Here is a 144179-nt window from a genome sequence, read left to right on the forward strand (position 1 = left end):
TGCTGGGACTCACCAGCTACATCTTCGCACCCAAGTAAGTGCCTGACAGTCGGGACCCACCTGGTTGAAGCGTACGTAGCGGTGTCATTCTGGTCGCGAATGTGTACGTACATACTGGTCGATGTAGAGGTGTGCACGTGTCGTAGTAGACGCGCGCACGTGTCGTAGTAGAGGCGCCCACGTAACATATACAAGTACATACATCGGCCAGGATGCAAGAAAGTAAATACGGCCACGTACGTACATACGGGCAGGGTGTTAAACGCCTACTCGTGCATACATACGGCCGGGGCTCGTGTACATGGCTGGGTCGGAACGAAGAAACTATGTCGTCATCGTGTTCATGGGGAGCCAACTGGCTAGGTCGGAGAAGAATGCGTCGTCATCTTCATCAGGAGGGCTTGGATGGAACAACCGATGGAAACGAGGCCTGGTGTACCACACAACGGAGGGCACGGCCTTGTGTTCGATCGGCCATGGTCGAAACGGGATCCTGTTCATCGGGAGGGGTCTGGCGGACCGCGAAACGGAGGGAACGAACTTCTGTTGGACCTCCTGTCGGTGTCAAAACCGGCGGATCTCGGGTAGGGGGTCCCGATCTGTGCGTCTAAGGCTAATGGTAACAGGAGGCAAGGGACATGATGTTTTACCCAGGTTTGGGCCCTCTTGATGGAGGTAAAACCCTACTTCGTGCTTGATTGATATTGATGATATGAGTGTTACAAGAGTTGATCTATCACGAGATCGTAGAGGCTAAACCCTAGAAGCTTGCCTATGATGATTATGATTCTGTCTCTAAGGACTAAACCCTCCGGTTTATATAGACACCGGAGAGGGCTAGGGTTTACATGGAGTTGGTTACAAAGAAGGAAATACAATATCCGGATTGCCAAGCTTGTCTTCCACGCAAAGGAGAGTCCCATCCGGACACGGGACGAAGTCTTGAGTCTTGTATCTTCATGGTCCAACAGTCCGGCCAAAATATTGGCTATCCGGATACCCCCTAATCCAGGACTCCCTCAGTAGCCCCTCAACCAGGCTTCAATGATGATGAGTCCGGCGCGCAGTTTGTCATCGACATTGCAAGGCGGGTTCCATCTCCATATACTCCAAAGTAATTAGCGAACACTTAAATCATGTCCGGATCTGTAAGATGATCTTCACCTACCACCGTAGAAAGAATAATACTTCATAAATCTGATCTGTTGGCAATTTTTGTACGGTGTGCTCCTGCATCGTGGCCCGTCCCAACACGAACCAGTTTTTCTTGGTCTGCCTCGATACGCATTGCGAGGTGGTTTTACTGACACACCTTGCCAAAGCAGAGATCGTGCTCCCCTTATCACGGGATCTTCCATTAATACAGGTGCATGCGTCCCCACGATGTCTGTTGGTATGACTCTGTGTTTTTAGGTAAGTCCCGAGCGGTTACGCTGAGGATGCTTGATATTCACCCCCTTTATAAAGGGGCCGAGGCCTATCCCTCTTTTCCACCACTCTTGCGCCTTTTCGCATCTCGAGTTCTAACACCCGAAACCCAAGCTCAAGCACCTCGGATCCTCAACCATGTCTGGATCCAACCCTAAAGGCCGGTGGTTGGCCTCCTCGGTCACAGAGGAGGACATTGAGAATCTTAGGGAGGTCGGATATCTGACCGCCGACATTAAGCATAGGCTTCCTGCTCCTAGGCAGGTCATCCCTACTCCCGAGCCCAACGAGAGCATCCTATTTGTTTCTCACTTCCTCCGCGGCTTGGGCTTCACCCTTGATCCCTTTGTGACAGGGCTCATGTTCTATTAAGGGTTAGATTTTCATGATCTAGCTCCGGACACTATCCTCCATATCTCGTCGTTCATCATTGTGTGCGAAGCTTTTCTCCACGTCACTCCACACTTCGGCTTATGGCTCAAGACCTTCAATGTGAAGCCGAAGATGATTGAGGGGCGACACGCAGAGTGCGGAGGTGCTGTAATAAGAAGGAATGCCGACGCCCCATGGCCAGAGGGCTCCTTCCTAGAGGTGTCCGATCCATGGCACCGGAGGTGGTTTTACGTCATAGCTCCCAGAGGCACAAAGTGGGTGGCTGCCCCCGACTTCCGTTCAGGCCCTGCTTCTCAACTGGCGTCATGGACCAATATAGGACGGGATTGGGGATCTGCTAGTGATGTACCAACACTGTAGAGCCGTATCCGGGAGCTTCTTGAGAGGAACATTAGCCTTGTCCGCATAATTCAGGTAATGCTAGTATGACGGATGTTGCCGTGCAAACGCCGGGCTCTCCGGATGTGGGAGTTCAATCCGGAAGGTCTGCGGACTATTCTGCACTTCTTCGGCCTGACGCTCGAAGGGATGTGTAAATTATTCTTCGGACCACAAGTAAAGTGTCCGGATAACACCGAGGATGCGGGACTGAGCTGCAATCGCCCAGATACCCAAGTAAGTAACCCAGAAACCGAACAGTTCGTCTATTTTTTTTCATAGTCATTATTCTGAAAATCCTCCGTGGCCAGGAATGGCTCAGCAAGGCAGAGAGAATCAGGTGTCCGGTGCCACTTCCCGAAGGCTCGCCAAGTCCCGCCATAGCCAAGATGCTTGGCCGTGTGCTGAGTAAAGTGCCTCAGGGAAAGACGAAGGGAAGAACAGAGAAGCATAACTTCACACATTGCGCATCCAAGCCGGGGGAATTGCTACCTTCCCAAAGGAGGATAGTCGGGGAGGGGAATCTAAGGCCTCCTCCCCTCGCGGGAAGAAGAGGGCCGCCTCCGAATACTTGGAGATGGAGGTGCCTAGACAAGGGAAGAAAGCTTCACCAGGGGGCCATGCCCCGAAGGGTGCCCTCACCGCGCCATGCCCGCCAACGGGCTAGCCTTCAGCCGAGGTGTAAGTTAATCGTAAATACGAAGGTACTGCTTCATTCTCCGAGAACAATAACCAGGATCCATTCTTTGCAGTGCGGCTAGCAGCTCTTCTCGACAGAGTTCATCTTCGGGGGATCTCCTTCCAGAGATGATGGAGAGTGAGACCCCACCAACCTCTCCGCCTCATGAGGCGGGCGACCCTGAGGTGTCGTCACGGAGGAGTCCAGATTTGCCGAAGCCAGAAGCTAATACTTCGGCCGCCCTAAGCCCGGAGCGTTCGGCTCCCACGGGGGGCGATAAGAACGGTCCAACACAGTTCGGCGTCCTGCCGGACACACTGACGGGCCTTTTGGAGCGATCTGCTCTCTCAGAGGAGCACCATTCATTAATGAGCATCGTGCTCGAGAAGATTTCATCCGCCACAAGCGGGTTGAATGAAGCCTTTACGAGCCTGCTCAGAGGCTTTGAGGTATGTAATGAAAAATACATAATTTTTCACTGTGATGCACGCGCTAGGTGTGCTCCATATGGATAGTAGCCCCTGATACTCTGGTTGTCTTCCCTAAGAGACAAACGGAGGATCATATTGTTTAAGTAATGATCGCGCTGTATTTATGCGTAGGTGTCTAAGGATCCGGCAGCCGACCGGTCCGTTGAAGTGGCTGAACTAAGGAGGCAGATTGGAGCTATTGATGCCGATATCAAACTGGTGAACAAGCGGCTTAACGAGTCACAAGGTATGTGCTCTGCTTTCCTTATTATTTTTTATAGGAAAAACTGAGAGGAGCATAATGCTAATGTTATATGCTTGGACTGCAGACGGTGCTGCTGCCGTGGAAGCACTAAGGGCGGAACTTGCCCTGGGCAAGGAACAGGCACGGGCGAGCAATGCGGTTGCCCTAAAGGCGGCCGAAGAGTTGAGAGCTGAACAGGCTGCTCGTCGCTGGAGCAAAGACAAAATAGCTGAAATGGCTATGGACCTAGAAAACACTGCCAACCGGTATGAGCTTCTTGAAAAAGAAAATCTGGCGAATAAGGCTGACCTGAAGAAGGCCCTTGATGAGGCCAAGGAGACGCGTTCTGACATCAGGGATGCGCGGGAGGAGCTTCGACAGGCCGGAGAACTCGCGGCTAGAAACCCCTATTTGTTGCGGATGAAGTTTTTAGATCCGAAGTACGCTCCTCTGGATCGACGCTGGAGTCCTGCAGACGCCTATGTGGATTTGGCGAAGAGTACGGCTGATGCAGCCAAGTTTTTTGAGGATCAAAAAGATGATGAAGTGGAAAAGCTGTTCTGGTCGCAGTTCAGCGCTTCAACACGCACATTGCCTTTGAGTGAGAGGATGGCTGCTGTGGCCGAGCTCCACAGGTTGTCCGGTCTTGCAATGCAGTCTGTAATAGACCATCTATGGCCGAAGGGGCCTAAGCCGGACAGTTATTTTGGTTTAGTGCAACAATTCCTTGGTGCCATATCGCGGATCGATGCCATGAAGAGGTCGGCGTGCATAGAGGGTGCACGGATGGCTCTTGCCCGTGTTAAAGCATATTGGACAAATATGGAGCCCACCGTCGTTGCGACCCAGAATCCGGCGGGGGCCCAGGATCCGGCCGAGCACATCTTGGAGCAGGTAGCAGAAGGTGATCTCTTAATAGAGGCTCAGTGCTTGAAGAATGTCATGTTCGAGGGAAAAATCGTGCCATTGTAAAAACAATGTTATTTTGATTATGGAGGCTATATTTATACTTTTCGCCCGAAAGTGTTATTGTGCCTCCTGTGCGGCCGATATATAATATACATATATATACATATATAGGATGGGTTTATTATGATAACACCTCCTTAAGACCTTATTCTGCACATCCCCACCTTATTCTGCTAACACTCCATCGTACAGCATGCAACAAAACTGAACCGCATCAAGAACAGAAAAAATAACACCACCCCACCCCCTCCACCTTCTTTCTCTCGCACCCATCCCACTCCCTCCACGTTATCCCCCATGAGCCGAACCCACTGCCCTCCTGGCTCCTTCCCGGTCGCGCCATGGCCTTGCCTCCCTGGATCCACTACCTCCCCGCCCGCCCCGGCCACCACCCGCCGTCGCCCGCCACCCCCTCATCTTCCCCACGCCACCACCCACCGCGACCCGCCCCCGGCCACCACCCAATGCGACCCGACCCCGGCCACCACCTACCGTCGCCTGCCCCGGCCACCGCTTACAGCCGCCTGCCCCGCTCCACCCCGTCCGGCTGGCGTGCCTCCTCTGCTCCACCCATGGTGCCACCCCTCCCCTGACCCACCGCTAGATGGGATCCGGCACGCCCGGCACGGCCAACAAGCTGACGGTCACCGCTCCCCCAGATCTGCAGGGGATGTGCGTGATCCGGCCTCCCCAACCTCCTTCATCCAAGGATCTGGTCCTGCCCCCTCGGCCATTATTCGACTCTGTTTCATGGCCGCAGTGCACACTCGCGTGCGCGCAGTCCACCCCCGATTGCGTGTCCCCTTGCAGGAGCTGTGCGTGAGGACTGGCTATGGGATCACATCGTTCTGCTTTGTTTTCATGGGAGGCCGGCGTGTAGTGCTCATAGTGTTGGCGTGCAGTGCTCGCGGATCTCGTGTGCATGGAGGAGCTCCACTTCACGCCAGCTTGACCTCCTTCGGCACGCCATGCCTCCAGCTAGAGAGAGCAGTTCGCTCGGAATCTTCATGTGGTTCGCTTGGCAGGTAGGTGCGGTGTGAAGATCGATCGCATGAGATTTTTTTGGACTGCTGCCTACCAGCAAGGCCGCCACCCCTGCGCACCTACGTCCTCTGTTGCCATGAGATCAAGGACGAGCAGCAGCTGGCTAGGCTTGGGAGCTAACAATTTTTCTGTGTATTTGCTGTTGATTTTGGTTGCGCAATCCACTGCATGAGTGTAAGAAGCACACCCGTCGGCACCGTGCGGTGCGGACGTGCAGTTCGCCGGTGACGACGCCCTGGAACAGTAGCCGTGTTGCAGCCCACTTCGGCGACTATGCAGTTTGTGGTGTACACGGGTTTAGATGATCCACGGATTGAGTTTTATTTTTCTCAAAAAAAATGTATGACGATGGAGTTGTCATTGTGCAAAATACACAGAAAAACTTTTCATTGTTTTTGTCGAGAGGTTCGTTCCATTGTTCAAGCGGTTCATTTGAATGAAAGAATTAAAATAGTTAGAAAAAAGAAACTGATGCAGTACACTTGCCTCCACTCTGGAGTTCGGACGCCTTAACACAAAAAGGACAAAAATAGAAAATGTAGTGCACTTGACACGTCACTACAGTCCCAAACATGTTAATTGAAAACGTTGTCCCAAAAAAACATGCTACATGAAAACGTCAACAGTAAGGTTCACTTTCGAAAGTGTTGCGGTTCATTTTTTGTATTGATGTGGTTCACTTGCTCGTCTTGGAAAATTTATGTCCAACAAAAAAAACCATGAAGTTCACTTGCCCGTCTGCTACAGTGCGGTTAGCAGTGCAGTTTTCTGTCTGATGAAGTTCACTCATCGATTTTGGTGTCGCAAAAAACCGAGTACCCGCATTTCGGTAATTTCAAAACTGCTTTTAAACCGTGAAGAATTAGTGAGAGTGTTCTACATGAAAAAGTTGCGCCTCACCGATATCTTTTCAAAGGCGTATAATTGGAATCATTTCAACTAGTGGTTTGTGAAAATTTCACAAAAAAAGACGCTGCCTCTCATCGTTAGCCGTACGATTTTCAAAATGAACTAAAAACCATAAGGATTCTCAAAAACATTCCAACATATCAAAGTTGCACCCCATTCGTAGCTTTCCAACGGCATATCACATGCCTGGTTTTGATAAACGGTTCAAAAACTGGAGCAAAAACAGTACGAAAATAGCTAACAATTCAAAAAAACAAAATTCCGCGATTTACTAAATTTAAAACTGCTCTTAAACTGCAACGAATTAGAGAAAATAATAGATAACAAAAAGATGCGCCTCGACGATTTCTTTCCAACGGTGTATCATTTGCTTCATTCCGATGAAAGATTTAGAAAAAAATGCGAAATAACGCTCGCTGCCACTCGTCGTGTGCCGCACCATTTTCAAAACTGCTCTTAAACCGTGAAGAATTTCGGAAAGGTTCAACATGGCGAAGTTGCGCCTAATCCATAGATTCTCAACGGCATATTACATATGTCGTTCCGATAAATGGTTAAAAAACTAGAGCGAAAAAGGTACCGAAAAAACAACACGTGCAGTTTTTTCCGACACGAAGTTCACTAGTCTCTGTATTGCAGCACCCCTGCTACTGAAAGTGCAGTGCACTTGCATTAAGCGTGCAGTGTGGACGTGTTATCAGAATAGTTATTCTGCTAATATTAGCAGAATAGACCGGCTGCATATATATATATATATATATATATATATATATATATATATGTATGTATGTAATTCTGAAAGTTAGCGGTCATTGGCTTCGGCCCCCACGCATATAATGCGGGGGTGTTCGCGAAAATATGCATAATCACACTTGATCCAACGTCTTGGTCCATTAAGGAGGTGATCGCACGTCGAACTAGGCAACCGGACTATATAGCTTTAACACTTTCACTTAGCCATGGGAGTTTGATGGTGGGGCTACTATGTAGCCCCTTGTACCTTTGCGTGCATCCGAATCCAGGCGCGTGTGTACATGACCGGTAAGCGGTCCTTCGTTAATGCGGTGGAACCCTGAAGGTTCCGATGAGTCTTCGAGTGGTTGAACAGTCTCGCGCTATATCTTGAAAGTCAGTTTTCGGCTTTCTCTACTAAGGTGCTCATCCGGAATAACCAGGGCACAATCGCAGTAGTTCTCCTTTGGCTGCCTTAGCTGATAAGAACGCAACATAAGGCGGCGAACCGAGGAGCCGGGCAAACCCAACATTTGACCAAAGACATGATTTGGAGCTGATGCATATAAGGCCAAACTCGCGACGCCGAACACTCCCAAAGGTATTCGGATTTTATAACGTATACTAGGCTGAGTAACGCCCTTTATTATGAACCCTGTATTCCCAGGTACGTGCATTAGTCTGTCATGGCAAAATGCCAATAACGGCAGTATCCTCTGTGGGTGTAGTACCCATGGGATGTGTAAGCAATAAGAGACAATAAAGAAGGTTTACATAGAGGCTTAATCTAAAGAGAAACCTTTGAGCGGGGCCCTGCTGCACGTCTGTGCCTTTGTCCCCATTGTGCCGTGTCCTGGGAGGGTGTCGCACGAATGGTGTTTGTAAAAAGAAAAACTCATGTAGAAGAGTATGACGTAAGCGTGTGAAAAGTCGGCTATCACTAATGGATAGTAAAACTGTAAGACATTGGCCTGTTAATAAGGTCAGGCCGAGAATTGGGCTTTATTAATTATCTATAACCCCTGGTGTCCTCTATGGGATTACATGTGTGGCACCTAGATCAGGTTGATCTGGGCTGCCGGACTTGTCTAACCGTGTCCGTGGTCTTAACGACCAATCATGCTTTCTGGTATTGGAGGCCGCTTAGAGTCCGGCTGCTGGAGCCGTAGCGTATTCCCCTGCGCGTAAGGAACGCTCTGTGTTTTTGTTAACAGTGATGACACCACGTGGACTGGGCATCTTGAGTTTAAGGTAGGCGTAATGCGGTACTCCGTTGAACCGGGTGAAGGCTGTTCAACCAAGCAATGCATGATAGCCGCTTTGGAGGGGGCGATGGTGAAGAGTAGTTCTTCACTTCCGGAGTTGCCTGGGGAACTGAATGTTACCTATATTACGAGGGAGCCCCTGTTGTAGGCTTCAACGCTTGGTATCACCCCTTCAAAGGTGGTGTTACTTTGGCTGAGTCTGGATGGGTCTATCCCCATCCTGCGGACAATGTCCTGGTATATTAGATTAAGACTACTGCCGTCGTCCATGAGGACGTGAGTAAGATGGTATCCGTCGATTATTGGGTCGAGCACCAAGGCAGCTGATCCCTGTGATCGAAAGTAATCGGGCAAGCCGACCAGTGGTTAAGTTTGGGTTCGACGGGCTCTATAACGTATGCGTCTCTGAGCGCGCATTCGTGCCTTCCCGTGGATATGTGAGTCGTGTGGATCGTGTTTACTGTTTTTACCTCTGGTGGGAATTTTTTCGGTCCCCCAATGTCTGGCTGGCGAGGCTCATCCTCGTCTTCACTTGGTGTTTCCCTTCCCTTGTGTTCGGCATTTAATTTGCCGGCCTGCTTGAAGACCCAGCATTCTCTGTGAGTGTGGTTCGCAGGTTTTTCCGGGGTGCCATGAATTTGGCACAGTCTGTCCAGGACTTTGTTCGCAGGTCCAGGACCCAGCATTCTCTTTGCTGCCTTTAAATCTCTTTTTTTGTTGACCGGGTCGAGAGTCCCTGAATCCGGTGTTGACCGTTGTGTTGTCTGGACTTTCTTCCTTGTTTTGACATTTGTTTTTATTGCACTGTGGCTTCCCGTTGCCATCCCTGATTTCGGATGTACTTGGGTCGCTGGTGCCTTTACGGGCCAACTAGCTATCTTCGCCTGCGCAAAAGCGGGTCATAAGGCTTGTTGAGGCTGTCATTGTCCTCGGCTTTTCTTGGCCAAGGTGTCAGGCGAGCCAATCGTCCCGGATGCTGTGTTTGAAGGCCGCTAACGCTTCGACATCCGGACAATCGACAATTTGATTCTTCTTAGTGAGGAATCTATTCCAAAGCTTGCGGGTGGACTCTCCGGGCTGTTGAATTATGTGACTTAAATCGTCCGCGTCCGGTGGCTGGACGTAGGTCCCTTGAAAATTGGCCTGAAAGCATCTTCGAGTTCCTCCCAACTTTCGATTGAATTTTTGGGGAGGCTTTTCAACCAGTGTCGAGCTGGTCCCTTCAACTTGAGGGGAAGGTATTTGATGGCGTGGAGGTCGTCCCCACGAGCCATGTGGATATGCAGGATAAAATCCTCAATCCAGACCCCAGAGTCTGTCGTTCCGTCATATGCCTCTAAGTTCACAGGTTTAAAACCCTATGGAAATTCGTGGTCCAGCACCTCTTCGGTGAAGCACAGGTGGTGAGCAGCCCCTCTGTATCTGGACGTGTTGTGGTATGACGTCGGCTGTTGTTGTGTACGGTACTGATTCCGAACTGGTATCTGATAGGTCTGATCGTTTTGGTGACCATAGTCCTACGCCGGGGTGTGTCCTTTAGATCCGTAGATGGACCTGGCCGCGCCAGCCTTTTTATCTAGGAGCTCACGTAAATCGTGTGTGGCATCGGTAGCTGCTCTATTTCGGTTACGAAGTGGTTTGTCCGGCCTCCTAGCCGTATTGTTCTTCGGCAGAACGGCCTCATCGTCGAATTCTGGCAGGAGCTTGCGTTTTGGATAGCTCTTTGTGTGGCGATCATCGCCATACTTTTCTTCAGTGTCTAGCACTTTATTCCATCTGCGATTGAGCATTCCCTGTGCGGCCTGAAGCCTATGCTTCTGCTTCTTTAGACTTCTCGCAGTGCCATAAGCCTTCTGTGTAGGTTATCTCATTCCAAGCGTGTTTCCGGGGTGATGAATGCATCGTCATCCAGACTGTGCTCTTGTCCCGGGACGGTTTGATGAGTTCGTCCCTCGGGATCATTGTGATCTGGCGTCTGCTCCGAGCTGTGTTCGGCGTGACCTGGCTCATCCTGCTCCATTGTTGGGTCCATATGGTCGTTGTTGCCTTCGGAGTTGACTGGGGTGTCGATCTTTCTAGCGCTGTTATCACTATTTTTACTGTTGCTGGACTTGGAGCGGCGTCTGCACCGTCCTTTTGGCTTTTGTCCGGGGGTTTTATCCTCCGGTTTCTCGCCGTCGTCCTCCTTAGGCATATCCACCATGTATATATTGTATGACGAGGTGGCAGTCCAGCGCCCCGTTGGTTCTGAATCGTCTCTGACACCGACGTCCATACCGTCGGTATCATCGGAGTGGAAGTCAAGCATGTCTGATACATCATCGACAATGGCTATGAAGTGGGTGGTGGGTGGGCAACGGATTTCTTCGTTGCCTTCTTCCCCCTTGAGCCGGACATAGTTCGGCCAAGAGTCTCCTGACAAAGAGAAAGACTTTAATGAGTTCAGCATGTCGCCAAAGGGCGGGTACTAGAAGATATCTGCAGCAGTAAACTCCATTATCAGAGCCCATCCAGAGTCGACGGGCTCGGGGGTGCGCGGACTGGAAAATACAACTGGACACGAGTCCGGGGGTCCGGTGACACAGGCTTCCTTGGGGGTGAAGCCGGTGCTCGGCTCTACCACCGACAGGTGTGCGGCCTCCGGGGCGGGTTCCATCCACCCGTCCTCGGATGACGCGATTTGCCCCGGATTTAGGTCAGGAGGTCCTGCAGGAACGATATCCCGACTATTGTCAGACAGCAGGTCTAAGCCGTGCTCATCGTGACTGCTCGGCGCTCCTGGCGTAGGCCCGAATCTGTCGAAGATCAAGTCTCCGCGGGTATGGGTCGTGTGCTTTGAGTTTCCGAACCTGACCTAATGGCTAGGGGCGTAGCTGTCGATCCGCTCCAGATGGCCAAGCGAATTGGCCTGCAGTGCGAAGCCGCCGAACAAGAAGATCTGTCCGGGGACTAAAGTCTGATCCTGGACCATGTTGTTGTTGATGATTGAAGGAGCCATCAAGCCGTGCAGCGACGACACAGAGGAACTTTCAATGAAAGCACCAATGTCGGTGTCAAAACCGGCGGATCTCGGGTAGGGGGTCCCGATCTGTGCGTCTAAGGCTAATGGTAACAACAGGCAAGGGACACGATGTTTTACCCAGGTTCGGGCCCTCTTGATGGAGGTAAAACCCTACTTCCTTCTTGATTGATATTGATGATATGAGTGTTACAAGAGTTGATCTACCACGAGATCTTAGAGGCTAAAACCTAGAAGCTTGCCTATGATGATTATGATTCTGTCTCTAAGGACTAAACCCTCCGGTTTATATAGACACCGGAGAGGGCTAGGGTTTACATGGAGTCGGTTACAAAGAAGGAAATACAATATACGGATCGCCATGGCTTGTCTTCCACGCAAAGGAGAGTCCCATCCGGACACGGGACGAAGTCTTGAGTCTTGTATCTTCACGGTCCAACAGTCCGACCAAAGTATATAGTCCGGCTGTACGGATACCCCCTAATCAAGGACTCCCTCACCTCCTACGGTCGAAACGGGGTCCTGTTGATCGAAAGGGGTGTGGCGTACCGCAAAACGGAAGAAACGGACTTGTGTTGCAGCGCTACGGTCGAAATGGGGGTCCTGTTGATTGGGAGGGGTGTGGCGTACTACAAAACAGGACTCCACGGGATACAGTTCATCTCCACCGTCGACCTCCTCCCGCCTCCACGGGCTACTTTTCATCCATCATCGACCTCCTCCAGTCTCCACCTACAACTGTTCATCCACGGGCTCATGTTCATCCAGCCTCCACCGCGTGCTCCTCCACCGGCTACTGTTCAACCAGCCCTCTACATGGGGTCCTATTCAACCACCCCTCCTCGGCCTACTGTTCATCCAGCCCTCCACCGACTACTGTTCAACCAGCCCTCCACGGGGTTCTATTCATGCATCCCTCCACGGGGTCCTGTTCATCCACCCCCAACCGGCTCGATCGGGGTCCTGTTCATCCAGCGGCAACGGCCTATACTACGACGGGGTCCTATTCATCCAACCCCCCATCGGGAACTATTCATCCACCCCCCAAGAACACTCACTATTCATCCTGAGGCAGCATCGATCGGCTTCATTTAGCAATAGTAGCGAAGGAATCACTCGATCCGGTTCAATTAACAGCCATCGATCGATCACTCGGGTTCAGTAACGCGTAGCCTGCAGTGCAATCGCTCGGGTTCGGTAGGCGAACGCCTCGCTTGGGTTCAGTTAGATCCCAATGCCTCGCACCCACGCACGTGCGTGTACGAGAGAAACGTGCAAACCTCCATGCATCGCTCGGCCCCGACCACCCACCGTAACTGGGAACAAACCGATATTTTCCTCGCTCTCGCTTCAACCATGGTTTTTTCATCATGGACGGCCCAAAGAATGTCATGCATCTGCATCTCCGGCCCGCCCAGGACGAAAAGCCCATTTTTTGTCATGATTTTTTGTCATAGAAGTAGGATCCCACCACATCTATGATGATACTGGGTTTTGTCACAATTATCGTCATAGAAGTGTCATAAGTATGATAGGAAAAAATTCGTTCGGCCCAAAATGTCACAGATGTGTCTTTTTTTGTAGTGGGGGCCGGTTGTAGTGATACCTAACAAGAGAGGGGCATATGCGTGTTTGAAAGATTGTGTGTATCATAGAAAGAGGGGTGTCCGAGAGGGAGAGAGAGGGTGTGTCCGTGTGCGCGTGTGTGTTAAAGAGAGAGATAGAGGTGTGTGTAACGTCGGGATCGACAAGGTTACGAGGTTGGGGGTATGGGAGAGCGATATTGTGTGTGTGATTAAGGGACACACATAGAGCATTTATTTGCATGGGAGAGAGCTGGATAGACTTCAACAACATTGCTGGATAGGGGTTGGAAGGTTATGTGTGGTTGAAAGAGATAGTAGAGAGAGATTAAATATTGTTTGTTGCAAGGATACCTAACTACGTAGATGGGGTAGCAAGAAGAAAAGAATGGTGGTGTGCCTTTTTTCATGGGATGGGAGAGAGACAAAGAGACACGCATCATGTGGAGAGGCGTGTGTGTTTCGAGAGAGAGAGGGAGGTGTGGACTTGAATAATGAGATGGGATCTCATGTGTATATTATAGGGAAGGAATTATCTTGGTGGTAGTCTTATGATGGCGACCCAATCTTTCAATGGGAGTTGCGGTATGTAACAATTTGGTGAATTTTGACGTTGACGATCTAGCTATATCGTACCCGATCGTACAAATCGACAATCATTACTAAACCAATCTTCGATGGTGGATGATCTTGTCAGATGCACAAAATGAACCTGAATAACGAGATGGAGTTCCTCCAAGCAACTTAAGAACCGACTAGAACTAAGATAATGCAATCTTAATTGCCAATCTAAATTAATTAAGGATAATGGTGGGGTTGCTGGTATAGGATCTGAGCAAGGCGGTAGTCCTATACACCCCGCAACTGCAAATTATAGCGAAGCCAAACAGTGTGTACACAACAATGCGAGTTCTAACCTAGAAAAGAGGTAGTAGCCTTATCTATATCTATAGACTAATTTTTTTATTTACATACTTACATCTATATCTATTCCGCTCCCTCCGTTTGTAATTTACTCCGCACATATAAAGCTTGACCAAATTTGGTGAAAACAATATGAAAATTTACACTCACAAACTTACATGATATGGAAATAAAAGCAATGACGAATCAAATGATATATATTTGGTGGTGTATATGTTAATACTTTTTCCTACAAATTGTTGAAAGTATACAAAGTTTGACTGCATTACAGATTCGCTATGCTAGGGACGCTTGGCAAGTAAACGGACTGCGTATTCGGATTCATCTCGTCTTTGTGAGCAACTTTCATGTACAAAGTATTTTCATCGGAGTTACAGATTAATTTAGATTAATTTTCAATGTTTTTAAACATTCTGTAATTATTTTAATTAACTAGTTCAAAAAAAGGCAGTGAAAGGGTTGGGTGCACTCGGTGCAGTGCACCTAGAGGCTGACATGTGGGACCCAGTCAATGCTGACTGGACAGTCAACGTTGACCTGGTCAAAAGTGAACAGTGGTGGTGGGTCCCACACATCAGGGTTTTACTAAATATTAAACTGATTTTATTTAAGTTAAAAATAACTTGGGACCCACAAGTCATATACACTTAAACTAATTAAACACTAATCCTATCCTAACCGTAAGCTAACAGGGCCGGCTCCGATGGCCAGGGAGGCAGAGCTGGCTGGCTGGGCGCACACGGCGTACAGAGACACCCGTGGCCAGGGGCGAGGAGCATCTCGTGGAGGCAGCGGCAGGAGGCGGTGACACTGCATGCGAGAGTCGGAGGTGCGCCAGCGTGGGTGGTAGCGGCCGCCGGTAGGCGAGCATGGGCGGCGCGAGCGCATGGAGCGGGCTAGCGGAGGCGGCGCGGTGAGGGGAGTGGAGGGCCGTGTGTGGGGTTTCGAACGAGCTGCCCGCGGGCTCCGGTGATGGGCGATGGAGGAGGCACTTGAGCGAGGCACGTTGCAGGGGAGTGGGGGCAATGGCGTCTACAGCTGGTGGCGACAGCAGCAAGGGCGAAGGGCAGCGGCGGGACGCTAGCAGCGATGGGCGGCTGCGAGCGGGCGCACTGGTAGGGGGCATCTCTGGCGTGGCCAGGGGCAGAACAGGGAGTAGTCGCACGCAACGACGAGTGGAGAAGGCGCCCTGGTGGTTAGTTGGAGCGGCGGAGAGCACCAATCGGACAAGTGCAGCACGCCACATCTCTCTACAGCATGTGGATGGGCTATCGCGGTCAGAAACGGTGGTAAAGAGGACGGCCATTGGCGGCAGTGGCACATCCTCATCGACATCGGGGCTATAGAACTCAAAGGAGAGTGAGGAGAGGAAGCGGCCGCTAACAATGTTGCATGGGAGGCTCGGGGAGGCCGGCGGTGGTCGGAGTTGAGTAGGATCGTCGATGATCGTAAATGAAGACGACGACAATGGCGAGCGTACATAGCGTCCCCGGTCCAACCCAATAGCGCAACCGAAGGAGGCAATGGTGGTGAAGCTCCTGGACACCTCTGGGTGGTTTGAGGTGGGCACGGGTCGCGATATCCATGACGGGAAGGCAAGGGACGAACATCACGGGGAAGAAAACGGCGCGAGGGGGAAGAGTGAGGGCTAGAGTATGTGTCTAGAGGTTCGCGGGAGGTCAAATGCACCGCGCGGAGGCAGCAGATGGACGTCCATGGCAATCGAAGCCATGGACGCGGCACATGCTTCCACGACGCCTGTGTGAATAGGGAAGAAGGAGATAGGGGGAGTTCGGTTGGCCTGCTGTACTGTGCATGAGGCCTAGGTGCAAAGTAGTTCCTTTTAGCTATTTTCTCTTTTCCTTTTATATTTCCTATTTTGCATTTGCCTTAGCTTTGCATTTAGTCTCTTTACTAAATGAATTTTTCCAGGGCTGAAAATTGGCACTTAAGTCCAGTACATTAGCCTAGGGCCACACATAAAGTTTCAGGTGGTTTGGGAAATGAAGAATATCTGTTGGAATTTAAACAACCAAACTAAATGTCGTTGGTCCACTAAAATATTGCCAGGGCTAGAATCAAAATCCACTTTCTGTTGATTTCTTCATCCCTATTTTGGGGAATTATTTGCAAAATTATGAACACTTTTATTTTAATATCCGAAGAACTATTTTCTGCACTTCTATTAAGAATTGAAATTTGAGTTGAATTAAATATTTAATTGTATTTTAAGTATATGATAAAATGGCATATTAGGGGAAGATCAGTGTAGCTTGATTACTGCGGTGTTACAAATCTCCTCCACTATAAGAAATCTCGTCCTGAGATTTAAGAGGTGGAGGAAGGCGCAATTATGGTTATGAAATTCTAACGGATCTTCTTGTTCTTGGTTTCTATTCCCGAAGTAGTTGATCCTCTTCGTTGACATCTTTATTTCTGCGCTCCAGGTCATCATGGTGAAGTCATTATCCTTACTTCGGGGTCTTCGGGGTAAGGGGTAGCCCAACAATGATAAACTGCTATAAGGGTAATCATCTAGGGTTAACCCATGAATTAACATTTGAGTATCCCTCTAGTTGGAACTTAGGAGTACATCAAGAGAACTAAAAGTACGCATGAGAATCTTCAAGAGGTAGGCAAACATTCGATGCCTGAGACAGAGGATGAGAGGGGTTCAGAGCAATGGAAATAAGTAATGTGTCTGAAACCGGAATAGAATAAGTGAGGGAAGGTGGCTCGTAAAATACATATGAAGCCAGGTGCAAAGTATACTTCAGAATCAAGGTTGTACAGGAGTGTCAGGTTTCGATCCTGTGAAACTGTGGGTTACGGGCCCACCATCTGGGTTAATAGTAGGAAGGGCGCTGGCCTCTTTCACGGTCATGAAATCATGGCATGTCAGTGGAAAGCCTGTCAGTTACGTTGGCAACTACGTTGGTACCAAGGGTGAGGGGCGAAGAGAACCGTTTTCCCGCTCATTGAAACGTGGTAGACCAATAGGCAAAGTTCCCGTCCACCGGCAGTTAGACGAATGTTATCAACAATATTAACAAGGTTATACTTGACAGGATTCTACACCGAGGTGTTTACCTAAGAAGGGAGTTACCTCTACTCAGATAAATTAGATTACGAGAAAAGTTAAACAAAACAATGGAAAGAAAGATTGTGGTTATTAACTCAATCAGAACAATCGAAAGAAAAATGTGTTTAAACACAAATATTAGGAGTATATCCTTCCCAAGGACAAACAGAGGATGATATCCATGAAAGGATAGTAAGTAGATTACCATTTAGGTAAAGGTGAGCGGAAATTCATGACGTTACCCATACAACAGTGTTTGGATAAGTGCTCAAGAAACATTTAGTATTGCGCCTCCAATGTTCTTAATGATGTTCAGAGTAACACAATCATGCTTTTGGATAACATTGACATGGTCATCAGGTAAAGGTTGGACCTTGGGAACACAAAGGATCCATTGGGAATTTTTTGAGCATCTCATGCAATTTTATGACGGAAAAGATGAGGAGGCGGCCGATGGGTTGAGCAGCAATCTATCAACATGATAAAAAAAGGTTGTATTTCCAGAATTTATATGAACATGTTATGTGTTGGGGGAGACAAGAATGTTGTCGATGATAACACAAATCGTCGAGGGGCAAGGATGGTATTTGTTACCATGAATTTGATTGATATCCTAGAACATCTCAAAATGTTGATGATGATCACGACACGTTTGTCAAGAGATTTCATGATGTAATCGATCGGCGATGACATCAAGTCAAAGGAATGATGAAGTGAAAGGTTATTGGAACCAGGGTACAACACAAACTCGAAATCAAGCTTGTTGTTCAAGGCGGAAAATGATATGACGAGGAAGATCGACATAAGTTTAGCTCATTGTCAGAAATTGTGCTCCAGGAAGAAGGACCAGGTAGCACAGTTAAATTTTAGCATGATAATGATATAGCCGATCATGCTAGGAATGACTTGAAGGATTACTAAACTCATAAGCAATGAAAATTACTTAGAGTAACTGAATCAGAGTGCAGAATTGATTCACTTATCGTTGTCCTCGAGTGACTAATACCTCCGAACCTGGGGAAAATCTGAAATCGGTGAGAAGCAATACTATATGAAGACTCATAGTAAGCAACACAATTCTTTGTTATTCTCGAGATACCGAAGGGTCATAATCGAAGAAAGATCAAAATAGAGGTTGCGGAGATGCATTGATCTGCAAAAGATAAGTGCTTTAACTTGACTAAGAAATGGAATCAAAGGAGAATAACATGATCGGGACCATGATTGCAAAGGACCAAATCTCATATACAAAACAAATTTATAAGAAGGGGATGGTTATTTTTATGAGGAGCTTCTATGATAACATCTACATCGTGTCCATGGGCATGAACACAAAGGTTCAAGGTTGACTCCCACTTATCATAACCTCTCATTCATTGCTCGTTTTTTAAATGACATAAATTGTTGAAAGTTTTACCTGGTGCAAAACCAGATAAGTATGACCCGTGAAATCTTTCGGGTTCACAAAGATTAGGGAAGGTGCTGGTTCAACCCATTGGGGCATCTTAGGAACATATATCACAGACTTCAGGAGTAAAAACACAAGCTCTGAAGCAAAGCATGTTTGACAAAGCAGAGGATACAATTTACTAAAGGCATTATGTATCCGAGGAAAGACTCACAAAGTTATTTAATATGAAGGACGATGTTGGATAAAATCCAACAAAGGATCCGGTGGTCCTCAAGGGATCTGACATGAGCATTGGTACTCAACCAGAAGAAGAAGAATGCAAGGAGATCAGATTATAGAAACAACTGACTAATTCAAAGATCAATTGCAAAGGATTTATGATCTCGAAATCAAGGGATCAGAAGCAAACGCTCTAACTATAGATGGATAAGATGAATAGACTTAGGTGTACAATTAACGGCAACTTGATTGGCCGAGAACCAGCTCCTGTTCAAAATTACGTCTCTACTGGAAGGATGGATTCTAGGATTCGACCAAGGATTGCGAGCATCCACAACATATTGAATTAATGGACTCAAAATGATAGTGACAAAGGATGCCAATAAGATTACTAGACTTATGGGATAAATCATAATGCAAGCAAGCAAGAATTTCAAGAGCAATAGGCTACTGAGGACTTCGAAAGATCAAGTAGTATTTTGAAGATTTTTTTGAAACACATGAACAACTAGGGATGCGCGGATACTCCGTAAGTGCGAGGAATTATTCGTAGGGGTATTCATGTGGGAAAGAACTGCAAGGCAATAGGCTCAAAGTATTCTCAGAACAATAGAGAGAATTTTGGGGCATCTCCTAATAAAAAGAGAGACGAGGAATGATTGTATGAATGGAAAGTGTATGTAGTTTTGCATAGGGTTTGATGGTGGAAGGGAATCGCAAAAGCGATGAGCACAAGTTCTGGAGCGAACATCGGAGAGTATCTTCAAAGTCTTCTGGTGAAGGAGGCGATCATATTGAATGAAGTGGCTCTCTGGGAGGAAGTAGTTACGACAACCTAGAAGTAGAGTTAGTAAAATAATTTAACTTGAATGGAAGAGAGATCAGAGTCCCAGAGTATAGGTTGAGGAATAAAAGATCCTAATACCATCCAATGGAGACATGGGCCTGTAAGCCGCACAGCCATGTTAGTAAAAGTTTTTCAACGACTGAACTTCAGCCAAGGAGTTGGAAAGGGGGCTTCCTACAGGTAACCAGCTCCGATACCAACTTGTGACGCCCCCCGATTCAATCGTACACTAATCATACACACAAATGTGTACGATCAAGATCAACGACTCACGGGAAGATATCACAACACAACTTTAGACACAAATTAAAATAATACAAGCTTTATATTAGAAGCCAGGGGCCTCAAGGGGCTTGAATACATCAGGTCGAATACAAACGAGTCAGCGGAAGCAACAATATCTGAGTACAGATATAAGTTAACACGACTGCCTTAAGAAGGCAAGCACAAACAAGATACAGATCGAAAAGGCGCAGACCACCTACCTAGGATCCTCCTAACTACGCCTGGTCGTCGGTGTCCCCCACGTAGTAGTAGGCACCCTCGGGGTAGTAGTAGTCATCATCGACGGTGGTGTCTAGATTCTGGGCTCCACCATCAGGTTGCGACACCCGAGAAGAATGGAAAAGGGGAAAAGGTGGAGCAAAGCAACCGTGAGTACTCATCCAAAGTACCCGCATGCAAAGCCTACACTACTTATGCATCAGTATCAATGAAATGGGTAGTGTCTATGGACTGGACTGCAGAATGCCAGAAGAGAAGGGGAAAGCCTAACCTATCGAATACTAGCATCTTCAAGCATCTTGCAGCATCAGAAGAGATAAGAGTAGCATATTATAATATTAGTACGCATTTTGTAACATCACCCATAGATCCTTTCTCGACTCCCTACGAGAAAGCAATCCTGGAGCCGCATATCCATTACATGCCTCAGCATCCAGTATCCAGTTCTAGTTGTATCGATCGGGATACAAGTCTGAGCGTCCGTTATCATGGACACGGCTATTTGAATAGATAATACTTCCCTCCTGGGGTGCACCAAGTTACCCAACACGCTCAATCAACTCCGGCCAGACACACCATCAGGTCATGACCAGCATCGGCCCATCAACACGCCGTAGTCCTACCTAGGCTCAACAGAGAGGCACACATGCCGGTCTACATGCTAAATGCGAATGGGTCATGGGCCAATCTTCCTTTGCAATCCTGCGTGTTGCAAACGCGGCCGGTGAGCAGACCTAGCCCCCTTATACAAGTGCAGGCTTAACCAGTCCAACACGACGCGCGCCAATCAGTCACTGACGTCAGTCAGCTTTTAGAAGAATCATATGACGAAGAGTGCCTACTCGAATCAAATATCCAAACCGTTAGTTTCTTGGTAGCACGCGGTAACGATTAGTCATCCACTATAAGTGGTCCTGTCACCCTGTCTCACGGACTTGCGGCAAGGGCTAATAATGCCCGACCGCGCCGCGTGGAAAAGTCGCGGGTATCCTCTAGATCAACCGACTACACATCAACTCGCGGGTACCCCTCAAGGCTGACCCGACTTCAACATGGCTCTGTGGTATAGTCGAAGTAACTGTGTGTCCGAAAGAGCATGGGGGAAACCCGAGGAATGACCCTCAATGGATTCCCACTCAATGTAACCGTCAACTTGTACTTGGAGGAATCACCCTCTATGGTCCACACTTGAGGGGTTGCATGACAGAGTCGTTATCGGGAGTGGTTAAGGAGGAATCACCCTCGATGACCACGATCAAATAGCTACACTATAAGGTTAACATCAGAAGTGCTGATGAGGTATCACCCTCAACACTCGATAATAACTTTGCAGAGTCATACAACAAAGGGGTGTGATGTGCGGTGTCGGGGCCTAGACGTTGATCACGTTGATCGAGTCATCGAACATAAAGGGGGGGGGGTCTCTGGTGGATCACTAACCAAACTAAACTAAGCAGTTTAGGATAAGCAGGTAAGGTAAGAAAGCAGGTCACAAAAAGTAGGCTATGCATCAGAATAGGAGCAATCAAGTACAGGGTCCGGCGGCAATGGCAAGAGGCGGTAGCGCTGCAGGAGGGAGTGGGAGGCGCTCTAGTGCTACTGGTAGTGGGCGCCGGCGGGCAAGCGAGGGCGGCGAGAGCACGCGATGCGAGCTGGCAGAGGCGGCGGTCAGGGGAGTGGAGGCCACACGCGGGGTTCAGAGCAAGCTGCAGGCGGACGTCGGCGATGAGATCGGGCGGAGGCGCCCAAGCGAGGGCTGCACGGAGTATGGGCAATGGCGGCTACAGCCGGCGGTGATAGCATCAAGGGCGAAGGGCAGCGGTGGGAGGCCAGCAGTGACGGGCTGCTACGAGCGGGCGCATGGGTAGGGGGCGCTCTGGCGCCGCCAAGGACACAACAGGGAGAAGTCATAGGCGACGAGGAGCGGAGACGGCGCCCTGGTGGTCAGTTGGTGCGGCGGAGAGCACCAATCAAACAAGCGTGGCGCACCAAATCTCTCTATAGCACGGGCACGGGCTATCGTGGTCAGAAACAGTGGTAACAAGGACAGCCAGCGGCGGCAGTGGCACGGCCTGATCGACATCAAGGCTATAGGATGGACAGGAGAGTGAGGAGAGGAAGCAGCCACTCACAGCGTTGTACGGGAGGCTCTGGGATGTCGGCGGTGGTTGGAGTCGAGTAGGATCGTTGGCGACCATTGAGGAAGACGACAACGATGGCGAGCGTATAGAGCCTTCCCTGTCCAACCCAATTGTGCAGCTGAAAGAGGCGATAGTGGTGAAGCCCCTGGACACCTCCGGGTGCTTTGAGGTGGGCATGGGTCACGGCATCGATGACGGCAAGGCGAGGGCCAAGCATCACGGGGAAGAAAACGGCGCGAGGGGGGAAGAGAGAGGGCTAGGGTTCATTTCTAGGGGCTCGAGGGAGGTCAAATGCACTGTGGGGAGGTAGCGGATGGACGATGTGTGGCAATCAACGTGGAGCGTGCGTCCACGCGCCTGTGATGAATTGGGAAGGAGTTAGGGGGAGTTGGGCTGGCATGTTGCACTATGCATCAGGCCCAGGTGCAAAGTAGTTCCTTTTAGATCTTTTCTCTTTTGCTTTTCTATTTTCTGTTTTTCATTTTGCCTTAGCTTTGCATTTAGTCTCTGTACAAAATGAATTTTGCCAGGGTTGAAACTTGGCACATAAATCCAGTGCATTAGCCTAGGGCCACACACAAAGTTTCAGGTGGTTTGGGAAAACTAAGAATATCTGTTGGAATTTAAACGACCAATTTAAATGTCGCTAGTCCACAAAAAAAGTGTCAGGGCCAGAATCAAAACCCAATTTCAGGTGATTTCTTCAACAGAATTTCCCTGGGATTATTTGCAAAATTATGAACACTCTTATTTTAATATCTGAAGAACTATTTTCTGCACTTCTATTAAGAATTTAAATTTGAGTTGAATCAATTATTCAATTGCATTTTAAGTATGAAAATATGATGACATGGCATATTAGGGGAAGATCAGTGTAACTTGATTATTGGGGGGGGGTCCATCAATATTTTTGCTCTTGCAAGTTGTTCATCAAGAAATTCACCTAAAGGCACATCATCATCAAGCAAGGTACTAGCATCATCATGAGTATCATTCGTAGCAGATGTAGCATCACTAATAACTTGCGACATATTCCAAAGGTCTTACATGGATTAAAAACTAATTAAAACACCAAAACACAATTACTACAGAGGTAATAATGTGTATACACATAAAAACAGAAAATAAAATATTAGGTTGTCTCCCAACAAGCACTTTTCTTTAAAGCCTTTTAGCTAGGTGTTGATAATTTTAGTGATGCTCACATGAAAGATAGCAATTGAAACACGAAGAGAGCACCATATAGAATGTTAAAAACAAGTTTAAGTCTAACATAAGTCCTATGCATAGGCATTTTGTAGGGAAAAGATTTATCAAGACAAGCAAAAACTAGCCTATGCAAGGAACAAGAAAGAAACAATAGCAATCTCAACATAACGATATGTAATTTAGTAACATGAAAATTTCTACAAACATATTTTCCTCTCTCATAATAGTAACATGTAGGATCATAATCAAATTAAACAATATAACTATCACATAAAACGTTCTCTTCATGATCCATATGCATGCACTAGTGCAGAGACCGGCTATACAAACGGTTTTTAACCCCTTTCCGCGATGATGTTTGGAACCGTCGCCAAAGTGAGTGTGGGCGATAGGGGGATCCTTCCCACATGACCCAGAGAACGTCGGGGATAGGCCCTCCTGGCACACAGACTAGGGCAAAACAAGCTCGTGGGTGAGGGAGTCCTGGATTAGGGGGTATCGGGATAGCCGGACTATATACATCGTCCGGACTATTGAGGCGTGAAGATACAAGACTCAAGACTCCGGCCCGTGTCTGGATGGGACTCTCCTTTGCGTGGAAGGCAAGCTTGGCGATCCGGATATTGTATTTCCTTCCTTGTAACCGACTCTCTGTAAACCCTAGCCCTCTCCGGTGTCTATATAAACCAGAGAGGTTTGACCTTAGAAGGCCGATCACAATTACAATCATAATCATCATAGGCTAGCTTCTAGGGTTTAACCTCTACGATCTCGTGGTAGATCTACTCTTGTACTACTCATATCTTCAATATTAATCAAGCGGGAAGTAGGGTTTTACCTCCATCAAGAGGGCCCAAACCTGGGTAAACATTGTGTCCCGCGCTTCTTGTTACCATCAGCCTAAGATGCACAGATCGGGACCCCCTACCCGAGATCCGCCGGTTTTGACATCGACATTGGTGCTTTCATTGAGAGTTCCTCTGTGTCGTCGCTGCAAGGCTCGATGGCTCCATCAATCATCGTCAACAATAAGGTCCAAGGCAAGACCTTTCTCCCCGGACAAATCTTCGTGTTCGGCGGCTTCGCACTGCCGGCAAATTCACTTGGCCATTTGGAGCAGAATGACAGCTATGCCCCTGGCCACCAGGTCAGGTTCGGAAACTTGAATTACACGGCCGACGTTCGCGGAGACTTGATCTTCAATGGATTCGGGCCTATACCAGGAGCACCGGACATTCACAACAAGCACGGCTTAGACCCGCTGTCGGACAATGCTTGGGATATCACCCCTGCAGTAGCCCCAGACCTAAATCCGGAGCAGGCTGTGTTGCCTAAGGATGGCGGGATGGACCACAACTCATAGGCCGCTCACTCATCGGTGGTGGAGCCGAACACAGGCCTCACCTCTATGGAAGCCTGTGACTCCGGACCCCCGGACTCGTATCCCGTTGTTGGTTCCAGTCCGCGCACTCTCGAGCCAGCCATGCCAGGTTGGGCTCCGGTGATGGAGTTTACCGCCGCGGACATCTTCCAGCACTCGCCCTTTGGCGACATGCTGAACTCATTAAAGTCTCTCTCTTTGTCAGGATGCTCTTGGCCGAACTATGTCAGGCTTGAGTGGGAACCAGGTGATGAAGGAATTCGCTGCCCACCCACCACCCACTTCATTGCCACGATCGATGATCTAACCGACGTGCTTGACTTCGACTCCGAAGACATCGACGGTATGGACGACGATGCGGGAGAAGTACAGGAACCGCCGCTCATAGGGCGGTGGACAGCCACCTCCTCATACGATATATATATATGGTGGACACTCCGAAGGAAACCAATGGTGATGAGGCAACGGGGGATAACCCCTCAGGGAGAAAAACAAAACATGGGTGTCGTCGGAGCCGCTCCAAGCCCCGCCATAGCAATACCGGCCCAGGAGACGAAAACAATCCGGATGGTGCCGAAGAGGAATACAACCCTGATCAGCCCGCCTTCGAGCAGGACGAGCAGAGCAGGTCAGCCCAGATGAACAACGACCGACGGATATCTGGAGGAGGACAACTACATGCCCCCTCCGAAGACGATATTAGCCTCGGCGACGATGAGTTCGGCATGCCTGAGGATCCCGTGGAGTAGGAGCGCTTCAAGCGTCGGCTTATGGCCACTACGAGGAGCCCGAAGAAGAAGCAGCAGCAACTACAGGCTGATCAAGACCTGCTCACAGATAGATGGACTAAAGTCCTGGAAGCCAAGGAATACGGACTCGAGCGCCAAACGGCTAACCGGCCACCCCGTGGCCGGGACAAAATGGGATATCAGCCCGAATACCAGCCTGCGCCCCCACACCAATACACTACAGCCCGGGCAAAGATGAAAGACCTGCAAGATATACTGGAAAACAAAGTAGGACAGCCAAGATCGATCTACGGATCACGGGGGCGCGCCCCAGCAAGTGATGATGACCATCACGCCGGATACGTTATCAACAAGTCCGGCCCGGTCGAACACAGCAACCCATACCAATTCGAACTGCGCAGCCACATAGCCCGGCACAGAGGCACCGTGCACCCCCTCTGCTTCACTGCCGAAGTGATGGATCATGAATTCCTAGTAGGGTTCAAACCCGTAAACATCGAATCATATGATGGCACAACAGACCCCGCATTATGGATCGAAGATTTCCTTCTCCACATTCACATGGCCCGCGGAGACGATCTACAAGCCATCAAGTATCTTCCCCTTAAGCTCAAAGGACTATCCCAACACTGGCTAAACAGCTTGCCAGAAAATTCCATTGGCAGTTGGGAAAACCTGAAAGACGCATTCCTCGACAAATTCCAGGGCACATACGAGCAACCACCGGCCGCCTATGACTTGAGCCACATTACTCAACGGCCTGGAGAGTCAGCCGGGAAATTCTGGACTCGGTTCCTAACTAAAAAGAACCAAATAGTCGACTGTCCGGACGCCGAAGCCCTGGCAGCTTTTAAGCATAATATCCGTGACAAGTGGCTCGCCCGGCACCTCGGCCAGGAAAAACCCAAGTCCATGGCAGCCCTCACGACACTTATGACCCGCTTTTGCGCGGCCGAGGACAACTGGTTGGCTCACATCAGCACCACGCCACACTCTGGCACTTCGGACGTCCGTGACAATAACGGCAAGCCACGGCGCAACAGACACAAGCGACGGAACAACAGCGACAACACCGAAGACACGACAGTCAACGCCGGATTCAGTGGATCCAAATCCAGTCAGCGGAAGAAGCCGTTCAAAAGAAACAATCAAGGACCGTCCGGTGTGGACCGCATACTGGAACGCTCGTGCCAAATTCATGGCACCCCAGACAAGCCAGCCAACCACACCAATAGAGACTGCTAGGTGTTCAAACAGGCCGGTAAAATAAACACCGAAAACAAGGACAAGGGGTTGCACAGCGACGATGACGAGGAGCCCAGGCGTCTGAACATGGAGGGATAGAAGAAATTTCCCCCCAGGTGAAAACGGCCAACATGATCTACGCCACTCACATCCCCAAGCGGGAACGGAAGCGAGGACTACGGGACGTCTATGCGATGGAGCTAGTCGCCCCCAAATTCAACCCAAGGTCAGCTTGTCCGATCACCTTCGATCATAGGGATCACCCTACTAGTATCCGTCACAGCAGCTCAGCCGCATTGGTCTTAGACCCAATCATCGACAGATTCCACCTCACGCGAGTCCTTATGGACGGCGGCAGCAGCCTGAACCTGCTTTATCAAGACACAGTGCACAAAATGGGCATCGATCCTTCAAGGATCAAGCCCACCAAAACCACCTTTAAAGGTGTAATTCCTGGAGTAGAGGCCCGCTGTATGGGTTCTATAACATTGGAAGTGGTCTTCGGATCTCCAGACAACTTCCAAAGCAAAGAGTTAATCTTCGATATCGTCCCTTTCCGTAGTGGTTACCACACACTACTAGGACGAACCACATTCGCTAGATTCAATGCGGTACGACACTATGCATACCTCAAGCTCAAGATGCTAGGCCCGCGCGGGGTCATAACAGTCAACGGAAACATGGACCGCTCTCCCCATACAAAAGAGCATACTGCAGCCCTCGCGGCAGAAGTGCAATGTGGCCTCCTCCGGCAAACCACCAATCCGGCGACGACAACCTCAAGCACCGTCAAGCGAGTCCGGAACACCCTGCAACAGAATCACCAGGCACGCCAAGAGCGCGACTAGCAGTCCGGCCTCCGCTCAAATCCCATCAAAGCAACATTCGTGCCACGCGTACACAATTACGCACACAAAATACCATGGGCACAGGCGGAGGCGCAGCAGTGACTCAGTCAACAGTGCGGTATCACCACAACATACTTTCATAAAAAAAACTTCCTTTTTTTATCTCTTTCAGTACACTACCTTAGGGCAGCCTCTTCAGAAGAGCCGGATTGTCGGACCTATACAGGGGAGAAAACCAAGGAGGCAACAAGCTTTGCGCACACAAGGAAATACCCAGGTGGAATCTATTTACGATCATTATACCCTTTTTATCTATCTGTACGCGGCCTGCCCCTGGATAGGACATGTCAAATAGTCCTATTTATCTCTGCTTAATGCATTCATTGCAAACATACGCTTAAACGTATTATTCATCAATGGGAGATCATATATAGCGTCAGCTTATTATTCTGATTTGAGCATTTTTTTCTTACAAATGTTTCTTTGAAATTGCATCTGTACACCTTGGAACGGTCCATTTGCGAGGGGCTTCTTATGCGCCCCGTACTACGGCAAGTAAAGTCCGAACACTTTAAACAGTGCGGCACCCCGAATTTATAGCACTATATGCATCAGCGCTGAATCATGTCTTGGGTCCACAGTTGGGTTAGCCCGGCTCCCTTGTTTTGGTACCTTACGTTCCGTTATATCGGCTAAGGTAGCGCAGGGAGAACTACTGTGATTGTGTCCCGGTTCTTCCGGACGAGCACCTCAGTAGAGAAAGCCGAAAACTGACTGGCATGATGCGGCGAGATCTGGTAGCTGTTCGAGAGGTCTTAAAATCCTTAAAGATTTTTTCCACTTTAGGCGATGAATCGGCCTTGTCTGATTTAGGCGTATATAGCGCCCCAATTCGGCCCTCCGAACTCTAGGGGCTTCGCCAAAATTTAAAATTATAGACTTCTATGGCTAAGTGAAAGTTATAAAGCCGCATAGTCCGATTGCCTTGTTCGCTGTGCCGGATACCTCCTTAAGGGACCAAAAATTTGGATAAAGAGTATCCGGGTTTTTCCAGGATCACCCCGGTACTAGTTACGTGGGGGCTGAAGCCGACGACTGGCCTACTTTCAGAATTTCATAAACAGTCGCACAGAAGGTAATATTTTAAATCAAATAGTGCTACATAGCACAAGTAAATTCGTCTTTAAATTACAACAGCGTCAGATGTACATTTAGTCAAAGATCTTGTCCTTGGTACACTCATTGGCCATGAGATGAGCGCCCTTCATAACGCCATCATAGTGCTTCTCGGGATGGCGATGCGCCTTGCCCTCCGGCGGCCCGTCCTTCACCAGCTTCTCCGCATCCAGTTTGCCCCAGTGCACCTTCGCGCGGGCAAAGGCCTGGCGGGCACCCTCAATGCAAACGGATCGCTTGATCACTTCAAGCCGCAGACAGGCATTCACCATCCGCTTGATCACGCCGAAGTAGCTAGTGGGCAGGGGCTCAACAGGCCACATCCGGACTATGAAATCTTTCATAGCCACTTCGGCCGCCCTGTGGAGTTCGACCAACTGCTTCAGTTGGTCACTCAGAGGCATTGGGTGTTCGGCCCCAGCATGCTGGTACCAAAACAGCTTCTCCGTTGAGCTCCCCTCCTAGGCACAGTAGAACTCCACGGCATCTGATACGCTGCGTGGCAAATCTGCGAATGCCCCTGGAAACCTCACCCACTCTAGCACTTTGCTTTTCGCGCTCCTTGCATTCCAAGGCTGCCTTGTCTTCGGCATCAGACAGTGCTTTCTTCAGGGACGCCACTTCGGCGGTGGCCCCTGTTACACAGTCATGACGATTCATCATTAGACTAACCAATTTTATCTATCCTTAAATACATAAGAGCGGAGAATCACTCGCCTTTGTTCTCTTCGAGCTGCCTCTTCGTGAGGTCGAGCTCTCCCTGCGCCTGCCCTAGGTCCCGCTTTAGTTCGGCAACCTCGGCTGTGCAGGCAGCAGTGGCAAGCAACACAGCCTGCTTATTCACATGAATACTTATTATTAGACTCCTGTGGATTATAATTGACCCTCCATTTGGCTTTTCTTTCCGAACACCAAACAGAGTATCAGGGGCTACTACTATCGGGTGGTAATTTCACACATTTGTATTACTTACCTCAAAGCCTGTCAGGAGGCTGGTACACGCTTCGGTCAGTCCGCTCTTGGCGGACAGAACCTTCTGAATCACCGCACCCATAAGAGTATGGTGCTCGTCATCCATGAAAGCGCCGCGAAGCGCTTCCAGCAGACTATCTGACACCTCTGGCGTGACGGAAGTCGTCGGCACGGACGGCTCGCCCTCCCTAGCGAGGGGCCGCCTGCCCGCATCCGGAGCCATTGAAGGCTCCGGCACAGTATCTGGATGGGAGTCCGGCTTGCTGCGGCTCTCATCGGCACGATCCGCGGGGACCTTGAACCCCGCGTGTCCGACATCTGGAATCCCGCCTTGGGGCATCTCCAGAGTCACCTCCCCCGCTCTGGGAGCCTTCGGGACAACACCTCCGTATCATCCGCAGGTTGACGAGTAGTGGCCGTCGGGAGCGAGTTCATCGCTAAATCACTCAGGGACCCATCCGAAGAAGATACCTCGGGATGAACCCTAGCCGGACTGCATATGTGTTCGGCGTTATAAAAAGACTGTGAAGTAAAGTCATGATAGAGTGCAGATACTTACGATCGTGCTAGGAGCTTCCCCCTGGGCAGCCACCCCTCCTTGCTATGGGCGGCCATGGTGGAGTAGACAGGAAGGGATACCTTTCCCTTCTTGGACATCCCAGCCTCCCCCTCCGGGGCGGCTTTCCTCTTTTTGTCCTCCCCAGTGCGGGGAGCTAGAGTTTCTTCTTGCTTCTCCCCGCCTCCGTGGGAGGAATCTGTCTCGTCGTCGTCAGACGACATGGGTATGACGACCTTGCGCCGAGGACCTTTCCCGGCCCCCTGGTGCGCCTTCTCGGGCACATCACCCTCTCCGGGTGGGGTGGTCCCTTCTTCTTCTTCTTCCTCCCCTTCGGGGGAGGAGTGTGCCTCGTCGTCTTCGGACGAGGCTTCCGGCACAACCTTACACCCGAGACCCTTTCGGATCCCCGGGGCCTTCTTTTCGGCCTTCTTCTCCGGCACCTAGTAGGGCGCCAGCACTAGCATCTCCGTCAGGAGAGCATCAGCTAGGTCTTCTGGCAGCGGAGCCAGACAATCAATCTGCTCCGCTATCTCCACATAATCCTGAACAAATATGCACAATTACTTAAGACTCCCCCATGAATATATTGGGAAGAACCGAATCCGGTGGTAGCCTGAAAACTCACCTGACTAGGAGGCCGCGCGGCGTGGAGCCCGCGGTCCTCAGATATGGGAGGAGGTACTTCGGAGGCCTTGAACAATGCCTTCCATGCATCTTTGTGCGTCATGCCATAGAGCCTCTGAAGCGTCTGGTGTTCGGCTGGGACGAACTACCACATATTAAATGCCCGCCTTTGGCATGGGAGAATCCGGTGAACGAGCATGACCTGGATCACCTTGACAAGCTTGATGTTCTTGTCCTTCATGCTCTTGATGCAGGTCTGGAGTCCGATCGGCTCTGTAGATTCGCCCCAGGACAGGCCCTTCTTTTCCTAGGAGGTGAGCCGCATGGGGGTTCCGGATCGGATCTCGGGGGCCGCCGCCTAGTTGGAGTCACGCGGCTCGGTGATGTAGTGTCAGGACCCCGATCCTAAGTCACACCGATCTAGCATGTAACACATCATATCACTTTGCGTCCTCACGCACGGTATTCTCACGGGTGCCACCTTACCTGGCCCGGGACCGTTTGCGCCTTTTGGCTCACGTATATGATAGTGCCGCTAGCATCCATATGACAAAGAACCCGGGCTAACATGGCTAGTCGTGAACCCAAAGTGGCACTTACTTACAGGGACAGGCACACATGACCCAACAACGAAAGGACATCGAAACAGAGGAAAGGATTTTGCAATTGCATCAGATTATTTAGAAACCTGGGATGACTCGGACAGCATAACAGCTGTAAATGATCAAAAGATTGGAGACATGCTACAAAAATGGTGGCATAGCCACTCAGAAGCACAATATCAAGGTTTCGAGATCAACAGTTAACATACAAAAGATAGTAGGAACTGAACACAAGCTTAGAACTATCAATCCTATAGGACTAAAGATTAGTAACACGTGATCGTGATAGAAAGAAGAGAAATCCTAATTCCTTAACCCCATAGGCAAGATAAGATGACTCAGATCAGAAGGGCATAAGGTATAAGGAGTAAAAAGAGCCTTACGTTCCATCCCACAATCAATTCCCTTATATAACTAAAGAATTTCTAGACTCAACTTCGACCAGTTTGGCTTGGTAATCCTACAGGCAGTCAAGCTCTGATACCAAAGCTGTCAGGACCCAGATCGTAAGTCACACCGATCTAGCATGTAACACATCATATCACTTTGCGGCCTCACGCACGGTATTCCCACGGGTGCCACCTTACCTGGCCCGGGACCGTTTGCGCCTTTTGGCTCACGTATATGATAGTGCCGCTAGCATCCATATGACAAAGAACCCGGGCTGACATGGCTAGTCGTGAACCCAAAGTGGCACTAACTTACAGGGACAGGCATACATGACCCAGCAACGAACGTGTCGGTCATCAGCGAGTGAATCCACGCTGTAGCAACTGGGCTAGCAGGACTCCGGTAAACCGGGCTGTAGCAGGCTAACAGGAGTCCGGTAGACACCGCGTGACATTTCCCTAAAGGGACAGACACAGGAACGAAGAAGGACACATGCCGGCCAACCTAAGTGTTCCGGAGCAGTAGCAAGCTACCAAGGCTCAGTGGAAGCACTAGGAGACATTTCCCGGTAAGAGAGGCTACCAAGGATAAACAACTAGGTTGTCAGATCCCACACATACCAAGCATTTCAACAACATACACACAATATGCTCGGTATGTGCAAATACAACATGGCATCACAACATGACTCTACGACTCAAGTATTTATTAAGTAGGCTCTGAGGAGCGAGATATTACAAACATGGGTCTCATGACCCAACACTCAGAGCATACAAGTCAAAGCACAAGCGGAAGCTTAACATGTCTGAGTACAGACATCTACAAATGAAAAAGGCTGAGAAGCCAGACTATCTACCAGATCCTGCCGAGGGCACAAGATTATCGCTGAGGTAACAAGCTAAACGTCGAAGTCCACGTGGAACTACTAGCGAGACTGAAGTCTCGCTGCAAAAACATAAATTAAGTAACGTGAGTACAAATGTACCCAGCAAGACTTACATCAGATCTAACTACATATGCATCATTATCAACAAAGGGGATGGTGGGGTTTAACTGCAGCAAGCCAGCTTTGACTCAGTGGCTAACCTGAACTACGACTGCAAGTAACTCCTTTGAGGTGGCGCACACGAGTCCACATATTCACCATATCAATACGCCACTATGGATCCGCTCCCGTCTCCCTACGAGAACGCCATCCATAGCACTCATGCTTATCTTGCTTATTTTAGAGTATCAACTTTCACTTGTCTATGAACTGTACAGGCGACCCAAAAGTCCTTTACCGATGACACGGCTATTCGAATAGATAACGTTAACCCTGCAGGGGTGTACTTCTTCACACACGCTCTCACCACATACCGCCGTTTACACGACATGTGGAAGCCCAGCGAGGGTGTCGGCCACGACCTGACTAACCACACAAGTCTCTTATCCAGGTTTATTGCCTATTCGGGTTCCATCCGCAAGGAGATCCGGCCGGGGTGTCGCTCACGGGCCCAAACGATGTGTGCAGGGTTCCCAAGTCCACCATCCGGGTGCCACTTGGTACACCGGGCCACTACGCCTAGTCTGTCCCAAGCCCACCTGTATCGGGTGCCACTTGGTAGACTACTAGCACTACCTACAAACACCAGAAACTAGTTGCAACTCCTGCATAGAGATCAAGTTGATTAATAAGTCGAGAGAGTCAATTAAGGATCCCAATGTGTGGTAGTAGCTGTTCATGGATCACAAACACAGAACTCAGTTCTTGAGGACGGCTGCAATGAGACAACCCACCATGTACTCCCACATGGCCTCTCACCGCTACCTTTACCAAATCGTGTTCACACACTTGCTCACACACAGTAGGACATGTTCACACACCTCCAATTCATCCCCGATGAATCAGACCTAACTCAACTCTAAGCAATAGCAAGCATGACAAACAAGCATGAATGAGTAGGCACATCAGGGCTCAAACAACTCCTACTCATGCTAGTGGGTTTCATCTAGTTACTGTGGCAATGACAGGTCATGCAGAGGAATGGGGTTCAACTACCGCAGCATGTAACAGTTGAATCGTTGTTGTCCTAATGCAGTAAAAGAGAGCAGGAGGAGAGAGTGGGATTGTGTCGAAATGAGCAAGGGGGTTTTGCTTGCCTGGCACTTCTGAAGATAATATAGTTCTTCATCGGTGTCATCCAACTCATCGTCGGAACGTCGTCTACTGAGAGGGGAAAAATACTGACAAACAAAGAAGAAACACAATCAATGCGATGCAACAATATGATGCATGAATATGACATGGCAAAATGAGTGTGTTTTGGCTAATGCAACTTAGAACAGATTAAATGAAGTTGGTTTGAACCAAGGGTTCAAATTCAAAACGCCACATGTGGTTATTTAAATGTCATTTAATTGAATTGTCCTAAACAGTAGTCATAAGTTGTTCTAACATGCATGAAAATGGTACAGATGGAAAGATTGGATTTTTCTGATCATTTTTCATATATAAATTATTTCATTTGGAGTTATGGTTGAATTTCTATGATTTTTAGAAGTTTAGGACATTTTCTGGAATTTCCTGTATAAACTTAAATCCAGAAAATGCTTTATTGCGTCAGGGTGACGTCACTGTGATGTCAGCAGTCAACAGGGTTGACCCAGGTCAATCCTGACCGGTGGGGTCCACTGGTCAGTGACACAGTGTTGTTCAGTGTCAATGACAGGTGGGGCCTGGTCAACGGCCACGTCAGCCGGGTCAACACTGACTTGGGGGGTCGGTCAACGTGTGACGTGGCCGGGTCAAGCTGACCTGTGGGGCCCGTGGGGTTAGTTTAATCTAAACAGGAGCTAAACCAGGGTTAGTTAGGCAGCGGGGCCCAGGTGTCAGTGGCGTAGGGGGGTTGGTTAGTGGGGTGTTTAACCGCTAATGATGGCCACATCAGCTACCAGCGTTTAGCCGCTGATGACCAAATCCGTGGTGGAGGGAGTCGGGATTTCGCTGCAGGGCCCTATTTGGCACGCAGGGAGCATCTACGTGAAGCTGGGGGGCTGCCGCGTCGAGTGGTGGTGGTGTTTGGGCTCGGGGTGGTCGGAAAAGACGCCGGCGACGATGTTGGCGGCTGCCGGAGCTCGGGCGAGCTCGGGGTCATCGCTAGGAGGCACGGCAGGCGGTGCAGAGCGGTGCTGCGGGCTCCTGGGGACACGGCGAGTGCGGTGAAGCGCTCGGTTGCGGCTATAGGTAACGGTGGCCACGACGGCGACATGGCTAGCCGGCGGTGAGCTCTCGGGTCCGGCGGAAACAACGGCTAGAGCAGCCAAACGGCATGGGAAGAAGAGGGGAACGGGTCAGCGGCTCACCGCGAGTCCAACGAGCGCGAGGGCGAGGCTGGGGACGCTCTGTGGGTGGCGAATCGAGCAACAGCGGCCGTCGGTGCAGAGGACGAAGATGGCGTCGAGGACGGCGTTGCAGGGCTTTCGGCAGGGCATGTCTCGGTGGGGAGGAAGAGGGGGTCGAGGAGGACCTTCTGAGCGCTTCGGCGAGGCGAGGCAGTGGCTGTGGCCGCGGGAACGGCGAGCGGCGCGATGGCGCGTTCGGGTGGCTGTGCGCGACAGAAACAGAGGAGGGGGGAAGCACGGGAGAGAGTGAGAGCGGTCTAGGGGGGTGAGTGGCGCTCCGGGAGAAGTCCAGGGGGAGGAGCAGGCAGCCAGGCAGGGAGGAGGTGGCCGGCGAGTGGCCACGCGTGCCGGGCACGCGCCCCTGCCTACTGGCGCGAGGAGGAAGGCGACAGGGAGCCAGGCGGTGGTGGGCTAGGCCGAAACAGGAGCTGGGCCGATGCGGCTGCAGGTAGGTGGCCCAGGTAGTTTCCTTTCTCTCTCACCCTTTTATCTCTTTCTGGTTTCTATTTTTCTGTAGTTGTTTGGGCTTTATTAAAAATACCAGAGCACTTCTAAAAATCTTGAAATAAATTGTGGGCACTGTTGAAATGTTTTTCAACAGCCCTCAACCATTATCAGAATTATTTTGGCAAATAAAATATTTATAGCATTTAAATGTCCAAATTCGAATACTTTATGATTTAATTCAAAAATCCAAAGTGGCCTAGAAAAATGTGCACCATTTTTGGGAGAGGTTCTAGACCAATCCAAAAATAGTGAACTTTTTTGAAGAGCATTTTGGGTTCATTGAAGATTATTTTAGGTTGAACCTATTTGATTTGATCTGGTGCTAGGGTTTGAACAATCCCCATTTCAGGTTTAAATGAAATTTAAACATGATGCAGCAACCAAGCTAGTCCAAGTGCATAACAAGGCTAGGGACGTGATAACTCACCCCCACTAAAGAAGAATCTCGTCCCGAGATTCAAGCGTAGGGTAAGATGAAAAGGGGGACGCAACTAACGCAATCTTCACGATCCAAGGTGCACCTCGTAAGAATGTTGATTTGATCACCAACATTGTCTCTATGTCTTGCTCTGAGAACTTTAACCAACATGACAAAGAAAGGGAAGGGAAAACTCTAGAAAGATCTATCTTCTCGGAGATCGAACAACTCAGGATCAACTCCCGGAATGAGACCTAGCAACATCTCTCGAGCTGAGACACGAAACACACATCGAGAGGAGTGGAAAGAAACAGATGACGACGGTTCAACTCCGTGGGCAACAATTCCACGCTTCAGTAAGATGGTTCATGGTTTCAAAGTAGCGAGGAGATAATTGCCATGATTCCATATTGGGGCACCTTAGGGGAGGTGACTCGTAGAAATATCCCCTTAAGTGGCAAAAGAATTACCTTTGATTCAGAGATCATCGAGATTCTTTATACTAGCCTAAGGCAATTCTCGAGCGATCGTTTGGAGGGCGTCGGTAGAATGGCATGCCCGGATTAGAATGGATGATGTGGATTACCTTATTGAAAACAACACAAGGGATGATTTTAGTAACTGAGTAGAAGCTCAACAGTAGAGAGTGAGTCCACTGTTTGAGAAGTTATAGCATAACCGAGGAACTGAGAGCAAGCCCAGTTAGTGCCGATGATAACACCTAGCGCTTGTGCATGCTCTCGAGAACTTGAGCATCTCCATATTCATCAAGGTTTTACCAATATCAGTGTCAAAGATCCTGGCAACACAACATGCTACCATGATGAATACCGGTGGGAGATGCAGATGCGAAGGAAGATAACACCTTCTCAGATTTCACCTTGGTGGGGCCAAGGGGACAAAATCTGGATGATCGACCGAGAGACATTTAGCACTCCGCTTCTAATGTTCTCCTTGATGTACCAGCTTAACCCAATACCAGTCGGTATCTGGAACATCAAGTAAAGGTCTGGCTTTGGGAGAACAAAGGATCCATAAGGAACAACTTCTAATAAGTCACTCGAAATCCTCATGGAGAAGATGGTCGATTTGCTCAATCAAGATACTACAAGGATAGATCTTCCGGCTAGGTGTGTCGGCCAGAACATCAACCTTGTCAGGACCTACATCATAGATCTTGGAAAGGTTCCAACCATCATATCTGCCTGAGATTCAGATCTGGTTGGTAACATGATATTCCAGACTCATCAAGTCTAGAAAGAAAAATGAAAGGTTGCAACACAAACGGACGAGGTGACGTTGCGAGATTCTTGGGGAATGAACTATGATAGCAAGCTCCAAAACATGAGCTGGTTCTGCTACACACATGTGAACACGTTGGCCCAGACAAGCATGACCACATAGTAGTCTTATAATAAAACACTATCGAGTTCTGGTTGGGAATCATCATCGAGGATATCGAAGTCCTTGCATAAGGCATGCTCTTAAGAAGAACTTCTTCTCCTTGAACAAATCAATCAGTGGCTTGGTCTGCTAGGGAATACATATGGACTGGAGGTAATTAATCTACCAAACCATAGAATACTTCGCACGTATGCATGACTGATTTGATATGATTCCAGGGGAAACAAAACAAACCTTTCTCAAATTCATGGCGGCAACTTTCACTTCATGCACGTGAACTTGGAGAAAGTCACTTCTTTCACCAAAACATATACCTCATGAGTGGAACACGAAGGTAATGCTTACAAAGTTTCCAACACTAGCTCAATATTCAACATGAATCATGGAGGAGACGAGATGCTGCTGATGGGCTCAACAGCAACTCATCGGAATCCCCATATCACTGGAATTCCACCATTATGTGAACAATGTGATAGTATTGGTCAGACCCAAAAGATGTAATGGTGTATGCTCGAGGGATCAACCACGAGTAAGACAACATTACGAACATCGTTGGTTTTGATATGACTTGACGATAGCCCATACTCAAGTCAATTTTTTGACAAGACAATAGATCCAACAATTGATCACGAGGACCAATTGGTGAAGATATCATCTTTCCTCAACACACACACAACACAAAGATATCCCTTAACATGAACTAAGTCAGACAGGCTTTTATCTTCCAACTGTCCAAGTTGTTGTTTGGCTTAACCAACTAGCTCAGGGGTATCCCACACAGATACTTGGAGAATGGGTGGTTTGGAGGAAAACCAACATGATCATGAATTCAACATAGCGGTCAGGTGACGACCTGGTGATACTTCCGAGAAGATATTCAGAAAATCATGAACCACCGATATGTTACTAAGATCGAGAGCAATCTTGCTTTCCAGGCAAGATGATATGATCAAATGAGCGAGGGATTGACAAAATCCTAAATCACCGATCGAAGAGTGCACCAACAATAAGGACTAGGTAGCACAATCTATCTTAGAATGATGATTCAAGAACCAACACACTAAGAATAAAATTATTGTCCTTTAACTACCAAGCAATGGGGTTGCTAGAAGTATTGATTTCACACATCACGGTTCACTTGTCGGCATTCCAGTTGCAACAACACGGAAACCAAGAAATGAATAATGAGGGCGAGAAGTATCACTATATCAAGAGTTCATAAGATGATGTGTAATTCCTATGACTTTCTTGACATAAAGAGGGTAATACTTCAGGGTAGAACAGAACAAAAACTGGATTGGTATTTTGGTCTGCGGAGTATGACTACTTTGACCCAATCCTAGATATGGATGAGGTACTGGTGTTCATTTCTCCTAGTCATTCTGGGATAGAATGGCTTGACAGACCACAAGAGTGATAGGCATCGATGAGCACGAGTGCACAACTACTCTTGACTATCAATTGATAGACGAAGGTCAGAAAACAACTAAAGAGGGACAACTCCAAAGAACATATGATTTTCTGAGTTGCGGATGCATAGATTTAGTATGTCAAACAAAGCTCAACATATTTCTTCCGGATAACCCATGCAGAAAGGTTGAACTCACAGAGTCACAATATAAAATGAAGAACTCATCGAGAGCACTCCTGTTATGATCTTTTGATCCAACAAACTTCTGCCATAAGTGGTTCATAGTATTTGGAAGAAGGAAATACCACGGACCTTGAGGACTATCGCAAAGGTTACTAGTATTCTAAAGGGACTAGCAAACACTATCAACATGAAGTAAGTAGATTGAATCTCGGGTTCGGAGACCTAGGAGTAGAATGCCTACTAACTATGTGGCATCACGGGATGCGTTCGGGAATGATGGCCAGAATCATCACACTGGGACACAGAACATGGCTAGATTACTAGGTGATACTCTAGACATCTAGCGTCACAATAATAGCTTCAACATATACGTTGAGGCAATAGAGTACCTCAACTCACTGTTTAGTGTGGTTAACCTGGCCAGAAAGGACATCGAAACAGAGGGAACGATTTTGCAATTGCATCAGATTATTTAGAAACCTGGGATGACTCGGACAGCATAACGGCTGTAAATGCTCAAAAGATTGGAGACATGCTACAAAAATGGTGGCATAGCCACTCAGAAGCACAATATCAAGGTTTCGAGATCAACAGTTAACATACAAAAGATAGTAGGAACTGAACGCAAGCTTAGAACCATCAATCCTATAGGACTACAGATTAGTAACACGTGATCGTGATAGAAAGAAGAGAAATCCTAATTCCTTAACTCCGTAGGAAAGATAAGATGACTCAGATCAGAAGTGCATAAGGTATAAGGAGTAAAAAGAGCCTTACGTTCCATCCCACAATCAATTCCCTTATATAACTAAAGAATTTCTAGACTCAACTTCGACCAGTTTGGTTTGGTAATCCTATAGGCAGTGAAGCTCTGATACCAAAGCTGTCAGGACCCCGATCCTAAGTCACACCGATCTAGCATGTAACACATCATATCACTTTGCGGCCTCACGCACGGTATTCCCACGGGTGCCACCTTACCTGGCCCAGGACCGTTTGCGCCTTTTGGCTCACGTATATGATAGTGCCGCTAGCATCCATATGACAAAGAACCCGGGCTGACATGGCTAGTCGTGAACCCAAAGTGGCAATAACTTACAGGGACAAGCATACATGACCCAACAACGAACGTGTCGGTCATCAGCGAGTGAATCCAGGCTGTAGCAACTGGGCTAGCAGGACTCCGGTAAACCGGGCTGTAGCAGGCTAACAGGACTCCGGTAGACACCGCGTGACATTTCCCCGAAGGGACAGACACAGGAACGAAGAAGGACACATGCCGGCCAGCCTAATTGTTCCGGAGCAATAGCACGCTACCAAGGCTCAGTGGAAGCACTAGGAGACATTTCCCGGTAAGAGAGGCTACCAAGGATAAACAACTAGGTTGTCAGATCCCACACATACCAAGCATTTCAACTACATACACACAATATGCTTGGTATGTGCAAATACAACATGGCATCACAACATGACTCTACGACTCAAGTATTTATTCAGTAGGCTCCGAGGAGCGAGATATTACAAACATGGGTCTCATGACCCAACACTCAGAGCATACAAGTCAAAGCACAAGCGGAAGCTTAACATGTCTGAGTACAGACATCTACAAATGAAAAATGCTGAGAAGCCTGACTATCTACCAGATCCTGCCGAGGGCACAAGATCGTAGCTGAGGTAACAAGCTAAATGCCGAAGTCCACGTGGAACTACTAGCGAGACTGAAGTCTCTCTGCAAAAAAATAAATTAAGCAATGTGAGTACAAATGTACCCAGCAAGACTTACATCAGATCTAATTACATATGCATCATTATCAACAAAGGGGATGGTGGGGTTTAACTGCAGCAAGCCAGCTTTGACTCAGTGGCTAACCTGAACTGTGACTGCAAGTAACTCTTTTGAGGTGGCGCACACGAGTCCACATATTCACCATATCAATACGCCACTATGGATCCACTCCCGTCTCCCTACGAGAACGCCATCCATAGCACTCACGCTTATCTTGCGTATTTTAGAGTATCCACTTTCACTTGTCTATGAACTATACAGGCGACCCAGAAATCCTTTACCGCGTACACGCCTATTCGAATAGATAATGTTAACCCTGTAGGGGTGTACTTCTTCACACACGCTCTCACCACTTACCGCCGTTTACACGACATGTACTCGGCAACCTTCAAGCGGAAGCCCAGCGAGGGTGCCGGCCATGACCTGACTAACCACACAAGTCTCTTATCCAGGTTTATTGCCTATTCGGGTTCCATCCGCAAGGAGATCCGGCCGGGGTGTCGCTCATGGCCCCAAACGATGTGTGCGGGGTTCCCAAGTCCACCATCCGGGTGCCACTTGGTACACCGGGCCACTGCGCCTAGTCTGTCCCAAGCCCACCTGTACCGGGTGCCACTTGGTAGACTACTAGCACTACCTACAAACACCATAAACTAGTTGCAACTCCTGGACAGAGATCAAGTTGATTAATACGTCGAGAGAGTCAATTAAGGATCCCAATGTGTGGTAGTAGCTGTTCGTGGATCACAAACACAGAACTCAGTTCCTGAGGACGGCTGCAATGAGACAACCCACCATGTACTTCTACACGGCCTCTCACCGCTACCTTTACCAAATCGTGTTCACACACAGTAGGACATGTTCACACACCTCCAATTCATCCCCGATGAATCAGACCTGACTCAACTCTAAGCAGTAGCAGGCATGACAAACAAGCATGAATGAGTAGGAACATCAGGGCTCAAACAACTCCTACTCATGCTAGTGGGTTTCATCTAGTTACTGTGGCAATGACAGGTCATGCAGAGGAAAGGGGTTCAACTACCGCAGCATGTAACAGTTGAATCGTTGTTGTCCTAATGCAGTAAAAGAGAGCAGGAGCGAGAGAGTGGGATTGTATCAGAATGAACAAGGGGGTTTTGCTTGCCTGGCACTTCTGAAGATAATATAGTTCTTCATCGGTGTCATCGAACTCATCATTGGAACGTTGTCTACTGAGAGGGGACAAATACCGACAAACAAAGAAGAAACACAATCAATGCAATGAAACAATATGATGCATGAATATGACATGGCAAAATAAGTGTGTTTTGGCTAATGCAACTTCGAACAGATTAAATGAAGTTGGTTTGAACCAAAGGTTCAAATTCAAAACTCCACATGTGGTTATTTAAATGCCATTTAATTGAATTGTCCTAAACATTAGTCATAAGTTGTTCTAACATGCATGAAAATGGTACAGATGGATAGATTGGATTTTTCTGATCATTTTTCATATATAAATTATTTCATTTGGAGTTATGGTTGAATTTCTATGATTTTTAGAAGTTTAGGACATTTTCTGGAATTTCCTGAATAAACTTAAATCCAGAAAATGCTTTATTGCGTCAGGGTGACGTCACTGTGATGACAGCAGTCAACAAGGTTGACCCAGGTCAATCCTGACCAGTGGGGTCCACTGGTCAGTGACACAGTGTTGTTCAGTGTCAATGACAGGTTGGGCCTGTTCAACGGCCACGTCAGCCGGGTCAACACTGACTTGTGGGGTCGGTCAACGTGTAAGGTGGCCAGGTCAAGCTGACCTGTGGGGCCCGTGGGGTTAGTTTAATCTAAACAGGAGCTAAACCAGGGTTAGTTAGGCAGCGGGGCCCAGGTGTAAGTGGCGTAGGGGGTTGGTTAGTGGGGTGTTTAACCGCTAATGACGGCCACGTCAGCTACTGGTGTTTAGCCGCCGGCGACCAAATCCGTGGCGAAGGGAGTCGGGATTTTGCTGCAGGGCCCTATTTGGCACGCGGGGAGCATCTACGTGAAGCTAGGGGGCTGCCGCGTCGAGTGGTGGTGGTGTTTGGGCTCGGGGTGGTCGGAAAAGACGCCAGCGACGATGTTGGCGGCTGCCGGAGCTTGGGCGAGCTCGGGGTCGTCGCTAGGAGGCACGGCAGGAGGTGCGGAGCGATGCTGCGGGCTCCTGGGGACACGGCGAGTACGGTGAAGCGCTCGGTTGCGGCTATAGGTGATGGTGGCCACGACGACGACATGGCTAGGCGGCGGTGAGCTCTCGGGTCCGGCGGAAACAACGGCTAGAGCGGCCAAACGGCATGGGAAGAAGAGGGGAACGGGTCAGCGGCTCACCGCGAGTCCAACGAGCGCGAGGGCGAGGCCGGCGATGCTCTGGGGCGGCGAATCGAGCAACAGCGGCCGTCAGTGCAGAGGATGAAGATGGCGTCGAGGACGGCGTTGCAGGGCTTCCGGCAGGGCATGTCTCGGTGGGGAGGAAGAGGGGGTCGAGGCGGAGCTTCTGAGCGCTTCGGCGAGGCGAGGCGGTGGCTGTGGCCGCGGGAACGGCGAGCGGCGCGATGGCACGTTAGGGTGGCTGTGCGCGAGAGAAACAGAGGAGGGGGGAAGCACGGGAGAGAGTGAGAGCGGTCTAGGGGGGTGAGTGGCGCTCCGGGAGACGTCCAGGGGGAGGAGCAGGCAGCCAGGCAGGGAGGAGGTGGCTGGCGAGTGGCCACGCGTGCCGGGCACGCGCCCCTGCCTACTGGCGCGAGGAGGAAGGCGACAGGGAGCCAGGCGGTGGTGGGCTGGGCCGAAACAGGAGCTGGGCCGGTGCGGCTGCAGGTAGGTGGCCCAGGTAGTTTCCTTTCTCTCTCACCCTTTTATCTCTTTCTGTTTTCTATTTTTCTCTAGTTGTTTGGGCTTTATTAAAAATACCAGAGCACTTCTAAAAATCCTGAAATAAATTGTGGGCACTGTTGAAATGTTTTTCAACAGACCTCAACCATTATCAGAATTATTTTGGCAAATAAAATATTTATAGCATTTAAATGTCCAAATTCGAATACTTTATGATTTAATTCAAAAATCCAAAGTGGCCTAGAAAAATGTGCACCATTTTTGGGAGAGGTTCTAGACCAATCCAAAAATAATGAACTTTTCTGAAGAGCATTTTGGGTTCATTGAAGATTATTTTAGGTTGAACCTATTTGATTTGATCTGGTGCTAGGGTTTGAACAATCCCCATTTCAGGTTTAAATGAAATTTAAACATGATGCAACAACCAAGCTAGTCCAAGTGCATAACAAGGCTAGGGACGTGACATGTAGAACCACCCTGACTGCCACCCCTTCACGGTTTCCGCAAAGGAGCCGTCAAGCCAGGTGACATTATGCATCTTTCCCACCATAGCCCCTCCGCACTCCGCTTGCTGGCCACTCACGATCTTCGGCTTCGCGCAGAAGATTTGCAGCCACAGGCCGAAGTGAGGCCTGATGTGGAGGCAGGCCTCGCATACAACAATGAATGACGAGATGTTGAGGATGAAATATGGGGCTAGATCGTGGAAATCTAGCCCGTAGTAGAACATGAGCCCGCGGACGAAGGGGTGAAGTGGAAACCCCAGTCCACGAACGAAGTGGGCGAGAAACACGACCCTCTCGTCGGGTCCCGGGGTCGGAATGACCTGCCCGTCGTCTGGTAGCCGGTGCGCTATGTCTACGGCCAAGTATCCGGCCGCCCGAAGATTTGAGATATGCTTCTCCTTCACGGTGGAAGCACCCACTTGCCTCCTGCTCCGAACATGTTTAGCTGTGCGGAGAAGACTTGGGCTAGGGCGCTGGAGCTCGAGGGGGCAAGAGTGGGCAAAGGAGGAAGAAGGCGTGGGTAAAAATGGGGAACTCTTATCCCTTTATAGATGCAACGAAAGCGGTGCGCCTCCCCACTTGCCCGTTGAGAATCGCTTACTTCCCAAGCGCCACGATTGATGGCCTAGTGGGATTACCCATACCCGTATTGACGAGAATCCCGTGATAAGGGGACATGATTTTTTCTTTGACAAGACATGTCAAGGAAACCACCTCGCAATGTGCGCTATGGCTAGTTGTGGGAAAACGGTTCGAGTAATGACCCGACCGAAATGACATGTCACGTTGTCTAAAAAAGTTGTCAGCAGATTGCATTTGTGAAATATCATTCTCCCGACGGTGGTATGTGAAGATCACCTCACATATCCGGACACAGTCTAAGTGTTCGATAATTACTTTGGAGTATTCGGAGATGGAACCGCCTTGCAATGCCGAAGACAAGACTGCGCGCTAGACTCATCGTCATTGAAGCCTGGTTCAGGGGCTACTGAGGGAGTCCTGGATTAGGGGGTATCCAGATTGCCAGACTATATACATCGTCCAGACTATTGAAGCGTGAAGATACAAGACTCAAGACTCCGGCCCGTGTCCGGATGGGACTCTCCTTTGCGTGGAAGGCAAGCTTGGCGATCCGGATATTGTACTTCCTTGTAACCAACTCCCTGTAAACCCTAGCCCTCTCCAGTGTCTATATAAACCAGAGAGGTTGGTCCTTAGAAGGCCGATCACAATTACAATCATAATCATCATAGGCTAGCTTCTAGGGTTTAGCCTGTACGATCTCGTGGTAGATCTACTCTTGTACTACTCATATCTTCAATATTAATCAAGCAGGAAGTAGGGTTTTATACCATCGAGGGCCTGAACCTGGGTAAACATTGTGTCCCTCGCTTCCTGTTACCATCAGCCTAAGACGCACAGATCGGGACCCCCTACCCGAGATCCGCCGTTTTGGCACCGACAGTGGGCGATCTGACGGGGCACCGAAACCCAATTGTTTCCTTGAATCCCAGATTTTTTTTCCATTCGTATGTATATCACACACAATTTTGTGTGTGGAAATGTTTGTGCAAGGTGGCCTAACGCAAATAGTTCTCTGCTGGAAGCCATGTGTGAATGTTAGTTGATCGAACACGCCTACTTTCTAGAAACCGTGCAGGTTGTTTGAGTTCATCGCCCACAGTGTTGTCTGAGTAACCGTCTGCAATATAAAACCCCAATAAGTAGGGTAATTAGCCTATCATTGATAATCCTTGTACTCATCAAATTGATATTTCCTATAAAAACACACAAGATATTTTATATCCGTATAACAGCAACCAGGATTTCATTATTGAATTACATTAGATAGCTTCGGCACTCAGTTCTGCCATTACACAACAGCACCAAGTTTCACATGCAACATCAAAAACCTTTGGAAAGTAGTATCATACACAGTAAATAGATAGATGAATCTCATCTGGGAAACTGCAGAAGCGGAAGGCAAATATTGAGCCGTCACTGATGTTGAATGTCCTTGCAACTTTAGGCCAGTGGCTATGGATAATTTCCCACCCAACCTTCATCCTCTTCAGCAAGACTTCAATATTGTACCGTGGGTGTTGAATGAATACCTTCCTCGCCTCTTGACCATGCAGGTGGTTTGAGAGGTAATCATCGGCGAACTACTTTGAGAAGTACTGAAAACAAAACTATTCATAAATCACTGCTATAAATTTTGAAATGGTGCAAGGGGTAAAAACAAGGTAAAAGAGTTTGTACCATCCTATAGTTGACTGATGTCTTCTTCATTGTGCAAACAAAGATCTTGCTATTATTCACCACAAGTGTCTTCATCCTAACAATCTTTCCGAGTTTCTTAACTTGACTGATATTCATGGACATATCATTTCCCCATATGCAAAATGGGTCGAACAGTGGGTCTAAGCCTCTGATAGCAGGACCTACATGTGCAAGACCAAATTGTAAGAAACCTAAATATTAGAATGATTCCTGCAACTGCTCAATAATGTGCTATTAGCCAAAGGACCATGCTTGAACAAACCTTGATGGTAAACCGCAGTGTCTCCCATTGTTTCCCTGCAACACACATAAGGAAGATCTTGATGAGGTTAACTGGGAGTTGTCATACTATCAGTAGAATATGTATTGAGTAAAACCAAATTTGATTTATTTCACATGAGTAACAATACAAAATTGTACCCACAACAAATGAAAACCTAATTGCAGAACTGAACCAAACAGTTAAATGGACGGTAGACCAAATGAACCAAATTAGTTAACTGAGCACGGCATTGGAGAATAGAAACATGTACTAGAATATAAGTCACTTAACAAAACAAAGAATGCTTCAGAACACTACTACGAAATGTAGCAGTTGTTGGACCAAACTGTTAACTGAACATTACATTTCAGAGGACAGAAGTGCTAACTGAACATTACATTTCAGGGGACCAAACTATAAACTAAACATCAGATTGCATATTAACATTACAGATGACAAATCACTACATGGCTTTGGTCGTGGCCTCGAGAAAACAACATGAACTATATTTTAATGTAGACAACCGCATGGCGGTGTCGATGGTGGCCTCGAAGACGAGGTGGTCCTCCAAGATCTGGCGGTCGGCACGCATGTTAGCCACAGTGATCTCGTGCGTGCGTGCGGTCGCAATTTTCTTCTCTGCTGCCAGATGCTACTAAGATCCACGTTGTACGGCATGCAAAATGGATGTGGGCGGCGCTTAATTGGAAGAGGGGGACAGTGATTTCGGTGGAAGGTGTTGCACTGTCGATCGGTTCATGTGGGACTGAAAAGGAGGAGGATGGTTTGGGTGGTGTGTTGATTACGTGACAATATCGACGAGGCCGTGCAACAAGAAGGGTGGCTGGTGAGGAGGCAGTGCTGGAAGAATAAGGGTCGCCAGCGAGGAGGCGACACTACAAGAAGGGTAGAGCCGGCGAGGAGGCAAAGCTCAAGAAGAAGGGTCGCCGGCGACGAGGCAGAGCTGCTAGTAAGCAGCAGTGAAGGTTTGAAACTTGGAAAGCAAGGAGGAATAGTGGAAATGTGTCTTTTGGTGGGAGGGAGGGAGCAGGGAGATAGATTTTTCCGTGGTGGCAAAAAAATTTCGTTCGGTGCCGCGACAAACTGGTGCACAAGTGTGGTTCAAGCGGGGGCGGTGGACTATAGAGGACGAAGCTTCCTTCGTAAGCTAGACAAGACAGTGCGCCAAGGTATTTTATATCGCATCCCACACGATTCTCTCTAGTAAACCATTTGTGGTATTCTTGGTTTTTTCATTATGTTTGAAAGACAAAATGGTGTTACGGAGGGAAAGAATGGTGTTTGAATTGCTAGAACATTTGTGTACAGCGAACATGCAACTACATGTGTGTCGTGTTTAAATTTGGAATTATTCGGGGTTCGTTCGACATTTTTATGGATTAATTGAGTTTCTCGGCATTTAATGTGCATAATTAAAATTTGAACTACTAGCACATGCTCCAGTGCACCAAAGATTGTTGAAAAATCACATGTGTGTGTTTGGGTGAATTTATAGGTCCCATGGAAGAAATGGGCATGAAATCCAAACATCTGGGCGTCGTGGCTCGGTCGGGAATATTGAGAAACTTGGTTTTTAAATTCCTGGAAATTCAAAACTCGCCTACAAATCATAATACTTGGCATGGTGTCATTTCATGGCACCAACATGCTGTGGTAAAAAAATTGGCCGCCTTTGGAAAAGTTTTTGGTATAAGCTTCTTGCAAACTAGAGCTTCTCTCGAGAAGACTCGGGGTTCCCGAGGGGGGACGTGTCACCTTTGTGTTCCAAATGATATACGCTGCCTCCCCCCTTGTTTTTTTTACAGAGGCAACATAGAACTATATGAGTGTCGTGTTAAAATTTGGAATTATTCCGGGTTCGTTTGGACTTTCTTATACATTAATTGATTTTCTGGTCATTTAATGTGCATAATTCAAATTTGACCTACAAGCACATGCTCCAGTGCACCAAAGTTGGTTGAAAAATCACATGTGTGTCATTGGGTGAATTTTTAGGTCCCATGCAAGAAATGGGAATGAAATTCAAATATCTGGGCATCATGGCTTGGCCGGAAAGATTGAGAAACTTGGTTTTTTAATTCATGTAAATCCAAAAAACGCCTGAAAATCATGAAACTTAGCATGGTGTCATGATATGGCAGCAAGATGCTGCGGTAATTTTTTGGCCGAATTGGGACAAGCTTTGGTATAAGCATCTTGCAAATTAGAGCTTCTCTCAAGAAGGCTCATGGTTTCGAGAGGAACGTGTCCCCTCCGTGTGCGAAATGGCATACGTACACTGCCTTCTCCCACCTTAATTTTTTTATACATGCAGATTAGACCAAATGGAAGTATCGTGCTAAATTTGGAATTATTTTGGGTTCGTTTGGCCTTTTTTATACATTAATTGAATTTCTGGTCATTTAATGTGCGTAATTCAAATTTGAACTACAAGCACATGCTCTAGTGCACCAAAGTTGGTTGAAAAATCACATGTGTGTTCTTGGGTGAATTTCTAGGTCGCATGCAAGAAATGGGAATGAAATTCAAACATCTGGGCGTTGGGGCTCAGCCGGAAAGATAGAGAAACTTGGTTTTTTAATTCATGTAAATCCAAAACACACCTGAAAATCAAGAAACTTGGCATGGTCTCATGAAATGGCACCAACATGTTGTGGTAATTTGTTTGGCCGAATTGGGACAAACTTTGGTATAAGCTTCTTGCAAACCGAAGCTTCTCGCAAGAAGGATCGTGGTTCCAAGAGGGAACGTGTCACCTCCGTGTGCGAAACGACATGCGTATACTGCCTTCTTCCAACTTAATTTCTTTACATAGGCAGATTAGACCAAATAGAAGTATCATGCTAAATTATGGAATTATTCCGGGTTCGTTTGGCCTTTTTATACATTAATTGAATTTCTAGGCATTTAATGCGCATAATTCAATTTTGAACTACAAGCACATGTTCCAGCGCACCAAAGTTGGTTGAAAAATCACATGTGTGTCCATGGGTGAATTTCTAGTTCCATGCAAGAACACGAAATGAAATTCAAACATCTGGGCGTCGTGGCTCTGCTGGAAAGATTGAGAAACTTGGTTTTTTAATTCATGTAAATCCAAAGCACACCTGAAAATCATGAAACTTGGCATGGTGTCATGACATGGCACCAATATGCTACGGTAATTTTTTTGGCCGAATTGGGACAAGCTTTGGAATAAGCTTCTGGCAAACCGGTGCTTCTCTCAAGAAGGCTCGTGGTTCCAAGAGGGAACGTGTCACCTCCGTGTGCGAAAACAACATACCACTACTGCAGGATGCTGCTAATGCAACACTACGATCAGAGACCCTTTCACGAAACTGCGTGCGATGCATTAATCGCAGACGGTAGTGTAAAAGAACCGTCAAAAATGGTACTAAACGTTTGCGATGGCGGAGCCATCTAACATGATTCATATTTTAGTTACGTGTGCGATGCAGGGCACATGGTTAGTCCAGTCGTAATGTTTGCGGTGAGGCAAAACAATAGAAATGGGCAGCCATATCAATGAGTGTGCAATATATGACATACAGTTTGCTCCAATGTACTGTTTTCTATTAGGGAGTGCAACAGAAACGGTTAGCCACATCAAGGTGTGTGTGATATACAGCATAAGGTTCACGCAGACGAACTGTTTTTGATTAAGGAACTCAACAGAAATGGTCCAAATTAAGAAGATGTGTGTGATATGCGGCATACAGTTCACATGGATGAGCTGTTTGCGATGAGCCCAAAGAACACAAATGAGACCTGTAAACAAGATGTGTGTGATACGTGGCAAACAGACGACTCGGATGAACTGTTTGCAATGAGAAATTACAACACAGACGGTTAATACACTAAGTTTGTGTGCGATTATGTGTGTATAAAAATCTTTGAAAACTGCAAACTAGTTGCTTGCGGTGGCTAGGAGTATTGCACACGATGCTTCTGTGAGTATTCATGTGCGATGATTAGTAAGTTACACATACGTTTCCTTATGTTAACATGTGTGTGAATTTGCAATATGGACAGTTAATATGTAAATGCCTTCTGGACATCGGGCACATGCTTAAACTCAAAGATTTGTGTACGATACTAATACTTGACATGAAAATTTAAGAACTTGGCAAATAGCATTTGAGTAACATGTATGTACTGATTACACTATTTGACAAAAGGAGGATCTTCGTAACACGGTTTTCACAACCATATGGTCCATATCTAGATCCTTAACATAGTAACAACTATCATAGTTTAAGAGGCTAACGGCCAACAACCATATGGTCCATATCTAGATATTTAACATAGTAACAACTAGCACATTTTAAGAGGCTGAGGGCCAACAACCACAACTATCCGTTGGAAGCAGCTTGATCATGGCGACTCGACATCTCGTCAATGAAAAGGAAGAGCCCTCATGTGCCTTGGTAGAGCATGAGTAGAATAGTATCTCCAATTTTCCAATATGGATGCATTACCATGACAAGCGGGAACTTGTTAATTTGAATGATTCCATTTCTACGGGAAATGCGGTAGCTTGCAATCACTTTGGCGTTATTAGCAGGCACAAGTTTAATTCGACCACGCCGGGAAATCGAACCAGGAACTCCTACATTAGGCAATTTCTATTGAAATGTAGAATAAAAACCAATTGTAACATATTGTTGAAGATATATATAGTTTGTGAGCATCAACATTAAAATAAGACTTTTTACCAGCATTTTGTGCACACAATTGGTCTTGTTCAATGTGTGCACCATAGGTATAATTAATCCCATCCAAAATCCAGAGTTCATACGTTGTGCTATCTTTGTCAGATTACCAACAGAGTTTATGACATGCTTCAAGTCCTTCCAGTGTAATTTGGTACGCTTAATAACATACAGATCGTTCACTACGAATCCAACATATCATGCTTAAACGGTGGAAAGTTATTATTTATTCTGAACATGGCAGCAGAATATATAGTGTGCATAATTTGGTAAATAGAATTTGTTACTGCCTAGGAACGGAGTTAGAAAATGAAATCACAATTGGTTGCTTAAATAGTGATCAATTAGTCAGAACAAATACCCCGATTTTGCTAAGTAATATGACAGCATGGAGAAAGTTGAAAGGACACTAACCTCGATCAGACTTTGATCGGCTGATGACGTTGGGAAAGTAAACATCCATGTTGATTAGACCAGGCTATCGTGCACGCACTAGAATTTTATTGCCAGCTTTCAGTTCATAACACATACACATTTTTCTCCAAATGTTCGCATTAAAATAGGAGTGACCATCTTTATCAAGTTTTACGCTAACCGTCATTGTATGTTCATGCTGCGTTGTCAGTATGACATCCTGGGAGTCATCAACAAATAAATCCCAAGATTTCCTTCTACTCATCTTCTTGCAAAGCAAGGGATGTACTGCTTGAAATGAAAATTAAGAACGTAAATGAGATATATTGAAATAACAGAGCAAGATGCAAATGTGGGAGTAACTAATAGAACAGAGCAATATATAGATGTAAGCAAATTACACAAGTATATAATTAAAAATAGATAATGTAACAATGATTTGATGCAAATATATAGATAATGTAGCAACAGATGGTATATGTTCACAAATTTAGGCCATGGTGACCGTGGTAGGTTGAGATTGAACATACCGAGTGCTCCCTGAAGTCATCCGGAATGGTGAGATAGAACTTCGTTTCCGACTGGCCGCGACCACACTTGCCCGCATAAGTATTGTGACATAACATGTAATAACAGCCCATGATGCCATAAATATTGATATAAAAGCATGATGCAAAATGGACGTATCACAAACTAAAGTAAATATAAATAAATTGCAGCAAGGAATTTTTTCGTTTTTTTGTTTATAGATCTGAAAATATATGATGGAAAATAGACCCAGGGGCCATAGGTTTCACTAGAGGCTTCTCTATTGAAGATAACATACAATGGGTAAACAAATTACTGTTGAGCAATTGACAGAAAAGCGCAAAGTTATGACGATATCTAAGGCAATGGTCATGAATATAGGCATCACATTCGTGACAAGTAGACCGACTACTGCCTGCATCTACTATTATTACTTCACACATTGACCGCTATCCAGCATGCATCTAGAGTATTAAGTTCATAAGAACGGAGTAATGCCTTATGCAATATGACATGATGTAGAGGGATAAACTCAAGCAATATGATATAAACCCCATATTTTTATGTTTGATGGAAACAATACAATACGTGCCTTGCTATGTTGGAAAAATGCCCTAGAGGCGATAATAAATTGGTTATTATCATATTTGCCTGTTCAAGATAATCGTTTATTATCCATGCTAGAATTGTATTGATCAGAAACTCAGATACATGTGTGGATACAAAGACAACAACGTGTCCCTAGTGAGCCTCTACTAGAATAGCTCGTTGATCAAAAGATGGCAATGGTTTCCTAGTCATAGACATGAGTTGTCATTTGATAACGAGATCACGTCATTAGGAGAATGATGTGATGGACGAGACCCAAAATATAAACGTAGCATATGATCGTATCAAGTTTGTTGCTACCGTTTTCTGCATGTCAAGTATATATGTTCCTATGACCATGGGATAATGCAACTCACTGACACTAGAGGAATACCTTGTGTGTAAAAAATGTCGCAACATAACTGGGTGTCCGTTGAGTTGGCATGGATCAAGGCTGGGATTTGTCACTCCATATGACGGAGAGGTATCTCAGTGTCCACTCGGTAATACAACATCACAGTAAGCTTGCAAGCAACGTGACTAATGTGTTAGCCACGGGATCTTCCATTACGTAATGCGTAAAGAGACTTGCCAGTAACGAGATTGGACTAGGTATGGAAATACTGATGATCGAATCTTGGGAAGGTAACATACCGATAGACAAAGGGAACTGCACACAGGATTAGCTGAATCCTTGGCATCGAGGTTCGACCGATAAGATCTTCATAGAATATGTAGGAACCATTATGGGAATCCAGGTGCCGCTATTGGTTATTGACTGTAGAGGTGTCTCGGTCATGTCTGCATAGTTCTCGAACCCGCGGGGTCTACACACTTAACGTTTGGTGACAATATAAGTGTAGTTGAGTCATTATGCTGATTACCCAAAGGTTATTTAGAGTCCTAGATGAGATCGCGGACGTGACGAGGAACTTCGGAATGGTCTGGAGGTGAAGATCGATATATTGGATGAAGGGTGTTGGAGTCCGGAATTGTTCCGGGGGTACCGGGTGATGACCAGCATCACCAAAAGGGGTTTAGGGGGGCCCCGACAAGTGTTGGAGGCCCCATGGGCCAAGGGGACAGGGCAAACCAGCCCACTAAGGGGGCGGAGCACCCACCTCACCCCGTCTCACGTAACCAGGAGGGTTGGGGCGCCCCCTAGGGCTTCCCACCTCCTGGCTTGGGGGGCAAGTCATCCTAGGGGAGATCCCATCTGCCCTAGCCGCCGCCCCCTAGGGGAAACCCTAGGGGCGCACCCCCTCCTCCCTTCCCCTATATATAGAGAGGTGGAGAGAGGGAAGCCACACCCTAGAGCACATCTCGACACCGCAACACTGCCTCTCCACTCCCTCACATCCCTCTTCCTCTCCGTAGTGCTTAGGGAAGCTCTGCTGAGATTTCGCCACCACCACCACCACCACGCCATTGTGCTGCCGGAAGACTGGAGCTACTACTTCACCATCTCTCACAGGATCGAGGAGGTGAAGGCTTCATCAAGCCGTACGTGTGTTGAACGCGAAGGTGCTGTCCGTTCGGCACTTGGATCGGGAGTTCAAGGGACAGATCATGATTGGATCGCAAAGACGTTCGACTACATCAGCCTTGTTTCTTAACGCTTCCGCTTAGCAATCTACAAGGGTATGTAGATCTAATCTCTCCTCTCGTAGTTAGTCATGTCCTAGATTGGATCTTGGTGAGCATAGGAATTTTTTGTTTCCCATGCAAGGTTCCCCAACAGTTGTACCTGAGATAGGTCTATGCGTGGATGACACCACGAGTAGAACACAAAGGAGTTTGTGGGCGTTGATATCCAGATTGCTTCTTTCCTTGGTCTTTTCTTGATTCGGCGGTATTGTGGGATGAAGCGGCCTGGACCAACCTTACATGTCCATGTACATGAGACTAGTTCCATCGACAGACATGTGACTTTGTTGCATAAAGATGGTTGGCGGGTGTCTGTCTCTCCCACCTTAGTTGAATCGGATTCGACAAAGGCAGTCCTTGTAGAAGGTTAAATAGAAACTTGCGTATCACCATTGTGGCTTTGCGTAGGTAAGAATAGTTCTTGCTAGATACTCATAGTAGCCATGTAAAACATGCAACAACAATTAGAGGGCATCTAACTTGTTTTTGCCGAGTATGTTGTGATATGATATGGCCAAGGACATGATGAGATATGTATGATGTATGAGATGATCATGTTTGTAATAGTTTATATCGACTTGCATGTCGATGCATATGGCAACCGGCAGGAGCCATAGGGTTCACCATTGTCTAACAACATGATTTCCACGACAGGGTTGTCATACCATTCTGGTGTTGAACGTGTCCTTGTGGACCTACGAAGTTCAATAGTAACTTGATCCAAAGTTTCATGATCATCATCATTAACTTCCTCTATAGACGGTGCAGATACCATCTTGTAGCGACCAGACCTCAAACAGTCTAGTCTCTTTGCATCAGTGTCATCCCTGGATTGGTAATGCTGACATGCACAGTACTTGAGGATTTATAACAGAGTTTCAATCACACACTTATTACATCGAAATGTCTCAAAAGAGAACTTATTACAATAATATGGCTTAAGGCCATCTAAATAAGATAATAGCGGAAGGCTTGGAAGATAAAGTGAGTCCATCAACTCCAACGACATAGCTGAGTGAACGACAACGACCTATGGCACCTTACATGTTGTCTGAAAAGTCCGCAACATGATACGTTGCAGCCCGAAACGGGTCAGCATACGGAATATGTTGGCAATGTAACACAAAAGAGTAATAACAAGAATAAATGCTATCACTACATGCATCTATGGCTGGTGGAAAGCTCTATGGTTAAAGTTTTGCATAAAGCCATTTTTCCCTACAACAAAGGAATAAATTTTATTTAACTATCATGGTGGTTGTTAAACATTGAGAAGGTTCCTCCAAATCAATCCCAATTAAGCAATATAAATTAACCCAACAAAATTAATTTAGAGTGATGGGATCAACATAATAATCCAAGAACCAGATACTCAAGATGTCCATAACCGGGGACACAGCTAACCATGATTAGTTTGTACACTCTGTAGAGGTTTGTGCACTTTTCCCCACAAGACTCGATCTCCTCCGTTTGATTTCTCGCACTGCATGGTGTTTGAGAAACGGATGACCGAGAAACAGTCTTTAAGAGACATTAACTCTTTACTCTGGATGGACAGTTACGTCTACTTTCCCCTACATCTTCTAGCCCTCCATTGAAAGAGGTCATGCAACCTACTCAACTATTCTAGTGCCCATAATAGCTTGTTGATGCACACGGAAGTTTCTAGCATGAATAATCTTATGATCCCTTTGAGCCTTGGTGAAGAACTGTAGGATGATCACACGGGTACTCCGGGATATCCTAGGATAACACTGGATTCTCCAGGTGCCCGTAACCAATCCACCTAGAGGTGTATTTAAGTAGCCATCTTAATTAACCATTAATTAACAATTCTCACATCTGTCATGGATACACTCACCCAATCCACGTATACGAGCATAGCATAGCAATCATGAGCATAACGTAGAAGTAACTCCCAAAGGTTTGATAATAAGAGGACAATAGGTTCTACCTCATCATCTACTTCCCAAAACCCACAAGTTAAACAGATCCTAACCATGCAAGGTTTGAGGATTGGAACTAATGCATAAAAACTAGGTAATAAAGGGGTATGATCAAAGTGTTACTTGCCTTGCTGATGATCTGCAAAACCTAGAGACTCGTAGTAGCACGCTTCGCACTCCGGGAACTCTATTGCAAACAAACAATAACATACATAAGCACTCAAACAAGAAGCACGTGTAAAAATCAAATAAGAAGATCCAACCGAAAGTCCAACTAAAGACCTTTGACTTGCAAAAGAAACAACTCAAATGGAGCAACGAAACTCCAACTACGAACGAAAGAAGATTCATTTACTAATCTGGACTAAAGTCAATTTTTACAGTACCAAAATCATGTTCAAGTTGGTTAAACGGAAAGAGGGCTTCGAGACGAAGATTTAGGCACTGGTTTCATCTAATTTGGATAAACGAGGAAAATGTTATACTAGATCGAAGATCAGGGCAGAAATCTTGATCGAAAATAATCGCAGATAAACCCTGGAAAATAAAACGAAACGAACAGGCTAATGAATGAACGTTCGCTGTCTGAGCCTAACCGACGAACATCATTCGTAAAAATGAACGAACGGACGAACGTCCGCTAAACAGCTAAACCGAAAAAAACGAACTAATCTAACTAAAAAACAGTGACTAAACTGAAAAAAAACGAAAGGACGACGGCGGCGGCTACCTCCGGCGATGTCGACGGTGGCAGCAGCGTCGGCGGTGCTCCAATGGGCTCTGGCTGTGGCGGCGAGGTGTGGCGGCGGCAGCACAGGGCAATGGTGCACGGGCGGCGACGCGTGGGCGGTGGCGGCGACGCAGTGACGGGCGGCACAGGCGGCGGCGGCTGTGGGTGCGGGGCGGCGGTGGCTGGCGGAGAAGGTGGCGGGGCGGTGCAGGCTTTATAGGGGGTCGGGGGGAGTCTGACTTGGGGGAGGGGGAACCCCGGGCGGCGGCGGCAGCCTGGACTATGGCGGGAGTCCGACTCAGGCACACTCGCGCGAAGCCGGTGGCGCTGTGGGCCGGTTGGGCCGTTGGCCGAGTGCGGTCAGCGAGAACTTTTTTTTTAATAATTCCGCCGACATACCTAATAAAATGAAAAAAATTCTAAAAATTCCAAAAACAATTATCACAGTCTAAATAAAAAATTTAGAACAAAGTGAACATTTTTCTGGCCTAAGAATGCAATTTTGAAAACATGCATATTTTTCCTAATTCAAATAAAATAGCAATAAAAATCCAAATAACATAAATATTTGATTTTAACATTTTTCGTCCAATATTTTTTTATTTTGGAGAAGTCATTTTATCCCCTCTCCTTTATTTTATATTGGAAATATTTTTGAAGAGGAAAAATAATTAAAACCAAAATGATCCTGTTTTCAAATTTCAAAAAATTCAAATATGAAAATAAATGAAATCCCCAACTCCATCCATGGGTCCTTGAGTTGCTTAGAACTTCTAGGATCACACCAAAATGCAATTAAAATATGATATGCATATGATGACCTATGTATAACATTCCAAATTGAAAATTTGGAATGTTATACCACATAAACATCTTCCTGAGCTGCGCTACTTTCCGGTTCAAGAGGGGTTACCTCATCAAGTTCTACTTTCCTCCCACTTACTTCTTTCGAGAGAAACTCTTTCTTTAGAAAAGATCGATTCTTGGCAACAAAGATCTTGCCCTCAGATCTTAGGTAGAAGGTATACCCAATACTTTCCTTAGGCTATCCTATGAAGACACATTTTTCGGATTTAGGTTCGAGCATTTCAGGTTGAAGTTTCTTGGCAGAAGCATCGCATCCCCAAACTTTTAGAAACGATAGCTTAGGGTTCTTCCCAAACCATAATTCATACGGTGTCATCTCAACGGTTTTTGACGGTGCCCTATTTAAAGTGAATGCGGCAGTCTCTAAAGCATAACCCCAAAATGATAGCAGTAGATCGGTAAGAGATATCATATATCACACCAATCCAAAAGAGTGTGATTATGACGTTCGGACACACCATTTCACTGAGGTAGCGTGAGTTGTGAAACAATTCCACATCTCCTCAAGTGTGTGCCAAATTCATGACTCAAATATTCTCCTCCACTATCTGATCGTAAGAACTTTATTCTCCCGTCACGATGATTCTCTACCTCGTTCTGAAACTCCTTGAACTTTTCAAAGGACTCAGGCTTGTGTTTCATTAAGTAGACATACCCATATCTACTTAAGTCGTCAGTGAGGGTGAGAACATAACGATAGCCACCGCGAGCCTCAACACTCGTTGTACTGCATACATCAATATGTATTATTTCCAAGAAGTTGTTTGCTCACTCCATTGTTCCATGAGGCATGGTTTGCCCGCGTCAAATTATTCATAATAAAGAGATTCCAAAAGTCCATCTGCATGGAGTTTCTTCATGCGTTTGACACCAATGTGACCAAGGCAGCAGTGCCACATGTATGTGGGACTATCATTATCAACCTTACATCTTTTGGTATTGACACTATGAATAGGTGTAACATCATGTTCCAGATTTAATATAAATAAACCTTTGACCAGCGGGGCATGACCATAAAACACTCTCATATAAATGGAACAAGCATTATTCTTGGATTTAAATAAGTAGTCGTCTCGCATCAAACGAGATCCTGATACAATGTTCATGCTCAAAGCTGGTACTAAATAACAATTATTGAGGTTTAAAACTAATCCCGAAGGTAGATGTAGAGGTAGCGTGTCGACGGCAATCACACCGACCTTGGAACCATTCCCGACGCACATCGTCACCTCATCCTTCGCCAGTCTCCGCTTATTCCGCATCTCTTGTTTTGAGTTACAAATGTGAGCAACCGCACCGGTATCAATTACCCAGGAGCTACTGCGAGCGCTGGTATGGTACACATCAATAACATGTATATCATATATACCTTTGGTATTGCCGGCCTTCTTATCCGCTATGTACTTGGGGCAGTTTCGCTTCCAATGACCATTTCCCTTGCAATAAAAGCACTTAGTCTCAGGCTTGGGTCCATTCTTTGGCTTCTTCCCGGCAACTGATTTACTGGGTGCGGCAACTCCCTTGCCGTCCTTCTTGAAGTTCTTCTTACCCTTGCATTTCTTGAAACTAGTGGTCTTATTCACCATCAACACTTGTTGTTCCTTTTTGATCTCAACCTCTGCTGATTTCAGCATCGAATATAACTCAGGAATGGACTTCTCCATCCCTTGCATATTGTAGTTCATCAAAAAGCTCTTTTAGTTAGGTGGAAGTCACTGGAGGATTCTGTCCATGACCAAGTCATCTAGAAGATTAACTCCCATCGGAGACAAGCGGTACCCCAGACATTTTGAGTATGTGCTCGCTGACAGAACTGTTTTCCTCCATCTTACAACTGTAGAACTTTTCAGAGATTTCATATCTCTCGTCCCAGGCATGAGCTTGGAAAAGCATTTTCATCTCTTGGAACATATCATATGCTCCGTGTTGCTCAAAATGCTTTTGGAGCCCCGATTCTAAGCTGTAAAGCATGCCGCACTGAACAAGGGAGTAATCATCACTACGCGACTACTAGGCGTTCATAATGTCTTGAGTTGCTGGGAAAATGGGTGCATCACCTAGCGGTGCTTCAAGGACATATGCTTTCTTGGCAGCTATGACAATGATCCTCAAATTATGGACCTAGTCCATATAGTTGCTTCCATCGTCTTTCAGCTCGGTTTTCTCTCGGAACGCGTTGAAGTTGAGGGCAATATTAGCGTGTGCCATTTGATCTATAGGATAGATTGTAAATAGAATTTTAGACTATGTTCATGATAATTAAGTTCATCTAATCAAATTATTTAATGAACTCCCACTCAGATAGACATCCCTCTAGTCATTTAAGTGATATGATCCAAATCAACTAGGCCGTGTCTGATCATCATGTGAGACGGACTAGTCATCAAGGGTGAACATCTCCATGTTGATCCTATCTTCTAGATGACTCATGTTCGACCTTTTGGTCTCTCGTGTTCCGAGGCCATGTCTGTACATGCTAGGCTTGTCAAGTCAACCTAAGTGTTTTGCAATTGTAAATCTGGCTTACACCTGTTGTATGTGAATGTTAGAATCTATCACATCCGATCATCACATGGTGCTTCGAAACAATGAACTTTCGCAATGGTGCGTAGTTAGGGGGAACACAATTCTTGAAAATTTAGTGAGGGATCATCTTATTTATGCTACCATCATTCTGAGCAAATAAGTTGTAAACATGACAAACATCACGTGCAAATCATAAAGTGACATGATATGGCCAATATCATCTTGCGCCTTTGATCTCCATCTTTGAGGCGCGATATGATCACCATCTTCACCGGCATGACACCATGATCTCCATTATCATGATCTTCATCATCGTGTGTGCATGAAAAAGTTCTTTCTCCAACTATTACTTCTACTACAATGGCTAATGGTTAGCAACAAAGTAAAGTAATCACATGGCATTTGTATTGACTCGCAGGTCATATAATAAATTAAGACAACTCCTATGGCTCCTGCCAGTTGTCATAATCATCGACATGCAAGTCGCGATTCCTATTACAAGAACATGATCAATCTCATACATCACATCCTTTTGGCCATATCACATCACATAGCATACCCTGCAAAAACAAGTTAGACGTCCTCTAAATTTTGTTGAAGTTTTACGTGGCTGCTACCGGTTTCTAGCAAGAACGTTTCTTACCTACGCAAAAGCCACAATGGTGATATGCCAATTGCTATTTACCCTTCACAAGGACCCACTTCATCAAGTCCGATCCGACTAAAGTGGGAGAGACAGACACCCTCTAGCCACCTTATGCAACAACTGCATGTCAGTCGGTGGAACCTGTCTCACGTAAGTGTATGTGTAATGTCGGTCCGGGCCGCTTCATCCCACAATGCCGCTGAATCAAGATAGGACTAGTAACGGTAAGCAAATATACCAAATAATCACCCACAACTACTTGTGTTCTACTTGTGCATAGAATCTACGCATAGACCTAGCTCATGATGCCACTGTTGGGGAACGTAGTAATAATTCAAAAATTTCCTACATGTCACCAAGATCAATCTAGGAGATGCTAGCAACAAGAGAGAGGGACTGCATCTTCATATTCTTGAAGATCATAAAGAGGATGCGTTACAAGAACACGGTTGATGGAGTCATACTCGCGGTGATTCAAATCGTGGAAGATCTGATCCAAGCGCCGAACGGACGGCGCCTCCGTGTTCAACACACATAAAGCCCGGGGACCTCTCCTCCTTACTGATCCAGCAAGGGAAGAGGAGAAATTGAGGGAGAATTCTGGCAACACGACAGCGTGTTGGTGGTGGAGCTCGTGGTTCTCCGGCAGGGCTTCTCCAAGGACTATGGAGGAGGAGGAGGTGTAGGAGGGGGAGGGCTGCGCCAGGGGCAAGGGTTCGGCTACCCTCCCACCTCCCTCTATTTATAGGGTAAAGGGGAGAGGGGTTCGGCCCCCTATATGCATCTAGAGGGGGGCGGCGGCCAACGGGAGGTGGGGGGGTTGCCCCCCAAGTTGGTGGGAGGCGCCCCCACACCCTAGGATTTTCAACCCTAGGCGCCTTGGGACCTTGGGGCGCACTAGCCCACTAGGGGGCTGGTTCCCACCAACATTCAGCCCACTTGGTACCCCCGTATAGGTGGCCCCACCTGGTGGACCCTGGACACCTTTCAGTGGTCCCGGTACAATAGGGATAACCCCCGAAACTATTCCAGCGACCGAAACTAGACTTCCCATATATAAATCTTCACCTCCGGACCATTCTAGAACTCCTTATGACGTCCGGGATCTCATCCAAGACTCCGAACAACTTTTGATAACCACATACAATTTCCCATTACAACTCTAGCATCACCGAACCTTACGTTTGTAGACCCTACGGGTTCGGGAACCATGCAGACATGACCGAGACATCTCCCCGGCCAATAACCAATAGCGGGATCTGGATATCCATATTTTCTCCCACATGTTCCACGATGATCTCATCGGATGAACCACGATGTCAGGGATTCAATCAATCTCGTATGCAATTCCCTTTGTCCATCGATATGTTACTTGCCCGAGATTCGATTGTCGGTATCCCCGTACCTCATTCAATCTCGTTACTGGCAAGTCTCTTTACTCATTCCGTAACGCATGATCCCATGGATAACTCCTTAGTCACATTGAGCTCATTATGATGATGCATTACTGAGTGGGCCCAAAGATACCTCTCCGTCATACGGAGTGACCAATCCCAGTCTCGATTCGTGCCAACCCAACACATACTTTCAGAGATACCTATAGTGCACCTTTACAGTCACCCAGTTACGTTGTGACGTTTGATACACCCAAAGCAGTCCTACAATATGAAGGAGTTGCACAATCTCATGGTCTAAGGAAAGATACTTGACATTAGGAAAGCTCTATCAAATGAACTACACAATCTTGTGCTATGCTTAGGATTGGGTCTTATCCATCACATCATTCTGCTAATGATGTGATCTCGTTATCGATGACATCCAATGTCCATGGTCAGGAAACAATAACCATCTATTGATCAACGAGCTAGTCAACTAGAGGCTCACTAGGGACATGTTGTGGTCTATGTATTCACACATTTATTACGATTTCCGGTTATTACAATTACTAGTATACCGCCCGTGCGTTGCCACGGGCTCTTCAAAATTTATAATCAGTATTTTTCATTTATCATCCCCTCATATTGGGTGATTATGGGGTGCTCTAATTAGAAACACAACAATCAATATTAGGAAATTTCACCGAACGAACAACAACGAATAATACGATATCTATCAAACGAATAAAATGAGGTCATATTTTTGGTCCGTCATGCACTTCTGTTGAAAAGTGCCTATCCCTTTTAGAATCAACCCACTGTTTGCTCGCACGCAAAAAAATACATCTCTAAAGTGGGGAACCGATCGGTGCCAAAAAGAACTCAAACTCCTATCCAATCTCGACTTCGTGCTCTTCCACTTCCATTGATAAAGATGGGACGTCAAGGGTTTCATTATGATGACCTCGAGCAGCCGCCGACATCCCTCCCCACATCTACCCCTACCCCTGCTGCCGCTTGCACTGTCCTTGCTCCTCAAGGGAGCTAGGGACACAATGTTCTCTAGGATGGGCATGACCAGATCCACGAGGAGGCCACATTCTTCCATGGGAACCCAACCAAGCACACCACCCTCCGCAACCATCCAATCCCAGCCTAAGAAAGTCAAGACCCGCCATCGATCCACAAATCAGGCTTGCCGCATCCAGGTTCACTGCAAGTCTGCGACGAGTCTGTAGTCGACATCTTGACTTTGGCTATCCCCACGGAAGAATCATCGGATCCTGCTTACTTTTACCATCACTTCGTCTCTTCCCAAGGCAGCGACACCACCCAGCCAATCACCACCACCGCTTGCGGCTTGCCTACATAAAATCATATGACAAATCCCCACGGCGGTGCTGTAAGATCACCTTGGCGACCTCGACAGTGACCGACTGGTCTAAGATATAAGCTAGCCGCTCTTTGTAGAAACCAATAGAAGTAGGCATGTGACTCAGATTTGTTCTTTGGTGTGCATGCGTTTCTTGCTGCCCACCAGCTCTTGTCTACAACTCGCCTATATCTGTACCAGCTCTTGGTCTACAACTCGCCTATCTCCATGCTCGAGAATCTGGAGTGTAGTAGTTAAAAAAAGACCAACTTTATACTCATTTGATAATTCAACGTGCATGGGCATGCACCGGATGGAATTCACGCTCTATGTAAAATATGGAGTGTAATGACCGTGGTTGATGAATGAAAGTCTTATTTCCGCAAAAAAAGAAGTTAAAGGTGAATATATTCCTCATGTGTAGAGTACAAACAGAGCATATAGTGATTGAGGTGAATACATGCCAGTACTAAAATCTTCTAATTTCTTTTGATTGAATCCAAGTTGTCTCTTTTCTTTCGATTCAGCAAAGCTAGTTCGAATAAATAGGATTGTCTATATCTTAACTCCTTTGCCAATTAAGCTTCAAAATTGCAGTCTGATTCAGAAACAATCGAACGATTGTGTCGTTAACTCCAGGAGATTCTCGTTAGATCTTAGGAACGCTGCAAGCCATCATATCATATAAGAATAAGATCGACAATTGATATGGACAGATCTTACTACAATCGTATTACTACTACTCGCACACTGATATGGACAGATCATACAAGATCGAAGGTACGTAAGACAAGGTCCTCTAGATTACGAAAAACTGTTTGCTTCGCCTCATGTGAGACGGACCCCGAGCTATTCTTCAATGGCGCACCGCGCGCACATATTTGGCGGCGAAGTAACTCGTTATCCTAAGGACGTCCCCGTCAAGCCCGTCGACAGCGTCACCCTTTTTGCATCTCCCCGGCTGGACCTCGCTGAGTTTCCACCGTCGACGGCCTGCCGCCGCCGCATTCTGCTGCATGAAGGAGAGCAACGACGGTTTAGACGTGCACGGGTGCAGCAGAGCAGATCGACCAACGAATCGGTTGACAACACGTACCGTTGCAGGCCGCGTGGCCGTGGTGGGGGGCGGCGGCGCTCGAGGTGCCCTGTGCCTCGCATTCGCAGGGTGAGACGGCGCTCGTGGCGCTGGTGCCGATCTCCTCCTCCGGACGAACAGGAGCCAGCCGTCCAAGCTGGGCGAGGGAGCCAACAGCGGCCTGCAGCGCTGCCGGCTCGACTCCTTGCAGTAGGCGATCGCGCTCGCGACGGCCTCCTCCCTCGCCCGGGCGGTGCCGTCCTCTCCGGCGGCGACCCTCCCATCCGTCTTTGTCGCCCGGCCCTTCCGTCTCCCGCGCCCGTCTGACCGCTCGTCCGCAGCACCGGCGCGCTGCAGATTTCTGGCGAACCTGTGCAGGCACCGCCTTAGCGCGTGGCCCTTCCGTGCGGCCGTGTCACCGCCCTCCCTCACCGGTGAGCGCGCGCTGTTCGGTGAGCTGCTTCGGGCGCCGAGCAAGGAGGAGGAGGTGGACGACCTCGACGCCGGGGAGGAGCCCGGGTTGGAGGCCACCTTAGCATCGCCAGGGCCGAATGCCGGCGACGAGGAGCTGCCCTGCTCAATGCTCGAAGCGCTGTCCGTGGTCGCTGCCGTTGCCACGGCCGGCGCCATCGCCGCCCACACGGCAAACGGGAAATATCCACGCCATGACGACCTGGAAGAAATGCATGGTGATCAGGATCACTGGGGTCTGCTTGCAGGCCCTTGTGCACGTAGTACGTCCTTGTATATATATACACGTCACGATTGCGATCGCGGTAGCCTCCGACTCCGGCGGTGGTTGCAGGGGGGAGCACGGCGGCGTCTGCGGGCGCGTGATTTCCGAAATCCGAGATGCCATAGCGAGATTGCCAAAATCCTGTGGCTAATCTATGGAATACTCCGGTGGTTCCTTCCATATACAGAGGGAGTACTAATTACTGCACGGTTTAATTACTCGATCGCTGATTTATCGGATGAGCTAGTAATGCGGACGGATCGCTGATTTATTACCATATTCGATATTTCCTGAGTTATGGCCTTACCAAACCTGGATTGATTTATTACTATACGTGGATTAATTATGATTTATTACTATATGATTTATTACTATACGTGGATAGCCTTACCATACCTAGTGGTAATTTAAATTTATTACCATATTCGATATTTCCCGAGTTATGGCCTTACCATACCTGGATTGGTAGCCTTTGGGGTAATTTAAATTTATTACCATATTCGATATTTCCCGATTTTTGGCCTTACCATACCTGGATTGATAGCCTTTGGGGTAATTTAAATTTATTACCATATTCAAAATTTCCTGAGTTATGACCATACCATACCTGGATTGATTTATTACTATACGTGGATTAATTATGATTTATTACTATATGATTTATTACTATATGTGGATAGCCTTACCATACCTGGTGGTAATTTAAATTTATTACCATATTCGACATTTCCCGAGTTATGGCCTTACCATATCTGGATTGATAGCCTTTGGGGTAATTTAAATTTATTACCATATAATTGCCATATTCAAAATTTCCTGAGTTATGACCTTACCATACCTGGATTGATAATTAATATACGTGGATTAATTATTATTGATTACCATAAATACGTTGGGTATTGCCGGTTAGACGAGAAAAGAGAAAAACCGGTGGGAGGGGCTGGTGGGAGGTGGGACGAAGAAAAACCGGTTGAAAATAAACCGGTTGAAAGTGGGGGGGACTATTCAACCAATTCGTCCATTAGGAGTAGAGATAGCATGAACAATAGACAATTATCATGAACAAGGAAATAGAATAATAACCATTTTTTATTGCCTCTAGGGCATATTTCCAACATACCTCACGCTGTAGCTCCCTGTTTTAATACGTTCCTAGAGAAAGACTAAGTTGAAAGATATTGTAAGCAATTATGCGGACTAGGGCCGTAGTTTGAGGATTGTCCTCCCTGCTGCACAGAAGGCTTATGTCCATGATGCACCGCTTGGTGTGCCAACCCCACTAGCATAATCTGTGCTTGTCGTGAACATCTGGCAGACACGTTTCGATGGCTACTTGATAGTTTAGTGCGCCATGCTTTATGGCTTTGAATTGAGGCTCAAAAGACGTTTTTGAACACCTTGGAACATAAGAGATGTTCCAAGAGCTGAAATTGGTATTGCAGGCTCATGACCATGTCGGGAGATATGAGACCTCTAAAAAGTTCTTTGCCTACAAGATGGAGGAGAATAGCTCAGCCAGTGAGCATGTGGTCAGAATGTCTGGGTGCTACAATCACTTGAATCAAGTTAATCTTCCAGATAAGGTTGTGATTGACAAGGTTCTCAAGACACTGTCACCAAGCTACTTGAACTACATGATGAACTATAACATGCAAGGGATGGAGATGATCCCGGAGCTATTCGCGGTAGGCCGCGGAGGTAGAAGTCAGGAAGGAGCATCAAGTGTTGATGGTTAACAAGACCACTGGTTTCAAGAAGGGCAAGGGCAAGAAGGGAAACTTCATGAATGGCAAGCCAGCTGCCGCTCCAGTGAAGAAAACCAAGGTTGAACACAAACCCAAGACTAAGTGCTTCTATTGTAAGGGGAACAATCATTGGTAGCGGAACTACCCCAAATACTTGGTGGATTAGAAGGCTGGCAACTTCAACAAAAGTATATTTGATATACGTGTTATTGATGTGTACCTTACTAGTACTCCTAGTAGCGCCTGGGTATTAGATACCGGTTCAGTTGCTAATATTGGTAACTTGAAACAAAAGTTGCGTAATAAACAGAGACTAGCTAAGGGTTAGGTGATGATGTGTGTTGGAAGTGTTTCCAAGGTTGATGTGATCACCATCGCACGCTCTCTACCTTCGGGGTTAGTGTTAAACCGAGATAAATGTTATTTGGTGTCTGTGTTGAGCATCAACATGATGAGATCGTGTTTATTGTAATGCAGTTATTCATTTAAGTCAGAGAATAACAGTTATTCTGTTTACATGAATAATACCTTCTATGGTCATGCACCCATTATGAATCGTTTATTGAATCTCGATCGTACTGATACAAATGTTCATAATATTGATGCCAAAAGATGCAAAGTTAATAATGATAGTACCACATACTTGTGGCACTGCTACTTAAGTCCTATTGGTGTAAAGCGCATGAAACTCCATGCCGATGGAATTTTGGAGTCACTTGATTTTGAATCACTTGACACATGTGAACCATGCCTCGTTGACAAGATGACTAGAACCCCGTTTTCCAGAACAATGGAATGGGCAAGTGTCTTGTTGGAAATCATATATGCTAATGTGTGACGCGTGCTGTGGAAATTGTTATTTCCTCACCTTCACCGATTATTTGAGTAGATATGAGTATATTTACTTAATAAAGCATAAGTCTGAAACAAATGAAAAGTTCAAGAAATTTTCGAGTGAAGTTGAGAATCATTGTAACAAGAAGACTAAATTCCTACGATCCGATCGAAGGGGAGAATTTCTGAGTTATGAGTTTGGCAATCACTTAAGATAATGTGGAATTGTTTCACATTTTACGCCACTTGTAACATGCGTTCTATGATGTCTCTTGGCGATCTACCACTATCGTTTTGGGGTTATGCATTAGAGACAACTACATTCACATTAAATAGGGCACCATCTAAATTTGTTGAGGCGACACCGTCTGAATTATGATTTGGCAAGAAACGTAAGTTTTCGTTTCTTAAGGTTTGGGGATGCGACGCTTATGTGAAAAGGCTTCAGCCTGATAAGCTCGAACCCAAATCGGACAAGTGTGTGTTCATAGGATACCCAAAAGAGACGGTTGGGTATACCTTCTATCTCAGATCAGAGAGTCAAGTGTTAGTCTCTATGAATGGGTCATTTCTCGAGAAAGACTTTCTCTCAAAAGAATTGAGTGGGAGGAAAATAGAACTTGATGAGGTTGTTGAACCATTACTTCAACTAGAGAGTAGCGCAGCACAGAAAGATGATTCTGTGGCACGTACATCAGGTGAAGAGGAAGCTAATGATGATGATCGTGAAGCTTCGGATCAAGTTACTGTCGAACCTTGTAGGTCGACAAGGGTACGTACAACTTCTGAGTGGTACGGTAACCCTGTCTTAGAGGTCATGTTGTTGGACAACGTTGAACCTATGAGCTGGGCCCGGATTCCGACAAATGGTTAGAGGCCATGAAATCCGAGATGGGATCCATGTATGAAACCGAAGTATGGACTTTGGAAGTATTACCAAAAGGGCAAAAGGTCATTCAGAATAAATGGATCTTGAAGAAGACAGAGGTTGATGGCAATGTAACCACTTATGAAGCATGACTTGTTGCAAAGAAGTTTCCAACAAGTTCAAGGAATTGACTATGATGAGACTTTCTCACTCATAGTGATGCTGAAGTCTGTTGGGATTATGTTAGCTGTTGCTGCCTTTTTCGATTATGAAATTTGGCAGATGGATGTCAAAACAGAGTTTCCTTAACGGTTTCCCTGAGGTAAGGTTGTATGTGCACCGACACACGTTGGTGCTATCCAAATGGTTTTTGACCCCTTTCTGCGACGGTGTTCGGAGCCGTCACCTAGTGAGTGACTGCGATGGGGGGGTCCTTCCCACACGACCCAGAAACCGTCGGGGATATGTGTAACAACCTGGATTTTCGCCCTTTTCTTTTTCTTTTGATTTATTTGGTTTTTGCTCTGTTTTTTCTTTTTGGAGTGGTTCAGTGGCCTTGCCACCTGGGAAATCATCCTCAATTCCCCTCCCAAGTGGCTCATCATTCTCAAAACCTTGCCAAGATCATGTCACTTCACTCCTTGACCAAACCCTAGAATATTTTTCTAGGGAAAATTCCCTTTTTCATTAAAGGAATAACCCTATTTGCCCTAGGTTGTGAAGCAACCTATATTTTTGTCCATCCAAAGATCCCCAAATAATTCTCATAATTCCTTTGGGTCATATATAGCTCAAATATGATCAAACATTGCCTTGGCCAGTTCAAAAATAATTCCCCAATATTCATTTTTCTATTCTGCCCTGAATGGCACATTGTGAAGGAAGTGTTATTTATATTTTTCCTAGTGGCTCCCAACCTTTTTGGGAATGTTTTAATGTCCAAATAATTGCCCCATGCACAAGTTCAAATTTATTTGCCTAGCCAATCTTCCTCAGTGAATTTTCAAAGTTTCTGTCAGACAGAAGGCTTTGTGAAGGAAGTACTAGCTAGGAGTAACCAAATGAGTTGAACTTTTGCACACTCCTTAATGTGCTCATTTTAACCCCCTCCACCCATTTGCAGCCCTATCCAATCATCTATGTGAGCACAGGAGCAAATCTTTGATTATGGTCGTATTTTCAGGTTGTGAAGCAAGTGCATTTTATATTGCTTCAAAAATCCTGATAAATTACCAGATCATTCTTCTCCCCATAAAACGTCTCTCCACCCATTTAGTCATCATTTCATTGATCCATTTGACCACCATAATTATTCCAAGTTTCTGGTCAGCACAGATGTTTGTGAAGCAAGTGCCATTTTGGTTTGGCCATTTGTCATGTGCTTTTTACAGCATCTCCATATGACCAAATTATCAAGCCTTGCCCAGTCTGAGCTCAAGTTGACATTCCATGTGAGAGCACCATCCTGATCTTCATTTCTGGACCAAATAAGAAGTTGTGAAGCAACTATGATTTATCTTGATCCTTTTCTCCTCAAACTCCCCAGGATCCTAGTCCCTCCATAGCTAAACTCCCCAGACATCAATTCTACCATTTACCCTCCCTGGTTTTACCTCTAGGATGTTGCCAAGTTTGCAACGGCAAACTTGTGGAGCTTGGTTTACTCCACTCCCTTTGTTTTTGCCTGTCTATTTACCGTAGTAATACTACACGCTGGAAGGACTACGCAGCAGACATGATTTAGCCGCGGTAAAAACTCTAGAGCACGCCATGCTAGTGGTGACCACGAGGGCAGGCAGCCAAAACGGTGGTCTAGCGACTGTTCTCATCGGCAGTGCTGCTCCGACCGTCCCTGACCTGGCCATTAATGTCCTATAGCTCCCCCTCGTCATCTCCATTCGCCTGGACCCCTCTCCCCTTTCCGACAGCTTCCTCACCGACGCAAACCGACGCGCGCCCACGAGAGCACAGTGGAGTTTGAATCTGTTCATCGTCGTCGTCTGCTTCCCCGTGCTCCTTTGGCCTCCTCCTCGCTGTGAAGCTTTGCCCTGTGCCTCATCGTCGTCTTCCACACGTCCATGGCGATGCCATCACGGCTCCCTCTCGCCCGGCTATATATAGCCACCCCGAGGCCGTCCGAGCACCCCATTCGTCTCACCTCACTCCCAGGTCCCTCCCCGTCCACTCACCCGAGCCAGAGAAGCTCTCCTGCCCTCCCTTTGCCGCCATGGCCGCCGCCTCGGCCCGGCTAGATTAGCCTGAGCCTGAGCCCCTCCCTCGCTCCTTCCACCTCTAGTAGACCGCCAAGACTCCGGCGACCATCCCCAGCCCCTCCCCCTCGTCGGAGCTCCTCTAGCCACGAGCCCAACTCCTCCCGAAGCCAACTCCGCCGGATTCCACGCCCTAGTCCTCCAATCCTCCTTGGTGTCCATGCCCTTGTGGAATGGATCCGCCTCGTCCTGCTGAGCTCGTCGGTAGGTCGCGCGCCCCGTATGGTGGCCAGGATCGCCGGCGAGCCTCGTCGGGGTGAGCTCCCCCGCTCAGATGATGCATCCAGACGAGAGGAATAAGAAGGAGGCCAGGAGGAGAGAGAAGGTGCGGTGGGCCCCGCCAGCCAGTGGCTGGGCGTTGACCCAGCCCAACCCATGTGGATAAGTGACGGGCCCCACCCGTGGTACCCGCACGAGTCAGCCCTGCCACTGTTCTAACGGATAAGGTGAAGGCGTATTTTCCTGATTACGTTTTCCGTTTTTCTGTTCAGGCCCCTGGTTGAAAAGATTTTCATTACAGATGGGTCCCTGGCAGAAAAACATCCATATCTATTTAACCATAACTCCAAATGAGGTGAACCGCTCACTTCTTCGTTTCGTCGAGCCCGTTCTGCTGGTATCACTTTCACTATGTTTTGGCATACTGAAAATGACCATTTTGCCCCTGCCCTTAATCAGCCCCCTCCGGCGGAGAACGATTTCCGGCGATTCTTTCTGCGAGCTTCTCGCACTTTCACCCGGTGATTTCTTCCACCCCAGGCAAGCCACACCCTCCATTTGAATCACTGTAATGCAGTGACATGGTTTAATCTATTTTAACCTGTTTAAAATATTACTTTAGCCACATGACTCTGTGCATGGCACTTTCTCGGAGTATTGTTTTTGATCTTGTTGCTGCCATGCTATTGTTTGGATAACTAGGAGTTATGTTTGTAGTTGATGAGTATCATGATGCCATTGAAGTATTAGTGGCTGGTATTATGATTATTTCCATGATGATATCTATATGTTTGGAATATGACTTTGGATATCATGCTACCTTTCGATTATTAATTGTTAGTATGATTATTTTCATGATGCTAGTTGATGTTTTATTGCTTGGAGTATTATTTTCGAAGATGATGGTTACATGTGGATCTTAGTTGGATAGATTTATTCTTGTTATTGGAGTAGTAGGATTATTGTTTAGGATTCATCATGATAGTAGTGTTATGCTATCTTCGGAGTATTCTGAGATGATGCTATTATGCTTGGATTATTGGTTGGATATTGCTATAACTTGGATTATACTTTGATGGTTAACACCGGAGTATCAGTTATCATGGTTATAGTTTTGTGGATAAATTTCGTCAGTAAGTTGGTCAGGTGCCGCCGAATCGAACTTTTCCAGTGCAACCACATTTGCCGGTATGGGACGGCCCTAACGCGGTCTATTGTCGTGCCTCTCGCCGGTGCCTCCAACGAGGGAAGGTTACGGGCGCGCGCTACCCTGATCAGGTAGGCGGACATAAGCCTTGTGTGCCCGGTTTTGATTTTGCGCGAGGGTCCCAGAGTGGATTGGGCCACGACGGTGGTTGTTGTGCCTGGAGGTAGACACGAAGCCACCCATGACTAGCCCAGTGGGGAGTGAGTCAAAGTGGTCGAGAGAGTGTCATGGCAGTAGATCGGTTTTGTCGGAACGCCGTTGGTCCACCCGAATGGGAGTGCGAGGCCATGGGTTCTGTGGTGTGGGTACAGTGCACTACCTCTGCATAATGTGTGTGTGTGTTTAATCTATCGATAGCCGTGTCCTCGGTCATGGGCGTGAGTTCGTACTAGGGCACACCATTTGGTCAACACTCACCTGACGAATGACGTATAGTTGATGGATATGTGGATATTTGGAGCAGTACAGATTGGCCAAGTATTGGTCGGGTTGTGATCGCCATAAGGATCATGGGCCATTTGTTGTCGGGTTGTGATCACCGTAAGGATCACGGGCCATTTATAGTTCGGGTTGTGATCGCCGTAAGGATCACGATTACATTTTGGTTCTGACCACGAGGTGATCGAGATGGTAGATTGCTTGGCTGGTTAGCCAAGAGAGATATGGTTATGGATATCGGAAATGGTGATTTATCAATATTGTAGTAGTTTCATATCTGGCTTAGTAGTTGCTATTGTATCATGGTAGCTGTTAATTTAATTAACCTGCTTAATGCTATGTTGTTGTCTTGCCTTGATGTTTTTGGTTGTTGTGATCTTGCAAGTACACTCAATGTACTGACCTGGTGTGTCATGCCAGATTGCAGGTGATGTCGTGATTGCTTGATTGCTTATCGTGGTTTCCGTTTGTGTGAGCTAGATCGTGTCCCAGCCAGAGTCCCTGCGGAGTGGAGTTCACCACCTTCGTCGTTCTTTCGCTACTAGAAGATTTCTGCTGCAACAAGTTGTTCCGCTGCTATCATAGAGCAAGTGTAGTATCACAAGCGTAGTGTCGCCGTGCTGATGTGAACCTTTGTAACATCAGACCTTTGTATTTATTCTTTTAATAAGAGCTGGTTTGTTCTATGTCAAGCAGTGCCGTATTCCACAAGACTTCTCCTCGATCTCTGGGCTGGAATACGGGGCGTTCCGGTTTCTCTGAGCCAAGGTGCCACAGGCTTGGTATCAGAGCAGGTCTAGCTGTAGGACGCCCTAGTTAGCGCGAGCGGTAGAAACCGGTAGAAATCGGTAGTATAGAGTCTGGTTTGTTTATTGCATTTGGTTGCTGTATTTGTTTGTGCATAGCATGCCCATAGCCTTATTATTTATTACTAATGGCTTATCTGGTGAGTGTAGCTGGCATCGGTTCGGATCCACTACAGCTCAACCTTTGCATTTCTCCAGTTCCTTTTTCTTTCGGTGTTTGGTGTCAATTCTGTCCCAGTAGAGTGATGCCAAGTGATCCCGACACTGTTTGCAAAAATGGTGCTTAGGTATCACGCCGATATCCTCCTTTCAGCCCTGCCTATCGTTTCGGTGATGGACATGCTTCTATCCCGGATCATTCTGTTGTGGTGTTGGCAACCCTTAATGATCTTAGTTATCAAGAAATGTCAGCCGCCTCAGTTTTTCCCCGCTCTCCTATTTCTTGGACGAGTATGGATTTTTTTCCGTCCGCTTGATAATAATGTGGTTGCGACCTTCGTGTCCCACTGCAAGATTACCGAGTACGTCCTCGCCTCCGAGCTAGTTCAGGTTGCCACCTGGCTAAGCTAGCATTTGGTGTAGCACTGTTTACACCAACTGTTCCACACATTTATTCGTCCTCGTGCACATCATCACAGCATGCTAGATCGTAGAACCGGAGATCCCGTGAAATTTGTGTGCTTAAGTAGGCATGCATATTGTGTGACTAGCAGTAATATGTGACATTGATTATGTGTGAATTGTCTGTTGTTGTGTTTAGTTGAGTTTTCTTTTGCTTCTTTATTTTTGGGCCCCGGTGTTATATTATTTTTCCCTATAAGGAATTGCTCAACCACTGACACCGGACTTGAAGAAGCAATAAGGATTTCAAATATTTGGAAGAAGCTCAGCTAAACATTTTGGTCTACCCAGTCAACTACATTATAGCATTAATATTTGCTCAGAATACCAATGGTGTATTGGATTGATTATCAACATCAAGGCTACATCAGTACAAAATCCTCACAGCAATAGTGATCCAGCCAGCAGAAAGACAAGTCAGGTACAAGACCAATGATGTATTTTCAGACAGAGACTGCATATTAGTAGGAAATTTTGGATATGAGAAACCCAATATTATTCCGCATGCTATTGGAAGAAATGTATGATACAAGGCTACTCCATTTTCCTCTGCATGTTATATATGTGAACAATTTCCGTTCCATGATACTCGGTCTTTCTCAGCAAGATACCTTGGCTTCTCTAGCAAAATAATCAGAGCAAGCTTCGTGTGTAAGCTATAGAGCCTTCTTCTGCAAGATACCCAAACAAAAGATTTGAGTAGAAGCTAACAAGTCTTCCTCAGCAAGTAACTCGGATGGCTTCTCTCGTAAGCCACTTAGTCCGCATCAGTATCACAATATTGCAACATCCTCAGAGATTATATGGAGAGTTGCCAATGTATGGCAGTACCGCTCAAGAACCAGACTTGCAATAATTTTGTCAGAGGTAAAATTCAGTCAAAACATATGCCTACCGCAAGGATCGAGTGATCGGTGGCATGTCCTTTTTATGTCCAAATAATTGCCCCATGCACAAGTTCAAATTTATTTGCCTAGCCAATCTTCCTCAGTGAATTTTCAAAGTTTCTGTCAGACAGATGGCTTTGTGAAGGAAGTACTAGCTAGGAGTACCCCAATGAGTTGAACTTTTGCACACTCCTTAATGTGCTCATTTTAACCCCCTCCACCCATTTGTAGCCCTATCCAATCATCTATGTGCGCACAAGATCAAATCTTTGATTCTGGCCTTATTTTCAAGTTGTGAAGCAAATGCATTTTATATTGCTTCAAAAATCCTGATAAATTACCAGATCATTCTTCTACCCATAAAACATCTCTCCACCCATTTTGGCATCATTGCATTGATCCATTTGACCATCATAATTATTCCAAGTTTCTGGTCAGCAGAGATGTTTGTGAAGCAAGTGCCATTTTGGTTTGGCCATTTGTCATGATCTTTTTACAGCATCTCCATATGACCAAATTATCAACCCTTGCCCAGTTTGAGCTCAAGTTGACACTCCATGTGAGTGCACCATCCTGATCTTCATTTCTGGACCAAATAAGCAGTTGTGAAGTAACTATGATTTATCTTGGTCCTTTTCTCCTCAAACTCCCCAGGATCATAGTCCCTCCATAGCTAAACTCCCCGGACACCAATTCTACAATTTACCCTCCCTAGTTTTACGTCGAGGATGTTGCCAAGTTTGCAATAGCAAACTTGTGGAGCTTGGTTTACTCCACTCCCTTTGTCTCTGCCTGTCTATTTACCGTAGTAATACTCCACGCTGGAAGGACTATGCGGTAGACATGATTTAGCCGCGGTAAAAACTCCAGAGCACGCCATGCCAGTGGTGACCACGAGGGCAGCCAGCCAAAACGGTGGTCTAGCGACTGTTCTCGTCGGCAGCGCTGCTCCGACCGTCCCTGGCCACGTCATTAATGTCCTACAGCTCCCCCTCGTCGTCTCCGTTCGCCTGGACCCCTCTCCCCCTACGGCGGCGTGATCGCGCCTTGGGAGGAAGGAGCCCCCTGGGCCTTGGACACCTCAACGGCAGCATCAAATGCAGGAACCTCCCGATTCAGCGGGGCCACAGGGGCTGACTCCTCGCTAGAGTGTCCCTGCTGGGCTCGTGAGGACGACCGGGCAGGGGAGGCACGAGCCTCGCTGCCTCCTTTCCCCGCGGATGACGGCACTAACCCAGCAGACGAACCCGCCTCAAGCAGGGCCACAGAAACCCCTTTCAACCTTTTTGCTGCAGGTGCCGGCCTGGCCAAAAGGATGCAGACGTGAAGCCTCGGCGGCAGAAACAAAGCAAAGCGCGGATCAAGCACTTACTGGTCGTCGTTCGCAGACTCAAGCAGCCTCCGGCCAAACTTGAAGCCCGAGAGCCTACAGATGGGGTCAGCCTTGGGAGGCCCGGAAGTAGAGGGCGCGTCAGGAAGGCCGGAGCTGGCCTCAGACCGCCCCGGGACCAGAGCAGACACTGGGAGATCCAGCCCCGACCTTCCCTTCCTCGGGATCAAGGTAGAATCCTCCCCTCCTTGCCTGGCGCCGGCCTCGTCGTCGTCTGGCATGGAGCGGAGGGTGCGGGACCCGCGCCAAGGGAAGGACTCCTCCGACTCCTCGCCAGTCGCCTCAGAGTCAGACTCTTCTTCCTCCTCCTCTTCTTCCTCCTCGCTCCCGCTAGAGTCGTTGGAGGACACGTTCACCATCGCCAAAGCCGCCAGATCCCCAGGAGCTTCTGCAGGCACCAGCCCCTCACCATTGAAGGTCGGCATGGCGTTCACCACCTTCTCCCAGTCGCCGCGAAGGAACAGGAGGACAGGAGCGCCCTCCAGCCTTGCCACGTCTCCCCCAACCAAGGAGTGGAGAGCCGCAACCGGATCTTCGTCGGCTAGGGCCTCGGAGCTCAGGCGAAGGTCAGCGTCCTCTTCCCCAAGCCTCCACAATGGTAGCGAGTGCTCCCGGAGTGGAGCCATCCGGTGCTCCTGGAACTCCCTCAGGAGCGTAGCCCCGGTCAGCTTCGCTGCCCCCAAGTTGCCTGGCCTCAGGTCCGCATTCATCTTCTTCAGCACCGCCTTCGCACGAGGGTCGACAAGCTCCGCGCGAGACCACGCATCAACGACCTTGGGCTGCCCCGTAGGCAGCACCAGTCGGGGGTGGATGCGCCCGACGTCCACCATGACCCACTTGCTCCGGAAGCCTTCGATCCTCTTCCCATGCTTCGACATGGCATTGCAGTTGGAGTATGCAATAAAGCTCGCGCATGCAGAGATGTGGGCGCGAGAAACCTGGAAGTAAAAGTAGTGGCGCAGCTAGGCCACTGAGAGCTTTACCCCAACGTGAGCCTCACAGTAGTAGGCGAAAATCGCCAGGAGAAGAACAAAGTTGGGGTGGAGGTGCAGATCTTGCAAGTTGTACTGGTGAAGAACAACAAAGAAGAACTCGGAAAAAGGAGGCACCAGACCGGCGATGATGGCGCTCAGAAAGAGCGGGTAGAAGGTGCTCCCCTTGCCCTCAGGCTAGTCGGATCCGGCCTTGAGCACACTCGCCCCCTTGTTGCCCTGCGTCATCGTCATCAGGCGCATGAGGGCGAGATTCTTCTCCGACACATTCGGGGGATCCAGAGCCGGCGAGTACCAGGCCTTGGTCGGGGTCTTGCGAGGCGCCATGGCTTGCCGGATGGGAAGGATTGAGACAGATCTGGAGGATTTCGGAAGCAAGAAGGAGAAGAGCGGGAAAGGGGATCTGCAGCAAGGCAAGCGAGAACAAAGCAAGCAAGTCTGGCCCGGGCACCTCTTTTGTCAGATGGGCGGTTGTCGAGGCATCGTGGGGAAGCAAAGATGCCCACGTCCAATCAATCGCCACGCGGCGCCCAAGGCCGCAGGCTATTGGGGCCCGCGGCGCTTCGCACTTGCCCCTTCGCTTCTCTGGCAAGCCAAGTTCGGGCGCGCCTTGGCCCCGGGGGCTACTGTCGGCGTTCTGGGAATGAGGGTCCCCAGACTTTCCTGCCTGCGGCCTGCGGCATGGCTCAAGTGGGGGCCCAGTGCAGCCCAGCTTCATTAGCTCAAGCTCAAGACCCTCCCGAGGAGCCAAGCCTCTCGGGGCGGATGACAGGAAGCTTCCTCAGGAGTGGCCTCATCAGGCAGGCTCGCGAGGAGGCGGAGAGATCAAGGCAGGGTACCTCGCAGGAGCCCATGACGCAAGCCATGACGATCGAGACCAGGCAGGCGCCAGGCGGGCGTCGGCCTGCACAGTGTCATTGTTTCCCCTTCGATGCAAAGGGGGCAAGCACAAGCCAAGGCATCAGGCAAAGGTTACCGTTTCGGTGCAACAAGACCGAGACCAGCAGAACGGCAGGACGGAGGTCATCGTGGACCCCAGGACAGCGTCATCGTCAAAGCCTTTGGCAGCCGAAGACCAACTTTAGTTAGGATAAGTGTACTAGATGTTCCCCTTCAAAATGGCCAATTGTTGGCGCCATTCCGCTCATTATTTGGGAAGAGGCCCAGTGCCTCCCTCTATAAATAGGACTAGCCACCACAGTGCAGGGGGAGGGGATCCAGATCACGCATAGACTAGAGAGAGGCGACTGAACTGATCCAAGCGGTTCATTACACCAGCTCAAGTACAACCCCTCACGAGGTTGTTCCCCCTTTCTACTGTTCGTCATCAGCCCCTGAGGCAATCCACCTCACCACACACTGGAGTAGGGTATTACACCACAATGGTGGCCCGAACCAGTATAAACCTCGTGTCCCTTGTGTGTTCTTCTTTCTAGCTTAGATTCATTGCAAGCCTTCAAGACGTGAGCTGGTAGGGGAAAGATCTTCGTGCGCACCCCAGAGTTCAAACCTCAAGGGTCTGCCGGAACCCGAAATCCGACAAAAACTTTCCTCGCCTCCTGACCATAGAGGTAGTTAGAGAGGTAATAATCAGGGAACTGCTTTGGAAAGGCCTGAAAACAAGGATGTGCATAAATATCTTCTCTATATTGGAAATGGGGCAAAGGAATAAAAAAGGCAAGGTATAATAGTTAGTACCATCTTGTAAACCTCAGTGCTTCCCATTGTTTCCTTGGAACACATATAAGGTAGTTACAAGTTAAGTAAGGGTTCGCATGCTATCAGTACTAGCAAATTGTACGTGCTTCGCACGTCATTTAAATATATACAAAAAGGATGGAAGAATACATTTGAATATGTATTTCCTTTTTTCTAGAATCGTACTGGACAAGGTCCAACTTGGTTCTTACGAGTCTAGAATCCAGATTGTTCTAGCCTCTTTTTATTAGAGTATCAGATAAGCATGTGGATAGAAACTTCTAGAGAAAATGAGATGGTAGTGTTGGGTTTTCAGTTACAAGGCCACGTGGAAGTATCCTATGAGTTAAAAACTATATCCAACGAATGATAATGCTTAGATTTGCCATGTCTTGCCCGTTGGATGGGCATATCCAACGACTAATATTTGAAACTATTGGCACACTTTATAGTCGTATGGAAAATATGTTGATGAAAATAAGCACATTGAAGATTCATCAGATTAATTAAAGCCACATGGAAAACCCATTTATCCAAACCAAGCATGATTAAGAACTAGGAAATATAGCACTTGTATATGTTTCTCATGTATTAAGTGCAGCCAAATTTGATTTATTCCTCACATGGTATACAATAATAGAATGTAGCCACAACAATTGAGCATCACATTGTAGAATTGAACCAAGCAGTTAACTAAACAACACAACAAATGAACCGAATGTTAATTGAGCACCACATTGCACAATATAACGTACCCCTAATAGAAGATCAGACAGTTAACCAAACCAAGCATGCTTAACAACTTGAAATTATAGCAATTGTATTTAGTACAGCTCGATTCGATTTACTTCACATGGTATACAATAACAGAATGCACACACAAAAATTGAACATCGCATTGCAGAATTGAACCTAACAGTTAACCAAACCAAGCATGCTTGACAACTTGGAAAATTGCACCCTAAAGAATTGAACATCACATTTGCAAAATTCAACCAAACTGTTAACTGAACACCACATTGCGTGACATATAGAACATATACACTAGAGGAGAAGATTGCATGGTAAAAGTAGATAGCACAATTTGTTAAGGAAAGGCAGTAGCAAGCAAATTGAACATGGGTCCTTATAGTGAGCTAATAAGACAAGGCACTCATTGTCAGAGATATCAATGACAATTGGCTCCTTGGACATGGAAGAGGGTGAGGCCTCCGCATCATGGGTGCCCTCGTCATAGTGGTGAGTTACCTGAGCCGCTCCGGGCACCAACCTGCTGGCTCTTGAGATGAGGTAAGCACGTGCACGATGAGAAAACGCCTCGTAGTCTTTGTCGAAGACACCGATGGTGGCCTTGAGAAAATGCCACGAACTGCCATTTAAAGCAGCCAACCATGTTGCGGCATAGGCGCATGAGGCATCAATGGTGGCCTTGATGGCGAGGTGCTCCTCCAAGATCTGGGGTCGGAACGAATGGCAGCCATCGCAACCTCATCCGCGCATGCGGCCACGATTTGCTTCTCTGCTACCAAATGCTACTTGAGATCCTGGCTATACTACGTGCAACATGGCTTAGGGCGGCGCTTATTTGGTGGAGGGGTCGGTGATTTGGGTGGAACGTGTCGCGCTCGCGCCGGCGGTCGATTCATGTGGGATGTGGAAGGAGGAGGAGGGTGGGGGTCGGGTGTGGATTACCTGCCTGGATAGGCGAGGCCGAGCAGCGTGAAGGAGGGTCGTCGGCGAGGAGGCGGCGCTGCAAGTAAGGAGTGAAGGTTTCAACTTGGAAAGGAAGGCGGAAACAGGGGAAATGTGGCTTTTGGTAAGGGGGAGGGGGCGGGGAGGTAGATATTTCCGTGGAATCCAAAAATTTGGAATCGCTTCAGCGAAAAAACTGGCATGCAAAGTGTCATCGGGTATGGTCCTTATTCAGAGCGGGCTGTGGACTGTAGCCGTCGCACCTTCTTGCGTAAAGCGTATGCGTACTATATTCCGACAGTGCTCCCAGATATTTTTTTGCTGCATCTCACACGGTTGGTTATAATAAACTGTGTGGGATCTACTTGATTTTTCTTCTTGATTTGAATTACATAATGGGGTCAGGCGGCAATGGACGATGTTTGGATTGCTAGACCTTTTATCTGCAGTGAACATGCAACTATATGTGTGTCGTAAAAGAAATGGAAGTATTCAGGGTTCATTTGGACATTTTATACATTAGATTGGTTTTCTAGCCATTTCAGGTGCACAATTCAAAATTAAACTACATGCACATGCTCCGGTGCACCAACATGGGTTGTAAAATGATATATGTGTCCATGGGTTTATGCTTATGTCCCATGCAAGAAATGGGGATGAATTTCGAATACCACGACACCGTGGCTCTCCGACAAACGTCTTCTAAATGGCAGTTCGTGGCATTTTCTAATTATAGTAAATCCAAAAGTCTTCTAAAATTCATGAAACATGGCATGCTACCATGGAGCGGCATCAACATGCCATGGTAAATTTTTTGTCCCATTTGGGGCAGGTTTGGGTATAAGCTTCTCATAAACCAGATTTTCTCACATCAAGTGTGATGGTTTCGGTAGGGAATGTTTCACCTTTCTAGATGAAACGATATCCATTGCCTCTTCTCGATTTCAATTTTTTTACTAATGTCAACATAGAACAACAGGAGCGTTGTGTCAATTTTTGGGATTTGTGGGGGTTCGCTTGGACATTTTTATACATTAACTGAGTTTTCTATGCATTCATGTGCATAATTCAAATATGAACTACATGCACATGATCTAATGCATATAAATTGGTTTAAAATTCAAATATGTGTCCTTGGTTGCATGCTTAGGTCCCATGCAAGAAATGGGAATGAATGTCAAACATCCCGCCACCAGCACTCGGCCGCAAACATTGAGATACCTGGTTTTTAAATTCTAGTAAATGCAAAACTAGTCTGAAATTCATGAAACTTGGCATGCTATCATGCAGCAGCATCAACATGCCATGGTAAATTTCTTGTCCCATTTGGGGCAGGTTTGGGGATATGCTTCTCACAAACCAGAGCTTTTCACAACAAGCCTGATGGTTTCGGTAGGGAACGTCCCGCCTTTGGGGACGAAATGATATCCATTGCCTCTTATTGCTTTCAATAGTTTTCTCATGTCAACATAGAACAACAGGAGTGTTATGTCAAGCTTTGTGTTTTTTTGGGGTTTGTTTGGACAATTTTATGCATTAGTTGAGTTTTGCAATGCATTTATGTGAATAATTCAAATTTGAACTACATGCACATGCTCTAATGCATATAAATTGGTTGAAAATTCAAAAATCTGTGTCCTTGGTTGCATGCTTAGGTACCATGCAAGAAATGGGAATGAATGTCAAACACCCTGCCACCATCACTCAGCCACAAAGATTGAGATACCTGGTTTTTAAATTCTAGTAAATCCAAAACTCGTCTGAAATTCAGGAAACTTGGCATGCTAGCATGGAGCGGCATCAACATGTCGTGGTTAATGTTTTGTCCCATTTGGGGCAGGTTTGGGGATATGCTTCTCGCAAACCAGAGCTTCTCACAACAAGCCTGATTGTTTTGGTAGGGAACGTCCCACCTTTGGGGACAAAAGAATATCCATTGCCTCTTATTGCTTTCAAAAAAATTCTCGTGTCAACATAGAACAACATGAGTGTTGTGTCAATTTTTGGGATTTGTTCGTTTGGACATTTTTATGCATTAATTGAGTTTTTCAATGCATTTATGTGCATAATTAAAATATGAACTACATGCACATGCTCTAATGCATATAAATTGGTTGTGTCCTTGATTGCATGCTTAGGTCCCATGCAAGAAATGGGAATCAATGTCAAACACCCTGCCACCATCACTCGGCCGCAAACATTGAGATACCTGCTTTTTAAATTCTAGTAAATGCAAAACTCGTCTGAAATTCATCAAACTTGGTATGCTATCATGGAGCGGCATCAACATGTTGTGGTAATTTTTTTGTCCCATTTGGGGCAGGTTTGGGGATATGCTTCTCACAAACCAGAGCTTCTCACAACAAGCCTGATGGTTTCAGTAGGGAACGTCCCATCTTTGGGGACGGAATTATATCCACTGCCTCTTATTGCTTTGAAAAGTTTTCTCGTGTCAACATAGAACAACAGGAGAGTTGTGTCAATTTTTGGGTTTTTCGGGGTTCGTTTGGACATTTTTGTGCATTAGTTGAGTTTTCCAATGCATTCATGTGCATAATTCAAATTTGAACTACATGCACATGCTCTAATGCATATAAATTGGTTGAAAATTAAAATTTGTGCCCTTGGTTGCATGCTTATGTCCCATGCAAGAAATGGGAATGAATGTCAAACACCCTGCCACGGTCACTCGGCAGCAAACATTGAGATACCTGGTTTTTAAATTCTAGTAAATCCAAACTCATCTGCAATTCATGTAACTTGGCATGCTATCATGGAGCGGCATCAACATGTCATGGTAATTTTTTTGTCCCATTTGGGGCAGGTTTGGGGATATGCTTCTCACAAACTAGAGCTTCTCACAACAAGCCTGATGGTTTCGGTAGGGAACATCCCACCTTTGGGGACGAAATGATATCCATTGCCTCTTATTGCCTTCAAAAGTTTTCTCGTGTGAACATAGAACAACAGGAGTGTTGTGTCAATATTTGGGTTTTTTCGGGGTTTGTTCACTACAAAAAAAGACATCCGTGACATTTTGAGCCAAACGAATTTTTTTCTGTCATACTTATGACACTTCTATGACGATAATTTTGACAAAACCCAATATCATCATAGATGTGGTGGGCTCCTAATTTTGTAACAAAAAATCATGACAAAAATGGGCTTTTTGACCTTGGCGGGCCGGAGACGCAGCTGCATGACATTCTTTGGGCCGTCCATGATGAAAAATCCGTGGTAGAAGCGAGGGTGAGGAAAATGTTGGCGAGTTCCCGGTTACGGTGGGTAGTCGGGGGCCGAGCGATGCGCGTTTCTCTCATACACGTAAGCACGTGTGTGCGAGGCATTGGCTCTAACTGAACCTGAGCGAGGCGTTGGGCTCTAGCTGAACCCGAGCGATTGCACTGTAGGCTACGTGTTACTGAACCCGAGCGATCGATCGATGGCTGTTAACTGAACCTGATCGAGCGATTCCTTCGCTACTGCTGCTAACTGATGCCGATCGATGCTGCCTCTGGATGAACAGTGAATGTTGCGGGGTGGGGGTTGGGGTTGGATGAACAGTGAGTGGTGGGGGTGGATGAACAGGACCCCATGGTGTTGCCTCTGGATGAATAGGACCCCGATCGATCGAGCCGGTTGGGGCTGGATGAACAGGACCCCGTGGAGGGCTGGATGAACAGGACAACCCTGTGGATGGCTAGATGAATAGTAGATGGTGTAGGTGTGGATGAATAGTAGCCCATGGAAGGGTGGTTGAATAGGAGCCCGTGGAGACGGGTGGTTGAACAGTAACCGGTGGAGTAGCGCGCGATGGAGGCTGGATGAACAGGAGCCCGTGGATGAAAAGTCGTAGGTGGAGGCTAGAGGAGGTCGACGGTGGATGAACAGTAGCCCGTGGAGGCTGGAGGAGGTCGACGGTGCATATGAACAGTATCCCGTGGAGTCCCGTTTTGCGGTACGCCACACCCCTCCCGATGAATAGGACCCCCGTTTCGACCGTAGCGCTCCAACACAAGACCGTTTTGTCCGTTTTGCGGTACGCCACACCCCTCCCGATCAACAGAACCCCGTTTCGACAGTAGGAGGTCCAACACAAGTCCGTTTCCTCCATTTTGCGGTACGCCAGACCCCTCCCGATGAACAAGATCCCGTTTTGAACATGGCTGGTCGAACACAAGGCCATTTCCTCCGTTCTGCGATACGCCAGGCCTCGTTTCCATCGCCTGTTCCGTCCAAGCTGGTTGGCTCCCATGCGTTCTGTTGCCCCCCGATGAACATGATGCATTCTGTTGCCTCCCGATGAACACGAGCATTCCGTTGCCTCCCCATGAACACAACGACGATGCAGTTTCTCCGTTCTGACCAAGCCATGTACACGAGCCCTGGCCGTATGTATGTGCGAGTAGGCGTTCGAGACCCTTCCCGTATGTACGTACGTGGTTGTATTTACTTTCTGGCACCCTGGCCGTTGTAGGTACGTGGACATGCTACGTGCGCGCCTCTACTACGACATGTGTGCGCCTCTACTATGACATGTGCGCGCCTCTACATCGACCAGTATGCACATACACGTTCGCGACAAGAATGACAACGCTATATACGCTTCGACCAGGTGGGTCCCGACTGTCAGGCACTTCCTTGCGTGCAAAGATGTAGCTGGTGGGTCCCAGCAGTCAGGGGGTGAATTGTTTTTTTGCCCAGACTCACTTCCTTTGGTGCGAAGATGTAGTTGGTGGGTCCCAACAGTGAGGGGGCGAATCATTTTTTTTGCCCGGGTGCACTTCCTTGCATGCGAAGATGTAGCTGGTGGGTCCTAGCAGTCAGGGGGGAAATGCTTTTTCGCAAAATACGGTGTCCCGTCCGGTGGGTCCCTGCTATCAGGTGGAGAAATCATTATTTTGCGCGTCCTAAGGAGGCACTTCCATGCTGTGACCGTATACCCAGCTGTCAGCCTCTCCACATACAGCCCACGCTCGATGGAAGTCGTTCCTTGACCACGTTGACCACGCCGCGCTGAGAGCACCAGGGCGGTAGACGGCGAAGCCTAGGAAGGGGACGACGCGGAGCCAGGGAAGACGCGTCAGTGGATGCCCACGCGAAGAGGAGTACGAGGGTTCACTGGTTCGGCTGAGGTGTGAGACTGCCATCGCTGCAAAATAATAGTTGGCGTGGGTAAGTAGAGGGATGCCTGGCCAGCGGTGGGAGTAGTAGGGGGCGGTGAGGCCTCCGCGGCATCACAGCCGGCCATGGGAGGCAAGAGCACGCGGCACGACCGGCGCTGGTTTGGGCGGCTGGAGCAAGAAGACCAGAGGTTGAAGAAGCACTACGACCGTTGGATGAACATCGTACGGTAATAGGAGCTAGAATCATTCATATTGACTAAGTTGACAAAGCCCTCCGTCCCCGTCAACTTGGTAGGCCCACAAGCCAGCCTCCCACTATGCTGGGTTCCAGCTGGCAGGGGGAGTATTTATTTTTTTGTGCGTAATAAGGAGGCACTTCCTTGCTTGCGAAGATAGCTTGTGGGTCCGTCCTGTCAGCGGGGGGCACGTTTTTTTCATGAAATACAGACGCCCTTCCGGTCGTCCCATATGTCAGGTGGAGGAATCATTATTTTGCGCATAATAAGGAGGCATTTCCTTGTGTGCGGGTGTGGACCCAGCACTCAGCCTCTGTGACGCCCGGATAATCATGCTACAGTAATCCCACGTTAATGATGCCACGTCACCATAGTTACTATTGCTAACATCACATTGATTCGAAACCCCTTCAAATTCTAAATTCAAAATATGTCAAACAACAGAAATTTCAAGAGTTGAAACAGAAATGTTCGGTGAGTGCCGAATATTACAAGGGTAATTATAGTAAAGAAAACATATTTTTAGAAAGTGCCTAAATATTTTAAAATGCATTAAAACAGAAAAGACTAATAAATAAAAGAAAAAGGAAAACACAAAAAACAGAAAACAAAACTAAAAGGAAAAGAGAGGAAGAAACCCCTTGGGCCGTGGCCCAACTGGGCCAACCCACCAGGCCCAGCCGGCCACCCACCCCCACTCCTTATCCACTCACCGCACCCCTCCCACTCCACCGACACCCCCACTTCCCCCACGAAAATATCTCCTCCCCCTCTCCCCCCGATTGGGTCGGGATCGAGGAGGAGGCCGCCGCTCGCCGCTCGAGCTCGATGACCGCCCCGTTGCCGTCGCCGTTGGACGCCGTCGCCGGAGCGCTCCCCCGCCGGCCTGCTTCTCCACCGTCGCCCGGTCGTCCCCGTCTTCCTCGTCTCCTCCATGCCGGCGATGCGTCCCCGTCCTCCTCCCCAAAGGCCCCACCGAGCCTCGCCGCCCCCTGCTCACCAACGCGGGTGAGAACCCCGTTGCCTCCCGCCCTACTCATGCGCCCGATGTGGCCTCGCTAATGCCCACTGCCCCGTGGTCGCGCTCATCTCGCCTGGTCTCTGCGCTCACTGCGACCAGGCCGCACGCCCGCATCGGCCAATCCCCGCCTGGCCCCCGCGGCCATGCCACCGGCCGGCCTCCCCTACTGCTGCACCCCGTGGCCGCCGCTGCATCGTCCAGTGGCTCCCCTGCCGCCCTACCCTGCAGCCGCCTCCACCGCCCCCTCGCGTGACCCCGCCGTCCTCTGCTGCAGTCCGGCACTCGGTCGACCTCGCCGATGCCGTTCCCAGCCAGCCTCACCGCGGCCCTGGTCATCGCCCGATGCCGGCGCCCGTCGGCGGCCGCTCGGCCCTGCCCTGGTCGGGCATCGCTAGCGCCCACAGCCCGTAACCGCTAGCGCCCAGTGCCCGCTATGGCCCTGGGCCAATGACCAGTGGGGCCTCGCCCATGAGAACAAAAAAAAGGAAAAAGAAAATTATAAAAATAAAAATACTAATTAATTAATTAATTAACTAAGTTAATTAACTTAATTAATCATGCTAGTTAACCTAATTAATCTGTTAATTAAACTAACTAGGTTAATTAGTTAACAGTCAATGACTAACGGGCCCCACACGTCAGTTTGACTAAGTCAACGGCCGGTTGACTGCCGACATCATGCTGACATCATGCTGACGTCATAATTACATTTTCTAGTTAAATTAATTAAGTTAAATCAAAAAAGAAATAAATCTTTAAAAATTAATATAAAATAATCCATAGCTCGGATGAAAATACTTTGTACATGAAAGTTGCTCAGAACGACGAGACGAATTCGGATACGCAGCCCGTTCATCCGCCACGCGTCCCTAACATAGTGAACCTGCAACATTTCACCTCCCGTTCATCTGTCCGAAAACGCGAAACCCGGATGTTTCCCCCTTTCGCCGGTATCACCTACTACCGCATTAGGGCACACCTAACACCGCTCATTGTCATGTCATGCATCGTCATGCTTATGTTTGCATTGTATTTACTGTTTCTTCCACCTCTTCTCTCCGGTAGACTACGAGACCGACGCTGCTGCTGCCCAGTTCGACTACGGAGTTGACGACCCTTACTTGCCAGAGCAACCAGGCAAGCCCCCCCCCCCTTGATCACCAGATATCGCCTATTCTTCTCTATACTGCTTGCATTAGAGTAGTGTAGCATAATATTGTTCGGTTACTCCTATTCTATTGCATAGCCTGTCATTGTTGCTATAGTCATTGATACCTTACCCGCAATCCTAAATGCTTAGTATAGGATGCTAGTTTATCATCATTGGCCCTACATTCTTGTCAGTCTGCCTTGCTATACTATTAGGCCGTGATCACTCGGGAGGTGATCACGGGTATATACTATACATATATACATACTATACAGATGGTGACTAAAGTCGGGTTGGCTCATTGAGTACCCGTGAGTGATTCACGGATTGGGGGCTGAAAGGACCTTTGTCCCGACGGCCCTCTATGTGGATCATTATGGCGGAGCGACAGGGCAGGTTGAGACCACCTAGGCGCCAGGTGGGCCTAGCCCTGGTCGGCGTTCCCGGTATCAGCTGAAGCCTTCTTGACGTCAGCGACGGAGCAGCGCACGCCGGATTGGACTGAAACGCCTGCTCTTGTATTAGGGAGGATAGGTCTGCTTCCGGCCGCCCTCGCAACGTCCAGGTGTGCCATGGGCGATGGGCCCAGACCCCTACGCGCATAGGATTTAGACCGGCATGCTGACCTCTCCGTTGTGCCTAGGTGGGGCTGCGACGTGTTGACCTTCCAAGGCCGGGCATGAGCCAGGAAAGTGTGTCCGGCCAAATGGGATCAAGCGTGTTGGGTTATGTGGTGCACCCCTGCAGGGAAATTTATCTATTCGAATTGCCGTGTCCCTCGGTAAAAGGACGACCCGGAGTTGTACCTTGACCTTATGACAACTAGAATCGGATACTTAATAAAACACACCCAAACAAGTTCCACAGAGATCCCGATGATGGCTTTTCCATAGGGCGACGAGGGGAGGATTGCCGGGTAGGATTATACTATGCGATGCTACTTGGAGGACTTCAATCTACTCTCTTCTATATGCTGCAAGACGGAGGCTGCTAGAAGCGTAGTCTTCAATAGGACTACCTACCCCCCTCTTATTCTGGCATTCTGCAGTTCAGTCCACCGATATAGCCTCTTTACACATATACCCATGCATATGTAGTGTAGATCCTTGCTTGCGAGTACTTTGGATGAGTACTCACGGTTTCTTTTCTCCCCCTTTTCCCCCTTTCCTTTCTACCTGGTTGACGCAAGCAGATGCTGGAGCCCAAGGGCCAGACGCCACCGTCGACGATGACTCCTACTACACCGGAGGTGCCTACTACTACATGCAGGCTGCTGACGACGACTAGGAGTAGTTTAGGAGGATCCCAGGCAGGAGGCCTGCGCCTCTTTCGATCTGTATCCCAGTTTGTTCTAGCCTTCTTAAGGCAAACTTGTTTAACTTATGTCTGTACTTAGATATTGTTGCTTCCGCTAACTCGTCTATGATCGAGCAATTGTATTCAAGCCCTCGAGGCCCCTGGCTTGTAATATGATGCTTGTATGACTTATTTATGTTTTTATTGTTGTGTTGTGATATCTTCCCGTGAGTCCCTGATCTTGATCGTACACGTTTGCGTGTATGATTAGTGTACGATTGAATCGGGGGTGTTACAAGTTGGTATCAGAGCCGACTGCCTGTAGGAATCCCCCTTCCACACTCCTTGGCCGAAGTCGCGTCTAGACATTGCAAAAACTTTTACTAACATGGCTGTGTGCCTTACGGGCCAATGTCGCCATTGGGTGGTATTAGGATCTTTTATTCCTCGACCTATACTCTGGGACTCTTATCTCTCTTCTATTCGGGTTAAATGATTTTGCTAAAAACAAAACTAACTTTAGGTTCTCGAAAATACTTTCTCCCGGAGAGCCCCTCACTCCCGATGATCGTTTGCTACACCAGAAGATTCCGAAGATACTCGCTGAAGTTCTCGAGACTTTGTGCCTACTTCTTTTGCAATTCCCTACCACCGATAAATCCTTATGGATAACTTATTACCCTTGCCATTCTTACATTCATCCCTAGCTGCTCTTGTTATTACAAGATGCATCGAATTGTTCTTCGACTTTTAAGAATCTTTTGAGCCATTGCATTGCAAATCTTTGCCACATGAATACCCCCTATGGATAATTCCTCACACTTACCGAGTACCCGTTGTTTCAACGTTGTTCATGTGTTCCACAATGGTCTTCGAAATACTATTCGATCCTCCAAAAATCCTTAGTAGCTTATTGCTCTGCAATACTTGTCTTCTTGCATTGTGGATGCTTTCCATATGTCTAGCAATATTCGTTAGTATCCTTAGGCACTGTCATTTTGATACTATTGATTCAAAATGAGTGCGAATGCACGCAATCATCAGTTGATCCTTTTAAATTATCTTTTCAACTCAGACGTCACTTTAAACATGAGCTTGATCTCGACCAATCAAATTGTTATCGATTTTACCCCTAAGCTTACTCAACTTATCCATCCTTAATCAGAGTGTTTGCTTATGATCCTTTGATTTGGTAATCATAATTCCTTTACATGTGAGCTTTGAATTAGTCAGTTGCTTCTATAATCCAATGCCTTCGCATTGTTTCTTCCTCTGGTTGTGTGCCGATACTCACATCAGTTTCACTAAGGACTGTCAGATCCTTTGTTGAAATATCATCCGACAGTGTCCTTCATATACAAAAACCTCGAGAAGTTCTTTGCCTGATACATAATGCCTTAGGTAAATTGTATCCTCTGTTTTTGTCAACCATGCTCTACTATCGAGCTTGTGTTAGTTACTATTGAAGCTTGTGGTATATGTTTCCACGATACCCTGACGGGTTGAACCTATGCCTTCCTTAATATGTGTGAACTCGAAAGTTTTCACGAGTCATACTCATCTGGTATTACACCAGGTAAAACTTTCAACACTAATGCCTTTATCAAAGCGAGAAGTGAATGGGAGGTTATACATTGAAGAAGTGGGAGTCGTCCTTGAACCTTGCGTTCATGCCCATGGACACGATGTATAACTTATCATGGAAGCTGCTCGTAAAAATAGTTACCCCCTTGTTATAAGTTCATCCTGTATCCGTGGTTCGATCATTTATGATCGAGGTTTTCGACCATGTTCTTCTTTAAATATCATTTCTCGTGCAAGTTTAAGCACTTGTCTTCTGTAGAGTAATACCCCAGTCCAACCTCTACTTTGATTTGTCCTCGAGTATTCCCCCCCTGGTATCTCAAGATTATCACAGAACTGCATAACTTCTTATGAGTTCTTCATCAAGTGCTACATTCTCATTGATTCCAATTTTTCACGGGCTCCGAGTTATTTAACACTCAAGGACACCGATAACTGACCCGAGTCCGCATCGCGATTAAGCAACTCTTGGTAACCTTCATTACTTACGAGTTTGAACTCCATCACGTCATTCCTAGCCTGTTTGGCTATATCCTTGTCGTGCCGATTTTAACTGTGCTACCTGGTCCTCTTCCCAGAGCATATTTTTTACGATGAGCTAAGCTTACGTTGATGTTTCCTCATCATATCATTTCGCTTTGGATAGCAACCTTGCTTTGGATTTTGTGTCCTAACCGTGGTTCAATAACCTTTCGCTTCATCATTCGTTTGAATTTATGTCATTGTCGATCAATTACATCTTCGTGTAACCTCTCGACAAATGTGTCCTGATCATCATCAACCTTATGAGCTCTTCCAGGATATCAATCGGATTCATGATGAGAAATACCATCCTTGTCTCGATGATTTGTGTTATCATCAACCACTTTACTACCTTCCCTCCAACACAAACTTGTTCGTGTTTTGTGTTATACCTTGAGTTCCTTGCTACCTAGCATTGTTCTTCTTTACCTTGGAATATTACCACCTTTTCTGTCAAGAATGTTGTGGGAATTTCACCACCTCTTAAGAATTCTTGGTATGGTGATACTTCTCACCATCACCATTCTTTCTTGGGTCCTCGTGTTGATTCCAACCAGGGTACCAACAAGTGAGCTGTGCTGTTTGGATTCCGCCCTTCTAGCAACCCTATTGCTTTGAAGTTAATGGTCCGCCGTTCATTCTTAGACTATTGATTATTGAATCACCATTCCAATGTTGCCGTGCAACCCAACCCAGTTTTCGGGTGCACCTTTCAACCATTCTTAAATTGTGTATGTTTTCCTCAAGCATACATCAATATATCATTTTGATCTGACAAATGTTATCTCCTTGTTCACATAATTGTGGAAATCCATCCTTTGGAAATTTTGATGAATTGTCGCTGAGTTCATCAGCCACCTCCTTGTCCTCTCCTTGGGATAATGATGAACTCTTGTTAACGGAAATTACTTCATAGTTCATTTCCTGAGAATCTTACAATGTCATCCCGTCAATTTGTGTTGCACCTTTCTTCTCAGGCATCCGGAGTCTGAGGTATCCTGACACCAATCAGATCTGAATCTCGGTCAGATATGATGGTTGGAACATGTTACCAAGAGTTATAACATTGGTCTTTTATGACCCGGTAAGGTGATGTCATTCCTGGCACACCTGGCCGAAGGACCTAGTGTTATAGTTTCCTTTTTGACAAGGTTAACGATTTTTCCATGAGGAAATTGAATTCCTTGTTTAATAAGTTTATCCTGATGGATCCTTTGTGTATCCAAAGTCCGACCTTTGCTTGAAGACCATGTCAATGCTATCTCGAAGCATGTCTATGGTACTTCGATTTTCAACAAAAACATTTGAAGCCCAAAGCTAAATGTTTCTTGCCTAGTTATCCAAACACCGTTGTATGGGTAACATCTTGATTAATCCTTGCCTCTTATCTGAATTGTTGGGTACTTGCTCCCCTACCTTGTATGCCATGTTCTGCTTGTACATGGGAAGGGTATACTCCTAATAATTGTGTGTAATCACAATTTTCCTTTCCATTGTTCTGTTTAATCTGATAATCGTGTTTTCCTTTCCATTCTTTTGTCTAACCTTTCCTCTAATCTGACTTAACTAAGCAGAGATAATTCCCTGTTTAGGTAGTCACCTCGCTGTACCACTCTGTCTGTAAGATCCCGTTATTATTGTTGATGACATTCTGGTAACCACCGATCTGTGATAACTGTGCCAATTGGTTTTCCTCGTTCAACAAGCAGGAAAGTTGCTTTCTTCGTTCCCCGTCCTTGGTACCGACATTGTTGCCGGCATAGCTGACAAGCTATTCACTGACATGCCTCCTTGTCGCGGCTGTGCAAGATGTCACCACCCTTCCTACTTTCAACCCGCATGGTGGGCCCATAACCCACAGGTCCACTGGATCGAAACCTGACTCTTCTTTACAACTCGGATTTTAATGTATCCTTTATACCTGGCTTCGTATGTGATTCACGAGATAAATTCTATACCATTAATCATTCTGGAATCAAACACTATGTTATTATCGTTGTTCAAAACCCTATTCCAGCTTCTGTCTAGTCATCGAATGATTGCCTACCCGTTTGAAACTTTGGTACCATCGTATATTGCACTCAACGAATTCAATGAAATACAACTTGTGGGGTACCTTGTGTATTTCCCATTGAGTTCACCGTCAGATGCCCAGCTTTGTGGAGATGCGTTCTTCCGGAGTTTTTTCCCTTGGTCGCGTTCGTAGGACGATGGAGACCCCGGGAGAAAGGATGACAACTTCATCATGAGGCCTTGAAACAGAGAATGAAGAATCAACATAATGGATCGACCCCTTCAAGAAGAGCAACCAAGACCGAGGACACCCGTTAGAATTGCGTAACCAGAACTTTCCCCCTTACTCCCCTCTTAAATCTCGAGACGAGATTTCTTGTAGTGGAGGAGAATTGTGACGCCCGGATAATCATGCTACAACAATCCCACGATAACGATGCGACGTCACCACAGTTACTGTTGCTAACCTCACATTGATTCGAAACCCCTTCAAATTCTAAATTCAAAATATGTCAAACAACAAAAATTTCAAGAGTTGAAACAGAAATGTTCGGTGAGTGTCGAATATTACAAGGGTAATTATAGTAAAGAAAACATATTTTTAGAAAGTGCCTAAATATTCTAAAATGCATTAAAACAGAAAAGAGTAATAAATAAAAGAAAAAGGAAAACACAAAAAATAGAAAACAAAACTAAAAGGAAAAGAGAGGAAGAAACCCCCCTAGGCCGTGGCCCAACTGGGCCAACCCACCAGGCCTAGCTGGCCACCCACCCCCACTCCTTATCCACTCACCGCACCCCTTCCACTCCACCGACACCCCCACTTCCCCCACGAAAATATCTCCTCCCCCTCTCCCCCCGATTGGATCAGGATTGAGGAGGAGGCCGCCGCTCGTCGCTCGAGCTCGACGACCGCCCCGTTGCCGTCGCCGTTGGACGCTGTCGCCGGAGCGCTCCCCCGCCAGCCTGCTTCTCCACCGTCACCCGGTCGTCCCCATCTTCCTCGTCTCCTTCTCACCAGCGACGCGTCCTTGTCCTCCTCCCCAAAGTCCCCACCGAGCCTCGCCGCCCCCTGCTCACCAACGCGGGTGAGAACCCCGTCGCCTCCCGCCCTACTCAAGCGCCCGTTGTGGCCTCGTTAATGCCCACTGCCCCATGGTCGCGCTCACCACGCCTGGTCTCTACGCTCGCTGCGACCAAGCCGCGCGCCGGCATCGGCCAAGCCCCGCCTGGCCCCCGTGGCCATGCCACCGGCCGGCCTCCCCTACTGCTGCACCCTGTGGCCGCCGCAGCACCATCAAGTGGCTCCCCTGCCGCCCTGCCCTGCAGCTGCCTCCACCGCCCCCTCGTGCGACCCCGCCGTCCTCTGTTGCAGTCCGGCACTCGGTCGGCCTCGCCGATGCCGTTCCCGGCCAGCCTCGCCATGGCCCTGGTCATCGCCCGACACCGGCGGCCATCGGCGGCAGCTCGGCCCTCGCCTGGTCAGGCATCGCTAGCGCCCACAGCCCGTAACCGCTAGCGCCCAGCGCCCGCTATGGCCCTGGGCCAATGACTAGTGGGGCCTCGCCCCTGAGAACAAAAAAAAGGAAAAAGAAAAATATAAAAATAAAAATACTAATTAATTAACTAAGTTAATTACCTTAATTAGTCATGTTAGTTAACCTAATTAATCTGTTAATTAAACTAACTAGGTTAATTAGTTAACAGTCAATGACTAACGGGCCCCACACGTCAGTTTGACTAAGTCAATGACCGGTTGACTGCCGACATCACGCTGACATCATGCTGACATCATAATTACATTTTCTAGTTAAATTAGTTCAGTTAAATCAAAAAAAGAATTAATGCTTTAAAAATTAATATAAAATAATCCATATCTCGGATGAAAATACTTTGTACATGAAGGTTGCTCAGAACGACGAGACGAATCCGTATACGCAGCCCGTTCATCCGCCACGCGTCCCTAGCATAGTGAACCTGTAACATTTCACCTCCGGTTCATCTGTCCAAAAACGCGAAACACCGGGGATACTTTCCTGGATGTTTCCCCCTTTCGCCGATATCACCTACTACCATGTTAGGGCACACCTAACACCGCTCATTGTCATGTCATGCATCGTCATGCTTATGTTTGCATTGTATTTACTGTTTCTTCCCCCTCTTCCCTCGGGTAGACTACGAGACCGACGCTGCTGCTGCCCAGTTCGACTACGGAGTTGACGACCCCTACTTGCCAGAGCAACCAGGCAAGCCCCCCCCCCCTTGATCACCAAATATCGCCTATTCTTCTCTATACTCCTTGCATTAGAGTAGTGTAGCATGTTACTGTTTGGTTACTCATATTCTGTTGCATAGCCTGTCATTGTTGCTACAGTCATTGATACCTTACCCGCAATCCTAAATGCTTAGTATAGGGTGCTAGTTTATCATCAATGACCCTACATTCTTGTCAGTCTGCCTTGCTATACTATTGGGCCGTGATCACACGGGAGGTGATCACGGGTATATACTATACATATATACATACTATACAGATGGTGACTAAAGTCGGGTTGGCTCGTTGAGTACCCGCGAGTGATTCACAGATTGGGGGCTGAAAGGACCTTTGTCCCGACGGCCCTCTATGTTGATCCTTGTGGCGGAGCGACAGGGCAGGTTGAGACCACCTAGGCGAGAGGTGGGCCTAGCCCTGCTCGGCGTTTGCGGTTACTTCATAATAACACACTTAACGAGATCTTGGTATTTGATCTGAGTCTGGCCATTGGCCTATACGCACTAACCAACTACGCAGGAAAGATATGGGCACTCGACGTCGTGGTATCAGCTGAAGCCTTCTTGACGTCAGCGACGGAGCAGCGCACGCCGGATTGGACTGGAACGCCTGCTCTTGTATTAGGGAGGCTAGGTCTGCTTCCGGCCGCCCACACAACGTGCAGGTGTGCAATGGGCGATGGGCCCAGACCCCTGCGTGCATAGGATTTAGACCGGCGTGCTGACCTCTCTGTTGTGCCTAGGTGGGGCTACGACGTGTTGATCTTCCGAGGCCGGGCATCACCCAGGAAAGTGTGTTGGGTTATGTGGTGCACCCCTGCAGGGAAGTTTATCTATTCGAATAGCCATGCCCCTCAGTAAAAGGACGACCCAGAGTTGTACCTTGACCTTATGACAACCAGAATCGGATACTTAATAAAACACACCCAGACAAGTTCCACAGACACCCCGGTGATCGCTTTTCCACAGGGCAACGAGGGGAGGATCGCCGGGTAGGATTATACTATGCGATGCTACTTGGAGGACTTCAATCTACTCTCTTCTATATGCTGCAAGACGGAGGCTGCCAGAAGCATCGTCTTCGATAGGACTAGCTATCCCCCTCTTATTCTGGCATTCTGCAGTTCAGTCCACTGATATTGCCTCTTTACACATATACCCATGCATATGTAGTGTAGATCCTTGCTTGCGAGTACTTTGGATGAGTACTCACGGTTGCTTTTCTCCCCCTTTTCCCCCTTTCCTTTCTACCTGGTTGACACAACCAGATCTTGGAGCCCAGGAGCCAGACGCCACTGTCGACGATGACTCCTACTACACCGGAGGTGCCTACTACTACGTGCAGGCTGCTGATGACGACCAGGAGTAGTTTAGGAGTATCCTAGGTAGGAGGCTTGCGCCTCTTTCGATCTGTATCCCAGTTTGTGCTAGCCTTCTTAAGGCAAACTTGTTTAACTTATGTCTGTACTCAGATATTGTTGCTTCCACTGACTCGTCTATGATCGAGCACTTGTATTCGAGCCCTCGAGGCCCCTGGCTTGTAATATGATGCTTGTATGACTTATCTATGTTTTTAGAGTTGTGTTGTGATATCTTCCCGTGAGTCCCTGATCTTGATCTTACACGTTTGCGTGTATGATTAGTGTACGATTGAATCAGGGGAGTCACAGCCTCTCCATGCACAATCTACTTCCGATGGTGTCGTTCGTTGACCACGTTGACCGCGCCGCGCAGAGTGCATCCAAGGTGGTGGACGACGGCGAAGCCCCAGACAGCAACGAGCCAGAGATGGGAAGACGCGGGAGTTAAGTCGAAGACGGAGAGGTGTACGAGGGTTAACTGGTTCTAGTGCGGTGTGGTTCGGCAGTCGATGGAGAAGAACAGGAAATGTGGAGGGTGGATGGATGTCCTGGCCAACGGTGGAGTAGCGCTTCACAGTGAAGCGTGCTAAGCAGAGCTGCTAGCAGCAGGAGGCGGGAGGTGGCCCCAGTGGCACTGGAGGAAGAAGACGAGAGATTCAAGATGGATGCCGGTCCTTGGATGTAAATCCAACGGCTAACATGTCATAATCATTTGTTGACTAAATTGACAACGACTTGCGTTGGCTTCGACCTATTGGCCCACATTTCAGCCTCCAAAAATGTGGCACGTATTTAACCCATTTTTTCAGAATTTACAGTCTTTTTTTGCGTGGTAGAATTTACAGTCAATTTGATCTTTTTTTTGAATTACAGTCCATTAGCTGGGCTGTGTGAACAAATAATGTAGCGTCCATGCGGCCCATTAATTTTTTTCTAAAAAGTTACAAGTCATTTGGACTTTCTCGAAATACACGATTTTGCTGGGCTGATTCTATTTATAATGTTGGGTTGGTCCAGCAATGTTATCAAAAAATAAAATGGGCTTGCGCATTTTGTTATAAATATATTTAAATAATAAGTGATATTATTACATTCGTCCTTAAATCTTACCAAGCTTTTGTACACAATCACTAGGATTTTCGCGCCAAAACAATCCAAGATTTTATTGTTAAGAAATTATTTTTATAAGCTAATAAGATGTGGGATATTGTTTACTTACATATGTAAGTATCTCTTGAATATATGATGACAATAAAAATAATATATAATAACATATAAAATAATTTAAATATGTGTAATATAGTTAGAAGGGAAACATAAGTTGGACCTGGCGTTCCTATTCTTATATAGAAAAATAGAACAAACCTCTGCGTTTTCTTCAAAAAATACATAAATTGGGCTGCCGATGTTTCAGGAAAAATAAAACCTCGAATGGGAGGTCCATAGGCCGGTCGATACATGACGGCCCTCAAGAAAATACAAACAGGCCTATGGACCTCCCATCCGAGGTCGTGGGCTGCGCATGTTAAAAAAGAAAGCCTAGACGGGGCAGCCCAAAACCCAGATGATACTTGCTGCCCCAGTGATAATAAATGATACCTGCCAGCTCCCCGGCTTCGTTGTGAACTTATCTCCTATAGTAACTACATTGAAGCACCTAAAAAAATGTAACTATGTTGACAAACCCGTGGGCCCCAACGCCAGTATAGCATTAGGAAGAAGTATTTTTTCAATGAGGCACTTGCTTGCGTACGGCCATAGACCTGGTGGGTCCCGAGTATCCGCATCTCCACGTACAGTCCTCTCCAGATTCCTCTCATTTCTTCAGCATGTTCACAACGGCAGATAGCGGCGTCGCGGCGAGCGCACAAAGGCGCAGGACGGGATCCGACCACCTGAGGAAGTGCCTTATTATTAACGAAACTACTGAACTAGCCTAGTGGCCGAATGACACTACCCGACAGCTGTTCCGCCCGGGTTCGATTCCACCTGTGCAGGGAAAATATCTCCAAATTTTTTGCCTCTGCCTTTATTGACATGTGGATCCCCATTGTCATCTACGCACACCACGTCCAACACTTGCCAAAACTTCGTCCCTCATTTTCTCTGTGTTTCGCATACTCGACATTGTGTGGGCATTTTGAAAATAGCATATCTTTTTGACTGTGCATCATATGAAGATGTGCTATGCATGAATGTTGATCAACATGATGTGAACTGGCTGGTAGTTTCATTTTCAACCATGAATAAAACTTCCAACATGATGTTAACCCTGTTTGAAAAGGCCGTGTTAATATAAATGCTCTGCCTCTGAAAGTTGTAGTTTCTTATCTGAAATTGTACTTGCAGCTTCTTATCTGAAACTAAAACATGCAGCTTCTTCTCTAAGAATCACATTGTCTGCACTTTTATACTCCTATGAAACTACATTTTTCTAAGTGCTAAAAATAGATCTCCAGAATTCATAAAATACTTCATATGCTCAATACTGCAAATCTGAAATTCAAAAGACATTCATATCTGAAAGTACTCTCAAAATACACAACACAAAACACAATTCACAACCTGCAAATAATGACAACCCTAAGCTCCTCCTGACAATTCACAACCTGCCCGACTATTGGGTTGGGGGGCAGTCCCCTCCTATTCCTCGGCGGCAGACAGCCGCCCCGTGAGACGATGTGAACGATGAGGGAGAGGATGGCGGGAAAGCGTCGTCGGGCCAACTTCTTTTGTCCTCTTGTAGTTGGGTTCGGTCGACGAAGACTCCACCGGCTCGCTCTGGCAGGACACCCTCACAAACGACACCCCATAGATGCTCGATCCTTCAATCTCTGGTGGATGCTCCATTTGGGATCGATACTCCCACCACCGTTCCCTCACGATCGGATTCGGTGAATCTGTTTGCTCCATGGCCCGGAGGAGCAGCTCTATGTACTCCCGCGCGACTCCCTTGTTGGTCCTTGTTGTCAAACCAAGACTGTATCTCCAACATCCTAGCTAGCTTCACAGGGTCGCCGTCTGCGATCCTCACATATTGGTTATACTCCTCCATCGATCTACTTCTCAAAAACACCTTCACTCACCGGCGGTGGTTTTTGAATTGAAGAGGAGAGGAGCAGCGCTAGTTTCAGATTAGAACGGAAGAGGAGCGATGCTAGTTTTGGACTGGAACAATAGAGGAGGGATGGTGGTTTTGAAATGGAAGAGGAGAGGAGCGGCGCTGGATTTAGATTGGAACAGGAGAGGAGCGGCGGTGGTTTAAGAGGAGAAGAGCGGAAGAGCGGCCCCGGTCTTGGAAGTATTTTTTTGTTGTTTTGCGTATTTTGGGTCAAAGTTTGACCACGTACTGTATTTGACAAGCAAAATGTGAAGCATGTCACCAAAAATTGTATCTTTTGGTTTGTATCTGAATGTACTTCCAAATTATATGATTTTTGCAACGTATAACATATATTTTATGTGCGAAAAATCATGGTCATTTATAACCCAGAATAAAAGGCAGATTAGTTAATGTGGGGTCGCTTTCTTAATTGAAGGGTAAATTGATTTTGATTTTGATCTAGTCACAGCGCGCCGGCCCTCTCGTCCAATCCTAAATCGCTGCCGCACGCTCCTCTCCCTCTTTTCCTTTGCAAAACCACCTCCTCTCCTCTCCATCATCTCCATTCCAAAAGCATCGTCTCGCCTCTCCCTCTTCTGATCTTCTCCATTGCAAAACCATCGCCTCTCCCTCTTCTCTATTACAAGATCACCGTCTCTCCTCCCATCTTCTAAAGCTAGCACCGGACCACTCAGAAGGACATCTATGGAGAGGATGCAGCAGCGAATCAGGCAGATCGCCGGCGGCGACCAGGCAAAGTTAGCCAAGTTGAAGGAGATCCTTACTTGGTTTGACAATGAGTGGGAGATTTCGAGGACGGTGAGGGCCATGTGGCAATGTATGCGAAAGAGCGAGAAGGCGGCAATGAGGGCGACGATGTACATGTACTCCTCGGCGACAGTCACGTTGTAGTCCTCCGATTTCATCGAGTATCTCCTCTGGGCGATGGAGCAGACAGATTCGCCCGAGGCGATAGTCAGGCGGAGGTGGTGGGCGTACAGGTCAAAGGTCGTGCACCCAAAGGATAACGAATCGATCGAGTATGGTGTGCCATTCGTGAGGGTGCAGAGCCAGCCAGAGCCACATGAGTATTTTTTCTCCCACCACAAGAGGAGGCCGGATGGCACGGCGTCGCTTCCCCGCCGTTCTCCATGGTTCCCTTGACGCTCGCCTCATTTCAACGGGGGCGGTAGGGTTTAAGGTAAGCTTCGCACTAACCTAATCTTCCACCTGCTCATGCTTACAATCAGTGTGACAGCTAATGAAAATCACGCTTACAATCAGTCTCCAAGTACTATGACAATCACCCCAAAATATCTCTGGACTTTTCGGTCAAAGTTGTGACAAAGTGTACAAATAATGAAAATAGATTGGTGCTAGTTTCAGAAAAGAGTACTCACTAGAAACTGCCAATATAAGCTACAAGTATTTGGTTAGAGGATTTGCTGCCGAAGAGGATCCGTCCACAGAGAGCGCCACACATCCCACTAGTGGTGGTGGATGCCAATGCGTGCATGCAGCATGGTTGGTGTTGGTAATTTTTACTTGGCACACCTCGCACTCTGCATATATGCCGGTTCCATACGTACATTTGTGCAGTTCCACCAAAATGCAGCTGAATAACCCTGTTTGCACAGATAATGAAAAAGCGTGATTACATTATAGTGGCACTAGTTGATGAAACACACAAAATAAATAGAAGAAAATATTGCGATAGTATCATAGTATGGCATGCTGCGAGGGCGAGATGGGCCCTACGACGCCTCATACGGTACGCCTCATACTAGAAATCGTCCCAAGTCTCCCAGATACACCTTCTACTTGTGATGAACATCAGTGTACATCGGTAGTACAAGGAGGCACCTTGAGACATTCAAATCTCTAATTTTGTATAGATCAACTAAAATTAAGCACCCCAGTTTGCAGAAACGCTTAAACATTAACAATGGGACTAGTTGATAAAACATACATTAACAAAGTGAAGCACTTTCTTTATCTACATTGGAAATGAAATGATAGAGAGGACACTCGCTCTATTTTAACTATATTATTACTTCATTTTATCAGTGACACTAGGGTCGAGTATGTGGCAAACGAGGTGTACCGTGCGTTGCAAGGATGGAGGCTGGGGGTGCTTAGACTGGGATGCTGAAGCTGGCTCTTTCAGTCACCAACATGGATGATTGAATTCATGGGACCTTTTGGTGCAGTTCACCTAAAATGAAGCAATGTCCCGTGAGCTAGCAGCTTCTTCTTTTTTTTAAGAAAAGGGCTCCAGCCCTGGTTCCATTTCCATCAGAAAACGAAACCCACAAAGCTTCTTCTTCATTAGTTGCAATAAAATTGAGCAACATCAAGGTTGGTTGTGAAGGTCCTGGAATGTTCAACTATAATTTGGATATCACTAGCACACATGCCCGTGCATTGCAACGGGAGAAAAAATATTGTGTACTAAATTTTTTAATTTGATGAGAATAATATGTGCAAGCGCGACACTGTGTTTCGCTAAAAAAATGCTAGCCAAAACGCCCACCAAAGCTGCATAGTAACATCCGAACCCTACGGCGTTATGATCTATTCAAAAGTACCAAGGGTCATTTTTGAAGAAACAACTATTCTCGCATAGAAAGTTTCTCCTCAATCTTCTCTACCTAATATTAATATATACTTGCCCTCAAAAAATATTAATATATACTTCATACAATAGTTAAAAGGAGTAAGTTTTCTTCCTTTGTTTTTCATAGCACACACCAATTTATTTAACTTGTTCACTGCAAATATAAGCACGAACAATGGGGTGCGAACATTATAAAGTACTAACTTCATTACATAATTTCTCTCCATAGACAAGGCAAGCAAGTGCAACAGCACCATGCTTGGTCACCCATTTGGTCTGCTAAATCCGATTATACCAGCTACATTTCATGTTGAAACATCAAAACAAAGTCTATCCTTCAAATGAAAGAACAACTTTAATCAGCTGGTTCCCGTAGACACATCAAAGATGATCATATCTAGCATAATGTTCGTGCTTCCCTACAGAGCATTAAGTTATAAATTTGAGCTGAAATTTAAACGGAGTATAGAATGAAAAAATAGCATTATCAATAAACCTAGAGATGCAACAGCTACAAGCAGACCAACCTAGTGCAAGCGCCATCTGTGTCCAGCGAGAGCCACGACAGCTGCTCGCGTTTCTCTTCCTTGGCCATGCCGCGGACGTTATTCTCTCTATAGGCCAAGCGCGAGTTCTGTTGCTAAATTCTGCAGCTAATAGTTTTCCAATAAGATGGCACATTGAAATCAAACGGTCAAGGCCAACAAAAAGGTTGAGATGTTTTCAGGTTTCAGCTCAGGTGTCAACCACTTAACTGAATCAACAAAAAGAAGAAGAAGATAATTCCCCTTGCCATGAACACAAGAATAGAGTAGAAGAAGTACAACTTATGGCTCGGGTTTCTCTTCCTTGGCCATGTCATGCACGTTATTCTCTCCGTAGGCCACGCACGTATTCTGTGGCAAAATTCTGCAGGTAATAGTTTTTCAATAAGATGACACATTGAGATCAACTTGTCAAGGCCGACAAACAGGTTGATATGTTTTCAGGTTTCAGCTCAGGTGTCAACCACTAAACTGAATCAGCAAAAAGAAGAAGATAATTCCCCTTTCCATGAACACAAGTATAGAGTATAAGAAGCTAATCATCAGGAGTTCGATCCAATCATTGGCCCCCGTGCACATATGGATGTATGTATGCCCATCTCTACAATGAAAATTGAATTTTGCTTTTGTTTGGTTTATGGTAGCAATCACCTCATCATCATCTCATTGGGATGCTAGATGGCGAATGCCAATGCCGGCCTACCTATATGTACAACAGAATAGAAAGGCACCTGAAACATTCTGTTCAGTCGCACATCTCAAATGTTCCCAAGGCCATATAGTACAACTGTAGTTGTACCCTCAAATCGTATGAAATTACAGATTTGGCATCTGACAGCTCATGATATTGCCTGGTTCAGAAGTAATTCACCTTTTTAACAAGTACTGGATGGACAATTATTTGACGAACAACGAAGGTGCCAAGGTCTATCTTCCCAAAATAGTTCACAAGATTGCAAGCCGAAAGGATATCGATAGCAGAGAGGTTATCCAACAATGAAGCAAAATGAACGAATGCATAAAATGAACTCGAGAGATATAATACAGAAAATTTCAGTAGAAACCCATACGAATCAAAAGATCATAAAAAGAAGCTCACACCACACCAGCAGGATCATCATGATTTCCATGGATAGTGAACACATGCTAGCCAACATTGAAATGTGGGTCTTCATAGTTTACATGGACAAAACTAGTAATGCAAGAGGAAAATTCATCTGAGAACATGAAGTACAAGAATATGATTGCACACATCTTTCCTACGTTTTTCATGAATGCTAAAGAGATTAATAAGATCAAAATACATTAAAAGTAATAGGCTTTCTCATGGAAACTGGTGTGGACGGTGAATATTAAGGAAAGAAGAGTGAGGGGAAGAGGTGGCAGCCCTCGGCCCGATCGTCCAATTCGCTTCGACGATCCAAGCATGGTTCGTCCTTCTTGAATTTAAATCGACTGATTCCAAAATTCCAAGGAACATTATGAAATGCAATGTTGAGCTTTGAGATTCATTCCTCAACCTATTTGGGAAGTTGACTTTCTAATCATTAACAACCTGAAACTTGACTGGTATATCATTTAGGAAGTAGCGGCGTATAATCACAATGGTCTTCACCAAGGTCGAACGTGAAGGCTTGTTCTCATGGAACAGGTCACCACCGAGAAGCACAAAGTCTACCTGTGAATCAGTCTCATCCCAGTTATTACACACCAACAATGGGTGGTCCATGAAAGGATGAACAGGCGAATCAAAACAACCACACACAAAACATTGCTCGTACGAACCTCCTTCTCCTTTGCTAATGAGCATATCTCCTCAAAAGCCTCAAATGAATCAAACCTCCGTATCTCCTTCTCCATGTAGCCCAGATGGCAATTGGTGCCCACAAGTGTCCGAAGCGTGTCTCCGTCGTCTTCCCCACAGTCCATTCAATAGCAACCAGGTCAGGAGGACAACACAACACCTTGTGGCTGTCAGTTTAGGTAACATATGGCAGTCAATGGAATGCTGCATTGCACAAAGATATTTCTCTCCATGCAACGAGCAGTAACTTGCAAACAATATAGATTGATTAGCTAATGTATATTTATCCAGATTATCATTCCGGCCACTAATGCATTGTTTTCTTGATCAGGACTCACATTATGAAAAAGGACTCACATTGCCTGCACAGGTACCAACTCGAGCCAAAGCACTTGTTTCCGGTCAATAGATCACTACAACGACAACTAACACGCAAGCATGGTTAGCTGACAAGCGAATATACCAGGGCCAAGGATTGCTATACGTGAGCAAGATGTTGAATTGCCGAGGGACGCAAATGTACGGGCTTGTGAGTGGCCATCCGATGATTTTATGGTCGAAGTAGGCTTCAAGGAGGAATTTGACGCGTATGTGCGTAATGCCGAGCTGGAAGACTGCTTACAAGATAAGTGTCCCCAGTACTATCAATTGACTGATTTCTTTGTGCGGAGGTTCCAATATATCTGTGCGCGTAATTCTCCTAGTGTCATGTTTGATATTTTTGATACATCTTATACCATGGATTTAGAGGATTTCACAACTGCTTGCAAACTCCCACAGTGGGGTAATATTAATGATCCTCGCAAATCAGAATTTAGAGATTTTTTGCTATTATTATCGTGGGAGAATCTAGGGACATAGCACAAGCTACCATAGGGAGCATTCATTTTCCTGCTATACATTATTTTGCTCTCTTTATTGGTAGATGCATTAACGGTAAGGATGAAGCATGTCACATGTGTGTCCCTGATCTTTGTGTCCTCAAGAGTGATGTGTCAGGTTATAAAGGTTATAACTTGGGGGCAATAGTTGCACGTAGGTTGCAGAATAATAGTAGAAGGGGGGATTTATTTGGAGGAATTTATGCAACCCGTGTGGCTAATTTTCTTAACATAGCCCCACGAGAGGGGGATATGATTTTACCTCATGTTTATTTGGATAAAGAAGCTATGTTCGATCATCATTTTCTTGAGAGGAATGAACAATTCCTCCATTATCGACTAATCTATGACAGACGCAACATCGTCCCTGTTACTCTTCCTGCTCCCTACCTTTTTGATTATCAAGCAAAAGTAAGATATGTTGTCACCTGGGAAGAAGCAACTGAATATGAGAGGGGAATGGAGGCAGCTCGCCAACACGCTGCTGCTCAGGAGGCGGTCGCCTCTGCATCTCAGTACAACCCCAGATTCACTTATGGATATCAGCCAGGCGGTCATTGGTATTAAACCAACTTAGGCCAAATTCCTAAGCTTGGGGGAGTACGTATTTCTCACCGACTTTACATTCATGTTCACACACTAGTCGTCAGTGCTCATACTCTTTCATTGTATTATCCATGCTAGTTTAAATTCCCTTTTCTAGCTTTCTTCTTGTGTGTTTGATAAATCTTAAGAAAAACCAAAAAAATTAGTTAGTTTAATTTCCATGCTTGTAGTAGAAATTAAAATGAAAACCCAAAAAGATTTCTCATTTTTCTTCTTATTTGTTGGGAGCTTTCCCATGTAAATAGTTTTATTTTCTTTTCTTTCCTTTGGGGGTCGAGAAGACCATATTGAAAATGCATAGTGGCTCTTATATGCATGATTGTTTATTTAACGTAGAGCCCATATTACCTTGTCTTCTCTCTTGAGTTGAATGCTTGCAGATTCCAGCTTAGTCCAATGCACGTGCACTCTTATTGTTATACACATCGTTCAGCCATGCGAGTGAAAGGCAATAATGACGATATATGATGGACTTATTGGGATGAGAAAAGCTGGTATGAACTTGACCTCTCTTGTTTTTGTAAATATGATGAGTTCATCGTTTCTGAGTCAGCTATTATGAAGTAAACATATTTGCAATGACATTTAGATATTATAGTTGCTTGTTCCATGCTTGATTAGCTATCATTTATAATGGTTTACCTTGCGTGCCAACATGCTATTAGAATGATTATGATGTGGTATGATGGTATGGTATCCTCCTTTAAATGAATTTAGTGACTCGACTTGGCACATGTTCACGCATGTAGTTGAATCAAATCAACATAGCCTTCATGATATTTATGTTCATGGTGGATTATATCCTACTGATGCTTGTATTCGGTGTAAATTAATTTTAATGCATGTTTACGACTGTTGTCGCTCTCTCAGTTGGTCGCTTCCTGGTCTTTTGCTAGCCTTCACCTGTACTAAGCGGGAATACTTCTTGTGCATCCAAACTCCTTAAACCCCAAAGTTGTTCCATATGAGTCCACTATACCTACCTATATGCGGTATTTACCTGCCGTTCCAAGTAAATTTGTATGTGCCAAACTCCAAACCTTCAAATGAAATTCTTTTTTGTATGCTCGAGCAGCTCATGTTACAACTAGGGCTGCCTATATCTTCCATGCTAGGTGGGTTATTCTCACGAGGAGTGGACTCCGCTCCTCATTCACGAGAAAGGTCCGATAACCGGGATGCCCAGTCCAATGATCCAAAAAGATCAAAGCAAATCAAAATAATTAAACAAAACTCCCCTAGGGTTGTTGTATGTTGGAGGCACTCATTGTTTCGAGCAAGCCATGGATTGATGCTTGTTGGTGGTTGGGGAGTATAAACCTTTACCATTCTGTTTGGAACTGCCTATAATGCATGTAGTATGGAAGATACAGCCATCTCATAGTTGTTGTGTTGACAGCAAAAGTATGCTGCTCAAAATGTTATTCAATCTCTATTTTAAATGGAGCTCTGGCACCTCTACAAATCCCTGCTTCCCTCTGTGAAGGGCCTATCTATTTACTTTTATGTTGAGTCATCACCCTTCTCATTAAAAGCACCCGCTGGAGAGCACACTGTCATTTCCATTCATTATTATTGGTTTATATTGGGTATGACTTGACTGGATCTCTTTTACCATGAATTACAATGTTTAGTCAGTCCGTGATCTTTAAAGGTTCTCTGCATTTAGGTTTTGCGGTCTCAGAAAGGGCTAGCGAGATACCATTTTGTTATATCATGTTATGATTATTTTGAGAAAGTGTTGTCATCCCAGTTTTATTATTATGGCTTGCTAGCTGATTATGCTATTGATATGAGTAATTTTGAGACCTTTGTGTTATTGTGAGTATGGTTAGTTCATAATATTTGCTGAAACTTGAATGCTGGCTTTTCATGTTTACAACAACAAGAGCAAACAGAGTTTGTAAAAGTCTTTCTTTATCACTTTTAGTTTATCAACTGAATTGCTTGAGGACAAGCAAAGGTTTAAGCTTGGGGGAGTTGATACGTCCCCGATGTATCTACTTTTCCAAACACTTTTGCCCTTGTTTTGGACTCTAACTTGCATGATTTGAATGAAACTAACCCGTTCTGATGCTGTTTTCAGCAGAACTGCCATGATGTTGTTTTATGTGTAGAAAAGAAAAGTTCTCGGAATGTCCTGGAAATCCACGGAGGCACTTTTTGGAATTAATAAGAATTTTTGGCGAAAGAATCAACACCAGGGGCCCACAGGCTGTCCACAAGACAGGGGGGTGCGCCCCCCTAGGGCGCGGCCTCCTATCTCGTGGGCTCCCTGGACCTCCACCGACCTCAACTCCAACTCCATATATTCACGTTCGGGGAGAAAAAAATCAGAGAGAAAGTTTCATCGTGTTTTACGACATGGAGCCGCCGCCAAGCCCTAATCTCTCTCGGGAGGGCTGATCTAGAGTCCGTTCGGGGCTCTGGAGAGGGGGATTCATCGCCGTCGTCATCATCAACCATCCTCCATCACCAATTTCATGATGCTCACCACCGTGCGTGAGTAATTCCATCATAGGCTTGCTGGACGGTGATGGGTTGGATGAGATTTACCATGTAATCAAGTTAGTTTTGTTAGGGTTTGATCCCTAGTATCCACTATGTTCTGAGATTGATGTTGCTATGACTTTGCTATGCTTAATGCTTGTCACTAGGGCCTGAGTGCCATGATTTCAGATCTGAACCTATTATTTTTTCATGAATATATGTGTGTTCTTGATCCTATCTTGCAAGTCTATAGTCACCTATTATGTGTTATGATCCGACAACCCCGAAGTGACAATAATCGGGATACTTCTTGGTGATGACCGTAGTCTGAGGTGTTCATGTATTCACTATGTGCTAATGCTTTGTTCCAGTTCTCTATTAAAAGGAGGCCTTAATAGCCCTTAGTTTCCACTAGGACCCCGTTTCCACGGGAGGGTAGGACAAAAGATGTCTTGCAAGTTCTTTTCCATAAGCACGTATGACTATTTACGGAATACATGCCTACATTACATTGATGAATTGGAGCTAGTTCTTTGTCACCCTATGTTATAGCTATTACATGAGGAATTGCATCCGGCATAATTATCCATCACTGATCCATTGCCTACGAGCTTTTCATATATTGTTCTTCGCTTATTTACTTTTCCGTTGCTATTATTATAACTACTATAAAAACCCAAAAACTATTGTCTTTACTTTTGCCACTGTGACCTTTATTATCATACCACTTTTGCTACTAAATACTTTGCTGCAGATACTAAGTTATCCAGGTGTGGTTGAATTGACAACTCAACTGCTAATACTCAAGAATATTCTTTGGCTCCCCTTGTGTTGAATCAATAAATTTGGGTTGAATACTTTACCCTCGAAAGCTATTGCGATCCCCTACACTTGTGGGTTATCAAGTACTAGTTTTCTTTTGTCTACCGGAGCCGGCTTGACCTCGTCAATGACTGTCGAGAAGTCTTCATGCACGTGGCCCAGAGGCGCAGTTGTCGTCATTTTGATCTGAAGCACCAGATTATAACATATAACATGAAAAAATGCCACATGACAAGAAATCATAACCTTACTACCCAAAGAGACAACATGAATCCCGACCACTACTAGGGAAAACCCTAGTAGTAGCGCAGGTTTTGAGGCTAGTAGCAGCGCGGGTGGCCGCGCCACTAATAAGGTGCTACAGCTAACTTATAGGAGTAGCGCGGTCCGCACCCGTGCTACTACTGTTGACGATATCAGCAGCGCTTTTGCGGAATGCGCTACTATTAGTTAGCTGTAGCGATTTTGTTGTCCCTTGCTACTGCTATATCTTTCATCATTTTCCCATGGTACCCCTTTCGCTTTTAGATACTAGGTACTACTAGATATCAAATTCATAAACCATTATAAGTACTAGGTAGTACTCTCTTCGTTCCAAATTACTCGTCGTGCTTTTAGTTCAAACCACGACGAGTCATTTGGAACGAAGGGAGTACTAGATAACAATTTCATGCATAGTCAACATGCATCCTCAAGTAGTACAAGGTCATATCGACGACGATCATCATATGTAGTTCTAGATGATATCGACGACGATCATCATATGTAGTTCTAGATGATATCAACGATGATCATCATATGTAGTTCTGGATGATATAGCCACACACACACATTTAGTTCTATGATATCAAAGACAATCATCATCCTCAAGCCTGGGCGGTTGGTGTTCCTGATAGTAATTAGGATGGCCTGTCCAACACAAAGATTCTTGCCATCAAATAATTTCTTCCACCCAACCGAGTTTAAGTATGTGCGACCGTCCGTGTCCACGTGGTAAGTACAGGTTGTGACGGAGCCCCTTGCAGTAAGCTATAGTCTAGTTGAGCCTTCTTCATCAGGCTCGATACCATAACTCACAGATAGGCTCTTTGCCAATTTCTGAATAAGAAAAACATATCAATTAATAAATAGCCTTGCACATACTCTTGCAAATAAGTATATATGGATTATCTACACTATTAATAGTTCCTTAGATTCTACACTAATAAGAATGTGATCAAACTCCACACTAAAACATATCATCGACTAGATTCCACACAACATACCATATCATTGGACTCTACACTAAGCATTTCATCGGATAATTTGCATTTGTAAGTATAACATACCATATCATGTCGATCAACAATGGTACTTGTCAAGCGGGTCACGAATGGTACCCCGACAAAGTCAGCACTTGGCGGAATTATGTCCCACGGGTTGGACACCTCCTCCTCGCTCAGCCTCATTCTTTGAGCTACGATGGCTTCATGAAGTGGGTCCTCATCATCTTCATCGAGTGGGTCCTCGTTATCTCCATCATCTTCATCATCTTCATCATCTTCGTCATCTTCCACCAGGTTGAGATAAATGACAGCCAGCTTGGGTCTTTCTGCTCTGAAGGAGAAGCTGATCAACTCACCACCAGTAAGACGCATGCAGGCGAGGAAATGGGCCCATCCATCTCCTCCAATCTGCGACATATTGCGTCCTTTCTCGACCTCCATAGTGTATGCCCCCCAGGAGCCTCAAATGTCACAGTGTCTCCTGCCAGCTTGTTGAATTTCAACCTCACATTGCATGGGATGATCTGTGTAAAATAAGCAAAATGACACAATGTAGTAATGCCAACACTAAAAATAAAATAGTTGTTACATTTCATCTAATTTCTTACCGCCGTATGACGAAAACTCGGCTGGAAGTAGATGCCGAACAGCTTGCCAGTTGCAAGGCTGCTGGCGCAACTTGACTTGCACAGGCGACATAGTGGTGGTGGTGGTGGCGCCATTTTTCCTAAAGCAATATGAGCAAAGGATTAACGATCCACTTCACAGGAATGAAAAACAGTAGCATGTGATATTTTTGGTTCTTCCGCGAGAAGCAATTTGATGGACAATTATAATCCTAAGATCTAGTAACATATTAGATGACAAGGTACCACCTACATTTTTCAAAAAAACAACTTATTACAAAAAACAAAAGCATCTACCTATCCATGTACAGAAAAAATAACAATAAAATGGTGCATACTAAATCAACTAGCCTACTAAATCAACTAAATCAAAATGTTGTAAACCAACTAAATCAACTAGCCTACTAAATCAAATAAATCATTCAACTAAATCAAAATGTTGCATATGAACTAGCCTACTAAATAAAAATGTAGCAGGTAGGAGGGAGAAGGAGGTGCGACCCGAGGAGGGAGAAGAGAGTAGGACAGAGGAGGAAGGCGGAGCGAGGAGGGGCCGGCCAGCGGATAGTGGAGGGAGGATAGAGGAGGAAGGCAGAGCGAGGAGGGGGCGGCTAGCGGTGAGTGGAGGGAGGACGGAGAAGCAGGTCGGTACCGAGTCCAGCAAGGAGGAGGCGGTGACGGCGATATAGAGGGAGGAGGGGCGACGGGGAAGGACCGGCGCGGGGGGTTGAGGGGGAGATCTAGTGAGTGTGTGAGTGTGAGTGTATCGGATAGAGGAGAGGGGGGCCGGAGATGGAATGGCTTAGCAGTAGCGCGCTATAGAGAACGGCGCTACTTCTAAACTACCTAGCAGTAGCGCCTTTCACAAACAAAGCGCTACTGCTATGTGTCAGCATGTAAAAATAGACTTCAAAAATACATTGATCATCATCAATCTTTTTGTGTACAATCTGATTTATCAATATGAGTCCTCACCTGTTTAGGAACCGGTGAAGACTCATATTGCGGCCACAAATTCTACCCATAGAGTTCAATGAAGACCAAGTGCTTGTCAAAGTTTGAGAAGTAACATATTTAAGGTGGTAGAAACTCTCATCACGGAGCAAGGTGGGACTAAATTTTTGTAGCAAACTTAGCAGTACCGCTTATTGGTGAAATGCGCTATTACTATGATCGGTAGCAGTAGCTCTCTTCATGATAACGCGCTGCTGCTAGAACTAGCCTCGCGACGGCCTCATGGAAATAATAGCAGTAGCGCGTCTTAGAGCGGGCGTGCTACTGCTATATTTATTTCAGCAGCGAGTTATGTTTGCGCGCGCTACTGTTACATAGCAGCAGCGCCTTATTTTAAAGCGCGCTGCTGGTAAGATTGTGTGTATAGGCTTTTCCCTAGTAGTGGATGGACAAACTAGACGAGGAACAAAGCTCAAATTAAAGATAAACTCATAGAAAAGGGGTCCGTCGATAGATGTCCTAATTAACATTGCCGGCTTGACCTAGATGGCAGCCAAGTAGTCTTCGTGCATGTGCCCCCAATGACTAGCCCAACTCAGTTGTCGCTATCTAACCCTCGCAGTGATCTGAAGCACATGACACCTAATTTTGCGAGATGACAAGAAACCTTTTTTTAGATTTCTCACCAGAACTACAGCCCTGTACAACACTGCCTGCATGATATGTAGACGATAGCCAATCCAGGCATGTCTGCTGGAGTATGGTCACATGCATGGACGAACTGATCTTCCGTGTCTTGCAAGGATTGTCCAGGCACCAACGTAGTACAACACCTCTCTAGTACTATCGCTCGTCTCCCTCTTCTATTAAGTCACCCGGCTTGCGGGGCCGGGGAGTGGGCCTATGGTCGGTTCTCAATTGGGGCCCACATATGTGTGCAAACGCAATATGACGCGTGTTCCATTTGGAGAGCAGCGTGCCAGACCGACCGACCGTCTGGGGTGCGACGCGAATGCGACGAGCATGCTGTATACTTCGTACATGTGTACTGCCGTTCTCTAGAGGCTTTGCTCCATGGCGGAATCCATGGATACAAAATTAGTATACTGTATTATTTAAATGTCGAGGGCGGGGCTTTTCCTGTGCAGTAAGCGGGGCAGTTCCGCCTGGTCGGTTCGACAGAGACGCGAGAAGATGAGGGAGTAGGCTGCTGCAAATGTAGGGCTGTGTGATTTGACAGCGAGTTACTGATGGACAGGTGGGGCCCCGTGATTTGACTTGCCATTATCATTTTAACTGCGGCGTTATGACCGGCGTGAGTCTCCTGATTCCTGACCACCTCCATACAGGTGCCTCTCCCAATGCTCCACCATGTAGTAGAGGCTGGCTCTTGCATGAGAGCCCACTTCTCCACTTTTTCCTTGCCTCTTTCCTCCACATATGCAAAAATGCCATGTAAAGCAGGCTTATAGCCCACTATTGTAGTACTTACTTGCTCCTACAGGTGTTAAGCTTGCCACATAAGCATAAAGTCTGATGTGGCAAGTTTGGTGACCCAAGGAAGAGCGGTGCTAAGCGCGCGTACCTAGGTGAAAAGACAATTTTGAGTCTATAGCTAATTAAATGAAGCAAACTTAGCAACAAAAAACTAATAAGCACCTATGCATTGGGGACTTGATTGCTAAGCCATTTAATGCCCTTAGCACCTCATCTAAAGCACCATTTCATTGGAAGAGGTCACTCCTTGGCAAATGCAATAAATACTACTCCCTCTGTCCCATAATATAAGAACATTTTTAGCACTACACTAGTGTCAAAAACATTCTTATATTATGGGACGGAGGGAGTACGAAAAAGGAGATAGAGAGAAGTAAAAAAAAACACTTATAGCCAACCTTATAGCTAACCTTGTTGTAGTATGAGTGACTAAGTGATGAAATGCCAACATCAGATAGCCTAACACACCGTGTTAAATCTCCAAGGGCGCGACTGTGCGAGCGACGCGACGGTGGTGGTAGGCGCGACCACGATATGGGCTGCTGGCAGCCCTTGGATCTGAGATCGAACGGTCGCATGCTAAGTTGCTGAAAATTTGCAGAATAACCCTCCAGGATAGGATATTCACCCATATGTTTAGAATCACGCCATGCAACCATTCGATCTCAGATCCAAGGGCTCTCGTAAGCCCGTATCATGGGAGAATGGAAAGCCACTACCCTACCGTCACTACAAAAAAATACACTTCCATGATGATACGTGTTTGTCACAGTAGGTCGCGTTTTTGTCATGCATGTACATCCATGACAAATTTATGACAGAATCAAGATAGTCATACCTGTGCTGTCGTAGAAGTTTTCCATGACATTACCAAAATTATCATCACGGAAGTGTCCACTTCCATGACGATAAATCGCGCGTCACAGAAGTGCTTTCGTCAAGGGTGACCGACACGTGGCATCCACCGTAACGGAACGCCGTTAAGCTATCGGGTCGGGTTTTGGATCCGACAACCCATTAACAGCCCCGACCAATGGGAAATGTCCACGTGTAAAATTCTTATTGGCCGGACGATACACGTGTCAGCTCGTTAGTGGGTTAGATAGGCGCCTATGATATGTTGACACGTGACACGGCCCACCACTGGCCCAGTTAGCTTACAAAGCCGGCCCGTTTGACTTGGTCAAAATTTAACAGGCTGGCCCATGAAAAGCCTGTTAACGGTCTCTTCGCAAATAGCCCATTTTATGGCCCGTTAGGCACTAAAGAAAATCGGCCCAACAACGTCATGTGGCCCGTCGAATATAACACCAGCCCATTTCACTTTCGGCCCATGTATGGCCCACGACGTCTTTCGGCCCATATGAGGCCTTCGTATCTTTCGGCCCTTTACAGGCCCACGGTGAATCTAGCCCACAATGAACAGTAATTTTCTTTGTACCCGTTAACGGCCCGTGATTTACATGGGCCGTTTCCAGCCCGTGTTAGCTTTCGGCCTATTGACGGCCCATACGTTCTTGGTCTCCTTTTCGGCCCTCAATTACTTCCGGCCCGTTACTGTCCTATTCCCCTAATGGGCCAAATTCGGCCCATGGCAGGAGTCGGCCCGTTACTGGCATGTTCCCCAAATGGGCCAAATTTGGCCCATGGCAAGAGTCGGCCCGTTACTGGCTTGTTACCTTAATGGGACAAATTCGGCCCATGGCAAGAGTCGGCCCGTTTCTGGCCAGCCCATCCTATATCCTGGCCCATTAACAACCCGTTATGCCTGTGACAGAATTAAGCTTTTGCAGTCCTACGGCCTATTAACGGCCCGTTACCGTGCTGGGCCGATACCAATTACGCCCGATTATGGCCCATGTAGACCCATTTATCCGACGGCCCGAGGCCCACCGATTACAGGCCCATTTATCGATGGCCCGAGGCCCACCGATTATAGGCCCATTTATCGACGGCTCGTAGGAGACCCATGGATCCTACGGCCCGTATATGGCCCATGGGTAGTTGCGGCCACTAGCAAACCAGGGAAAAAGAAGACTAGGAAATAAATAAGGCCCAAACTAACGCTAGGCTATTAAGGCGATTGCACAGATTACATCCACTCGGCATCAAAGATCTCCACCAGTGCAAATATAGGGAACACCCTACACTATACAAAAATGGCTTGCTGCTTTCTTCAGCCGGTGGCTGCACGTTAAGAATAAAATTTGTATCGCACAAAAACAAATTACAACTATATAACAGAAGGAAGGTTGGCATAAAACTTAACAGTCTAGCCGATAAATGCACCACCAGAAGTTCAGAAGCTTGGTTCATTTGACCTGACTGTTACGTTTTCATGTTGTATTGTCCGATGGAACACCATAACCCTCGCCTTCATTTACCCTAGGCTCTTGAACAACATAGAACATGCTTGATAGTCTGGTTTCAAAACCATGCATATCTTGACGACATTGAGCAATGTTTCTCCTTGTTTCACAAAGGGCCTCTGTTAGGGAATGGACTTGTGTCTGGAGCGCAAATACAACATTGCTTTGAGCTTGCATATCTTGATCATGAGGCAGTTTGGACGATATTTCCTTAACAACCAACCCAGTATTACGCAGGAACGTGCTTTTGGCACTGTTAGTGGACAGGTACTGACCCATTGCAGCAAGAGCTGACAATGCAGTTATAGTTACCTCGCCACCTTCAGAAGGTGGCGGTTCCACCATTTTTTCCATATCTCGTTGAAAATTTGAGGTTTTACATTACTAGTACCAGAATAGAAGATATTAAGGAGGCATCAAAACCAAACAAAATAGCTTTGGTCTATATACAGAACTTATTCTGGTGAACCCATGTAAAATATTAGTTGTATTTTATTGCACAGTACATAATAAAACTAGGTTCCAAAAATATGACTATGTACCATCGCTAATGTATTGTCTATTTGTTCACATTGTATTGAGGGCTAAGGATAAAGAGACGAAGTTTATAATATGGTAAGCATAGTATGACATCATTCATATCACAAAACAACTGAGAACAGACAAACATGCAATTGTAACGTTGTGTGGGCAAGTCCAGCACGGAACTAGATTACGGGTCAAGATCAAAGGAACATCATTCCTCCCTTTTAAACCTTGTAAGGTGCAATGATACGCTAAGAAAATTGTGTATAAAATTGAAAAGAGTGATAGACGTTGGCTGCAAACCATGCAGTTCAAGGCACAAGTCAGAGTAAGTAGTAGTGAAAAGGCATGAGGATTAAGGACTTACAACAGCAGTTTTGACTGGTGTAATCATGCCCTTCTTCTTGCTGGTGTGACAGTCCTTGAATATTTCCACATCGTTTGGTTCAGGTACTTTTTGGTCCTTGCGGGCTTTCCTTTGCATTTCGAACAAGTCAATATAGATCTGATAATATGGTACAACAAAAAGAGTGAAACAGCAGCTAATTAGAAAGAGCCTCGCAGTGTGCAATATAGCTATGAGATCCTGCTGTCTGTTGGAATTTCACTTTCGTATGGTTGGCCTTGTTCTTTGAACAGTTCACCTACAAGAAGATAGATTTGTGTGGCACATGCGTCAACAGGACTTCAACATGTGATCTGATCACATATATATAATGTACCTGATACTTCAGATCAGACCAGTGTTTAACAAGGCCCCTCCACTCTTCATCCGATATATTTTCCACTGGAGATGTTTGGGAAAGTTCATTGTTACCCTTGCCTTAAAAGTGAGTTTTCCTCAAGTTATACCGATACTGTCACAGAGCAGACATGGAAACATGGGTGCAAGCTTGTCTGGTTGCATCATCTTGGCTATCCAACTTGAACCTCATCCGTTGAAAATTATGGGAGTCTCATTATCAGCAACCTAGAAAGTATGGGACAGAGCAAGACGATATTACTAGTTTCCATACATAACCATACTTACAGATAAATGGTCGAGGAAGGTGTTGAACTGGGTTTTGTCTTTGTCATTCCTGTACTGAATCCATGTTGGGAGGATACGTACATGACACCTAACGACAACCGCTGCCTCTGATACGAACATGGCTGACTCTGTAGCATCACGTGGCCTTTTTAAACCTGCATCAAAACAGATCTCCATTCTTCCTCCTCTAGATTTAGTTAACCTATCGAGCATTATCCCTGATGTTTGTTTCCTCTTGCACCTAGGTGCTAGTCCAACAACAAACATAGGAAGTGTTAGTGTACATCAAACTGTGAGACTACATATAAAGAAGCATGCAACTATAACTTGACTCTAGCAACTACCTTCTTGCTGTTGAAGCTCACAAGGTTCATCTGATATTGCCAACTCGTCTTGTGTCAAGAGTGCTTGGGAAGTAGTGTCAGGTGGCAAGGGAGCTTGGGAATGTGCTGCTAGCTCAGTTGACGCACGAGTATGTCGTGTAGCTGGTAGTACTGTGGTTGGTGTTGCAAGAACTAGGGTTGTCTCTGCTTGTTTGGTGGCAGCTATTTGTTTCTGTTTGGCTTTTTTTGCAGCTCGTATAGCATGGGATGCCGTGTTTGTAGAATTTTCCGCTGGAATTTTACCTTCTATTGCACCATCAGTACCAGCAGAATCTGTAGGATTCATCCGCTTCTCATTCCCTGCCATTCTCTATTTTCTTCCTCTTTCTCTGTGCCATGTTAAGTCAAGCCCACAAGAAAAATGAATAACAATTTAGTTCTTCAGAACAAATTGATGCGTGATGCTGACGAATAAAACTTTGATGTTAGACAACCACATGATAGGAGGATGTAATATGTATGAAAAACAGGACGGAAGAGATAACCAGAACTATGATGTCTAAACTAAGAAGAAGACATTTCACCAAATTTGAAGCAATGCAATGGAAGGTAGACACCATATGAAAGATGCTACAAATATCGCTCTGCCAAGTTAACAGTGTCTCAGCACAAATGGCGTTTAAACAAATGTGAAGCAGTACAAGAAATAAATCATATGCAAGATGCAAACAACATCACACTATGATGTTAGAGGTCTCTCGTCATTAGTGCCATTGCATATTGACAGCATTGCATATTCACAGCTTATGATGTGTAAACTAAGGAGAAGGCATTTCAACAAATTAGAAGCAATGAAAGTTAGACACCATATGAAAGATGCAAATAATATCACTCTACCAAGTTAAAACTATCTCATCATAAGTGCCATTTCAACAAATTAGTAGTACAAGCTAGAAAAGAATGTGAGATGTAACCTATATCACACTCCAAAGTCAAAGGTGTCTTATGATAAGTGATTGTCGCAGGTTACACAACAGTAGTAATTTGATGTAAGAACATGGTGTGATAGACAGATATTGTATGTTCTAGAAACAGGAACACGTGTCTTATTCAAGTATAATGTGTAAAGTAAGCAGATGGAATTCAACAAAATTAGAAGCAATACAAGCTAGACATCACACATAACATGCAACCACATATAACAGTGCCAAGTTAAAGGAAGCACCAGTGATGCTGCACTAGGGGAGACGTGCTCATAATAAACACAGCTTTGTTGAGTGTCTATGCATGTGTTGTCTTGGAAATCATCTTGGGGGTGTGGAGGAGTAGAAACTATAGAGGCCCTCCGTTTGGAAGGAGCACCTTTATCCACTACCTTGCTAACTTCCTTCCGCTTTATTGATTTTGGATTGTCAAGTAAAACCGACAAGAAAAAGCAATAAAATTCTCTCTTCAGAACTCATTCATGCATGATACTGACAATCACTACTTTGATGTAAGGCAAACACATGATACCAGGATGGAATATGTACGAAAAACAGGACGGCATGGCATGTTCACAACTGTTTGTGTAAACTAAGCAGAAACCATTCCAGCAAATAAGAAGCAATGCAAGCTAGACACCACATGAAATATGCAACCAATATGACTGCCAAGTTAAAAGCATCCCATCATAAATGGAATTTCAACAAATTAGAAGCAGCGCATGCTATAAATCATATGAAAGATGCAACTAATATCGCACTACATATACTAAAGGTGTCTCGTCATATTGATTGATGCGGGATACAAAAAAACAATAGTGTAAGGACATGCTTAATAGACAGATGTATTATGTAGTAAATACAGGAAGGCATGTCACATTAATAGGTATAATGTCACATTTACAGGTGTATAAGCTAAGCAGACTAGCACATGCAGTTTAACTAGATTGGAAGAATTACAATCTAGACACCATATGCAACATGCAACCACATATCACGCTGCCAAGTTAGAGCAAGCACCTGCAATGCTAGTGTAGGGGAAATGCTGTAATCAACTACAGAGCTATGTTCACTATCTTCATCTAGCATTTATGTTTCTTGAGAATCATGTCGGGAGGCTAACGCTGCATTCTTTAAATGAGGAGTAGTCCCCTTGCCTGCCTGCCTCATCATAAGTGATTGATAAGGGATACACAAGAACATTAGTTTGATGTAAGAACATGGTTAATATACAGATGTACTAGTATGTACCAAAAGCAGAAAGGCATGTCATATTCAAAGGTATAATGTGTAAGCTAAGCAGATGCAATTTAACCAAATTGGAAGCAATACAAGCTAGACATCCGGCTGGAGTGGTGAACATGATCATCTAGGACCTGAGAGCCTGGTGGGAGGCGGTCTACTTTACCACCATCGCGGCTTTTTAGTTGGCTTCCAGGTGATGCATGTCTTTGCTGGGCTTGTCACTGGCTCGGCCAGTGCCCTGACTAGCTATTTGTCTTCTGGTGCTCACGGGATGGTGGTTCATGTAAAAAATATCTTTCCTTATCTTAATAAAGGCCGACTTCGGCCTTTCGAATACAAGCTAGACACCATATGGAACATGCAACCACATATGACACCGCGAAGTTAAAGCAAGCACCTGGGATGGTGGTTCATTGCGAGCGAGGTCATCAACTCTAGAGCTATGTTTACAGTCTCCATCTGCTGACACTGCACCCTTTATAACACGGTAACGTGCCATGCCTAGCCGCGTAGAAAGCTGGCACGACTTGTCTCTTTTCTTTTTTGCTTCTCTTTCGGCAGACTCTGAAATATCCTTGCATAAAAACACAATAGTGAGAGTATGGGTGAAGTATGTGTAGAACTAGTGCACTGTAAAAGTAACAGATAGCAGGTGTCTGAAAAATAAATGATAGGAGATATATGATAGCTCTACAACATTGCATGGCAAACACAATTAGATTCTACTCCGTATGATTTTGTAATATATGAGCACAGGAAATGCAGACACTCCTCCAGCACACCACCACATGTGGTCATATCTAAGATAACAGTCGACTAAAAATAGTCGATGTTTTTAATGAACCGTTCGATCTATAAGGAACAGGCAGATGGCCTTCGTCTACCTCCCGCCAGTCACTGTTGACAATCTTTCTCGAACCGCCAACGACCACCGGCCCAGACCCGTGCCTCCGCCGCGCCGCCCTCCCATCGACCTGACACCACCGCCGTGCTTGGCAGCGCCCCCAAGCCATCCCTTTAATCCCGAGCGACCTCCAGATCGGGCGCTAGTAGCTGTAGGCCGCAGACGCCCCTAATATAAACACCAAGGTGCTGCCTCCCCGGTGTAATAGTCGTACTAGCGCCTGTTACGCCGGGGAATGCTTCCGTTAATTAGGAATCAACTGTCCAGAAATTGAAATTCAGGGGGGCAACGGACCTCTAGCTAAGGTGAAATAGTATATGAGGAGAAACCTTGTGCATCGCGAGTTACTAGGAACATCTAGTATCAAGAAGAAGCAGTCAACTATTGTCTTCTGTGGGATGAATACTATGCAAGCAGAGACGTAAGATTTGCACGAACAAGGGAACAGGAGTACCTTCTTCGGTTGCCGGTGTGGTCACCTCCACATGTCGTGCTGATCTTCTTGTTTTTACCGGGGAAACCGATGTTCTGGAGGGTGCAGGCTTGGACGAACCAATGGCCAAATTGTTCACTGTGTTGCCGTGGCTGTATGTCGGCAGAGGGGAAGCAGATCTGAGGCGGCAAAGGACGGCGTAGCAGGAACAGTTCTGGTGCGGTGGAGGGTGGCGAAGTTGGAGTGGCAGCGGTGAGGCGCAGGACGGCGTGGTTGAACTGGCTCGGGTACGGAAGGCTCGGCCTCGGCTTCAACTACCAGCCGTGGAGGGCGTTGCAGTTGAGGTTGCGGTGGACGATGACGTCGAGGTATCGGCTCCGGCGTGATGGACGAGGGCGGCGGTTGATGGGTGGGATGGGGTGGCGGACGGAGGACACCGGGGTTTCGCGGCTGGTGGAGAGGTAGTTTTGGCACCCACAGAGTATGAATGGGGAATCGGACGGGTGGGGGGGAACCATGTTTCGGTCTAGGACGCGCTTGTTTTTGGCTTTTTTGAACAGAAGATGGGACGCGCTTGTTTGAAATTTGGGGAAAGTACAAACTTTGCCCCCCTCTTAAATTTCGGAGCTACTGTGGGTCGGGGGTAGGATGGTAATCCCAGGTGTCCCAAATAGTGGGCGGGAGCGATTTCGGCCGCGCGCATGTGTGCTTAGGCGGCCATTGTGTACGAATGTTTTTCGGAGGCTGTTGCGTGGCGTCTAGATGAAGCTACAAACCTACCTCGGTTTAGACCTTTGGACGTCGGGCCGGTAGGTTTCACAGGTCAAGTTATTAGAAAAGTAATTTCCTTGTACTACCATACATTAGTCTCACGCGGTTTCGGGCGAGTAGAGGCTCTTTTGGCGCTTCGTTCGAAATTTTGAAACACAAGCATTTACGTTTAGAGTACTCTTGAACTATGAGGATTGACCTAAATAGACAACGTTATATTTGACCTTGTATGTTTGAAAACCTCATTAAATTATCCGCTCCCTTTTGAAATTTTGACACTTGAAAATCCTATAACTACGATTATTTTGGAATGGAGGAGCTAAATTTGAATATATTTTGTACACGACTACATATGCTATTGTGTACAAAATCAGAGCAAAGATTGGTACCCCCATAGTTTAGGTATGGTTTACAAATGCCATGTTATCAAATTCAAATAATTGAATGGACTTCTTGTTGAATTCGATCTTTTAAACCACCTTAGGTTGAATTCAAATGTATGCTAGTTCATAGGTAGCTATTTATAAATGTCCATTGTGTAACTTTCGTATGTATAATGTGCTTTACACACACAACATGAACTATACTCACGTTTATATTTGATTGCTAAAGCGATGCATTGTCTCGAGTTCAAAATACTAACTATGTGGATCAATTGTGTCGAATAATAACATAGACATGCTCAAATTCGATACAATCTAGATGTCTGATGGATCAATGACTGCTCCTTACGCGAATTGAAAATATCATGATCCCATCCTAATATTTGGATACAATTTATATCTTTAATCAATGTGTAGAGCATTCGTTTACGTGTAGTTTCACTCTCCATCGGTGGTCTCTCACACATGCTCACACACTCTCTCCCGATGTGTCTTTCTCGCACACATTCTCTACATATAACCCTCCCTCCCTCTCGTAACCATTTACAACTGTTTTCACTAACCTTTATCACAAGCACTCTTCCTCTCGCAAACATACACACGCACAATCCTCATCGACCCTTTCTATATACATGGACCTGCCTACGTGTCTCATGTATGAACATTATCTTTACGCCTGTCTCTCACGCATTATCTCACACCTCTCTTCCTAATCGATGAGTATGATTCTAGCAGAGAATTCTGTAGGATGCCCCTTAAAGTTAGGTTGGATGAATAGTAATATTAGAGATAAAGGGGTTACCTTAGTCCAAGAACCTAGGGTTACAAATCCTAGCCGGCTTTGTCAGTGGACACAGAGTCCTTCACAATTTTGCTATCTTTGTCTTGTACGACTAATGTGTCATGGGCCGACCAATGTGGCGCAGGACGGAACCGAACGAAGGGCCTCACCTCGACCCACCGAACCTCACGCGGTGACACACCCTCTACCCCCACGTCTCATTATCTTCTCACACCCACACATACCAACACAAACACCACACACACAGAAAATTTCTCCTGGTGCCTCTATTCCCTCCCCCCTTGCATATACACACTCAAGGGAATGGAATCTCTTGTCGTGCCGTCATATTCATCTCTCTCTCTATACCACCCTCATTTCTCGTGCTATCTCTCCCATGCCCCCCCGTCGGCCTCTCTATCCATGTCTCTCTCAAATACGTAATACACACACATACCTCTCTAGGCCCCGCCAAATGCATCAACTAGACATTCACACATGTTACATCACGTACCCCATTGATCTAAAAAGCCCTCTCTTCACGTTTATTTCGCATACAACATTCCTTTTGAATAAAGTGTGGCCAAAAAATTATTTTAGAGTTTCTACATATATACAACATTACAAAGTTATATGGAGGAGTACGAACGCTAATTTGCATTGCATTGTGCCCACAATGACATTTATTCCGTACTGTGAATTTGTATATTTTTATATTATATACAAAGTTAGTCATAATAAAGAGAAACGAGGAGCATCTCTCTCTCCATCGCATACCCCCCCTGTACGCCCCTTTCACACATGCACACAAAACTATCTCCAGGTCCTCTAAAAGTAAGCCTCCAGAAAATTCACGCGTGTTTCATCTTTCTCTCGCAATATATGCAATGACGATCATTGTATTTGAAGCGAAAGCATGATACATACATTGGACTTCATAATCCACTCATTACGGTCACCGTTTACGTTTAGTGGTTATTATATAGTCACGGGCTCTCCATACAACTTTGTATTTGCTCATGACATGACTAGTTGCCAGTTGAACGCTCCACGTGGCACCTCTAGGGTTGCATCACATTATCTCACTAACATCGTGCCCACCTGTCGACTTGTATCTACTCTACATCTACACTATTATAAAATACACTCTTATAAAAAACAGAGTTGGTGATGATGGTGTGCCTGCCATCCTGCAATATAGGCCGTCCGATTTATATCTGACGGATAGGAAAGAAACTATGGCAATTTTGCAAAAAAGTACCCACACGCTTCTCCACATTTGCAAATAAGGCCTTCCCTCGTTCATCCTTTTCTCTCACAAGATAAACAAGTCATACAAATGCATCTTGATGTTACGTGCAACGCACGGGCATCTTGCTAGTAAGAATGAAAACAAACGACAAAAAAATATTTTGACGGTGGTGCGAAGTCATGACCGCGGGCACAGCGGACAAGGTGGCCTTGTATTGGTATGCTAAGCCGTCTATTTTAACACACAGGAGCTGGTGTGGTGATTATACACACACGCATGCATGCACACGAACTCCATCCATGCAATACTCACACAAACACATGCACCAACGCACGCACGCAACACTCACACGTACACACGCAGCCACGCACGCACGCAACACTCACACGCACACACGCATGCATGCATGCACACACCAGTACACCACACGACCAACACACACTCTCACGCTCAAGTGCTCAACCTACACGTGCATGCGCACACATCAGGCCCTGACAGACAGATACACAACTAGGTGATTCACGCGCACGGGTTGAAGCCTTGTCGCGCCTGCATAAATTTGTGTTTATCTGACCTTTTCCCTATGCGAACTGATAGGTGGGACCCACAGGGAACGTGGTCAATTTAACTAGTCAACATGGCGCCAGGCAGACTATTTGGCCGGTCAACAGAGTGCAATCCAATGCTGAACTGTGAGAAAGTGACCGGATAATCACCGCAAAACGTATATAGTGACCGTAATCATCTTATTCTGAAGTTCGGTGACCGTATTACGCTTTTCTCTCTGTAGGCCCTCCAAAACTACATCTCTACATGTTCTCGCATGTTACATCTAACAACTATGCAATATATTAGTACTACTACACTCTAACACAATAAATCATATGTGTTGTTAGTTTTACTAGATATCATATTGTTACTTATAATTATTCAGTTTGCATATGTGTTGTTAGTTTTACTAGATATCAATATATTAGTACTACTACACTCTAACACAATAAATCATATGCCTTTGAAATGTATCGCCAGTATCATCTACCGCGTGGGAAAAATCCCGCCCTTTCATGTTTAATCGGTTTTGTATCGATGGATCGTGCGAAACAGCAAAACTATAGTACTATACAATATAAGTGACAGTTCACTAGGCCGTCGTGTCGTCTACTCCTCCGTCGTAAGAGTGGAGCGCTCGCTTTCATAAATCTTCTAGTCCCTTTCGCCGACATGTGGGACATCAAGCTACCGGGTCCATGTGCCATACCAGAATGTAGTGCAGAGCAGCCGGGGTGAAGCACCCCAGTCATGGCGCCGGTGTAGTAATGAGCAATGAGGCGTGAAATCACAAACCTGCACCTTTCCCGCAGTTAAGTTGGAGGTACAAAGTAATAATGCTAAAAAAAGAAGTGGGAGGGACGAAGCAACCATCATTTCACTCGTTGCTGAATCCGCTTCTCCCTCACCTTCTTCAACTTAACCACGTGTTGCTTCTGCCGTTGTTCTGCCTCATGTGGGACGCGGATCAGCTTGGTAAAGCACTGACACGTGGGACCACATGTTAGCAAACCGCCAGGACAACGTCCTCCGAAAATAAGAAACCTCCCCCGCCATCCGCGCGGCAAAATCACCTCCTTTTTACTAATCTTTGATTCTATAATTTTTTAGATCAATATAATTGAGATTTGTATAGATAGCACACAGGAGAAAAACCAAGTGGTACGGTTAAGGGCATCCAAAATGTGTAGCCAAATGTGAAAATAGCTATTGGCATCATGGGAACCATTGTGGACAGTGTTGCCAAAGCCAAAAAGATGGAACCGAAGCTCCCTGATTGATTGATTGAAGGAATAGAAAAACGCAACGTCTCTCCTCTTTCTCCCATGCTTGGACGCATGTAGGAGTAGTACAGTATAGAGCACAGAGTCTACTCCCTTGTCCCTTCTATCACAAATCACAAAGCAGTGAGGCATCAAATCACAAAGCACGGACAAAGCAACTATCATTTCACTCTTCGCAGACTTCGCTTCTCCATCGTCTTCTTCGAGAAACCATCTCACCGCACTAGTACTCCTAGTAGTAGTACTAGTAAAGGACTTCCTGGATGCAAATAAGGCGGTTGTCTCGGCTTGCAGGCGGCACTTGCGAACAACTTAGAGGGTGCTTGGATCCAAGGGACTATTTTTAGTCTGACTAAAAATAGTCTCTTTTAGAGGCTAAAGTTCCAAGCACCCCTGACTAAAGAGAGGCTAGGACTAGTCTTGAGGCTAACATTTTTTTCATAGGAAAACTACTAAAATATGTATTAGCCCTCTCTCTCCTCATTCAATTCCTCTCCTTTAACACATGTGAGTTCTGGATTGGAGGGTTTGGAGGATAATAAATGCTCAATAACTTGATTTTAGTCTCTTTAGTATTTCGATCCAAGCATGGGTGAGGCTAGCAAGTTTTAGTCCCACTACTTTTAGTCATGGGACTAAAACGTATCCAAGCACCCTTTTACCGTGGTCTCCCTCGATGGTGTTCTCCGTCGAACGCACTTCGCCAAACCACAAAAAAAGTCATCGACGTCACCGCAATGGGCAAGGAATTCAAATATAGTTACTACCTCCATTTTTTGTACACAAGGCCAGCATATCAAAATTACAATTTGCAAAGGGCCACTAACACTAATCGAGGCAAAATTGATGGGGTTAGCAACCAAGGACATTAGTATCCCCTGCATGCATGCAGAAGTGAGAAGGTTCGTTTGCATGGCGCTGCATTAATCAAGCGATGAGGAGTGAGATGGTTAGATCTTTGGTCTTTCTAGAAAAAAATACGCATTAATTGACACGTGAAAGAAGGATTTGTATCGAAGGAAAACCCCACCTTTCTTTTTTAACATTAGTACTCCTAGTACGTACGTACTTATCCTGTTTGGGTCTAGGCCTTGCATTGCCAAACTTCGCCACACATTTTTTCCAAACTTGCCTAAAGTTTTCAAAATGAGAAGGAGGTACACTTGCGCACGGCTGTCGCGGTCGCACCGCACCCTCACACGGTCGCTCCTGCACGCCGGGGTCACACCGCACCCTCACACAGTCGCTCCTGCACGCTGCAAAGCCAACCAAGGGAACGCACCCTCACTGACACGTGCTGTCACATGTGAACAAACCAAACTCAGCCATCCTATCGCTGACACATAATTTTTGTTCATAGAGTATGTTTATCCAACCGGATTATCCGTACGGCCCATGCGGTGGTCTGTTGGGGAAGAAGAAGAGGCGAGGAAGAAGGAAAGAAGGGTTAGGAGACATAGGATATTCATCCAACCGCCTGAAATGGTAGACTGACCCAAGTCAGGTGACTTGCATAACAAATAGTATGTTTTTACACAGCAGAAGATCCATAATAATAAAAACAACAACATAAAGAAAAACTATCACTGTTCACGGAAAGAGATGGCCTCGTCGTCTTTGGCTGCCGGCGCAAACCAGCCGTCGCTGCCGACGTGTGTCCCCGCACCGTGGTTGTCCTCGGCCTCCAGCTACTCGTTCAAGCGGAGCGTGCGGGCGCTCTGCACGAACGAGAGCAAAGCCTGGTTCAAGTCGAGGATGTCCGGTTCCGCCTGCAGGAGGGCCTCGATGGCAGCGGCATCCGTGCGCTCCGCGTCGAGTCCAGCCTCCGCCGCCCGGTTCAAGTCCAGGACTTCCGGTTCCGCCTGCAGGAGGGCCTCGATGAGAGCGGCATCCGCGCGCTCCACGTCGAGTCGAGCCTCCGCCGCCCGGTTCAAGCCCAGGACTTCCGGTTCCGCCCAAAGGAGGGCGTTGATGAGAGTGGCATCTGTGCGCTCTGCGTCAAGTCGAGCCTCTGCCGCCCGGTTCATGTACAGGACATCCGGTTCCTCCTGCAGGAGGGCCTCGATGGCAGCGGCATCCGCGCGCTCCACCTCAAGTTGAGCCTCCGCCGCCCGATTCACATCCACGACATCCGGTTCCGCCTGCAGGAGAGCCTCGATGGCAGGGGCATGCGCGCGCTCCGCGTCGAGTTGAGTCTCTGCCTCCCGGTCCTCCTTTAGTATCGCCATGTTGAATCGCTGGTCCTCCTGCACCATGGGGGACTCGGACGCCGGCACGAAGTCGACGTCCATCGTCTCATATCCATAGGGAGCCTTCTGCGCCGCGACCTCCGCAGTGAACATTGGATTGTCTTCCTCCTCCTCGTAGCTTGGCTCCAGAGAACTCGGGGATTGGCCCGCCGCAAAGCGAGCTTGGGAATGGCGGTCTGTGGCGCCGACCACCGCCGCGATTTCTGCGCAGCGCTCTGGCGTCAGCATCTTGTAGTAAGTGATCTTGCGGCGCACCATGGCTTTCCGGTGAACTAGGGGACGCTTGATGCGGGCTAGGGGATCGAAAGGTGGGCTGGAGATTTGGTGTGGTTTTAGGGCAGTGGCTGGCATAGGCCGAGCAGTGAAGGTTCTGGTCTAAATAGTGGTTTCGGTGACGACTGGTCAATCGGTTTTGACTGTACATCGCTCTTGTTGCATTGCGTTGCAGCCGGGCACGCTGGACCCTCCACGTCGCTCACCGAATGGAACGCGCTTCGTCTTGCGTTTTCGCTCGCTTGTGGGACCACAGTTGAGAGCAAACCGATGTCCCTCCCCCTCCCCCGCCCGCGTCATTTATAATACCACCACTCCCTCCATTTTATGCGGAGTAAATAATAACAAAGGGAGTATATTACGGATGAGGATCCCCTGACGTGGCCGAACCCATTGAGTAACTGACATGCGGGGCCTAGCAAGCATGGGGTCCACCAGTAAGTGACCGAAAGGGAGGGTAAGGCAGGGATACCTACGTCAGAGGATCCACTTCCAATATACTACTTTGACCAAATGTTAGAGTAATAATATATGACATGCAACTTACACAAATGTTAGAGTAATAATATATGACATGCAACTTACACAAAGCATACAGGGTCTAATGCATTTTTCGAGGCTAACTTTGACCAAATGTTAGAGTAATAATATATGACATGCAACTTACACAAAGCATATGGTCAATTTCGTATGTGAAAGGAGTTTCCAATGATATAATTTTCACATTATACATCTCATGTACTCCCTCCGTCTGGGTATGTAAGTCATCTTACCAAAACCAAATAATCCCAAAACACGTAGGCGCGGTGCACTAACTTCTACCTCGTTTCTTGTTTCTTGACATATGAACCAATAAGAGATGAGGGTGTGCATGCTTTTAATGACCTGAGACTATCAAACATGACATGTAGTGGTTAGTTCATTGCATGCAATACTATTAATTAGCAAATAAACATTAATGTCTCTCGTTTTCCCCTCCTCCTTGGTCACGGTGCACAGCCTAAGATGACTTACTCACCTATGTGAAAGGAGTACTATTAATCTTGTCAATAGTCAAATTGGAGTACGTACGAATGTAGCAATATTGATTGGGCGTTGTTGAATGTTGATACCTTTTTTATCATAGTAGAGATACTTTGACTACACATAAAACTTATATGTAAAGTAGAAAGGATAGGAGGGAGTATATTGTACATTCAAAAATGAAACGAACATTGAATACCCTTTATATATGATTTGCGGATGCTATGATCGCCGGTTCAAAATTTTGAATCCGCCTTAGGTATCACGTGCCCCCACTCGTTCCATCTCGATTTCATCTCGGTGTCCGGAGATCTATTGAAAGAGGACTAGGGTGGGTACATGCGAATGATACTCGGTGGAATGTTCAAAATGAGGCATGCGGGAGGATGGACTCGACTGGAGGGCGACATGATCGATGGAGAAGAGGGTTGGGGAGGAATGAGAAATAAGAAAACGCCACATGATTACACTTGAACGACTCAAATAGACAATACGTTGTCTCGCTTGGCCTACATAGTGAAAGGCCTAATGCGCAACGCGGAGCACTGACGCTCCAATATGGCCGGGAAAACAGGGAAACCGACACGTGGGGCACACCCGTCGGGACGATGTAGCGCAGACTAGTCCAATGGAGGAGCTGGCCCACGACCTCCTCGTCACCGACAACCGTTCATGTGGGTCGTTGGGGCCAACAACGGGGCGCAGCTCCAGCACCGCCTCTGGACACGGCGACCGCGGTGAGCGACACGCTCATATCGTCGATAGACACGGTCGGTTTCTGTGTGTCGAGGGTGGCATTTGTGATGTGGCACGACCAACGGTATGTTTGGTTTGTGCCCAAGGTTGCCCCATCAAAGCTTTGGGTAGCCAAAATTTTGGTTGAGGTATTGGTTACCCATGATTTGGCCGACATTGGCAAGAAAATGAACTAGAGTTGGCTAGAGTTCATTGGCATGCCAAAGAAATGGCAACCATCCAAACAAAGACCAATCTTTGGGTCATGACCAAAATTTTGGTAAGGTGCACTTTGGCCACAATCCAAACACTCCCCAACACCCGGCTCGTCGAGGATGCACGGGGCGCCGCGACGCGTCCGCGGAGTGGTGTAGCGCGGCCAACTGCATCCTCTGGACCTGAGACCATGCCGGGTTGTCTTGCTTTTTCAATGACATGCGGGGATCGCATTTGAGCAAAGGGCATCGCCAACGTTGCCACGACGACAACTGACTACCCTGGCACACCAAAGCCCTCGTCCCTCGCGCCGTCGTGCGGTGCGTTCCCGGCTAGTGCCAGCTGCCCGCATTCATGCCGTCATTTAGTATGTCGTCGTTAAGAGGCTCGGTGCCCGAGGAACCAACTCCAGCGACTTAATGACGCACCCGGATGCTTGGCCTCACCGGAATGCGCTACTTAAAGCGGCAACGCCCAACTAACCTCCACACCATAGCGCATCATCCTCCTACCTGGCACCACATCCTCCATGACCGCAAGTGTGAATGCTCTGCGGGAGAGCTTGTCTTCAGGGATGAAGCTCGAAGTCACCGCCCTCGCTCAAGTCGCCTCTCGCGATGCAATAGCGGCGTAGCCGGACGCGGATGCGACCGCACAAGCGGTGGCCACGCTGGCGGCCGACAACGGGAGCACTATCATCCATGCGTCCTACTTGCTGCCGTCCAATGTCCGGCTCCGCCGAGGTCGGGGACTCCTCCGAGGATGAGTAGGGCATGGGAGGCGGCAGTGCATGGTGTGCCAACTGGCCGGTTCGTATCCCGTGTTCTACTCTTCCTCGCCGGAGACCGCACCTTCACTTCACGGGTCTTGAACCCTGCCTCCGTACATAGAGCTCGCAGATGGAGGACGTCGGTCGCCACCGTAGAATAGGTTTAGGGTAGGGTTTCTCTTATTTTTCTGTCTTATAAAAGTTTGAAATGCAATGAAAATCTGCCGTGTTTGCATTAATCTCAACCGGTGTATATGAACTTTCACAATAATATACATATTGTAGGAGTACTAGCAAGATGCCCGTGCATTGCACGGAAGATCAAGATCTTGTGGGAGAAAAAGGATGAACAAGGGAAAGCCTTATCTGCAAATGTGGAGAGGAATGCGGGTAAATTGTCATAGTTTCCTTCCTATCCGTTAGATATAGATCGGACGACCTATATTGCAGGATGATAGGCACACCATCATCACCAACTCTGCTTTTTATTGAACCGAGGCAAATCTAAAAAACCCAACTAAGCCAACCTCCCAGGATATCGCGCGGGAAAAGACCCGACCGTGCCGTTTTAGTCGGGATTACCGAATTACTAGTAGTAGTATCGATTGATCGCGCGAAGCAACTTTTTTTTGAGGGGGTGAAGCACCTAGCTTAAAAGGAAAAAAGGCGGTACACTCACAGCACTCCTGTCACGGTCGCATTGCACCCCACACACGTTCGGTCCTGCACACGGCTCACGCAAATGGAACGCGCTTCGGCTTCCCTCTTCACTGACGCGTGGGACTGCACTTGGAGAAACCGACCATGCGCCAAACTCCCCCCGCCCACCGTGCGAAAATCCTCCCCCCTCCCACACACACAAGAATTCCCCCCAAATTCGATTCAACCGCCCTTCGGCCAAATATTCCCCAAACCCTCTCCCCTCGTCCCCCCTCCACTCCATTCGCTCCGCCAAAGCCTCCCTCCCCGCCGCGCCGATATGTCAGCGCCGCGGTTCGTCGAGGGGACACACGGCGATCCTCTCGCTCCCAAAGTACGCTCTCGTAGATTGCCATCCTCTAGCCGCGCCCCACCTCTGGCTACATTCTTGTGGAGGCACACGGCGGTCAGCGCCGCCACCGCTGGCGACGTTCGTGTGGAGACGCATGGCGGTCAGCTTCTCCCACGGTACGCGCATTCTTGACTGAGGCCCCGTTCATGTCGGTGTAGCGCTGAATGTTAGCTGATAGACGCTGTTAATCTCACTATTTGCCGAAGTAGTTTACTATCAATATGCTCTGCTTAAGAAGCTTCCTTGCCCTGTTCTGCACTCAATCTGCTTAGCTGAGATGGCATGCCAAGGCCGATTAGTTGCTAAAATATCCTGCCATATATTTATTGTGACGTAGATTGCCATGGTCTAGTAGCCAATCTATTAGGTGAAATAGCTCTACACCGTTTTATACTCGATCTTTGTTCCTGCGATGGCCTTCGATAGTTCGATGGCTGTGTGCTCGGCCTCATTGACTCCTGAAACAGCCTGCCATAATTTAGCACTCAAATCTGTTTGCTGAATTAGCTTTACATATATTTCGTTACTTAGATCTGCTCGTCCAAATATCTTGCCATAGCTTTAGACATCGACCTCGGTATTTTTTTTCTGGACTTCATAAAAAAGCATATATGTTTTTCCTGTAATATCTAGTAGAAGAACTAATTTGTATGTCTAACAGATGGACAGGACTTGGATAACTTCTGCTCGAAGATTCTCCACTTCATATGTCGAGGGGGTTGAAAACTTCATGAACTTTATCAGAGCTGAGTACGGTGGTCCGAAATCAGATGTGCTCTGCCCGTGTAGCAGTTGTATGAATTCAGTTACAAGATCCCAGTCAACTGTGCAAAATCATCTACACTTGTATGGATGTTGGTCACATATACTAGGTGGGTTCATCATGGTGAAGCTTTGAACGTCAATGTTATTGACTATGTGGAAGCAGCAGATCACCATCTTGATCTGCCTGATGCTCAGGTGGAAGAGGAGGAGGAGGTGGTGGTGGCGGAGCTAGTGAGTTTGACCAACATTGAAACAATGCTACGAAATGCTCGTGCATTCCGTGAACTTTCACCTGCAGAAGAAAAACGATGGGCCCGCATGTTGGAACAATGCAACATTGCTGTCACCCCAGGATATAAGATGTCAGTATTCTCAGCCATGGTCACCTTTCTTCAGGTGAAGACATCTGAGCGCATGACCAACAAATCATTTGATGCGATGTTGGCTGCTTTCCGCAAATCTTTCCCAGATGCGTCTGTGCTGCCACACACCTACAGTAAAATGAAGAATTTCCTTCATGCAGTTGGAATTGGATATGATATGATCCATGTTTGTAAGAATAATTGTGTTTTGTTCTGGAAGGATTATGCCAACTTAAGTGAATGCCCGAAATGCAAATCATTAAGATGGAAAGATGGCGATGATGTGAAGAGGGTTCCTCATAATGTTTTGAGACATTTTCCAATTACACCAAGATTGCAGAGGTTGTTTCATGATGATGAAACAAGAGAGGATGTACTGTGGCATTCCAGGAACCAGGAGTACAGAGATCAGAATGTAATGAGCCATCCATCTCATGGTAGTGAGTGGAAAAGCTTCAATGATAAACACAAAGAGTTTACTACTGACCCGAGAAACATTAGACTTGGCTTAGCTTTAGATGGATTTAACCCATTTGGCCACCAGAGCGCCACATATAGCATGTGGCCAGTGCTTGTTATCCCTTACAACATGCCTCCAAATGTCTGCACCAAAGAATCAAACTACATGATGGCCTTGCTCATCCCAGGTCCAAAAAGTCCTGGAAAGGATTTTGATTTGTTCATGGAGCCTCTTGTGGAGGAACTTCAACAGCTATGGAAGGGTTTTCTCACTCGAGACCTATATAGCAGCCCACCAGCTGATTTCTTTCTACGCGTTGTTGTAATTTGGTGCATCCATGATTATCCGGCTTTGGGCACTATGTCAGGGCGAACGACACATGGTTACAATGCATTTGTTCGCTGTGACAGGAATCCGCTGTCATATGCAATACTTAGCAAGATCTGTTACATTGGACACCGCCGTTTCCTTGCCAAGGACAAGCCGCATCCTAGAAAATACCGAAGACATGTGTTCAATGCAAAGCATGAAAACTGTGATGCGCCAAAGAGGCTCACCACCGATGAGTTGCAAGTGGAATTAGAGAAGGTCAGGCATATTACACCAGGTAACCATCCTGGTAATGGTAGTGGGAAAAGGAAGCGTGGCACGATAGAAGAGAGATTATTGTTTACCCGGAGGTCCACTTTGTGGGACTTGGAGTATTGGAAAGATTTGGATCTGTGGCATAATCTTGATGTGATGCACATTGAGAAAAATATATGTGACAGTATTATCGGCACACTTCTTAACATTGAAGGCAAGACGAAAGATACCTTAAAATCTAGGATTGATTTGACACACCTGGGTATCAAAAAGGATTTCCAGGTGCAAGATGAAGGTAAACCATGGGATATGGCACCAGCTGTGTACGTCTTGGACAAGGTAAAAAGAAAAGAATTCTGCGAGGTCCTGTCACGTGTGAGATTCCCACATGGATTTGCTTGCAACCCTGAAAGGAGAGTCAGTGTAGATGGAAACAAGGTGAAAGGGTTGAAAACTCATGACTGCCATGTCCTACTTCAAAGGGTTTTACCTATTATCCTTAGAGGATTGGGCCGCCCTGACTTATACAGAGCAGTTGCAGAGTTGGGACAATTCTTTAGGGAACTCTGTAGTAGAAATATCAGGATAGATGCTTTGGAGCGTCTTAGAGACAAGATACCAACTATCCTATGCGACCTTGAGAAGATATATCCTCCAACCTTCTTTGATGTGATGGTGCATTTGGTTGTTCATCTACCTAATGAGGCACTACTTAGAGGTCCAGTACAGTATGGTTGGATGTACCCTATTGAAAGGCAGCTAGGCACTTTCAAGGGCTATGTTAGGAACAGAGCTAGACCCGAGGATTCCATTGCAGAGGCCTACATTGCTACAGAAGCGTTAAAATTTTGCTCAAAATACATTGAAACAGCTGATCAGCTTAGCAAAGAGGTGGGTCAAGACAATCCCGGGCTCAATGTTTTTGATTATTCTATTCGAGTTACAGGGAAGAGTCGACAAGAGGACGAACCTAAAGATTTGGACAAAATGGTTTGGTATGTGTTGAATAACTGTCTTGAGATACTACCTTATATCAAGTAAGTGCAGTACTACAGCTTATACATCGTAATCTACTAAACTTGCAGCACATTCTTATATATTTAGATGTTTGACGCGATCACTATGTTGTGCAGCATCTACAAAGAGGAGTTACTGCCGCAAAATCCAAGAAACATTGACAAACTGGTTTTGGCAGGATTTGCGAAATGGTTCAAGAACCATGTAAGCTTTTGAAGTGCACTGTCAGTTTTTTTAATATATTGAGTACATAAGATGATCAGCTTGTCTATTTTCTAACCATAGGTTAAGAAGATGCGGGAGGATGGGCAGGTAGTTGATGATGCCCTTTACTCACTAGAAATGGGTCCTGATACTCGGGTAAGACATTATGAATCTTGCGTTGTTGGAGATGTGCGCTACAACACCCTTGGATGAGACGAAGGCAGGAAGACACAAAACAGTGCCATCATGAGCACGGATACGTATGACAAAGAGACAACTGAAATGTATGCTAACATAACAGACATTGTTCAGTTGCAGTATATCTCTAGTTTCGAGGATCATCGGTGTGTGGTTCTGTTGTGCTGTCGTTGGTATAACCTGTTTTCCAGGATCGCAAAACCAAGAGCTGATGATTATTTCAAATCCATCAATATCAAGGCGGCGTACCAGACCAACGAGCGTTTTATTTTGGCAAATTAAGCAACACAGATATTTTTCTTGGAAGACACATTTGCACGTAGCGATGACTGGTGAGTATTGCAAAGGTTTGAGCAGAGGAATGAAGTTGCACAACAAGATGATGCTTACACTGCTCCTGATGTACATGATAACACATATGTTCCTAATATCTTTGAGAACCATCACGTCAATGACGCCAGCGAAAAGATTGCCTGTCGTGCTGTGGACATACAAGAGTTGATCAAGAAGAAGCCAATGTTCGAGGACGTTGAGGACGAAGAAGAAGATGACACCATGGGGAATTACGATTCATACTGATACACATGGCGAAGATGTTGACACTGCTGCTGCGGATGATGATTACATTGCTTTTGTCGTATTTGCCTGTCAGAAGACGTTTTTTTTATCTACTATGTGAAATTGTGTTTGCTATGACAACAGAAACCTGATGAACATGTTGTTTAGTATTTTGCTGTGAGAACATCACTTGTTATGTATGCTAATTTGTGTTTGGTGATTGTATGACAACTAAAACATGATGACATTGTTGTTTAGTTGTACTCATATTTGGCTGTGAAACTTGAATTTGATGACATAGTTTGCTGTTGGACTACAATTTGCTCGACGTCTTCGAATGAGAACAAAGCTGACCCGACAGGGCCTCTGCTATCTATTTATTTATATGAGAAAAAGGGGATACCCCTGATTTCCGTTAATAGAAATCATTAGATGTTCACAACACTACGCCCAGCCTGCTACACAGGTTTCATTCATTACTAGTTTCAGCAAAGTGCTCATGTCGTGGCCACTAAATACATCACGAGTGCTACATACACTGCAAATAAAGAGACAATCATCCTACAGAGCACATCGATTTTGCCCATTATCTTCACAAGCTCTTTCATCTCCTCATTGCTGTCAAGGCCGTTCAGCAGCTGTTGCTTGGCCATGATCAGAGGAACTGCATCTTTAACCTTCTGCTCTGCATATTCCTCTTCTGTCGTTCCTTCAGTTACTTGTCCAACACCCCAACCTGCTGGTATTGGGATTCCTCGGCTAACCAAATAATCAGTGTAGTTGCATTCCCCCACATCGGCAACTTCCCAGAAATACAAATCACACGAATCTTCCCTTTTCTGCATGAATCAAATTGGAAGATCATCAACCAAACTATTAAAAAAATCAGCAATTGAAAGCAGCAAAACAACACTTAAACATATTATTACCCCATGATCCGGGCATTTGTAGAAGACTCGGCCAGGGTTACGGATTGTGGTTGAGACGCGACGGATGACTCTGCGTGATTTGCAGTAGTGGCACCACACCAACGGCAGCGGGTTGCGATGAGCAATCGGCTGTGGTGCGCATGCCGGCGGGGGTGTGATGAGACCCACAGGCGATGGTATGGGTGGCAACTTGGCGCATATCTGGTTGTTTCCTGCTGAAGAGTAGGTGGACGAGCAGCCAGCGGACATGGTTGCTGCGGCCAGAGCTTCTGATGCTAGGCAGAGTAAGTAGAGAAGAGGAGAAGCAAACTTTGGATATGTCGGTTTCATTACTTGCAGAGTAGCATAGCACCATATATAGTCATAGTCTAGGCTTGGATTCGAACCAGCCACAGGAGCACGTCTTACTTTTTTCTAAAACTCGGCAATGTCTCTTTACTGGTACACTAGCTTGTTCTGTACGCCTTCCCAAGTCTTTGATTTTCTTTCCCTTTTTTGCGAGGAAGGAAGGAGGACAAAATTGAGAGTTCCTCGGACTCGAACCCAAGACCTCTCGGTTGAAAACCAAGGGTGCTAGTCACTTATGTGGCGAATGTTCCCTGTGAGGAGGACGGCAGATGAACACATTTTCCTCGTAGTTTACTTCCTATATATAAAAAAGTATGCTACTTGGTGTCCGCTTAGTCAAAAAATGATTGTGCCAACCTTGACCGTTCGATTGACATTCAACGTCTGTCGCGTTTCTTCAGTCTCTTCTTCCTCGAGCCGCCAAAGCCAAACCAGCGCCGGCGTGACCGCCTGCTCCCGCCTCCCACGGCTGGCTGTGATCTTCCCCTGCTCCTGTTCATTCCCGTCCGAGCCTCACCATCGTCCTCCGCGCTCGCCGCAGCGCCGCCCTCCGGTATTGTCAACATGGTCAACAACCGAGAGGAATAAGGAGATGACTGTACATGGTGAGGATGACAGTAGGGACCCAGTAGCGCGCGCAATAATTTTGTTTTTTCGGGACGGACAAGGGTATCAACTGGGTTGTGCGGGACCCAGGCTTTTATTTCATATGTTTAGTACATGACCAGCCCAGTTTGGTTTTTTTGCTTTCTGAAAAATGGCTAGCCAGCTATTTTGTTTTTTGCGGAATAACCAACATAGGCCTACTTGCTTTTCTATGCCCTGCTGGGCCGGAAATCTTTCTAGACGAGGAGGGATGCATTTTGCCAAGAAAATGGGCTATAAGTAATAAGAAATGGGCTATAAGTAATAAGAAATGGGATATAAGTAATAAGAAATGGGCTATAAGTAATAATAAATGGGCTGTAAAATGAAAAAAATACAACAAACAGGCAATTAGTTCCCAAATATTGTTTTCTTTCGGATCTTGATATTTTAAATTTCATTGTTTTTGTGCGGGAAAAATTTCATTGAATTTAAATTAAGGTATATTTAGATTTAAAATTAATTTGAATCCGGCTAGAAATTTCGGGCTGTATGCTGTTTGGGACAGATTTGGAGGCTGACTTGTGGGTCTACTAGGTTGACTGTACTTTGGCTCTGTCAACTTAGTCCACAAACGATTCTAGCAGCAGTGACCGTTGGATGTTAATCCAAAGGCCGTGCTGCTTCTTCAATATCTGATCTTCTTGCTCCAGCCACCCAAACTAGCTCCGATGGGACTGCCTGCTCCCGCCTCCCGTGGCCGGCTGTGCTACCGCACAGGCCGCACCGCCCCACCCTACTTCATTGCTGGCCAGGCCATTCCTCTACTCACCCACACCCCTGTTATTTTCCAGCGACGGCAGCCGGACCAGTAAACCCTCGTACTCCCCACCGCATGGCAACCATTGCCGAGTCTTCCCCGGCTCCGTGTCGTTCCCTTCCTAGGCCTCGCCGTCGTCCACCGCCATGGTGCTCTTGGCGCGGCCTGGTCAACGTGGTCAACGAAGGACATCCATCGACTGTGGACTGTACGCGCAAAATAATGATTCCTCCACCTGACAGCTAGGACCCACCAGAAGGGCCTCTATATTGCGTGAAAAAAACGTTCCCCCGCTAACATGTCAGACCCACCAGCTATATCTTCGCACGCAAGGAAGTGCCTCCTTATTACCAACAAGAAAATGAATACCCACCCTGCTAGATGGGACCCACCATAGTGGGAGGATGACTTGTGGGCCAACTAAGTTGACGGGGACGGAGGGCTTTGTCAACTTAGTCAATATGAACGATTCTAGCTCCAGTGACCGTACGATGTCCATCCAACGGCCATAGTGCTTCTTCAACCTCTGGTCTTCTTGCTCCAGCCGCCCAAAGCAGCGATGGTTGTGCCGCGTGCTCCTGCCTCTCGTGGCCGGCTGTGATGCCGTGGAGGCCTCACCGCCCCCTACTACTCCCACCGCTGGCCCAGGGTATCTCTCTACTCACCCACACCCCATGTTATTCTGCGACGACGACAACCTCATGCCGCAGCCGAACCAGTGAACCCTCGTACTCCTCTCCGTGCGGGCTACCACTGCTACGTCTTCCCCAGCTCTGCATTGTCCCCTTCATAGGCCTCGCCGTCATCAAAACCACTGCCCTGGTGCTCTCGGCGCGGCGTGGTCAACGACCGACTTCCATCGGAAGAGTACTGTACGTGGAGAGGCTGACAGCTGGGTCCAGGCGGCCACAAGGAAGTGCCTCCTTATTACGCGCAAAATAATTATTCCTCCACCTGACAGCAGGGACCCACCGGACGCGCCACCTTATTTCGCGAAAAAAACGTTTCCCCCCTGACTGCTGGGACCCACCGGACGGGCCAGCGTATTTCGCGAAAAAAACATTCCCCGCGTTGTCAGCTCGGACCCACCAAAAGTGCCTCCTTATTACGCAAAAAAATGAATACTCCCCTTGATAGTTGGGACCCACAATGGTGGGAGGCTGACTTGTGGGCCTACTAAGTTGACTGGGACGGGGGCCTATGTCAACTTTAGTCAATATGAGTGATTCTAACTCCAGTGACCGTACGATGTCCATCCAACGGCCGTAGTGCTTCTTCAACCTCTGGTCTTCTTGCTCCAGCCGCCCAAAGCAGCGCCGGTCGTGCCACATGCTCCTGCCTCCCGTGGCCGGCTGTGCTGCCGCGGAGGCCTCACCACCCCCTACCTTTGTTTCAATATCTACAAGGGTTGGACAAAGAGCAAGAGCCAAGTGTGCGGTTCAAGCAAAGAAGTATTGGCCAAGAGGAAGAAGGACAAGGACAAAGTCGAGGACGTGGACGAGGACTCCTAGTAAGGTGGCAGTGTCGTTGATCATGGTGGTTCTAATGCAGTGTCTGCCGGATTAGTTGCATAGTTTAATTTCAGGTGTGTTTAGTTTAATTTGAGGGGTGTGTTGTGCTGAGCCCCCAGCAGAACTATTTTATGTTTCTTGTCGTTACTTTAACTCTTCAGCACGTACATACTAGTATTTTTACATTTCATCTTTTAGTTGGTATAGTACTACCACTCGTTTCTTCACATTATATACGTACAATATATATGGCCAACATCATATAGCCAGCAGTTTAGTTGTCAAGGAATTTTAGGGTACTTAGTTTTGTCAAAGAATTCCAGGGTGCTTAGTTTTATTTAAGGGGTGGGTTGTGCTGGACACCGTTATTGTGACTAGCATTTTTAATAGTACTATATGCTTAATTTGGCGATGAACGCTCTCTATATGTACCACCTTTTTTTTTAATTTCAAGTTTGCTCCATGGCGAAATCCATCGATACTACTACTGTACAAAAGTATACATTTTTTAAAAGGCTAGAGGGCGGGGCAGTCTAGCTTGGTCGGTTTCACGAGAGGCGAGGGCCTTTGTGATTTGACTGCTTGTATAAATGTGCCGACGACCTGAGGAGGAGGAAAGAACCGTGCGGTATACTCAAGTTTTCCATTGGAGTAATACTATGACGGAGGAGCACGAAACACGGAAGCCCAGTGCCATATGGCGATAAAAAATGATCTAATTTGCTAGTCATCTCATTGTTAGCATTGTTCTATTCATGCCTCGCAGAAAATGTGACACGTGCGGTGAAACACCCGAAGCAAGAGATGAAACATAGGAGCAAAAGAAGAAGGAAGATTATCACCCCAAATGGTCTAATTTGCCACGGAGTCGTAATTGCTTCTTCATCGCCTCCACGACCTCCATCTCCTTGTGCGTCTCCTCTGCCATCTTCTTCATTCTGTCCATGACGCGGGATTTCTCGACGCGAGCCTTCATCATCTATTCCATGGCCGCATTACATACCTTGACAGCAGCCGGGTGCTCGATGCGGAGCTTCGCCAACTCCTCCTTCTATTCCA

This window comes from Triticum dicoccoides, chromosome 4B (assembly GCF_002162155.2).
Source record: "Triticum dicoccoides isolate Atlit2015 ecotype Zavitan chromosome 4B, WEW_v2.0, whole genome shotgun sequence".
NCBI classification, from domain to species: Eukaryota; Viridiplantae; Streptophyta; class Magnoliopsida; order Poales; family Poaceae; genus Triticum; species Triticum dicoccoides.